The sequence below is a fragment of the Myxocyprinus asiaticus genome, chromosome 41, assembly GCF_019703515.2.
Source record: "Myxocyprinus asiaticus isolate MX2 ecotype Aquarium Trade chromosome 41, UBuf_Myxa_2, whole genome shotgun sequence".
NCBI classification, from domain to species: domain Eukaryota; kingdom Metazoa; phylum Chordata; class Actinopteri; order Cypriniformes; family Catostomidae; genus Myxocyprinus; species Myxocyprinus asiaticus.
In genome coordinates this window covers 20,608,249-20,740,715 of record NC_059384.1, presented here as the reverse complement: position 1 = coordinate 20,740,715, position 132,467 = coordinate 20,608,249, and the positions used below count along the sequence as shown (strand labels likewise).

Sequence of the window (132,467 nt, the reverse complement as noted above, 5' to 3'; positions counted from 1 at the left end):
ACAACAGCTTCCTATCATGTTTACACACTCTACTGATCAGTTAGGTTTAGATAAGGGGTTTGGGTAAGGGCATAATATTAATAAGCATGTCCTTAACGCCACGTGCACGAAACTCACGCTTAATTCTGCATCACACATCCGGGCATTTGCACGTGATGAAATAGTACAAATTTATACAAACGAACTCGTACGAAATCATACGAAATACCCAACTCGTAAAAATATGTACGAATTTTCATGAGAATGGGTTGAAATGAAGCATGCTCATGCAGTTAGGGTTGTGTACCGTGGTGAGCCTGAGGGGCTGTGCTACTCAACCATGTCATAACTGACCTATCTCTGTTTATAAAATGGATTTAATTTCGCTCCTTTTTCCATGTTCACACACAAGCCGTTGTCGGTACCCGCATGGGGAGTTAAAAGAGCCTTTGTCTTGATGAAATGGCAGCACCAGCCACACGTGTCTCCGCCAAATCAATGCAGATTCAAGAGCCCCACAAACTTCACCTGTTTTATATTTAACCCTGTCAGATTAAATGAGTGAGCTGATAAACTGCTGCGTTTACAGTGTGAGCCAATATATATGCCTCTTTCCCCTTCACTGCCCCAAGTTTCCAGCTGAATTCTTGATGCGATGCGATGCGATGAAAACTAGAATGCTCCCATTAATCAACGACTCTGTGCAGCTTGCTTGCAATGAAAGCCTGTCAAATGAAATCAGGTCCCAAATAAGCAACACTTGTTTGATAATCAATTAATTTCCCCTCCAGTTGGGTAACTTCTACAGTAAAAAACAATTCTGTATAATCAGCATTTAATTGAGTCTCCCTATCACTTGTTGTCCATGGCAGGCAATGAAAATTACTGATACAGCAGAGCAGTAAATCAATGATTAAAATAAACCAGTGAGTGCAATACACAAATACAAATACTAGTTGAATTGTTGTATAATCAACTTTGCTTTGATCTGTAAAGAGGAAAGAAATATAACTGGACTACTTTAATTTTTGGCTAGATTTGTTAATTTAGAGGCTAGACTGTTACCATCTAGTCTCTTATTTAAGAGGCAATGGCACCACAAAGTCTAGATTGTTACCATGTCATAGCAGCCTACTTTAAGAACAACCAAAAAAGTAGGCTACCATGGTATTACTATTGAAATGTAGGCTCAAATCAGTTAAAGGATACAAATATAATATATATGCTGCAGAGAACCATGCGGTGAACATCAGTTAAGATGCTAAGCACAGTTTATGTTAATGGTTATTGACTGTTAACACAACAGTTCATGGGACAGACCTATTAACAGATAAACGAATGCATGGACGATGACTTAACCGTTTCTTATCGTGTTTGGTCTCTGTCTGTTCCATACAATGCCTTTAATAATTTGAAAGAGGTTTGGTAAAGAAATAATGCATGGGTAAAACGTTAAAGACATTGTTTTAACACTGTACTTTATGCTATGCAAATGAGTTCCATACTAGGGTGGGCAACACCGTGGCTATTTCAGACACCAGTGGCCAATCACACTCCAGGATTGGAAAGGTGCCAGATTTCAGTCTCCTCCTCATCATAAAGGGATAAATATGTCCCCCGGGTAGACACACCGGGGAAGAGACATTAGCAGACACACCACGTCCTGAGTTTTTGACCTGACGAGGAAAGATACTACAAGATAGTTGAGGTTAAGCTATTGCAAGCAAAACCTTTTATATTGCTTTATTGCTATATTGCTGCACTCTAGCTGAAAAGGGCCACAGCACTGAGGGACCTTATCTGACACTTACGGCCCCTCCAGCAGCGCAGCCCAGTCCACAAAGGACCTCTGCATCGGCAGACATTGCCTATCCCACACAGATCCTCAGTGATGCAGCCAGCCAGCAAAGGACCCTGTGAAGATTCAACTGACCCAGCTGCCCAGTCCACTCTTTAAGGACCCTCTTGTCGCAACGGAAGTTCAGCATCCTCCAGACCAGTGTGGCAACGACTAATGGATCGCAACTCTGCGCCCTTCCAACTGCACGCTACCCGCATCGCCAGTGGAAGACGTCTCTATTGCCGGACTGATCACCCGACTGTGTGGAACGTAAATATAAACTTACCAAACCTCTTTCTAGAGACCTTGACATTAGTTTATACCTGCAGCATATGTTTTTCTAACTTGCTTGGATAACAGTTACCTGGGGTCAGCTTGTTACAAATAATAGGTATATTATTTGTTTAATGATAAGCATTATTTATCACCATTTTGCCAGAGCCATTAGGTGGTTTCCCAGAAGGAGCATTCCCATACAATTCTCTCCCATTGCTACATTCAGTTCAACAGCATTGCATTTATCCACTCTGTGTTCAAATCATTTATTTGTTTTATTGTTTAATTCAGTACTTTCCTTTTTGGTTATTAGTTTATTTTCCTTTAGCAGTGCATATTCGTTATTAGCATTATTAATCGTTGTGGAATTTACTCTTGCATATCTATTGTTAATAAATTTCATTAATTTTATTACTTCATTGTGTTGATGATCAAAGACTCTACTAGTTGTCCAGACTCTCACAAATCCTTCAGATAAATCAGCTGACCAACTCTCTCTAGTTTAAATTAATTCTAAATTATCGAACAGCTCTTTTGGGAGTGTTTTTAAATTGTTAAGATAGCATTCTTAACTGGTGCCCCGTATTACAAAGGGGGAGGGGTCATCTGATACACTCATAACCACACCTTAAGTGACACGTGATCAAAAATCACTACATCATCGGTGAATTGAGTATAAATCACTACAACCATTTAAGAACGCTTTTTTAAGATTGATGGATAAACCATCGTGGTGTACCATGTTTTCTTGGACACCTTAGTGCCATGGTATACACACTTTGAATTTACTCTAAAAAACAAAATATGAACATCCTAAGCCTTTTAATTTGTTTGTTGCTATATAGCCTATAGTGCACATCATTCTGTTGAGGAAATTGTTCACTCGGAGGATTTCATGCTCTTCAGTTATAGAAACTGGAGGAGTAAGTGATGTTCTCATGTGAGTGCTTAACAGCCACAGATTTAGATGAACCCTAATGGCTTGCTTGTTAGTTCAGTTATCTATGTGATTTACTGTACACTGCAGTAAATTCATACTGAAGACAACACCTCCTTTCAGCAGAACCCATTGATATTCATGACACACATTTCAAAAGGAACATCTCATGTCTCATTGCCTGGTTCAATACAACAATCAGCAGCATTTGTGGCATAATGTTGATTACCACAAAAATGTATTTTGACTTGTCTCTGCTTTTCTTTAAAAAAGCAAAATCCACTGGCACTGACAATGGAAGTGAATGGGGCAAATGTGTAAATGTTAAAATACTCACTATTTCAAAAGTATATACACAAGATGTAAACACTATGCATGTTAAAGGGATAGTTCACTCTCATCATTTACTCATCCTCATGCCATCCCAAATGTGTATGACTTTCTTTCTTCTGCTAAACACAGACAAAGATTTTTAGAAGAATAATTCAGCTCTGTAGGTCCATACAATATAAGTGAATGCTGGCCAGAACTTTGAAGCTCTAAAAAGGACATAAAGTCAGCATAAAAGTAATCAATACAACTCCAGAGGTTTAATCCATGTCTTCTGAAGCGATATGATAGGTGTGGGTGAGAAACAAATCAATATTTAACCTCATGAGACTCGAGCGTGACTGCTGTGTGCATTTTCCATTTCCCTTTTTGATTTGTAACTAGTAGCCCCTAAGAAACATGCAAAAAAACATTTTTAGACCAAATAGTTTTCCTAAAAAATTATGTCCACAAATGTGGACAGTTGGACTAAGTTGTGAAATTTAAATTATATCAAGCTAGAGAAAGTCAGATCTTTTTTTTTTTTTTTTTTTTTATCAAATTGTTTATTATGTTTCCAGAAGTGTTGTTAAAGTTATTAATGTTTTTTAGATGTGTTTGAGATGTTACATACATTACATCAGAAATTAGCATAATTAATTCTGATTCAAAGTAATGGCCAGCATCATCCTCACATGTTAAAATAACATTTTGCATGAGAAATTCTGAATCTATGTACTAATTACCATTGTCCCATGTCTGCCAAATATGTTGAGTGGTCCAAACATCATCTGCAGCCTGAAACTGAACTTTTGACCAGATGTTAGGAGTGAATGCACTTGGCTGCATTGGAAAGATAAAGGATGCTCCCTTGCTCCCTTTTCTGCCTAATTAGGGATTGACGTAGCCTCCAGTGTGCTGTCTGTCTGCACTGGTCTCAGAACAGTCTGAAATGCACCTTATTTTCATCCTAACTTCGTATACAAAATTTCCGTAAGCAAAATTTACCAGCTTTTGGATGCATCCACTGATTCTCAATGTGATAATGCATAGTGAATATAGGAAATTTTATGGAAAATTAGCCTATAGTCCATGTACGTGGTCACTGTGTTTAACAGTGTGGCATTTCATGATAAATCGATGAAATTTTTTAAATGGCTTTTCAGATGAAACTAGAGACTCTACTCTTTTGACTCAAACAGGCTTTAATGTAAAAATATAATGAGGTTTTTTACAAGATGTAGTTTTGTTGTCGTTTCTCCCAAAGAGAAACTTAGCTGAGATTGGCGCTATGTTGTTTTTTCATGTGACTCGGTGCATCGTAATTTTGACCCTTTAATGACAGCCTAGAGTCTCTGAACTGAGATCAGTCTGTTTAAATGAAATTAAATTATGCATTGTCTGTAGTGAATCCAAAACTTAATGTTCACGCATTTGAACACTTGGTCTCAGGAAGTCCTTTTTTGACATAAACTCATTCCATGCCCCATAGGTAGTGTCATGTGTATTTTGTTGATTCATGTCTTTTATTTTGAAATGTTTAGTTCCTGTTTCCCTTGTCATGTGATTCCTGTTTTCCCTCCATGTTCATGTGTCATGTTTTCATTGGTTTATTGTTTAATTATCTTGTTATCAGTTCTGTTTGTTCATTGGTTTATGTTCCCCCATGTCCATGTATTTAAGCCTCATGTTTTCCATTGTGTCTTTGTCAAGTATTGAATGTATGTGGATGTGTTTTGTTCTAGCCAAGCCAAGCCAAGCCAAGCCAAGCCAAGCCAAGCCATGCCATGCCATGCCATGCCATGTTATGTTTATGTCAAGTTTTAAGTCTAGTCAAGTTCATGTTTCATGTTTATAGTTAGGGTTTTGGATTACTAAACTTTGTAAATAAACTGCACTTGGGTTCTTCATCTTCACGTCATTGTCTTCGTCATCATCAGTGCCAGCAACATTACAGACAAACGTTACAGAATACTTCACCGAATAATGAACCCAGCAGTTCGGCTCATACGCCTACGTCAGGGGAATCATCCCCTGGAGGATTACGTAGAGGACTTTTGCGCTCTGGCCATTCAGATGGATTTTAATGTGGTCGCCCTCAAGGACATTTTTAGGGTGGGGTTAAGTGAGCCACTTCGTTGTGTCACGTGTGCGGGAAGACAGGACCCAAAAGCAGAGGAAACTGAAAGGCAATTCCTGCTCTGGCCACAGATGGCTGATCCAACAAGCCGCTGGCAACGAGAGAGTGACAGACAGGCGTTTCCAACACCGGCAGCTGATGGCTGATCCTACAGATACACGAACCCGCTCTAACTGCACAAGAGAGGAATGTTAGACAAGACAGCTAACACCACAGTCACAGTAACACCACAATACACCACAGTAGACAATGATCCGACATCGGACGTGAAACTTGCGGGGGTTTAAATAAGAGAAACAAACACGGGGCAGGTGTCGCTCGCAGCTGAAGGTTGTAATAATCAGTGTTCCCTTGGAAACAATCAGAGTTCCCATGGAAACACTGATTCAGCATGCCAGCGACCCCTGAAACACATAAGGGCAAAATATAAACATGCTTTGACAGAAACAGACAAGGGAATGATGATGCCACAGTCCTCATAAGGCGAACACACAACCTGGCAAGATGCCATGACCGTGACATCACCAGAGGGCACACGGCGGCAAATCGCGCACAGCGATAACTCACCGCCAGACCCGTGCTCCCACACAAAACACGAACACGAAACATAAGACAGACAGGGGAAGATGATGTCATGGTCCTCATCAGACAAAACCCAACCTGACTGGTTGACAGAACCATGACATCACCAGAGACGCTCACACAAAGGGGGAACATAAAGAACAAAGGCAGGCCGATACTGCCACAGTCCCGTCAGATAACACCTAAACCTGACAAGGTTACCGGACCGTGACAGTACCCCCCCTCGAAGGGACGCCTCCTGGCATCCCAACCAGGAACATCAAACAAAAGAAAAAAGACAAACACCACAATTAATAAAGAACAAGAAACAAAGAAAGGGAGGGAAGGGAGGGAGGGAGTTTAAGGAAAGGGGAGGGGTCTGGAGGCTGGGGAGGAGGCCTCAGGGCAAGGACAGTGAACAAGGTGATTGGGCTGTGACAGGTTAAGCGTTCCAGTTTCTCCCATTCATTTTAATAGAAGTGGCCCATCTCTGCTAAATAATCTCTGGTTATACACATCTTGGATGGCATGAGGGTAAGTAAATAATGAGAGAATTTTCATTTTTCAGATTTAGTGTGATAAAATTGCTTCTGTCATATACTGATCAGCATAACTCTCTGAGTTTTTTCTTTAAGTTTTTTTCTTTTTTCTTTTATTTATTTAACTATTTTGAAGCCATTTTAAGTACAAAGTGAAAGATAGGCACAGTTCATTTAGAACAAAATAAAGATTGAGTTGTTGGACAGCTGAAGACATACAATGAGTAAACAAACTAGCACTCTTTGCCAAGTTATATAAGTCATTAATTCATCCACTTTGGGCCCTGCTACACTGGTAATGTACCATCTAGCCTTTTAGAGAAATGGTTAATCAAACATTTGAAAGGACTGACGTCATTAGTGTCCTTAGCTAAAACATAGTGTGCCATGATCAGTTGTTTGTGTAATTTGAGGAGAGAAGGACACAGACAAATGATGAATTCTTGATTCTTGGATTTTTGATTATGCACAGCTATCCACATCTCACAACCTGCAAAACATTTGCCTATATGATGACATCTGGTATCGAAACTGAGAACAGCAGAACTTGCGTGTGAAGCACTATGGATAAAGGATGCTGGTGAGCACTTTGCTATAATTAGCACAGGATTTTGCACTGCAGCATTTATACCCTTATGTATTCTTGCATTACTTATTCAGACAACTTGATACTGTATCTTTCTTTCTCCCCCTCAAAGAAGAAAAAAAAAATAGCCTAGTTCACAAGAACCAAGCCTTTAAAATACATTTGCTTTTCATTTAAATTCATTTTTTTCTCTGTTTAGAAGATTTTTGTGCCAATTGGTGGATAGTGCACACTTAAAGTGAGTCTTAAAACTATGTGACATTTATCTGGTATAAATCGTCAACCAAGGGTCATGTGAGCGCTCTGCAAGTATGACGTGAACTGACCGGCCTCTGAGGTTTCTTATGAAATGCATCAAATGTAACATTGCCATCTATTGGACAATAGTTGCTGTGACAGTTGGACGAACAGTACGGGTGTTTCGCATTTCAAACATTCATGTTTCTAGAGCACAAAGGAGAAATTCACTTGAGATATTTTATCATGATTGAAATGGATTTTGCAACATCTCATGTTTAAGCAACTGCAATGCTGTTAATAGCCCAAAGTATCAGGTGGGGTTGTATGACTTATCTCTGAAGCTCATTCCTTGGAAATGGCCCTCATATGGCAAGAAATTCATAACATATATCAAATATTTCCATTATACATCTTTAATGAAAAAATAATAATACTGTAGATGTTGTATAAAAAAACCCATCTGTAAGGGAGTGCTTTTAACTGAATTTTCAATCAACGTGCAGTGGCAATGCGTCTTGTGACATTTCACATGCTCAATGTGCATGTGTGAATGAGTGTCATAGATACACAGCAGTAAAAGTGTGACAAGACACACATTTTTTGACTAAATAAATCTTAATATAGCACAGCCAGCCTGTGATTAATAATTTGGAATCAACACATATGCCTCAAACAGACACACACTCTGCACATAGACATGTGTGATTTTCTTTCTTTTTTTTCTTCTTCTTGTTCTTCTTTTCCGGTGGAAGACTTTGTTCCAACACAGAGTAAAGCCTTTATTGTCACATTCATGACAGCTGTCAGACTCCTTATGCAATGAGGGTTACATTTTGTATAACTCTCTTTTATTGTTGAGTTGTCCTCAGCACAGGTAAATTACTAGCTAGACTGCTAAAGTATATTACCTCAAAAAGTGAAGTTTAAAGACCATTTCCAATTCAGCAGTTATGAATAAATCATAAATATGACACCAAGAGTAGACAGTGGAGATAACATTTTTAATGCATAATGGTAAGTGGAGTGCTTGCAAATAAAGTTGCTGTGAATGTATATTCCATCTGAGGGTTGTACATCTATTTCTGGCATTCTATGAAAGGTGAAAACATAAGGAATAACCTGAAATTTTGTTGATTGAGCTCTGAAAAAACAAAAGGGAAAGCAGCTCTATTCAAAGTACTAAACCAGTACACTTTAAATCAACTTAATACATTAATGTTTGAGATGAGAACATAATTGTATAGTGTAAAGTCCAAGTGATATTCAAAAGTCATCAAAAAGTAATATAATCACATTGCTATGATAAATTCAAATGGATTCAGACTTCTAACAATGGTGTTCACTGAACGTGATTTTTGCTGCTTGCTCAATTAATTTTATTTAACTTTATTTAACTAAAATGAGCTAATGCAATTTTTTAGCATTTGCTCTCAACTTCATTTCATTGTGTACAATCTATCTGTTCACTTAATCCAGTTGTGTTGGGACTATGTGAATAATATTTGTTGCATCGATGTATTTCTGAAACCGGGCAGGGGATTTCTAGTTCCCAGCATGCTTTGCATGGGACTGGATTGGTAGAGTAAATTTTAAAATTAAGTGTTATTTTAATGTATTTCTCCACAAAATGAAACAAGTAGAAGACTTGTTAGTGTTTAATGTTCTGTTATGTTGGGATTTAGATGAGTTTCTGTCATGTTTATTTATTTAATTAATTCATTTATTTATTTATTGAGGTTACCATTGCGGAGAAGAGTGGAGCTAATGGTTAGGTCAAGGTTGAGCACTCTACTAATGAAAAAACAGTTTGTATTGTTTTTCTCATGAAGAATGATTGACTGTGAATTGGCAAATACCCAGCAGCCCCTTATTTGTCATACTGTACAAAAATATATATTTAATCCTTCTGAGCGAGACTGCTGTGTACATTTCCCTTTTTGATTTGTAACTAGTAGCCCCTAATAAACAAGCAATAAATAAATAAATAAAAAATCCAGAGCAAATAGATTTCCTGAATATTGATGTCCACATATGTGGACAGTGGGACTAAGTTGTGAAATTGTAAGTTATACCATTTTTTTCATCAAATTGTTTATTGTGTTTTCAGGAGTGTTGATTATTCATGTTTTTGAGACATTACAGACATTACATCACAAATGAGTATAAATAAGTCTGATTCAAAGTAATGGCCAGCATCATCCAATCACTGCCAACCACGTTAACATAGAATTATACATTATAAATTCTGAATCTATGTACTGATTATCATTGTCCCATGTCTACCAAACATGTTGAGTGGTCCAAACAACATCTGCAGCCTGAAGCTGAATTTTAAATAGGATGTTTGTATTGAATGCACTTAGCTGCATAGAGAACTATAAGATGCTCTCTTGCTCCCTATTTAATGAATGACTTAACCTCCAGTGTGCTGTCTGTCTACACCGGTTTCAGAACAGTTTGAAATACACCTTATTTTCATCCTTATTCCATATAACGCCTCTGAAAGCAACATTTTCCAACTCTTGTATGCATCCATTGATTCTCAATGTGATAATGCACAGTGAATATAGGATATTTTTAATGAAGCTGAGCACACAGTCCATGTACGTGGTCATTGTTTAACAGCGTGCCATTTCGCGATAAATTGCTCTATTTTTAAAAATGGCATATTGTATGAAACTAAAGACTCTAAAATTTTGACTCAACCAGGTTTCAGTGTAAAAACTTTAGGTTTCTTACCAGATGCAGTTTTGTAGACATTTCAGCCAAACACAAACTCCGCTGTCATCAACGCCATGTTGTTTGGTCACATGACTCCGTGCGCTGAAAGTTTAACCCTTTACTGACAGACCAGAGTCTTCTGAACTGATATCAGTCAGTTTAAATGAATTTAAATAATGCGTTGCGTATAGCGAACCCAAAATACAATGTCCACACATGCAGGGTCGCACAAGGATAATATGCTAATGTGTTTGTTGCTAGCTAGAAAAAGCTGCAAGGTTCAATTGAGTTATTTGAACAGATCAAATTTAAGTTAGGTTAACTCAATTTATTTAGGTTTTTGCTACACAGAGTATTTGAGTAGAGCCTACATTTTAATTTCATATTAAAGCTACACTATGTAAGATTTTTTTGGTTAAAAATTAACAAACTGCCATTATTGATAACAACCAGTGTTCAAAACAATGTTGTTACCTTACCCCGATTCACTAAGGTAAGCCTATAAAAATGATTTGTATTTTGAGCTGTCGGGTTCTGTGAAATGACGTTCATCCTTGCATCATTACATCATGTCCGCACACACAGGAAAGAAGTGCCGGCTGTCTCGTGTTCCAACTGGAGAAACTAACAACGCTGTTTAACTCAGTTCAGTTACACTTACACAGTTCAGGACAGCATCGTTGCAGTCTAGATGGATGTTTATCTGTTATCCATTTGGTGAAGTTGTTTACCTGCTATAATGCTTGGATATGTTGTCTGGTAGGGTTGTTAAAGCTAATATTGCTTGTCATGCTTTTATGAATTGCACAACATTACTTGTGTGTTAACTGATCACGATGTATCTATTTTGTCTGGCGAAGTTACTCTGACATATGTAATATGTATGACTTCTGAAATTGTAATTTGATTCATCATTATTGAATCCTCATTTTAGGTTTTAGGTTTTATTGTGTGCATTGCATAGACATGCTCTTGTAGTAACTGGGGATGGACAATACAGTATAAATAAAATTAAGTCTTCTATTGAACTCTTATTAGCCATACCACGAGTTTAACCACTTAAATCGAATACTGTAGTAAAATTCAAACATTAATAGTAGATAAAATACTTGAATAATCTTACTAAGATCTACTGGTGGTGGCTAAGGAGAGTCCCCTGTTCTCTATTTGAAAGTGCTTTGTGTAGTGTCAGAAAAGTAAAATTAATTCAAACATGCAAATAAGAGTGTTGTTTATTGTCATCAAAGCATATAATATTTCTGTTTCAAATGTTTAATCGTATAACATAACATCAACATGAGAATTGCACATTATTACTCTGGCTCCAGTCAGGCGATGTCCAGGTAAGCTCAAATCATGAGATTCATCTGCCAGAAGAGCAATGCCAGAACACAACTGAAGTAATGTGTTCTTCCGCAAATTGCTTACAATTTTAAGTTTCATCCACAGATGTCGCTAGAGAGCACAAAGTTTCATAGTGCAGCTTTAAAAAAACTAATTTTCATTGTGTGGAACCACTGTCCACAATTTAATTAAATGAAAAAAATTTCATTGAGGTTGACAGAGGTTGTTTTTGTTTTGTTGTTGTTGTTTTAATCTACTGATATAATATATAATATGGTTTGGTATATATGTAATATATGTGATCATTATTTTACATAACAGATATTTGCAGCATATTCTAGGGCTATATTTATGTGTGCTATTTAATCAATTTATATCATCAAATATAATTGTTATAGTTTTAGTTTAAAAGTTAAGAAATTTTGGATTCTTGCATACTTGCATTCTTAAATATATAACCATAAATTGTAGACAGACTCAAGGGTGAGTATTTACTTGGAAAGGAATGATATACAGTTTTCAATGTCCGGCTGTTTGTGAGAAGAGACAGTTTGAGAAACAAACAGAAACAATTCATAAATAAAGGCATAATGTTGTATCCCGAAGCACAGTGAAAAAATTACAACTTTCAAATATCAATCTATAAAGTAACAAGGACTTTCTTCTTTCCTTCTGTCAATAATAAAAAAAATAAAAAAATAAAAATAAAAAAAATTCCCCTAGGGGAGATCAATGAATGAATGATTGTATGACATTATGGTAAAATATACAGAGAGATAAACTAATAAATACACAGATTTATTTTATTATACACACATACTGTACATAGGATTCATTCATATCAGCATCAAGTATTGTCATTTATGCAGTCAAACCTCTCTCACACATGTAACTGTTTCATCAGCTCTGTTTATAATGTGCTGGATTTGGGCATTTTTCCACAGACAAAAGGGTGTCTTCATTAAGTAGGATTAGAAGATGAGGCTTTTGCTGGTATTTTCAGCATTTGTGTCAGTAGAGCTACATCATGCTGTACATCTAATATATGAATATAACATTCCAGTTTTTCACCATTTTTTTTTTTCATTGCTATTGATCCACTTTGATCTTTTAAACTCAAGGATCCATCAACAAAACAAATATCCCATCCACGTTATCACGACTTTTTTGATAGTGGATGCTCATATGCAAGCAAAACTTTTCTAGTTAGTGAAAATTAAGTCTCAAAGGTTATCACACAGCACATGCTGTAATTGTTCGATGTAAATAAGTATCTTTAGTCTTATGTCTTAACTTATCAGATTACTTAAAGGGGTCATGACATGAAGGATCAAATTTTCCTTGATCTTTTGACATATAAGAGGTCATTGTACTATAAAAACATACTGTAAGATTCAGAACTCAAAACTTCCTCCTCACTGTAAAAAGAGCCTTTGTTGAAACAAAGCTGCTAAAACAACTTGTTCTCTATTTTTTCCACATTGTGAAGTCATACTGTGGTAGATATTTGGACATTAAATTCTGTTCCTTTTAAATGAAAATAAATATGATGAAAATGACACTCAGTGTACCTGTTATTTAATTCCCTCTATAAGACGTGTCTTCCCATCCATTTTTAGTTTAATAAAGACACGTATTTTAGGTATTTCAGAAATATGATAACAATCACATATCTCATACAGAGATATGCACTGTCAGAGTGTTGGGAATATTCACATATAATTTATATACATGAATACATGATATAATTTTTTTAACAGAGAACAAAACATTATGGTTGTTTAAGCCAATGAGCATTAAGCTGTGTCGTCATTTCCCATCGTGCATGCAGTTCGCATAGCTCGGAAAAAGTAACTGCTGTGCCTGCCTGCTACAACTGCGGCCGCCTCGCTCTCACGAGACATTTTTTGCCATACGTCGTTGTGACATCACAGAAAGTCGGACAGACTTCTAACCAGCATGCACCTGCCGGTGATCACTGATGATCGGTTCTGCGCAGAACTTGCTCATCTCAAATGAGCCTAATATCAACGCCATATCAACACCTCCACAACAACACCTAATTTACCTGATCGCTTCCTTAGAACACCCAGTAGCGGTGAGCAGAAAGATGGCAAGCAGAGAGAGCAGGTCAGTCAAGATCAGAGAGCCAATCATAACAGTGGGTGTTTACTGTCAAATCTTAAAGGAGAACCGGCACCAAAACCGAGTGTTCGTGACAGAGGGTCAGAATGAGGGTGGGAAATGATCATGTTTTACAAATAAATGAATATTTTTGTGCAAAGACCTTTACTGATATTAGAAGTGAACATCAAGGAACATATTAAAATAATAACAAAAAGGCATGCCATGACCCCTTTAATGCTTATGCTTTCTTTTGAGCGTCTTGAAATGAATAATAACATGCAATTGTTAGTCATAATACTAAAGTGTATTATTACCATGAATCACTCAAAACCTCTCAAGAACATGTTCATCCTAAAATAATACAAAATAAAAATAAATAAATTGTATTTTGGTTAAAAAAATAAAACACATTTTTAGGACTCATATACTGTATTGTTGTAATGAGAATCTAATAAGACTCACCACTGAGAATGATACGAATTACAATGAATGTGTAAATTAAAATGTGTTAAACGTCAGATAAAATAATGTCACAACGCAAAAAAGTCCCCAAAAGAGCTTAATTTTCTTTATGCAAAATCATATAAATAGTTCTTAATCTGAATAATAGTTAAATAATTTCTAATAATTAACAGACACAAAATTATTTTTTTTATTTTTTTTTTATTATTCAATAAATAAATACAAAGATTAAATAAATGTCCTGTGTGAAATATATTACAAGATGACTCTTAATGTTACATTATAGGGACATTTAAATAAACAAATAAATAAATAAATAAATAGTCTATCTACTTATTTATACAAGTGATTCGCTGCGTCCACCCCTCTGACCCTCCTCGCATGGTGCATTCCAGGAAGCTGCGCTCTTTACTGAATTAAATCATCTGACGCGCGTTGTCTCCCCATTCTCGGATGGAATGAGCCGCTCGAGCCGGTAACCCGAGCAGCAGCAGCAGCAGCAGCAGCATCAGCGGCACTGAGGCAGGTTGTTTAAGGACTGAATGTCGTTCTGACTTCTAAAGGGACTCGCAGCCTACAAGGGGGAAAGAGGACAGGAAGGCTGTCAGGATGGCTTCAAACTTCAACGATATAGTCAAGCAGGGATACGTGAGGATTCGGAGCAAGAAACTGGGGGTGAGTACAGTCACAGTCTGCTGGACGTTACTGTGTGGTCAGTAAATTTGGGTCTCAGCAGCTGCCGCCGCATCTGTGTCTAAAAGAGCTTCAGAGAGCGCGCGCTGATCAATGAGAACGTGCTATCAACGTGCACGAGCAAATCTACTCACTGCGTTACATTATTGAGGATTTATTCTTAATGGTCAATTATTTTTCATATATATAGCTTAAATCCTGTTCTGAATTAGTCAGCAATACTATAATGTGTAAATATGTTGTTTTGGCTTTCTGTTTGTGCTTTAAGTAGCCTAATGTGGGTTGTTTTAAAAATGTTTACATTATTTAACCATAATAATAATAATAATAATAATAAAATAAAAAAACACTGGGACCATGCACTATTATTAATTTATTTTTAATATGTTGTATTTTCATATTCAATCAAATTAATTCTTAAGATTATTACGTTTAATTAAAAACTTGCTGTTTTCAATAGTTTCTTTGCATATTTAGAAGACATTATTCGAGTCTATAATTCCAGCCTTAAGCAGCATCATGTGTACTGTTCACCTGATTCTGCAGCTGTGACAAAAATGAGTAGGTCATTAGGTCTGTGTAATACAGCAGGTGAATTTATCTCTGTGCTTCACTGCCACAAAATACTTTATACAACATCACAGTGCAACAATGAGAAGCTACAATTTAAAGAACTAAATGTTCAGAAATAAACTTTATACTGTATATGGGAGCAATGTAAAGTATTGTTTCATAGCAGCAAGGGGTTTGAAGACATTCAGTTTTAGAGTGTCTAACATCTAAGTCAGGCTTTTTGTTGAATACCAAGTGGAGTTCAGATTGTCTTTGAAAATTCTGAGTTAAAGCTGATGTTTACTGGCCAAGATTGCTCTTATGAGAAATATCATAAGAGCAAAGCGCAATGTACAGTGCAATAAAATATAAATCATACAATAAAGCATATAATACACACATTATACAATACAGTATAGCAGATGAAATAGAAACATTGAAAAACAAGAAAACAAAACACTGTCATGTACCCAGCACACTTTTTATTTATATGCAGTAAAATATAAATAACAACATACGTACAATACAGTACAGCACAGCACAGCACAGCACAATGTAAACAGTATACAAAACAATATATAATAGCAGCATAAGTAGTGATACCAAAAACAATATTGTCAAGGTGCATCAATTTACATAATTAAATAGGCTTATATGTTGACAATAAACTAATAATGAACAGTGTAGGCATCTTGTATTTTTCTTAAGCCTTTTTCACCATACAATATATAACATAACATTCGACTTAAGCTCAAATCAATACTTGATGCCTCTCTCAGCCTGTTTCCGTTATGTTTGACCAAGAAGGTTTGTTTCTGCCCCTAGACATGGGTTACGAGATGTGAGATAAGCTGTTTTGCCACAGATATTGCTTTCATATGGACTCACCCTAATTGTATTACTTAAAAGGCAGCTTGATATCATTTGCTGATTTTTTTGGTTATATAAAGTTACCAGCCCCATTACAAATATATATACAGTACATTAGTCTGTAAATATAGAGTTGGGGTCACATTTCTTTGGAACACATATAAAAATAAATGCACATTAATGCAATATTTACTGTATTTGTTCTGGCATGCAAAACGTAGAAATATAATTTTATAATAGTGCAGCGAAAGAATATAACCGCTTTCATTATTTTCAGATTACGTGCAATGGGTTCTGGTGTCGCATTTGTCATTAATTGAAGGAAATGAATGTTTAAAAAAAGAAAAATGTGTAAAACTGTGTTGGTGAGGTTGCTGTGAAATCACTGTAAAACCTTGAAATTAACTGACCTTCTCACACAGGCACTTGTCCACCTTTGGAATCTTCCCATTCTACACATATCTCACATGTTGATGATTACGACCCAATACAACAAAACAGCGGAAACCTTTTATTGATATTTAAATGACCATTATTGGTCTTTAGTGCCATTTGTATCTACTTGAGTATAATTTGTTCATCTGATAAAAATATGTAGATGAGACAGCAAGTGCTGCTCCTTTGAAGGTTTAAAGGGAAAGTCTACTTGTCTCATCAGAGCTGGCACAGGCTTTTTTCTATAAGTATGATGTTTTAAACTGCAGGATCACCTAAGTGTTTCCCTCTGATCTCTTTTTATTTTCCCATTCTCTATTCTATTCTCTAAATGAGAAAAAATGAAGGATGGAAATAAAGTCAGATCTTAATTAGACTAACTCATTTATGGTTCGATTGCTTGGTCCGAACTTGAGTTCAATTCCATCCTCCTCCCCCGGCCCATACTGGTTTCTTTTTACATTGCACTGTTGGGTACAAACCCGAGGTATGCTTGCGCCATCAACGTGAGGACCACTGTGAGAACGACTGAGGAAGAGAAGATGCCAGTTTTACTGTTACTGAAGTGTTTGTCCCTTTTGATTTACCACCAGAAATTTACACACAGAGAAAGGCACTTGTAGATGCATTGCAAGAGATGCAAAAAATGTGAACTGCTCTCCCAAGGCAATATATTCTGAAACAAGCAGCTATGAGAAATGTATGATAGTTTGAATGTAAGTTTGAGAAATGTAAATTTGACCAATTGCATGCAAAATGCAAATACGTAATCAAAAGCGGTTTTCTTCCAAGACTTGGGGTGAACTGCTTTCATACCAATTATAAACTGTATCGGCGTTCACATGAACCATACTGCTCAAAATCAAATCGCTTTCACACCAACCACACAAACCCAACTCAGCTAAAGTTCTAGTGAGAAAGCACTCTGAGACTGTAATGCATTTCTTCTGCCATCTTAATCTGTATCTACCCAATCTGTGGATGGTTTTACTTTACGGATAGCCGGGGACTTTGTACATAAAGTAAACCCAGTCTGTACTGAAATGCTAGTGCCCTTTAACCTTGGATAATTTCAAATTTTGTCTCTTTATGTCATCTCTGTTATCCGAGACGGTCACAGTTTATGATGCTTACAAACATCATTCTAAAACCTGATAATGCATTGTGAATCCATAGAGAATCAACTATAGGCTTACCATGAAGCTGTTAACTTAAACCTGCCTTTTCTCCCAACACTTCCAATAGAAGTGTAATCTTATTTAAGCTGTCATTGCAAGCTGGTTCTTGTTCCATATTTGAGATCTGTGTCTCTAAATGTACTGGCAGTGTTGTAATGCCAGAGATTCATGTATGACAGAGATGATCCTAACATGAGGCTTTGGACAATGAAACTGTCATCAGTATCTTGCAGAAAAGCCCATTAGTTATGTACAAATTGTCTGGCCCCATAGATACTGTGGCAAGAAATGTATGTGAACCCTTTGGAATGTGCTGGTTTTCTGCATTAATTGGTCATAAAATGTGATCTCATCTTCATCAAAGTCACACGGATAGACAAACACAATGTTACAAACACAAGCTAATAACACACAAACAATTATAATTTTTCATGTCTTTATTGAACACATTCCATTAAACATTCACAGTTCTGTGGAAAAAGTAAGTGAACCCTTGTATTTAATAACTGGTTGATCCTCCTTTGGCAGCAATAACCTCAACCAAGCATTACCGGTATCTGCAGATTAGATCTGCACAATGCTCAGAAGGAATTTTGAACCATTCTTCCTTACAGAACTGCTTCAGCTCAGACATATTCTTAGGATGTCTGGTGTAAACAGCTCTTTTGAGGTCATTCCACAGCATCTCTACTGGGTTAAGGTCTAGGCTCTGACTGGGCCACTCCAAAAGGTGGATTTTCTTTTTTGAAGCCATTCTGTAGTGGATTTCACCATTGGGATTATGTTTTCATGTTGGTTTGCAGTGCCCCTTTTACATCATACGTAGGGCTGGGGGTTCTTCCAAACAATTCCACCTTAGTTTCATCAGTCCACAAAACATTTTACCAGTAGTGTTGTGGAGGTGGTCTTTGACACTTCACATGAACAGCAGTTGTTTTTGTTGGAAAGCAGCTGCTTCCTTCATGGTGTCCTGCCATGGACACCATGCCTGCTTAATGTTTTCCATAAAGTGGGCTCATGAACAGAGATGTTAACCAGTTCCAATGATTCCTTCAAGTCTTTAGCTGTCACTCTAGGGTTCTGTTTTACCTCACTGAGCATTCTGCTGTGTGCCCTTTAAGTCATCTTGGCTGGATGGCCACTTCTAGGGAGAGTTGCCACAGTACTAAATCATCTCTATTTATAGGCAGTTTGTCTAACTGTGGACAGATGAATATCTAAGCTTTTCGAGATAATTTTGTAACCCTTTCCAGCTTTATGCAAAGCAACAATTCTTGATCATAGGTTTTCTGAGATCTCTTATTTGCAAGGCATGGTCCATGTCAGTACTTCTTGTGAATAGCATTCTCAAAATGTTTGAGTGCTTAAAAAGAAGAAAGAAAAAAGTCAAAATAGCACTAAGCCACACCTCCAATCTCATTTCATTAGTAGGATGTTAGGTTTCCCAACTCCTGACTCTGTTTAACTTTTGTTGACGTCATTAGCCTAGAGGTTCACATACTTTTTCAGACCTACACTGTGAATGTTTGAAATGTGTATACAATATGTAAAAGAAAAATACAATAATTTGTGTGTTATTAGTTAAAACAGATAGTGTTTGTTCATTATTGACTTAGATGAGGATCAAACCAGATTTTAAGACAAATGTATACATAAATGCAGGTAATTCCAAAGGGTTCACATACTTTTTCTTACCACTGTATGACCATTTCGAAAAGTGTGAAGATCTTCATGAACCAGACGAACACCCAAACCATCGTTTCCAAATTTTATGTTAACCAAACGTAGTGTGCATCCTAATTTCCTTCCCATTCTTTCCCCTTTGTGAGCATTGATGTATATGTTAATTACCTGACAGCAGTTTTGGATAATTCTTTCTATTGTCTGTCACTGCGCACATAGCTACAACTGTGTCGTATTCATACCTATTCCCTGTTTTCGTGTTCATGCTAACAGTGTTTATCCAGCTTTCATCAAATTGATTCAAACAAAGAGTGGAAGACAAATTGAAGCCTCTTATTAGTGCTGATGAATTGCCCCCCACAGCAGCAGAAGCTGCAAATGTTATTCAGAGTGAATAATGCTGCACTATTGTGCTATTTCTCTCGCAGATAAATCTCCTCTCAGTCTTCACTCCAACATTTAAAATCATCGATCCCTGCTGTTTTTAATTACACCCCCCCCCCCCCCCCCCACACACACACACACACACATACACACATACACACATATACACACATACACACACACTTTTGTTTTGAACTAGGGCTGCTCTATTATGGCAAAAATCATAATCATGATTATTTTGGTCAATATTGAGATCACAATTATTTAACATGATTACTCATTAACTTTGGAACTTTTTTAAAAAAATGTTATTTTTAACAGTGGATTTCCTTGAACTTGAAATGTAAACTGTACTGGGTAGGGGAGGAGGCTATTGTCATATGATAATTATTTTGTGTCACGTATGGTAGTCAAATAAAGGAAAGCCTCCATCACCATAATTTATAGCAGGGATGCTCACACTTCTATGGAATGAGATCTACAGTTTCATCATGTTATTGCAGCAAGATCTACCATGTACAATAAAGGCTATACATTATCACAATACCACAATTTCAGTGGTCTGTAGTGAAATTGGACTATTCTCAATACCAGCTTCAAAACCACAACAAATAATAACATGAACTAATATGTTAATTTTGGAAGAATGGTTTCAAGTTCTTAATTATTCAAGACTAGTAAACAGTCAGTAATAAAATAACAATAAAAAACAGCAATGAATAGAAATAGATTAAAATTAATAGAACAAAAAATACAAATTAAGAAAATTCAGTGCTTTTTTAACAGCTTTAAAAGTTTTTAACAGCAGTAGGCTATCAGGTATTCAAGGAAACATTCAGAATGAAATGCAACATAAAACTACTACTGGTCTTTACTGTATGATTATAATACATTAATACTTTTTAAAGCTACTAAAGTTACCTAGTCAAGAGCAGTGAGTGTTTTCTTGTTATGGTTATTTGATTATTATAATGACACACTAGACAGCATCAGGTCTATTAGCTTACATTTATATTTACAAGTCCGACATTTTAATACAAATTTGCTTTTTTCTCCCGTTTACATTCACTTTAGACATTACTCTCTGTGTTTACATGAATACCTCAGCAAGACGGGCATTTTGGCGGAATTTTGAAATGTATTTGACCGTTCAGGCATGCATTAGCTCAAGTTCAGCACACACACATACTCCGCCTGTCAATCAAACAGGGTGCAGCTGTTACTAGATCACTAGCGAATTATAAAATTACTTGCTCTGGATTTCTTTCAACAGCAAATAAGAATATTAACTTTATAATTAGTGACACAAGCCTAGGCTATCACAAATATAGCCGTTTATTTATTTATTTTTCTCCCCAATTTGAAATGTCCAATTCCCATTGCGCTCTAGGTCCGCGTGGTGGCGTAGTGATTCGCCTCAATCCGGGTGGTGGAGGACGAATCTCAGTTGCCTCCGTGTCTGAGACCATCAATCTGCGCATCTTATCACGTGGCTTGTTGAGTGCGTTACTGCAGAGACATAGCGCGTGTGGAGGCTTCACACTATTCTCCGCGGCATCCACGCACATCTCACCACGCCCCCCACCGAGAGCGAGAACCACATTATAGCGACCATGAGGAGGTTAACCCAACGTGACTCTACCCTCCCTAGCAACAGGGCCAATTTGGTTGCTTAGGAGACCTGGCTGGAGACACTCAGCATGCCCTGTATTTGAACTCGTGACTCCAGGGGTGGTAGTATTTTTTCGTTATTGACATTTTAATCGGGCTACTTGTCCCGTCAGTGAAGTAAAATTCTCTTTCACTTGCCCCTTCAAAAATCCACTTGTTTACAAGCGTTAATGTCGAGCCCTGATTAAATATTGTTATCAACATTCTCCAATAAAAAATTTTTTCTTCTGCAGTATAGCTCCTAAAATTTTAAAGCAGTTTTAGATATTATTTTGGAAAATAAGCCAAAAAATCACAATCAAAAATGTATTTTGGGGGGCCTGAGTAGCTCAGCGAGTATTGATGCTGACTACCACCCCTGGAATTGCGAGTTCGAATTCAGGGAATGCAGTAGAGTCACATGGGGTAACCTCGTGGTCGCTATAATGTGGTTCGCTCTCGGTGGGGCGCTTGGTGAGTTGTTTATGGATGCCGCGAGAATAGTGTGAAGTCTCCGCGGTAATGCGCTCAACAAGCCATGTGATAAGATGCGCAGATTGACGGTCTCAGACGCGGAGGCAGCTGAGATTCGTCCTCTGCCACCCGGATTGAGGCGAGTCACTATGACACCATGAGGACTTAGAGCACACTGGGAATTGGGTATTACAAATTGGAGAGAAAAAAAAAACGTATTTTGTTCCAGTGTATAATGGGCTAAGACTACACACTCTCACATGTTCACTGCAAAAACAAACTTTCTTTTCTTAATAGAGCTGCTTATCGGCAATTTTCTTCATAAGATACACACAGTGAACGTAACACATATATTATGATTTACTACGTCGCGAGCCATCACGTTTGAATCTATCTGCAGCAAATGCGCGCGAGTGACAAACGTCCCTGCGCCAGAGTCTGAATCAGCCGGGAGAAGATTCAATCTCTTCCCCGGTCACTTCACGCAACTTATAGACGCGGTGCTGACCGCACAGGGAAATGCCAGTTTCGGAGTTTATTTTCATAACCCACTTCCTTATTATTTGAACTTAATTAAAGGATGCTTTAAAGATATAATGCCGGGGTGTTTCATTGCGAAATGGAATGCGGCACAATAATTGTTTCATCTCGATTATCTTGTTTTCATAATAGTTGGAAGCCAAATCATAATTGAAAAGAAAATTTGATTAATCGCCCAGCCCTATATTGAACAGAGGCAAACATTACTATTAGCTGTTACCGATGTGTAAAACATAACTGATTGCATAATTTCTTCAAGACTAGAAGGGGTCACTGCTCATATAACACAATGCTGAGTGAGTCAGTGATGTTTATGTCAGGCTATTTTCTTGTTAAGCTCATTCACATTCTTAAAGTTTGGAATCCTCACACAATATAGTGCATTATGTACCATGACAACACTCTGAGCAGTTCTTTGTGTGTGTATGATTTTAGACTTTATACTGTCTGTAAATTGAATAATCCAGAGAGAGAGAGAGTGAGAAAGCGAGAAGGCAGAAGTGAGAGAAAAGGGCGTAGCAGCTGTGGGGGACGTGGGGGATATGTCCCCCGCACTCTTTAAAAAGATGATTTTTGTCCCCCGCACTTTTCCAAGCTAAACCCATACAGAGCCCAAATGGTGGATTTGTATACAGTATTCTTTGCGTTTTGTTACTTTGGGCTGATTGAGCGACCATGCACCCAATGACAGGTGAATTTCATGAGGCGAAACAACCCTTACGTAATAGGTCGTCAGACAGTCTAATCAACATGGCTTGAATTGTTAAAACTCAACTTAAAACAATATAAAACATAAAACAAACAGACACACACAACGCGGCCACGTGCGTCTCTCTCTCTGTCGAACTGGTGTCTCCGGATTCCCCTTATCTTGCTCTTCCGCTGATCAGCTGATTCAATGCCGGCCATGCTCAATCACGGCCTGGCCCCGCCCTCCTCCTCGTCACACTCCTCCCCTGCTTGATTCAGGCCCTTCCGGCCATTCTGTCAGCCTGTGGTCCACCCCGCCTCCTGCAAACCTCGGGGAGAGACGAGGGGAGGTGTGGGGAGAGGGAAAGGACGATCGGAGACACACACAGAGAGAGAGAGGTGCTTTTCAAACTGTTTGGAAACCAGTTTCCTTAAGAGTTCCATTCATTGAAAACAGCTGTCATTTAAGCCATTAACTTATTAGGCAGCAAGTCAGCTGCCTATGTTTTCGGATGCAGCCCAAATTAAAAGTGCTTCATGTGTGCTCTAAGTAAATGTCTTATTCACTATGCACTGTATGTACATTTGGTTTGATTATGTATTTTTTTTTAGAAAATGCGATTGCTAACGTGGACATGTTATGCAACCATGGTTGCTGGACTACTTTGTGTACTGTTATTTCTTCTTCCTGATATATTAACAGTTTCTTCATGTGCAAATAAATTACTAAAACAGAAATCTGAAGAAACTGCTACCTACCATTTAAAATACAATATAATTTTTTTAGTTTTGTGTGAAATTGAGTAAATAAAGTGCAAAATAATAGTTTATATATATATATATATATATATATATATATATATATATATATATATATATATATATATATTTAGCAATTTTATGTTTGTTATTTACTATATTAAATTGTGTGATATATCGGCATTGTATCGGCCTATCGGGCATTAAAAAACCCATATCGGTCGACCACTACTTAAAACCTCTACTAAAGTCTGTTTGTAGGTCTGTAGACATACACATTTTAAAGGATTAAAATTTTCTTTTGATCGATGATTCAGTGACTAATTTCACACAAGACACTCATTTGTCACCACCTTCTGGCATCACCAGAAATGGTCACTGAATCATTAAATGGATCTGAAGGAATTTTGGTGAACGTAGTCAAAACACTGGAGCCACTTGGGTACATTTAAATCCCACAATGCACAAGCACAGAGTAAAAAATAAAATTGTGCATATGCACAATTGTCATTATTGTAATTGATTAAATCATTTATTCAGGACCAGTTTGTGCTCATTCTTTTATTGTTATGTGTGAAACAGAAGCAAGTGCTCCACAAGATGCCCTTTGTTTTTGCAGCTAATTTTGCAATACTTCAATCTTTAAAATACTACAAATATTAAAAGTAAATAATACATATATATTAATATGATACTTATATATTAATATATACAGTAATATATTTATACTGCACTGGTCTCTGCTAGGGTTGTGTGGTATACCGGTACTAATGAAATATTGCGATACCAGAAAAATTTAAACGGTATCATATCATCATGTTGTTAATTTCAGTACCATATTAAAGCATGCTGCCATTAGCTAAATGTAATGTAATGTGAGAGTTTTGAGATGAAATCAAAGACCATTTGAAAATATCTATATGGCCATTTGTGATAATTAAACAGCAGGATGTCATTTAATGAAATAATAATGAGTCACATGCGCTGCGCACCACAGTATAAGAGTCAAATCTCTGCCCTGTCATTTCCTTCACACACACACACAAACACATAGGCACTCACATGAACACACACACAAATGCAATACACAATACTAATGCTTGATTTTCATGCAGTGCGTCCAATAGTAGCAACAGATCAGTGTCTTTAGTGAATAAACGGCTGTGAACTCTCAAATTAAATCTTTCTCCGTTGCCGCTCGGAGATTTCAGCTCGCGAGTTGTGGGAAGCTTGATATAATGAACCTTACACAGGAAGAACTTCAAAAATCTTTCAAAATAAAAGTCCCGCTGAAATGAGAGCTCAATTCAACTGACTGCGTGAAATGGAAGACATTACGACAGAAAAATATTATTACTGTATAAAGGTGTAATTTTCAAAGCAGTTGCAATTAAATGGATATGTTATTAATATTATTATCTGTCAGCAATATCACATAAGCAAGTGTACTGAATATCAGCATTTTTTGATTCAGCCATGGCAGCCTTTTGCCTCAGGTAATCAGATTGTTTTCATTTAATGATTTCATTAATACTGTAAAGTTTTTTTTTTATCAAAAATTTTATATATATATATATATATATATATATATATATATATATATATATATAGTTGAAAAGTATTATATTTTCATTTGATTAAAGCTGTACAGTATGTACTGTATTTGATTAAACACAATTTGATCATAACATTTAATTAAAACATTTAACATGGAATCCAGAAAAATTAAAACAGAAAAGGCATAATTTGTATCTATAAGACTTTATGCGGTTCTTTTTGTTAATAATTTTCATCAAAAATCAGAGTTTTTTTTTTATTTGTTGCCAAAGTATCGAATTAGTATCTATACTGAGGTACCAGGGCTGGTATCATACCGAAGCCAAAATTCTGGTATCGGAGCAACCTTAGTCTGTGCGAGCCACCTACTGACAGCTGTGTCCCCCACTTTTAAAATGACTGCTACACCCCTGAGAGAAATCATTTACACACTCCTGCTGATGAAAGTCAAAGGACTCTTTTATCCAAGGTCATTTGAAGGCTGCCATTTAGCCAATCATCATCAGACTGGAAAGTCAAATCACACTAGTCAGAATCTGAAAAGAGCCCTTTTAGCTTTTATTTTTAGCTGTCCACAACTTCCATCTTAGAGTCCATTTGGAGAGAATAAGCTATACATTTTTTTGAATAGCCAAGCACTGTGTGTTGCAGGGTTAGTAATAAACCACAGCTCAGGGAAAAATGCCACCAGAGCTGACAAAAGCAACCTAATCTCATAGAATGAACGTTACTATAGCTACATTTTTGCAAACTGAGATTTACTGCTGCATACGTTTCACCGAAGCTTCCTGGTGAAATTAACTGTTGAAGCGCTACAACAACTGTACGTTTTGTATGCGGTTTTTAATTAATGTGTAAAATTTCCCAGCCCTTAAAAAAAAAAAAAAGTGCATTTCGGACCCATTATATTCTTTATTCCCTTTGATAACAGGGCTGAATGGGGTCAGGGTACCAGAAAAGGTGGAACATGTTGAGATCCTGTGTGATCATGTTGAATATTTTCATATCACCAAGGAGAATATTACAGAAGGAGAAGTGCTGAAAAGGCCTAGTCTTACTTAATGTGTAGCATCTCCTGTAATACAGAGTTACATGGTTCCAGTCTATGGAGGCTTTCAATTTGTATAGGAAAAATCCTACTCTGGATGAAAATACCATTTAGGTCCATTTACCCATGGTGTGTCTCTCCTCTAATCATTTGGCACACATTAACCATAGCTGTGTCTCCTGGGTTTTGCTCAACTCTGAGCACAGTACAGTATGTGCTCTGGGCGAAAGCATCAGCACCCAGTCTGGCCAACCCAGCCCCATTCATACTAGCATGGCCCATTGAACACACTTCTGGGGTTTTGTTTTCCACAGGGCATTTAAAAAAAAAATTGTTTATTTTATTTCACTCCACTATCATCCTCTTTCCCACAAAACATCTCGGTTTCCTTTTTCTGTCTCTTACTCTCTTAAGCTGAGAAAGTTCTTGATGCTTCAGGCCTCTGAGAATTTGCTATGTGGACATGCTATCTGCTTTCCTTTGCCAGAAGCTAGTGTTTTCATGCTATTTTGTATCCTCAGATAAACCACACAGCCATAGGATAGCTTAGACTTTATTCTTTTCCTCACAATTTCATAGACAATTTACAGTTAAGTGTAGTTTTACACAGTTATGACCCCAGCATAAGGACACTATGTAAATAAACTGTGGTAAATTCCTATTTCAAAGTTTATTGAGGGCTGTCAATTTAATGCATTAATTGTGATTGATTATATACAAAAATAACAAGTTTTAAAATGAACACAATTTGTCATGTCCCCGGACGGTAATAAGGAATATTACTACCATCCAAGCAATCTAAGCTTAAAGGGATAGTTCACACAAAAATGAAAATTCTCTCATCATTTACTCACCCTCGTGGCATCCCAGATGTGTATGTCTTTTTTTCTTCTGCAGAACACATATGAAGATTTTTAGAAGAATATATCTTCTTTGTAGGTCCATACAATGCTAGTAAATGGGGGCCAGAACTTTGAAGGTCCAGAAAGCATACAACTCCAATTACCAAAAAGTTGGGACAGTATGCAAAATTACAATAAAAACAAAAAGGATTGATTTGTAAATTATATTCATCCTTTGCTATATTGAAAGCACTACAGCTAAACATTATATTATGCTTTACCTTAAGTAATTTAAAATCAGATGATTGCAACACTCTCCAAAAAAGTTGGGACAGGGGCAATTTAAAACTAATAACAATTTGATGAGTTGAAATAACAAGGCGATGTGAAACAGGAGATGTTAAACAGGTGAGGCAGTTGTGTCATAGTACTGTATACTGTATAAGGAGCCTCCAAAAACAGCCTAGTCCTTCAAGAGCAAGGATCAGTCGAGACTTGTCAATTTGCCAAAAGATGCTTCAGCAAGTAATCCAGCACTTTGAGAACAATGTTCCCCAAAGACAAATTGGAAGGATTTTGGGCATTTCACCCTCTACAGTGCACAATATAATTAAAATATTCAAGGAATCTGGTCAAATCTCTGTACGTAAAGGGCAAGACGAAAACCACTTCTGAATGCATGTGATCTCTGATCCCTCAGACGTCACTGTCTTGAAAAATGGCATTTATCTGTAATGGATATCATGAACATGAGCTTGGGATAACTTTAGTAAACCTTTGTTAGTCAACATCACTCGCCGCTGCATCCACAGATGCAAGTTAAGACTTTACTATCCAAAGCAGAAGCCCTACATCAACACTGTCCAGAAGTGCTGATGACTTCTCTAGGCTCAGTCTCATCTTAGATGGAAAGTAGAACAGTAGAACTGTGTTTTTTGGTCTGAACAGTACACATTTCAAAACATTTTTGAAAAAAAAAAAAAACATTGTGTTATCCGGGCCAAAGAGGAAAAAGGCCATCCAAGCTGTTATTAACATCAGGTCCAAAAGCCAGTGTCTGTATGGGCCAGGGATGTGTCAGTGCCCATGGCATGGGTAACTCGCACATCTGTGAGAACACCATGAATGCAGACAGATATGTACAAATTTTGGAGCAACTGCCATCCAGCACCGTCTTTTCCAGGGATGTCCCTGCATTTTCCAGAAGGACAACTTCAAACCACATACTGCCCGGATTTCAAGTGCATGGCTGTGTAAGCATAGAGTGTGGGTGCTAGATTGGCTTGCCTGCAGTCCTGACCAATTGAGAATGTGTGGTGTATTATGAAGCACACCATACGGCAACAAAGACCCTGTACAACTGTGCAGCTAAAAACCTACATAATGGATGAATGGGGGGAAAATTCCACTTTCTAAATTTAACAAACTTGTGTCTTCAGTGCCCAAATGCTTAAGTGTTATTAGAAGAAATGGTGATGTTTCACAGTGGTAAACACTTGACTCTCCCAACTTTTTTGGAGCGTGTTGCAATCATCTGATTTGAAATTAATGTACAATAAAAAAAAAAGTAAAATTTTTTTAATTCACAAGGTAAAACATCATATAATGAGTAGTTGTAGTGCTTTCAATAAAGCAAAGGGTGAATATAATTTACAAATCACTCATTTTTGTTTTTATTAGCATTTTTCATACTGTACCAACTTTTTTGGAATTGGGGTTGTATAAAAGCAGCGTAAAAGTAATTCACAAGACTCCAGTGATTAAATCCATGTGTTCAGAAGCCATATGATTGGTGTGGGTGAGAAACAGATCAATATTCAAGTCCTTTTGTACAAGTAATCTCCAATTTCACATTCTTCTTCCTATGTTTTTTGCTATTTGCATTCTTTGTGCATATCGCCACCTACTGGGCAGGGAGGAGAATTTATAGTAAAAAAAAACTTAAATATTGATCTGTTTTTCCTATCACCTGTCATATCACTTCTAAAGATATAGATTTAACCGCTGGAGTCTTATTGATTACTTTTATTCTGCCTTTATGTGCTTTTCAGAGCTTAAAAATGTTGCCACCCATGCACTTGCATTGTGAGGACCTACAGAGCTGAGATATTCTTTTAAAGATATTCGTTTGTGTTCAGCAGAGGAAAGAAAGTCACACACATCTGGGATGCCATGAGGGTGAGTAAATGATGAGAGAATTTTCATTTTTGGGTGAACCATTCCTTTAAAGTACCATCTTCATGTTTTTGTGCGAACAGGCAACAAATCACACTTACCGACAGCAAACAACACAAGATGGGGATGTGTTCTTACGTTTAAATACAGCTGGTTGGAGCTGAAATCTGAAAAGAGTCTTAAGAGGTGTTTTTCTAATTTTCAAACTACATTTTACTTGACACAGTGTCCTACAAACGATATGTTCATGACGCGACACAACCAAATTGAGACGCCCAAAGCATCCGTCTGATGCATGTGTACATAGAAGCGTTCTTAGAAAAGCCCTTATTACAAGTCTAACCCAGACAGATGGACAAATTCAATTGCAAAATAGACTGTGTGGATTGTAGAACAATGATCGGCTTATGTTCAATTAAATGGAAATAAACAATATTTTGCATTCCAACCAAAGACAAAGAAATGCTTTACTCATCTACCACAAATATTTTATGTATTTTAATTATCAGAATTATCATATTTGTATGAATATATAATATTTATAATTAATTAATTATGTATAATTATGTAATTAATATATTTAGAATTATTGTTTTATTTGGGGGCCTTTCTCTGCAAATATTGATATGTGATTGTGTTTCATTTAATAAATTAATCGGAATATCATGTAATTAATTTGATCAGAAATATTTATCAATTGATTGCCCTAATTTCTATACATCTCATTTTTGTATTTACTGATGTAAATCTTTGCTCAAAGTGTAAAATGCACTCATAAACGTAGTGTAGTTTAGCTGAATGATTGTGTATGTGGGAGTATTCAAGCTCTGTTTTAATTGGAGAGCCACTTGCTAAGCACCTGATTCGTGCAGTAAATTTTGCAAACAGCTTTCCACAAATCCATAAATGCTGTCAGTCTTTGATTTAAAATTTCTCTAAAGCAAAGGCTTAGTAGAAGTCACCATCTGTGAAGTGTTGTTCAGCCTTTTAAAATTAGTTATTTACAAGCAGGAATGGGGTTTGTGATTTTCTTTAGGGGTTCTTGATCCCACCATGGCTCATTTTGAAGATTTGTTGCCCATACGGTACCATGGGCCCATCAAACTTCAAATAAAATCCAGTGTTTACTTGATGGTTGCTCATTCTACTTTGTAATATCTGCAAGAATGAAGAACAGTCCCTCGCACATATATGAGTGACCGCAGGCATTCTGTCGAGAAATGATGGTCACCCATATATAAGTGCAATAGACAATAATGAGCAGAGTGATGACTGCTGAGCTACAAAATGATCCAGTTTTTGATAAATATCAAAGCATTTTATTCTCAAGAGTTACTGGCCAGTGGAATGAATTCTGCCTTTTATAAGGCACCATTTCTATATTGGCCAAATATGTTTTTCCAAAGAAATTTATTGGTAATGGTAAGAGATGCATGGGGATACATATGGCCCAGAGAATAACGACAACATGTAATTTATGGGAACATTGCCAGGAACAAAATTATGTGTCATGAATATGATGAAATATATTCCTGGGAATGGAGATTCATATGAGATATGTGGATTTGTAGGCCACTGGTTTATTTGATAAAAGCTTCCTACGTGAGCTTTTGAATGGCTTTTAGGTCTACCTGACCTTTTTCTCTTCTATTAGGTGTTCTCAAACCGCAGATATCTGTGACCACAATCTTACATTCATGACAATTGAATGATTGTTGCAAATCCTTTTGTCATCCACCGTTTAGTCTTATGGGCCTGCAGAATTTTTCAGTAGACTTTTGGCTTTGATTTCTTTATAAAACTATGCTGTTATGCATGGATCATCGAATTGAGTCTTTCATACAGATAAGTGAGTATAAAAATAAGCATGTAATGATATGAAATAGCTATTTTTCTTTGTGCACTGGTTATTGCATTTCAGTGCTTCAAGTCTCCAGCGGTCTGTCACACAAGCTTCATAACAGATTTATACTCTTACAACTAATGAATATATAGATGCACCTGAATTCCTAAAAGGGCCACAGTGATTTCTCAGAATAATCTATGAACAATAGTTCTGTATTAATCCTAGTTGTTTATCATAGCAGGTGTGTGAGTGCACGTGCTTAGCCTCAGTGATTAGTCCAAAAATAGCAAACCAACAGTGTCCCCAAACTCCATGTGGGGAGATGGTTGTCACGGTGGCATGAAGGTAAACAAGTTAAAGTGACAGAAAATCAAAGCATCCTCGATTTTCTCAACCATGTGTTTAAATAGGATAGAGCTTTGCTCATGAATAACATACAGAGCCTTTGAAAAAACAATTCTTTCATTTCTCGCTGACATTGTTGCGTTATAATAATTATATTATTTCAAAACACTGAAACTCAAAATGTATTCTTTTATTTATTCTTTTAATATTATGTCAAAAATAAAACAAAGAATTTGGAATATGCTGTTAACCCAACAGGAGATGATAGGGAAAAGGCTAAATGTTAGGGACTGATTGCCTCAGTCACCATTCACGTTCATTGTATGGGGAAAAAATGCAATGAAAGTGAATGGTGACTGTGGCTAACATTCCAACCTGGCCTCATAGAAGAATGCTACTTTTTTGCTAAATCATTTTTACATTGCTCATTGTATGTATCACAGCACTTTCCTGGTAAAATGAACACTAGAGGTGCTACAAAAACAATAACTTTTATTCCCTTTCACACAAATCACAAGTAAAAAAATCAGTTCATAAACTAGTACTTTTCACCCTGTTCCTCACACAACGCTCTTACAACATCAATAAACATTTACTATAATGCATGACTCATAAGGCTATACATTTTAATGTTTGCATTACATAATTAACTACATTTACAAGCTTGTTTGTGTGATGCAAAGGATCGGGTACAAGTCCTGAAGAGAACACGAGTCAACATGTGAGTCCTAAGTGTCGTAAAGGCACCACAAAAATATGTGGTTGCTTCAGCATTTACGTTTTTTGCTTTTTCACATTTGCTTTTCATGACACTATATTAGGCTTAGGTTTAGGCTAGGTAAGTCGGTTTTGTTGATTTAAAACTCACAAGAGCATTAACCTTCAATCTGTTTTTCATGTCGCATTTGCTTGGTTGGTTTAGGTTTAAAGGAATGTTCCTGGGTTCAGTACAAGTTATGTTCAATAGACAGCATTTGTGGCAAAATGTTGATTACCACAAACATTTATTTTGACTCGTGTCTCTTTTTCTTTAAAAAACAAAAATTACATTGAGGCACTTACAATGGAAGTGAATGGGGCCAATCCGTAAACATTAAAATACTCAAAAGTATTAACACAAAATGTAAACAATATGCGTGTTAACATGATTTTAGTGTGAAAAAATAGTTTGCTAATCTTTTCTGTGTAAAGGTATATCCAATTTTTACAGCTTCGTTGCCATGACGACATAACGCTGTAAACACTAAAACCTTAAAACGACAGTTAAAATTATGATTTTAACAACTTTGCAGTTCAAATAGCACGAGTTTTAACAGAAGGATTAATGTAAGTGTTTTCAAAAAATTACAAGCTTCACATTTCTGTTTAAACTATAAAAACTGGCAACATTCGCTTCCATTTGTAACCTCAATGTTTTTTTGTTTTTTTAAAGAAGAGGAGAAACAAGTCAAAATTAATCAACATTATGCCACAAATGCTGTCGACTGAGCTTAACTTGTATTGAAGTTGGAATATTCCTTTAAGGTTTAGGGTAGTGAGGTAGGATTTGTTGGTTTAAAACTCGATTAATCATTAACTTTAAAAATCTCATCTCTTTGGGAGAACATTTACAGTAACTCGCTTTTAGTTCCACACAGTGGACATTTCACCTTGGAACTGCTGAGAGACCACATAATATAATTTTGCAAATATGTCACCACAATCATGTAATTTTTATGAGATTGGGGAGTAACATTCTGCCTAATGTCTAAATTTGTTTCACAGAAGAAATAAAGTCATACGGATAATATAATTAGGGTGAGCACATAATGACATAATCATTTTTGGATGAGCTATCCCTTTAAATTTGGAGTAAGTATAGGCTGAGTACAAAGTATGCACACATAATTCTTAATTCACACTGGCAATGTATTTTTTCTGATCATTGTCTTGCCAAAAAATGTAATTCCTCCCAAGCTCACTCAAAAGTTTTTTTTTGCAGACTGAAACAGGATTGCTAGCAGTACTTTTAACAAGATGCTCACTCTCTGCTGATGAAAAGCAGCCCCTCAGCATGATACTACCACCTCTACCTCTACTTCAATCTAGGTGTGGTGTTTTTCAAGGGCAGCATTAGATTTGTGCCACATGCATGTATCACTTTGAATTTTGGCTCTGTCGGTTCTGTCGTAGGCTTGTCTGACCCCAAATTCATTTAGATGTTGTAACTGGGTCATTATTATACATTTCAGCTAACTTCAGACATGGTTTCATGCAGTTCTTTTTGGGAAATGGCTTCATTTGTGCCTGCCCTCCCATAAAGACCAGTGTTATGCAGAGCTCTTGAAATGGTTGACTGCTGCACCTTTACTTTCTTCTCAGTATATGAACTCTGTAGCTCTTTCAAAGTGATCGTTGGCCTCTCTCTGGCTTCTCTCACAAATCTCCTTCTTATTCGGGTAGAGTGCTTCGGGTAGAGTGCTTTGACAGATGACCTTTTCTAGACAGTTTCTGGGTGGTTTGCTGTATCCTCCACTTGATAATTGACAATTCAACCAACAGTGCCGACTGGTACTGGCAACATGCTGTATGTGTCCCACCCCCAGGAAATTCATTCATGGACTATAGTATCTCACCTGCTGTGGCTTTGTTAATAAACCATAGATGTATTTTATTCCCTTGTTTATATTTTATTATGCCATATAGACCATCTAGTTTATGGATTACACTGTTTTTCGATAAGAGGCTTAAAATTGAAGTAATGGATAAGTGAATAGGTTCCATAGGCATCACATATCCATAGGCATTTACATGGTAAAAAAAGGAAATCCCCCTTTAGAGAGATGAGATTATTGTAGTAATCCAGTTTATTGTCTTAGCCTCAAATGGCACACAACATTTACGTCATGCACACTGTGCATGAGACGTGCATGCACATGGAAAACAAAGTATACTTTGGCCTAAATGCTTATTGCACACAGAAATGCAAGAGCTGGCTGAAATCACCAGTTAAAATCTGATTGGCTGGCTTCAGTACAGTTTCCAAGAGTCAGGGTGCACAAACAAAATGTATTTTTTTTTTTTTTTTTTTTACAAATTACTACAGAGAGTGCTACATAGTAGGAACTGTATTTGCCATAATTTGCAAAGTTTATTGAATCTTTTTAAAAGTTAACAAGAGATAACCTTGATAATACCCTGTACAGTATATCCTGAGTTTTTTTTAAATGTTTTTTTTTTTTTTTATAGCTATATCCAATTTCAGAATTGTTTGGCCCTAAATGTAATCTAAACAAGAAAAATAAAACTGCTTGTTCACTTTACATGTCGGTCAGAGGGATAATTCTTGACCAGAGTGAGCGACAATGTGGGCCAGACTTTAAGCCAATAGTCAAACGTCTGGCTGCATGAAACTATCTGGCTTATGTGATTACAAACTTCTACAACTGCTCATTAATCCAGACTCACAACCACAAATGTATTGTTTTTCTACTTACTGAAACATACAATTCTGACTTAAGGGTATATTGTGGTACTTCGGTTGTATGGTTGTTTGCCATAAGATGTTTGCCATAAGATTACTAAACTTGCTGGTATTTTGAGAGTGAAAACTAAATATCAGTTACTGAGAAACTTTATAACTATAATATTTAATATGAGATGTAGGTTTTGATGTTTGCATATGGAGAATTTTAGCATCCAGAAGAAGCCCACTGGCACCGCTTCACTTTAAGATGAAGAATAGTTGACCTACATATTGTTTCAACATTATTTTGCAGCTATTTTGGTAATGTATTGGTATGTGCTGAGCACAGGCAGGCTGTTAGCCCTGCCTCAAATCTGACATTTTAACTAATGTTGTTCATGAAAGGTTAGAGTGACCTACATGCTCCACGTAGAGTTTTCTCTCCCCCTCCCTCTCTCTCTCTTTGCACCTGAATGAAATGATGCCAGTGATGAAGTGTTAGAATGCACAAAATAATAAGTGCTAATTATCCAGGATTTCAATTAAGTATTTCATGGAAATGAGGATAGTAAGATAACATTGATAACAACAGTGTCATCCTGCAGTAAAATTAGCCCTTCTAAAAGAGAATATGAACTCTGCAACCTGACTTTCAGTTCCTGTTATCAAACAGGACATGGTGGATCTGATCACCCAAATGTTTGTGCACCTGCTGAATGTCACCTGAATTTCATTTCCTCCTGCACCTCCCAGATCGGTTGGCCAGAGTAACAGAGAAGATGGAATGATTGTTTTTACAGTGTACAAGAGAAATTAGGAAAAGTTCACCCAAAAATGAAAATTCTGTTATTATTCACTCACCCTCATTCCAAACATGTATGATTTTCTTTCTTTCGTGTAACACAAAAGGAGAAAATTTGAAGACAATGCTGGTTGCTCTTTTCCAGATTACAATGAATGGGGAGCTTTCAAACTTCAAAAAGAATGCAAAAGCACCATCAAAATATCATAGACATGGTCCATACGACTTGCATGCTATATTCCAAGGTTTCTGAAGTCATATTATAGATTTGTGTGAGAAGTTTAACTAAAATTTATGTTGTTAAATTTGTATCTCTGCTTATATCACTGATTATCTTCCCTTCTAGTGAGCTGTCAACCGCTGAACCGGATTATTAAGTCAGAACCAGATAGGAATCGGATATTTTTAACTGGATTGGGTATCGGTCCGACTAGCCCGATTCAAAACCGATACTATGTGTTAGTTATGGTCGTTAGTGTCAAGCTCCAAACAATTAAGTATATATGGACTATATGGACTATAAAGTAGTCCATATGACTTATGCATTTTATTCAAAGTCTCTTGAAGCAAAAGGCTGTGTTAAATAAGTAAATATATTGTCTGTATGCACAGCGTGTTTCACTGAATGCAGTCAGTGATCAGTTTGATTTGTAAACAAATTATTAAGATCAGTTTCATTTACCAAATAAGCCGATTCATTGAAAATATTTATAAAGAATGATTTGGTCATGAATTAGACCACTACTTCTCTCATGAATGCACAAAGGTGAGCTAGGCAGGATGTCGTCTTTCAGTTAATGACAACTTAAATTACTGTTTGTTTCTCACACAAAGCTATAGTTTGACTTGAGAAAACATGGAATATAGTGCACTTTTATGATAGTTTTTATGGTGCTTTTGCATCCTTTTTGAAGCTTGAAAGGTCCAGTTCCCTTCATGTCATTCATTGGAAAACTGGTACCAGCACCGTCTTCAAAATTTCCCATGGTGTGTTCTATGCAAGAAAGAAAGTCATAAAAGTACATTATAACAGAATATTCATTTTTGTGTGGACTATGCTTTTTAAGTGTTGTGGAAATGTTGAAAACAGAGAATTCTGTTGATCACTGAGCTAAACAGAATTCTCACTTTCTCAGTTTTTTCTCTCTCTCTCTGCCTCTAATTCTCTCTCTCACTCCCTCCTGCAGTATGCTGGACACTGCTTCTTGCTGGCAGTGTTATTATCCATGCAGACCTGTGAAATGCTTGTCTTTGGATTAGCCCTATGCTGACACAGCTTGACCTTGTTTGGCTGTGTGTGTGTGTGTATGTTCTTAATATGTGATAGTGTATGGATTCTGTTTGTGTGTGTCAGGAGCATTTTATCTTGAAGAAGCAAGGGTGGCAGCGTCCAAAATAATAATAACACAAAAATAAATAAAATAAAATAAAAAGAATGAGAAAACAATTGACAGTACCTAAGTAAAAGAAAATAAATATTTCAAAATATGATATCAAACAATATAGTAACATTTTCCAATGTAACACTTTCCAACAGCCACACCAAACTGGTGGAAATTTACTAATTACAAAGTAAAAATCTCATTTGAATATCATCACTTTTGGACATGTCTAAGTCGAAATGAACTTGAAATAATTTGGGACTTGAAATAAAGGTGCACTTCTGTGCCTGCAACCATCTATACACCTGATGTGTTTGAGGATTTCATCACAAATGATAAAAAAAAGAAGTCTTAATTAGGATTGGGATCGATGCCTTTTTCAAGCACCGATAATCTGAAGATTTTCCTGATGATTATCGATATATATCAGGATTTCTTTCAGATACCTACTGTATATTTTATATACAGTTGTGCTGAAAAGTTTGCATACCCTGGCAGAAATTGTGAAATTTTGGCATTGATTTTGAAAATATGACTGATCATGTCTTTTATTTAAGAGTAGTGATCATATGAAGCCATTTATTATCACATAGTTGTTTGGCTCCTTTTTAAATCATAATGGTAACAGAAATCACCCAAATGGCCCTGATCAGAAGTTTACATACCCTTGAATGTTTGGCCTTGTTACAGACACACAAGGTGACACACACAGGTTTAAATGGCAATTAAAGGTTAATTTCCCACTCCTGTGGCTTTTTATATTTCAATTATTGTCTATGAATAAGTAGTCAATGAGTTTGTTAGCTCTCACGTGGATGCATTGAGCAGGCTAGATACTGAGCTATGGGGAGCAGAAAAGAACTGTCAAAAGTGTGTAACCTGTGTAACAAGGTAATGGAACTTTATAAAGATGGAAAAGGATATAAAAATATATCCAAAGCCTTGAAAAGGCCAGTCAGTACTGTTCCATCACTTATTAAGAAGTGGAAAATTCGGGGATCCCAAGCCAAGGTCAGGTAGACCAAGAAAGATTTCAGCCACAACTGCCAGAAGAATTGTTTGGGATACAAAAGGTAACCTCAGGAGAAATACAGGCTGCTCTGGAAAAAGACGGTGTGGTTGTTTCAAGGAGCACAATACGACGATACTTGAACAAAAATGAGATGCGTGGTTGAGTTGCCAGAAAGAAGCCAATGCCACAAAAAAGCCTGGTTACAATGTGCCCGACAACACCTTGACACGCCTCACAGCTTCTGGCACACTGTAATTTGGAGTGACGAGACCAAAATAGAGCTTTATGGTCACAACCATAAGCGCTATGTTTGGAGAGGGGTCAACAAGTATTGTGCTTGCATGATCAGTCATATTTTCAGAATCAATGCCAAAATTTCACAATTTCTGCCAGGGTATGTAAACTTTTGAGCACAACTGTATACTATATATACTTTTTTTTATTGTATAATGTGTATTCTATATTGTGTGTATTGTATACTGTACAATATTCTATATTGTGTGTATTGTATACTGTACATTGTATATTATTATTTGAATATTGTGATGTGTGTAATTATGTGTATATTAGATATGTCAATTGTGAAGTGTAAATCTGTTTATTGTAAATTGGTATATGTCTCATCACTGTCATGACTGCTATGTTGCTCGGAACTGCACCCAATACTTTCACCCACTATTGCACTTGTGTATATGGTTGTGTGACAATAAAAGTGATTTGATTTGATTTGAGATATAAATAGGGCTGCTCATTGCACAATAGTCTTTTCAACACAACTTTGGTAAACTGTGAGCGGCAGGGTAAATTAAAGGGGGTCACACACCGGATGTGTCTGACGCATTCTAAAATTCAATAATTTTTTAAACAATTACTTTCTATTACAGTACGCACACTGCCGCCGACAGACCCCAAGCGACGATTTTGGAGGCTGCTCAGAATTTTAAAACTCACATAGTTTTCCATTTAATTTTGACCCGAATCATTATCAAATATATTACAAGTATGTCTTTTTGTGGTTTGACAGCTTGAATAAAACCTATTCATACAGTGAAATTGCATAATAAATGTCACCATTTCTAATCGTTCAGTTTGCGCAGTTTCAGTTTTATACACTAACCTGCAAACTCATTTATGTCACTTTGTTAATTTTTGAAGAAGTACAAAAACCTATGTAACTTTTGTGTGTATGGTGATCCACAACCTAGATTGGAAAACTGTGCCTTGTCCTACCTGCGACCGGCTTCAGTAAATGTTATATCACCCCATTGTGGTCTTCCAAACTATTACGCCAGACAACATTAACGGAAGGCGAACTGACAGTGAATAGGAAAGGATTCTAAATTAGGCTTCTAATCAGAATGTCGGCTAATATCAATATATCAATGCCTTAAAAACATATCGATAAAATACTGTAGCATGCCAATCAATAATCGATATATCGATATTTTATGACATCCCTACTATTAATGATAATAGCTGAACTTGAATTTAGCTGTAATAATAAAATACACAATTTGAATGCTACTGTAAAATTTTTGTTATTATTTTTGAAGTTATGTATAAAAAAACTTGATAAGACTTTAATGACTTGGTTTTAATAAATAGTGTGTTAATACGCAATAAACATACAAAACTATTACAGTATTTTTTTTTTTTTTTTTGTAGTAGTAGTATAAGGTAAATTGTGTTGCATAAGCCTTTAATCTGGAAACTGTGTAACCTAACACGGAAAAGAAACATGAATTTACATTGGACTAAAAAAATAAATAAAATAAAAAATAGCAAGATAAAATAGCATCCACATCCAGAAGTCCATGACACGCCACTGGTGTCTGTGTTGGGGGGCATGTGACTTCTTGATACAGTATGTGAAATTGTGTGGCTCTATTATTGTATGGATCCCATTGGCCCATGCCATTAACTCCATATTATATTTCTGGACTTGGGTGGGAGCCCAGCAGGGATATTTTATTAAAGATCGTCTGTGCATGGGAAATGAGCCGGAGTTTTACTGTAATTACTTGCCACTGGGACAGCAGTGTGCTTTACATTTGGAATGTCCCAGATAGTGTAATCTATGATTAACTAGAAAGAAATTTCACTTTCCCTGGAATGGTTTTTGTCACAGAGGAAATTAATAAATAAGGTGACGTCTAAACCTGAGACGCATCAGCCTGCAGTGACATAGCAGCCACTGGGAGTGGAATCCAATCTAATCTGGCACTAATCTGAGTGGAAAACTCAGACAAAACCATCATCAGAATGCAAACAGAAGTCTGGATATGATTGCAGTAATGATGGCCTTAGCGACCATCCGTCCAGATAACAAATCAAATCATAGCATACTCTCCAGCTCTGTCCCAAAACAGCTTGGCAATCATGTGGAGAGGAGCCTATTGTCTTGTATGGAAACTAGTACTCGCCGTGTCTGGATATTCCCGAACAACATCACTGCTCATCAGTCTTGCCACTTTATTCTTCACAGTTCCACACAATCAGCAGTAAATTGCTTTTGAATATGTGTTTAAAGAGATTATATAAATGTTAATGTGTGTTCCTGTGCCTAAAACTGCTGTTGACCCTTATTTTAAGTGTTAAAATGACTCATCTTAGCTGATAGGCACATAGCATTTAAAAATGTGATTGTATTTTATTGGTACAGTAAATGTACTGTTATTTTCTAGATAGACCGATGAAGACCTTAAAATATGCTTTAAGTTCAATGGGGTCCTGAATCTTGGAACACCAATGAAAATGCTTCTATTTTGCATTATTTTTAATTGTTTTCATGACATTTTTATAATATGAGCATTACAGTTTGAGTGAAAAGTTGAATTGAAAAAATAAAGGCTATATTTCTGTGGAATGTCCCCCTTTTCCTTTAATGACAGCAAGTAATTGAGCTGACATGGACTCCACAAGTTTGTGCAAAACTTTTTGATTTGAGATTTTCCTGAGAGTATCTTGTTTGCTTCAAGGGATGTAAGGATATCTGACCTAGTGCACAAAGAAGTTAACATGGTCAATGTCACAAACATGCTTGTTTAGTGACCTAGAAATACTACAGAATCTGAAATGTTTCTTTTTTTTTTTACATTTTCCAAAATCCTAAAACTTTATTTAAAAATGTAACTTCAATTTTAATCTCAGATTATCAATGTGGTCTCAGACTTTTGAATGCTTATAAACAAATGTACTAAATCTTTGAATTGCACAACCTGAATATGCAAAAAGCCCTTAAAATAAATCTACATTTAAATCCAGAAAGATGTATTGAACAGATTTTTATTTTATTTTTTTATTTTTTTACTTTGAGCCCATTTTCTGCCATTTTCTGGTCTACATTCTCTGAATTTAATACATATGTTGAATACATTTAATACATACTCAAAAAGGAATTTTTTGGGGTTTTTTTTTTTTTTTTTTTTTTTTTGCAAATGTTCTAATTAAAAACAGAATGTAATTGGTTTTCATGTCACACAGCACTGTGTCAGACTGTTCAGACCCTGTGCTGGCTGCACTATGATCTAGCCTCTGTTTGGGTCTGAGAAATAGATTGTAGCAACATATACAGTATTCTTTCTCTGCCCTCCCTGCCTGGGTTTAGAGTGAGTATGATTGCAGTGTCTTATAAGGAATCAGATAACCTTCACCTCTCGCAGCTGGTAGTTGGTGGATCAAAACAGACAAAAATTTTATTAGAGAGGTGAAACGTCAGACTGTTTACATCATCTTGCTGGCATATGAAAAGGTCAGCCATCTCCCTGACTGAGCTGCATAGTCTTTTATCAGCTAATATCATAAACGAAGACATTCCTGCATAGATAGATGGTCATGGTACAATTAATTTGCTTTTGAGCTCATATCAAAAGAACTCTCTGCTCTTCGGTACACTTTCATTTCAATTCAGATTTTTACACTCATGCTTTTATGAAAATATTTGGATATTTTCACAGTTTGGTAAATGAATAGTGCCCTGTTGCACGATTCAGACATAACAAGACACCGTTATGGCTTGTTTCAACCTGCTAGTTATTGAACACATTGTTTTTCCTCTGAGGATCCTCTGCAAGAATCTGTTGGGATTAAAGTGCTATATTGAACATTATGGGGTGAACTCAATGAAAAGTTGTGCCATTTTTTTCGGACATTATTTCAATACAAAAATCTGCATTTTAACTAAGTGCTCAATGTGCTGAAATAGCATTGCGGTGTGAGTATTTAAATGAATTTATTGTCATTATCTTTAGCCCAAACACACCTCCTTTCCTTGTAAAATAGGTTTACATTATATTATATTTGCCTTTTTCACACAACACAGTGCTATTTGCCTTATACTTCTAACATTATTACCGCTCACTGAAAGTAGTCGGTAAGAAGAATTATCTTAAAGAGATGTTTGTGTACATTTTTATTGATCATGGCAGAAGTAGTTCATCAAATGATGGAAATTAGCATAATTATTGGGCATATAGTATATCCAGATGTGCCATGTAGACATGTTTTTTTTTTTTTTTTTGGCTTTTTAAAAGGCTGATTTTGGAGCCTGGATCACTGTGGAGTGCTGGAGTGGAGTGATGCTGTACAGCCACTGTAAAGCCTGATCACTGTAATCTGCTGCATCCTCCACAATCCTCCAACTGGCATGCAAAATCCAGTATTGCACTGTGAAAATTACATTCAGTGCAATTTTTTTTAGGTCTGTTTTCGCATTACCTGATTTGAATAATTCCTTTTATAAACTGCCGCTAAGAAACGACACCGACAGCATGTGCAAATAAGCAATGCTATCAGCAGCCTCAATTCAGTCTTAGTGAATTCCCCCCATATTCCATTGAAGGTTTCCCTGCATCATTTCATATCAAACGCTGTGGCATTCTTTGTAAACACTGTTTATGGTCTGTTTTTAATGAAGTGGCTAAATTTACCTGGCTTTGTTTTCAGTAAAGAGTCCTTGTGTGTTTACATTTAATTTCAACGCTTCAGAGCGGCCATTGTGTCCTGATTCATAATTAAGCAATCCACTCCAGAGACTGAAGATTTGTTCATTAATCAGCCTTTGAAATTTCAGTATGCAATCAGGGAGCTCAGAGAGATGCTGTCCACCCGTAACTTCCGCCACCAATTGAGCTGCACTTAGTGATAGGGAAAGAGTGAGGCTGATTGCAAATTCATTTTATGCCATAGTCATCTTTGTCATAGTTAGTCGTGATGACTTTGGCCATGGTTGCAGTAGTGAAGATTGGGTAAAAGTAGTGTATGTTTGGGTTTGTGGATATTTGGGAATAATACCATGAAAAGCTCTGAATGATGTGGTCAGAATTAACATTTACTGTATATAAAGCATTTACTCACTCAAGTTGCATTTATCAGCCCATTTTAACCATTTAAAAATTCTGTGGGCTTCTACTTAGATTTTAATCCAATGTTTTTGCTGGCTCTAATCAAATCTTGTTTGGATCAGTCAGTTGAATGATGAAATTAAGTTTTCACTTTTAGAATCTGCTTGTCTTTACTGTACATGTTGCTTTTGATTTCATTACCACTCATTATGTGAGGCAGGCACTGATTGGTCAAAAAATAATTAGTCATTGCATTTGATATAACAGGGAACTGAGATTTGATAATGAGAGAATCTCTTGGAATAGTTCAGGTTGGGCATCACAAGAAACATTGCGAGTGTGTCCTGGCTTTGTGACCCAGGTGTGGGACAGCTTCTATTCCTTGCCTTAGTTCTTGTTCTGGAAAGTCCTGTTTGACTATTCAAATTCTTGTGGAACTAAAAGAAAGAGAAAAATGACTAAATAAAAACAATAATACAGTGTAGCATTTGCTACATAGTCAAACTTTGAAATAGGCTTAAACAGAGGGAAACCTCAATGATCAGGAGACTTAATGGAGTTCTTATGTATGTTTCATTTACACTAAATATAAACTTGGTCTCAAATGTTTCTCCTAAAATTCCTTGGGAGAAACAAATGTAGTATCAAATGAGTCAGTTGTTGACATATAGTAAGAGTATAGAGCTACAAAATTCATGTGGATGGTATAGCCCAGATAATTTGGTCTATTTAATATTAGAGTTCAAATGGAAATTTCTGAATTGAATTGTGCTCAGATTTGCCAAGATGCAGAAGTCTGCAGTGTGACATTGTTGAGATCTCTTCGGAAACTCTAGAGCAGTAAGAGAGACTACTGGAGTTTTGTCAGGAGAAAAATCTAAGAAGCAGGAGATGTTAACAAAAGTCTCTGCTTGCTAACCTTTTCCATTTCCTTGCTGTCTAGGAGGAAAAATTGAGATATGAAAGAGATTTCATTTGTGATTTTTCTTACCTATCAGATATTGTGTTCTGTTTTATCATGCACATCTGTTGGCAAGTAAAGATGCCATTTGATAAGACTTGGTGTTCCCATTTGGCCTTTGAGCCACTACATTACGGTTCAATAAAAGCGATCTAGGTCATGAATGTTTGTCATCACTTGGTCTCAATCTAGGTTTAGTAAAAAGGGTTAACTAAAGTCTCAAGGGTTAACCAAAAGTCGTAAAAAACAAACACTGTTTCAGACTATGAAAGTTTGCTTCTATTTGAAGGTCAAGAGGCAGCTGTATTGTATGTTATGGGGTCGAAGTGATTTATTTGAAATGGTTTTTTTGCTGGCTTTGCTTGACCTAAATAAGATTTAATTCCTCAATAAAAATCAATGAAAAGAGATTATAGGGATTATAGATAGTTTATGCTTTAGCACAGCATAGATACATATGAAAAGTATTGAATTGCCTTATCCATGTTAGAGGGCACATGTTTGAATAAGAACCCTTCTCTGTCACAACAGTCTACAATTCCAGAACCCTAGCACACAGCAGAGAAGATACCAGGCTTGCCGATTGTTACAATCTCAAATCCACAAAACTATGTTTGATAACAGATGGCATGTGTGCAATGTTTCATTATTTCTTATTTTCCTCTTTTTGACAATTTGGATAAAATCTGTGTATCCATTTTTTGTGTATAACCTTTGGGTACAACATACATACAGTAGCAAATATTTGGTATCAGGAGAAGCAGGCATGCATACAGGAATGCACCCATCAATTATGGTGCCAAATTAAGCATTGTTCTTTTTCCATGCACTACATCAGCAGAGTAAACAAATTAATCTTGCCCATGGAAATGAATCCTGCTGTAAAGCGTCAGGAATACACATACATCGACAAATGAATATTGGCTGCCTGCAGCAGGATATGGAGAATCCCTTCTGTAAATTAATCCTCCTAACCTCGATAGCACGTTCATAGGTCATACGTTTTTAGGTGTGCTCTGATGGTATTTATCTGCTTGTCACGATAGCAAATGTTCTGTAGGTGAGTAGAATTTATTTTTAAAAGAAAGGCTTCAAGGTAGATGATAAACCATGGCACTAATCCAGGTGGACTGCTAACCCTTGGTAAATATCAGTCATAAAATGTTCAACTACATTAGAAAAGTTCTCTTCCATTCTTTAATGTATGACTCTTTATAATGCATATAAATCAGAGATTTTGAACAGATGTGGAAGGCCCCTCTGTGAAAAGGTCATTCAAACCTCATTTGTTAATTATGAAACTGCAAGGTTATTGATTGGCCAGGACTATTTAGTCTTTAAAAGACTTTTTGGGTGAACCTGGGGGAAAAGTGTGTCGATTTCTTGCCAGTATTGGACAGGGGAAATGGAATGAAGGTTGTGTGTGTGTTTTTTTTCCTTATATTTTCATTCTTTTTTTCTTTTTTTTATAGAGATTGGCCACATTCTTTCACACCCTCTCTTTTCACTTGAAATGCTATCTGGGGAATGTGAGTGTTCAATCTATGAAAGTCTCCAATGTTGCTGGAAGGGATGTTCCAGAGAGAATTTTAGGCCTTTATTTCTTTAAACAGTACACAGGGGCAGACTCAGACAATTGGACACAGACTGAAATGAGAGTAGCACTGAAATCTAGAGAAAGTTTTTATGGTTTTAATTATAAATGTATGAATTTATGCTATAAAGTACTATTATATTACTATTACAATACTATTATATACTATTTATGCATTTTCTTTTTTAAATAAACAGATTTTCCACAGTTTAGAAGAAACAGGGCAATTAAAACAATTATTTTATTTTCTTGATTTTAATGATTATTTTCATTATCGATTTTATTGATTACTTTTTGCACCACTCCAACATTCCCCTACATGTCTGAGGTCAATTTGTAGTCTTAAAGTTAAACATGGACCTCAGACATGTATGGGAATGTTGGAGTGGTGTAAAAATTAATAATGAAAATAACCGACAACAAATTTCATTATAATTTTTTTTTTTTTTAATTGCCCTGCTTATTCTAAACTGTGGAAAAACTGTTTATTTATTTTTTTAACTATATGCATAAATAGTATATAAAAGTATAGTATAGTAATATAATAGTACTGTATAGCATAAATTCATACATTTATAATTTTATATATAAATATTTATATAATATATTGTTTATTTTTTAAATAAAATACAGGATATAAAATATGTATTTTATATATGATTAATCGATTAATCAAATAAATAATCAACAGATCAATCGATTATCAAAATAATATTTGGTTGCAGCCATAGAATGTTGTATGCAAGCTGTTATTTGTTGTATTACCACTAAATGCCTGGCCAGGTGACTAGTCTTAAATATGATGTGCTTTTGTAGTGTACACTTTTATGTTCAAAAGTTATGTTTTTATTATATTTGAATTGTTTTTTTTTAATACAAAATATTAAAATTGCAGTTATAAATAAGTATATGTCTGTTATAGATCTTCAGAAGATGCTGGCTGGTATTCAAGAAAGCATCCAGTAAAGGACCTCGACGACTAGAGAAATATCCAGATGAAAAAGCTGCCTACTTCAGAAGCTTTCATAAGGTAACATCTGCTTTATTGATCCACTGATTTTTTTTTTTTGAATGGCCAGTGCAGATACCGATATCTAGAGGTTGGACGGCTGTCAATGTAGTTCTGATATACACTCACTGAGCACTTTATTAGGAACACTATGGTCCTAATAAAGTGCCTGACGTGGTCTTCTGCCGTTGTAGCCCATCCGCCTCTAGTTTCGACTTCACTAAAATTGTACAGAGTGATTATCTGAGTTACCATAGCCTTTCTATCAGCTCAAACCAGTCTGGACATTCTCCATTGACCTCTCTCATCAACAAGGCATTTCCGTCCACAAAACTGCCACTCACTGGATGTTTTTTGTTTTTGGCACCATTCTAAGTAAACTCTAGAGACTGTTGTGTGTGAAAATCTCAGGAGATCAGCAGTTACAGAAATACTTAAACCAGCCCGTCTGGCACCAACAATCAGACTGAGATCACATTTGTTCCCTATTCTGATGGTTGATGTGAACATTAACGAAGCTTCTGACCCATATATGCATTGCACTGATAATTGCATGAATAAGTAGGTGTATAGGTGTTCCTACTAAAGGGCTCAGTGAGTGTAAATACAAATACAATTAAATAATATCAAAAAAGGTGGCCACAAAATTTCTGAAATGAATGAACACTTATTTTACATAATAATTATTCAATATTCAAAATGAAAAAAATAAAAATAAATAACAGGTTTCAGAAAAGGGTTGCACTATCAGAAACATTTTTACTGTTTAAAGTACAATGGTCGTCACTGGTTAGAACAATTAGAGGGACCTTTTCTGTACCTCTAGTTAAAATGTATAACTCATTTTGAGTGTAAAATTGTATCCTAAAGGCATATTGTGTACATTTAAAGATACATTTATATGTTTTGTTCCTTTGAGAAAAAAAAAAAAAAAAAAATATATATATATATATATATATATATATATATATATATATATATATATATATATATATATATATATATTTTTTTTTTTTTTTTTTTTTGTCTCCTTAAGTGTACAAATACAGGTATGTACCCAAAACAATGGAACCACCCAGTGATAGCTATTGTACTTTAAACATTACCATTTGCAGGATTATACTTCTTTTAATCAGCAGGCGGCCAATGCCAATATTTTCAAAATGGACAAATATTGTCAGATTATTTGGTCAATAATGAGCTTCCATGTTTATTTGAACAGAAAAATTCCAGCCTCGGTGTACTCAAACATGCATGCAGCCATGTGCAAGGCTAATCTTGCTCAAAAACTTCCTTTTAATCATGCTAACAAATCACTGAATGAATTCATTGAATGAAGAACAGCATTGGGTCCATTCTGTTTAACATGCACCTTCGGTTCATTACAGGCTCAAGGATAACTCTATTCATTACCTACATGATTTATTTGCACAGTGACCCTCAAGAGAAGTTTCTCTGACAGTGAGGGTTCTGGCTCAAGGGTTCATGCCGTGAAAGGAAAGCAGAGTCTAATTATTTAGTTAGCAGGGGTCATAAACATTTCATAGCGATCACTGTGTGATACTTTTGGAGCTGACTGTAGCTCAGGTTAAAGGTGTGAATGTGAGTGCATGGCTTGAGTTGTGGCAGAAGCGATGGCAGATGATGTTATGATGTGCTCTCCCTGGAGTGGAGATCCAGGCAGACCTGTATTTGTACTGATATTGGCACCAATACAATGACTTTGAAAGTCACAGAGATGAAAGATTTGATTTTATCATTATAGAGTACCTCCTCCTCACCCAATCTGAAATTGCTAACAGTGGGGTTGGGTTTCCTTAGATGCTTCCTAAAGCACAAATATTATGGAATTATTAAAACAACAGTTTTTGGAAAGCCATTTACTAATGAGACAAATGTTAAATTGCCCTAGGAATGTTAGATGCCTGTTTAGTCTACCAGATATACACCAACAGTCAAACTGTTGAATACTACACCTGAGTATTGTACAACTCAACACGGCTACAATACACATTCTTTCCCACAGGTGTCATTTTTTCATACATTTTAGAGTAAAAGTAAAAGCCGATTTATACTTCAGTTTTGAACCTATGTCATGGAGTTTAGCAAATTAAAAAGCACCTGTTTAGATTTGGTTTTATTGCATTGTAAAGTTCAGCTTCTAAGCTTTTTAAAAAAAAACACCCATTTTGTGTTGGTCCAGTGAGTAGATATTTAATTTGTTGATTTTTTTTTTTTGTATTTTTTTTTTATTCAGCACAAAGTATGACAAACTATGTATTTATTATTTAAGTGACTCAAGAGCAAGCATTCAGTATATGCCTGATTTATTTTCTCTCTGCATGGCAGGCAACATGTACTGTATAATAAATAATATGAATAATACGATGAACAAATTTTTAATCCTACAATATTTAAATAAATGCTTTTGAATCCACTAATTACATTTCCTTTGTTTATTTATGAACAGTGTTGGGTAACTAACTAAAAAAACAGTAATCCACTACAGATTGCTAACTACTACTCTGTTTAAAAAGCTTTACTGATTATTTCATCGAAAAAGTAATCACATTACTAATTACTTTAATTTTAAGTTACTTTCTAAAACACTTATCACAAAACAAATTTTTTTTTGTTTTTCCACTCAACAAATTCAAAATAATGTCTATTTTCTCCTTGTTCAGTGTCGCACACCTTTCAGCTGTCACAGAAACGCAAAAATACATACAGATCAACATATGAATTCACATTTTAATTGTATTACAAATAAATAATATTGTTTAGAAATATTTGTAACACATAAAAGTAATTATTTTCATTGAAAATAAGTTACTGTAATCTGAATACAAGAAATTAAAATATAATGCATTACACTACTTTTTGTGCAAAAAATAAAAATAAAAAACAATTAGATTACAGTAACTAATTACTTTCCATCTTGTATCGGTGCATCCCTAAAAAAAAAAAAAAAGAACAATAATAATAATAATATTAATAAATACTTTTTCCTTTTGTAAAGAATTTCAGATGTAGGCACAATTTATATCTGTCTACAAAACTAATTTCAATAAATTCAGCATAAGCCTTTAAAGTAAAAGATGTTGAAAAACATAAATTCACTCCAGTCAAATTACATTGCAGTTTCCAAACTTTTCAATAGTTTCTCTAGAGGATTTTTTTTTCTCTAGAAGTTAAATTTTCCCTTCTTCATGCAATATGAGAATTAGGTGTTTATGACATCCACTGCAGAGTAAATTCCATTAAGGGCTATTTTCCAATTCCACTTACCTCTGCACAGGAGCTAGCTCCTATTTTAGTGTGAATAATACCAAGCATTACATCCTTTTCCTGTCCTTAACCCTTTGAAAATATTCCAATTATGGCTCATTATCAGGGCAATGGCTGATGATCTTACGCAAAGAACATGCAGAACATTCTAGAATAATGAGCATAGATGCGACTTTAGATTAGGGCCTTGACACCACAGTTTGATGTTGCTGCATTGTGGGAACGTGCCTTTTATCAGCTCTAACAAGCCTTTTAATAAGATTACTCATCAGACATGAGGGAGACAAGTGAATGTAGTACAAAGCAACAGCTTGGCTTATCAGTATTTGCAATATAAAGACGCTATAGCAGGCGCACTGTATTACACATGCTCTAGCTGTGGTAAAGTCTGTGTCTGTGTCCTCCGATTCTGTGCATTCTCTGATTTTTTTTGTTTCTGAAGAACTGATTAAAATAATTTAGAACATAGTGACTTTGCTGGGGATTTTCTGAGCTGCGTGAGCAGAAAAGAGTTGAACACTAGCAAAATTAACCACTTTACTAACAGGTTAATTACCTCACTAAAATGCATCCTATGAGATTAATTGGCCATATCTACAACATAAACGCAATATCTGCACAGACAACAAAACATATACACAGGTGAACTTGAACTAAGTTATGTGCTAGTTACAATATTAGTGCTAAAAAATTGCTACTCATAATGCAATATCCTAAACTTTTTTAACCCTTTAAGCTCTGAGGGTGTTTTTAAAGATTTCCTGTTTGCTACATGATGCATCCACGCCCTAGGTGTCCAAGACGACGTATTCCAAAAATTAAAGAGTTCACTTTCAAATGAAAGATTTTCCAAATTTTTCTAAATGTTGAGTTCACGTGACACCATGCGAGAAGCAGACATGTGGGATACGAGCTCTGCGAACTTTGTTAGTTTTTTTAATTATTTTCATGTTATAATCCAGTGAGATTCGATACACCCAGTTACATACTTGCTCTTTGAGGTAAACATGGCAAAAAAGTCAAAATCCTCAGACTCTGGAGACATTAAAAGACACTTACGTGTTCAAGCTGAGGCCTCTGACGGGACTGCGAGCCGGGGACTCAATTTAGATGGCACATCGGGAGATGAAATTCAGCTTCAACTGTCCAACATCTCAGTGATGCTGACGAAGGTTGTTGCTGACTTGCAGGATCTCGTTGTAATACGTCGATCGATTATGGCGATGGAAACAAAATTCTCTGAGTTGTTTACAAGAGTAACAGAAGTTGAAAGACGAATCGATTATCTTGAGTCATCAGAAAGGGAATAATCCGCCTGTGTCCAAAACAGATTTGGAATTAATTTCGGAAAAACTGGAATATTTCAAAAATATGAGCCGAAGGAATAACATACGAAATGTTGGAATTCCTGAGCATGAAGAGGGCAGAGATATGGTGAAATTCCTGGATGAGCTCTTCCCGAGTCTGCTCGACATAACAGGCCATAAACTGGAAATCGAGCGAGCTCGAAGATCTGCTGAGGGAGACAGGCCCCGATCGATTCTGGCCAAATTTCTGAAATCATCCGATAAAGATCTCGTGTTGCGCCAGGCGAGGAGTAACAGGAAGCTTTCTTGGAAGAACCATAATATTTTCTTATTCCTGGACTTTGCAAATTCGATGAGAGAAACGCGATCGGTTCAGGGAATGCAAGAAACTCTTACACCAACAGAAGATCACTTTTGCATTGATGTTCCCGGCCAAACTGAGAATAGAAACGAAGAATGGTCACAAAGTATTTACATGTCCAAAACAGGCACTCTCCTTCATAAATACATTGGAGTAAGCCATTTGATGTTTCTTATATTAGTGGACAGCCTCGTGGTTGAGGAACTATTATCTGAGAAAGCTGGGTGCCATTTTTGTTTCTTTTTGTGCTGGATCCGCCTAGCGGCCGGAGTTTGTTTTATGGCATGACTCCAAGAAACTTGCATTGATGGAAGATATTTTTTACACTGAAGTTCCTGGCCAGATCGAGAATGGACACTATGGATGACTGCAAAATATCTACATGCTCACATAAAGGATGTCTTTTATAAAGTTGACGGGCTGAGTAAGTTATGGTGGGTTTTTTGGGGGGGTTTTTTGCGCGGCTTCTGAGTTAGTTTGGCTTTTGATCATCCGATGAACCGGGATGCCAGTTTTGTTTTTCGTGCTGGCTCCACCTGGCGGCTGAAGCTTGTTTTGTGGAATTACACTACTTCGGGACAGTTGTGGTTAAATCTGTTCGTTCTTTGTGCCTATGCCTCCTGTTGGCTGGAGTTTGTTTTTGTGGAGTATTTTTAAGGGACAGTAGAATGATTACTTCATCTGCTGCACTCATAACAGCCGGCTCACTGATCAATTGTTTGTCTGTCCAAGGAAACTGAACGGCTTTATATCAGCTGGAGTTTATTTTGTGGAGGAACACACCTTCGAGACAGTTCTGTGAATTAATCTACATGTTTTTTTCTGTTATTCTGCCTGTTGACTGGTGTCTCTTTTACAAAGTATTTTCTGTTATGTAATTTTGCCTCACAAAATTTGTGCAGAAACACCGGACTTGAATAATCCGATGGCAAAGTTGTCGCGGAGGTTCTCGTAGGTGTACATGGACTCTTTGAGTTTCGAGGTATTGATGCCGGTTGGTGCTGTCATGCGCGCGGTTAATGCGCACGTTTTTCTTTTTTCTGTTTTGTTCGGGGGGAAGTTTGGGGTTTGATTGTTGCATTAATGGGGAATGTGGTCTGTGTAATCTTGTTTTTGACACAATTTTTAAAAAAAAAATTTATTATATCAATATGTCAAATGTTAATATGAATAAGTTGTCTCTCTCCACATGGAATGTTAATGGGTTGAAGCACCCTATTAAAAGAAGGAAGGTTATTACTTTTCTTAATCGTAAGAAATCTGATATTGTGTTTCTTCAAGAAACACATCTCTCCCCGCAGGAAGCTAAAAAATTTGGTAAGATATGGGGTGGACATGTTTTCTTTAGTGCTGGTTCAAGTAAGAGCAGGGGAGTCATTACAATGATAAATAAGCATCTACAATTCAAATGTCTCAAACATATTAAAGATAAATTAGGAAGAGTCATTGTTGTTTTAGGAGAAATTCAAGGGCAAAGGTTGATTTTGGCTAATATGTACGCACCTAACACTGATGATCAGGGCTTTTTTATAGATCTTGATGGGATGTTGTAAGCTGCTGGCCCCTCTCATGACATAATATTGGGAGGAGACTTTAATCTTCTGATGGACTCAGTCCTTGATCATAGTGAAGCAAAAGTGTGTAAGCCCCCTGGAGCAATACTGACGCTTCACAGGATGTGTAAAAATCTTGGTCTTGCAGATATCTGGCGAACCCATCTGGTAGGGATTATACTTTTTTTTTTCATCAGTTCATAAGATTTACTTTAGAATAGATTTTTTTTTTATTTTTTATATCTAAGTCCCTCGTTTCATCTGTTGTTGATTGCTCAATTGGAAACATTTTAATCTCCGATCACGCCCTGGTGAGTTTAGAGGTGTTGCCACATACAGAGAAAAAGAAATCATAGAGTTGCTGCTTTAATGTATCCCTTTTGCAAAATCCTGATTTCCAACAAATGTTAAAGACTGAAATCAATGTCTATATGGAGACCAACTGGTCCTCAGTATCTTCTGTGGGCGTGGCTTGGGAGGCACTTAAGGCTGTTCTTAGGGGTCGGATCATACAGTATGCCTCATTCACCAAAAAATCCAAAGCACGAGAACTCGTGGAGTTGGAAGGAAATATTAAAAGTGCCGAGGCAGAACTGAAGTGCCGAATGTCATCTGATGGTCTCAGAGAATTGACCCTATTGAAATACAGATATAATACTATTTTGTTGCAGAAAGTGGAGTTTTGGTTGTTCAGGGCAAGGCTGATAAAAAAGTCATACTTTGAGTCAGGGGACAAAGCAGGGAAGCTTTTGGCTAGATATATAAAGCAGAGAGAGTCTTTTTCTACCATTCCCTCAGTGAAATCTGCTGGTGGTGAAATATTTACCTCAGCCATTGATATTAATAATGCTTTTAAAGAATTCTATCTTGATCTTTATAGTTCCACGTCTTCGTCTACTGATGAATATATTAGAAACTTTGTGGAACCATTAGAACTCCCTAAACTGACAAATGAGCAAAAAAACTCTCTTGATTCTGAGATAACCCTGGAGGAACTTGAAGAGGTAATTAAGTCCTTACCTACAGGCAAGGCTCCGGGGCCAGATGGTTTTGCTGCTGAATTTAGATCTTATGCTACAGAACTGGCTCCACTTTTGTTAGAAATCTATTCTGATTCATTAAAGAATGGGAAGCTTCCGCCAACCATGACACAAACCCAGATCAGTCTGATTCTTAAAAATGACAAAGATCCAAACGAGTGTAAAAGTTACCATCCAATTTCCCTGATCCAGCTAGATGTAAACATTTTAGCTAACCGATTAAGTAAAGTTATGACATCTCTTATACATATAGATCAGGTGGGGTTTATTCGGGGTCGTAACTCTTCTGATAATATTAGGCGTTTCATCAATATCATGTGGTCAGTAGTGAATGAACAATCTCCGGTCGCTGCCATCTCACTTGATGCCGAAAAGGCTTTTGATATGGTAGAATGGGATTATCTTTTTAAGATTTTGGAAATGTATGGGTTTGGGAGTATGTTTATTGGTTGGATCAAGTTACTTTATAGACACCCTGTAGCAGCGGTACAAACAAATGGATTAATTTCAGATTATTTTACTCTGGATAGGGGCACCCGTCAGGGTTGCCCTCTTTCCCCATTATTGTTCTGTCTTGCCCTGGAACCATTAGCAGCCACGATAAGAAAGGAGGATGATTTTCCAGGGGTGACGGTGGGAGGTGTGGCACATTAGCTTCTGCTTTATGCAGATTATATTTTATTATTCATCTCTGACCCTACTAAATCTATGCCTTGCCTCCACAGAATTATTCACTCCTTTTCCAAATTCTCAGGATACAAAGTCAACTGGTCTAAATCTGAAGCTTTGGCTTTGACAGCGTACTGTCCAGTAACGGCCTTCCAGCCAGGTGCCTTCCAGTGGCCCAAACAGGGCATTAAGTATTTGGGCATTTTATTCCCAACAAACTTGATTTAGTCAGAGTTAATTTTGACCCTTTAATAAAAAGGTTTTCGAGCGATATAGACAGGTGTGCTTCATTACATTTATCGATGATTGGGAAGGTTAATGTTATTAAAATGAACTGTATTCCAAAATTTAACTACTTGCTACAGTCTCTCCCGGTAGATGTCCCCCTCTCTTATTTCAAGCAATTTGAGAGCATAGCGAAGTCTTTCATTTGGAGTGGTAAGCGCCCCAGACTACATTTCAATAAGTTACATAGGCCGATTGACAAAGGTGGGCTAGTCCTACCCAAGATTTTGTTTTATTATTATGCATTCGGTCTTCCACCTGAAAGAGCCCCTCCCTGGTTCTGCATTGAACAAGAACTTCTTGCCCCTATTTTGCCATTGCAAAGCCTTTCCATCAAACTAAATAGAGAAGTTAGATCACACCCCGTTATTTCACATTTGCACTCAGTATGGACAAAAGTGGCCAGAGTGTTTAATTCAGATATTTATCAAAATGTTGCCTCGAGCCTATGGCTAAACCCCAAAATATGCATTAATAAGTCCCCTTTTTGTTGGTCAGAGTGGATTGCGAGGGAGGTTAATTCACTCTGTGATCTTTATGAGAGCGGTGTGATGAGATCCTTTGAAAATTTGGTTCAATATTTTGGGATCCCCAGATCTCAGTTTTTTAGGTATCTTCAGTTACACCATTTGCTCTGTACTATTTTTGGGAATACCATACACCCCCCTAAAGCAGCAGATACTCTAGGAGAGGTGATTTCTGCTTTTGGAAAGGGCCATGAGGCATCAGTGTATTACTCCTTATTAATTCAGAGTCTGGGGGACAGAGTCTCAACCACTCTCAAGAGATTATGGGAGAAAGACTTAAACCTGGAATTGGAGGAGGGAGAATGGGCTAGGATTTAAAAAAACATAAAAACTGCATCAAGAGATGCAAGGGTGCGCCTTATACAATTCAAGATTTTACATCGGTTCTATTGAACCCCCTCTAAATTGTATAGGCTTGGTCTTAAAGACACACCCACCCGCTGGCGATGCCAATCAGAGGATGGAGACATGGCCCATGTTTTGTGGTGGTGCGTTGAGATTCAGGAATTTTGGTTGAAGGTACAGAGTGTTGTGTGTGACGTGTTGGGCATTCGGATTTCGTTTTGTCCCAGACTCCGTGTTTTGGGTGATGGGGTGGTCATCGACGTAGGTGAAAAATACATAAACAATTGGGTCCTCACCAGTGTGATGATAGGCAGGCAGATTGTTTTAAGGGGTTGGAAGTCGGTGGGAGCACCCTCAATTCGGGAGTGGTGCGAGGAGTTGTGAAGGGTGGCAGCCTTCGAAGAGGTAACATGTAGAAGGCTGGGGATATGGGATTCTTTTATTGGGAAATGGGGTAGATATTTGATGTTTTTGGGGGGCTCTCGGAGTGGGTCTGTGGAGAGAGAGGTATAGTTTAGAGTTGTATGTTTATTATTTGTGTATATGTATGTATGTATGTATGTATGTATGTGTGTGTGTGTGTATGTATATATATATATATATATATATATATATATATATATATATATATATATATATACACTTATTTTTTTATTTTTTTATTTTATTCTCTGTATATGTGTGTACTTATGTAAGACCACTGGAATGTTCGTTGGGGTCGGTTGGGGTTCTTGATTGGGGAGGGGAAGTAGTGGGAGTTAATGTTGAATCATTGTATATATGTTTTGTTTTTCTTTGTTTTGAAAAGTGAATAAAAATGTTAATCACAAAAAAAAAAAAAAAAAAAAATGTTTTTTCAAAATGTTTGGATATTTGATTAAACTTTGGTTTGTTACATTTGGACACACTTTTTTTGTTTTGTAAAATGTGTTATTTTCCTTGACTAAAATAATATGTAACTTCAATTACAATTGAAAAAAAAGTCAACAAAATAAATTGCTACTTTGCTGTCAGTGGAGAAAGAGGCTTTCTAGGCCCAGATGGTATAGTTATGGCATCTATCAGCAGGGGCTAACTAGGCCATGCCAACCAGCCAAACCCTGATCCCCTTGATTTAAAAAGACACAGGATGGGCTGATTTTCACATTATATTATTCCTGTGAGGCCCGATTCCATATTCTAAGCCCCCTTTTGGGCACATTGTCAGCATTTGATATTCAAGCTACAGTACTCTTTAATTCTTGCCTCATGAACTCAAACAGATCAGAGCAGAACTGTGAATGTGTTATACTTTAGTCTGATTTAGGGTAAACATGAATGTATCACTTAAGATATAAATCCGATTTTTACATTAAACAAGCAGCTATTTTTAGGAAGCTGTCGAGTTGTTCATAAGAATTAATTAGTGTTATAACATAGTAATTATATATTTATTACACTGTTCTTAAAGTCTCGAATCTCTGCATTGCTGTCAGCAGAGCAAATTTTAGAAGATGCTTTATCACACCCATCTGTGAATCATCCACCCACTGATGCAGCTGAGCTGGAGAAGTTCATTCAGAGCCTTGAGAAAACCCTTCATCAGATTCAAAATCCCCAAAGCTGCACTCAGCACCATATACAAGCACACAAACACACAGACAAATGCATACAAATGTAAAAATCACCTATATATTGCCACAGGCAAAACATTCTCATACAAAACAAGAAATGCCACTGGCAATACTGAGAGGAGAGGTGTAGTGTCTGCTGTTGTCTCGACTACAAAAATATACAACTTTAACAGAGCTTGGAAAAAGTGAACTTCTAGGATTTTTTTTATTTTTTATTAGCGTGACACTAGAAAATGAAAAAAATTTTACTTGAAGAAGTCCTGAAATATAGATAGCCTATAAGAACAGTTGCTTGTTTTCTTAGCTCCAGTTAGGAGGTTGCTTTTCTCAGATGTAACATTGTTTATCATGGATGTTGTAACATATTAAATCATGAATGAATTTATTTGAAGCTTTGTCCCAGTCAGCTTCATTTATTAAAGTGCTAAAGGTCCCTTTCCTTAACCACAATTAAACAGAAGGCATATCAAAACAATTTCAGGTTTTATTCATTCTAATTGCAGTGTGTTGTTTTTGTATGGTGGCAGCTTATTATATCTCTTATTACCTTTGATATTTAAGTGTACTGGATGAAACCTGTAAGGAAACTAGAAACATATTTTCTTATACATTTCATCTTAATTAAATAATAATAAAACAAATACAGAACATTAAAAAATAAACATGCAATGCAAAGCATAGGTTTGGTTTTAAGATGGGTATAGATGCATTTAAAAAAAAATCTATAGTAACTTTTCATTAATACTACAGAATTATGTTATTGTAAGTTTCTGGATGATCTTTACCTCTAAATCCAAAATGTCTTATTAGTTATTAGTGTGAAAATAGATATGAGAGAAATCCATCACTAACTCTTGTCCCCATTACTCCCTAAAGCCAGGCAGAGCAGTAATTTCTAATCATTGCATTTTCAGATAACAGTAAGCACATTACCTCTGTGTCACCTTGCTTTTGTTGTTTTCCCCTTCACTTGAGTTTGTTAATTTTGGTAATGAGTTTTGTCTTTTACTTCTGCAGATAACTGAGCTCCACAACATCAAGAACATTACGCGAATGCCCCGAGAGACTAAGAAACACGCAGTGGCAATTATTTTCTGCGATGAGACGTCAAAGACATTTTCCTGTGAGTCAGGTAAGCGTTGTCTCCATCTCTGAGAAGTTTTTTTTATTTTTTTTTATGTTAAGCTCTACCAAAGAGACAAAAGGCTAGATATTATGCAGAATAGCTTCATTTATTCTATATTCAAAGATACTCACATATTGATTTTCACATGCAAGCTACCTGAGTATTAGTTTATTTTGGAATATAGTTCATATAAAGTTTGCAACTAAAGAATACTCTTCAAACATAAATACTAAGTTCTAAGCAAATGTTGGAAGGACTCAGTGGGATACATGGAGTAGATTTTTTTTTTAAATTGTAGTAGTTGAGGGAATGAATACGGCCAAAGGCAACCAGCAGAACATCTGTTGGAAAACAAAACAAGAGAAAGGCTTAATGCGCACACACACACACACATGTTTGAAATATGAATGAGATGCTTTACTCACTATTAGCTTGGCAGCAGAAATGGTCTCTTTTCCCATGCGCTTTCTCTTTTCTCACACTGAGAATCTTGTAATGAAAATATGGCAATGTCAAAACTGATCAAAGCACTTACTCAGAAACAAATTACACACAGAAAACAAACATGAATAAGACCTAACTTGCTGGTGAAGTGATTTGAAGTGAATATTGATTTTCAGTTCTGGGATTTACCAAAGATGGTGTTTTACTGTGTATAATAAAGTGTGATTAACCCTAATTAAATTGTAATTAGCATTTTATTTTTTGAGATGCATCAGTTCAGTTGGCATCTGAAATACAGTGGCCCTAAAAAGTATTTGGACACCTAGGTCACACTTAAAAATGATGAATATGCATTGCATTACAAATTATGTTAGAGTTTTTCTCAGAACTAACTTCATTTTAGTTTAACACATTAACTTTGGACATGTTCCACTATTGACAACCAGAATGTGTCCAAATACGTCTTAATTTTGTACAGTATTGTTTTATCATTTAAAACCTAAAAGCTTCTTTTTTGGTGAAATGGTTTGTTTCATACACTGCTAAGTAGGACTTAAGTGTCCAAATACTTTTTGTGACCACTGTATAGTACTTAATCTCCAAAACACAGTTGAAAAGACATTTAAGCACATGGTATTGTATATTTGCACACTTGCTCTATTCTATTCTATTCTTGTAAAACAGAGTGACCTAACCACATACTAAAATGACAACAATTTCCACCAGCCCAAGTATGTGGCAATAACTATTCTATTCTATTCTATTCTATTCTATTCTATTCTATTCTATTCTATTCTATTCTATTTGTATTCTATTCTTTGGTTTCTATAACAGAGAGACCTAATCACATACTAAAATGACAACAACTTCCACTAGCCAACGGCATTACTTATTCTATTGTATTCTGTTCTGTTCTGTTCTGTTCTATTCTATTCTATTCTGCTCCTTTTGTAAAAGAAAGTGAATTAATCACATACTAAAATGACAACAATTTCCACCAGCCCAACCATGTGGAAATAATTATTCTATTCTATTCTGCAACTTTTGTAAAAGAGAGTGACCCAATCGCACACTAAAATGACAACAATTTCCACCAGCGCAAGCATATGGCAACAACTATTACTTTCAAATTTTATTCTATTCTATTCTATTCTGTTCTATTCTACTCTATTCTTTGGCTTTTATAACATAAAGAGACCTAATCCCATACTAAAATTACAACAATTTCCACTATAATTATTCTATAATGATGATGCAATAATTAATAATTATTCTATTCTATTCTGCAGCTTTTGTAAAAGACCGTGACCTTATCACATACTAAATGAGAACTATTTTCCACCAGCCCAAGAATGTGGCAATAACTATTCTATTCTATTCTATTCTATTGAGAAGCTTTTGTAAAAGAGAGTGACCTAATCACAAACTAAAATGACAACAATTTCCACCAGCTTAAAAATGTGGCAATAACTATTATATAATAATCTATTCTATTCAATTTTTCGGCTTCTATAACCGAAAGAGATGTAAACACATACTAAAATGACAACAAATTCCATCATCCCAAATATGAGGCATTAATTATTATTTTCTGTTCTGTTCTATTCTGTTCCAATATATTCTGAAGCTTTTGTAAATGAGAGTGAACTAATCACAAACTAAAATTACAACAGTTTCCACCAGCCCAAGAATGTGGCAATAACAATTCTATTATATTCTATTCTATTTTATTCTATTCTCTGACTTCTATAACATAAAGAGACATAATCACATACTAAAATGACAACAACATCCCTCAGCCCATGCATGTGGCAAAAATGTATCTATTCAATTCTATTCTATTCTAAAGCTCTTATAAAAAGAAACCTAATCAAATACTAAAATTACAAAAGTTTTCACCAGCCTAATAATGTGACAGTAATTATTCTATTCTATTCTATACTATACTATACTATACTATACTATACTATATTCTGTTCTGTTATATTCTGTTATTTTCTATTCTAAAACTTTTATAAAAGAAATGACCTAATCACATACTAAAGTCACTGCATTTGAACTCTTTAAACATTGAAGTTTTTACTTAGAAGAGGATGAGTTTTCCTCTTTTTATCACATCCTCTTGTCCTTTGGCTTTAAATTTCCTGTCAAGCAGAATTCCCAGGTAGGCCGCTGATCAGCAGGACAAACCGAGGTGGAAAAGAGAAGATAGTGAAGGAAGGTGAGAAGATGGAAGGGAAGGGGAGGTAATGGAGTGGATGAGCACAGGGGGAGCAGCACGGAGGACCCACTGGGATATCATTAGCACCTCTGGGGTCTTCCGCACTGCCAGGGGGAGGCGAGGAATGTTCTCCTGAATTCATTTACCACAATAACCTTCCCACCCCCAGCTCTGCCTCGACTCTCCTCCACTCCCTTCTGAGGCAAGATGTTAATGAGAAACAGGTAGAACGGGCAGAGGGCATAAATGAAGAACTGTGAAATATATGGGCATGCACAAGGGGTAAAAAATATATAAATGTGCCTTAAAGCTGAAGTGTGTAATTTCTGTGCTAGTAGCGTTATCAAGCAGAATCGCAAAAATAATGATTGCTTTCAAACTGGTTTCCCTGTCTTCCATTGGATGGATAAACAGATAGTCCCACCCCAAATGCCACTGGTTGAGCAAATGTTGCTTTGTTGTGCTTGCCATGATGCTCAGACAAACGGAGAAATGTTTTGATAGCACCACAGAGCCACAGTGTTAAATTTCTCAGGTATTTGCTAGGATAAGAAAACATTTTGACATAAAAAAATAAATACATACATTAGCTTAATTGCTGTTTAGATGATTTCGGTCCTGATTTGTTTTGTGTATTAGTGACAAGTTTAAACACTTTTCTTTGTTGTTTTGCAGTTAATAAGACCTGCTGTTAATGTTTCCTGCTGTATGAGATCACCTGGTTGTCCTTGTGGTAGACAGTCTCCTTTGCATTAGTGGGGAGGGCAAGAGAATTTGTGTGTGTGGCATTGTACACTCTGCTTGTGGCTCTTTTCATTTTGGCACAGGTACATGTCCACAAGCCGCCCCCTTTTGAACTTCCCCTTTCCCACAAACCGTGGCCATATTGAGCAAGTGTACCCCACATGTCCGCCACATGTAGGAACCCGACCTCCCCTGATCTTCCACTTCCACTTCCTCACCTCCCTCTGAGTTTGTCAGGGTCACGCCTCTGCTTTTTTAACCTATGCTACTGTTTTCTTCTTTCTCTCTCTGTCTCAGGATGATGTGAGACTCGTACGAAATAGGAGCTCATAGTAGAAGCTTTATTATTATTATTATTATTATTACAATAATGCAAAATACAGTTCCATGGCTGGGAAGAAATGTTTATGGCCGGTACAATTCCTCAATTCACCCACCTTTGTCAGGTGTGGAAAAAAGTACATTTTGGACTCTGATTTCATTCAACCCATCTAATTTATTTTATACATCTTGACTTACCTTTTCTCTACTGATTGTTTATCCTCAAGTTTTATGTCTTTCTCACATCCTGTGCCTTGAGTGAACTATTAACCATGAAAAGATATTGTGCTGTAAAGTACCTTGATTCCACTGGGCATCTTTGTGTTTATGCACATAGCTGCCTGAGCACTTGGGAGTCTGCCATGCTGATAAAGTATTTGTTTATCCAATTTTCCACTCAGTGGGCCCAAAAGTGTGTGTGAATTTAGACACACTTAAAGGTCACCATGTCAGGAGAGAGGCCATGCAAAAAATCCAGCGAAGAAAAGCTTGTATTAAAAAATATGGGTGTGCAGTAATTTGTTTATGTTTAAGAGGTTTATTTTGCAGGATTATCTTTGTGGTTGACTTAAACTATTTTGAGTGAAATTATTTGGAAAATTTGTAATGTACTATTCCCAAATGCATTTGGCACACAGCCTAGCAAATATAAATGTAAGTTCTTTTGATTGTACATTTTGAAAGATGCTTGCCCACAGTCCATAAGCAGACAGAATTCATATGTGAACAAACAAACTCATTTTGAGCATCATTTAAACTGCTGAAACGTATTTAGGGAAACATATCAAGCAAACAGCCGTTGTTATTCAAACAAGCTCTGCAGAAAATGTGAACTTGACAAGGTCACAAATCTGTTAACACCTACTTGGCACGTAATTAGACAAATCTAATCTTATAACATTGTGCTTTCATAGCTTGTGTCACAAGCAGAAGCAGTGTGGATGGAGCTCATTTTTGAGGCGAGCTGGCAGTAGTTTGTGCTTTCGTCCCTTTTTGTCACAGTGCTAAACTGCATTAGGCGCTTTTGAGTGGATGTTAATTTGCAGGTCTTACTCATTAGAATGGTGCTGCTAAGACCCTCCTGTAGATTAGATTGGAGCTTTTGAAGAATGGAGGATTTAATAAACTAACTGACAGAAAAAAAAAAAAAAAAAACATGCAAGTGGCTTTCTCAAAAAGCACAAATCCTGCAGGATGCAATTTGTGTGTGATTGTTGAGTGTGTGTGTGTGCGTTTGTGTGTGGGTGTATGTGTGTGCACAGGGACCATAATTAACTTTTTGCAACACCTGGCAAGTGAATTGAGAAAACCGGCTATTTATTTATTTTCTTGCCATGAAACTCTGTTTTGCATTTACTTGAAAATATATATTTATTTGTTGAGCATTTTGTCCTTTATATTAGCAGCAAACAGTGTTGTAGGTAATTTGGTTGTCTCTTAGTTAAACACCACTTTTCACAAAATATCAACCTGTGACTCACAGTTTTGTTTTGGCACCAGGAATGTGTTGTCACATAGGGTTCTGGAGTTACGACTATAAACTTTCGCTTTCCTGTCTAAACTTCAAATGGCAATTTTTTTTTTACTGAGGTAAAATTTGATAGGAGTTTCACAGCAGTCACTGTGTTTTAGATGACCTCTAGTATCTTTAGAAGGCTGTTAGGAGGCGTTCACACAGGACACAATCTTGTATTCAAAAATAGCTAGACAGAGCGCAACTTAAGGAAACAGAATACAGGGGTCTTGACATTTATATAATCTGAACTTCTTGACAAATCTTCATCACGCTCTCATGGCGTAAGATGCTGAAAAATAGCTAAATGCATCAAACAGCTTATGCGTAGTCAAACAATTAAAAAATAACACAAACAGAAGCGAGAATGCATCCTGTGTTAATGGCCCCTTAGATTTGATTCACTAACTTCACTTAAGTGAGAAAACATTTAGACAATTGTTTATACTTATCAGTTTAAACCATGCCCTGTTTTTGCATTTCCTAAAAGTGTTATTTGACAACTGATCTTATTTATTTGCCAGAGGCATTTTATATGCACACATATTTTTATGTTGCCATTATTGGAAAAATACAGTTGTCTTTATTAAACATTACTTGAAATGTCAAGTTTTGGGATCATAACTCAAATATCTTTGTTCCTTGAACTTATTTTCCTTAAGTTTATAGACTTAAGATTTTAAAATCTATTGAGTGAAGATATTGATTACAATATTGAGGCTATGGGGAATACCCATAATGCCTTGCACTTGAATTATTTAATTATGTTTCCTTAGGGCCTTTAAATAGTTGTTATTGAGAATTCATAAATGTTTTAACAAGGGCTGCACAATTAATCAAAATAAAAATTTAAATCGCGATATGACCTCTTGTGATTTATTAATTCGCAAGGGCTACGATTGAATTAAATAAATAAATAGTCTGCTCGTTTCAAAGTTTATTTGCGCTGCTCTGTCCAGTCTATATTAAGTTAGAGCATTATTACAGTGTTTTCAGAGTGGTTCTGTGCTTCATAACTCCATCTCATGCTTAGAGTTACAGAAGTGCTCAGAGTTCGGTTTGCTTATGTGCACTAAGCGCTTTATTTACACTAAACAAGCACGTCCTGCGGGAAGCGGCTTTTATTATCATCTGCGGTAGCAGCATCTCAGTCTCCCTAAGGCACAGTTATCATAATAATAATGCAGAATACAAGATGGGGTATAATTCAAAAACTTTATTAAATGATTGCTGAGCAAACAGCATTAACAGTAGCACCTGTAGAGTCCAGAAACATGGACTCTTCCTCCATTCTCCTGTCAAGGAAGGAATGTACATACAGTAAATCTATATAAAATATTTAGGTACTATAATCTAATGCATTGTTAAATAATAATTAAATAAATAATAATAATACATTTTATTTATAATGCACTTTTCTCAAATCCAAAGTGTTACAGGCATAAAATAAACACTGAATACAATAACATTCAACAACACCAAACATATTAAAATATAAATATAAGATTAAAAAGGTTCCTAATCAATAAATATTTTGTAAAAAAAAATTGTTTTTAGTAATATCTTAAAACAGTCCAGAGTAGGGGCATTTCTGATGGCAAGACGAAGAGCATTCCATAGCTTAGGGGCAGTACAAGAATAAGCTTTCTCCCCCATAGTTTTGAGTTTACAGGAGGACTGCTGAAGAACAAAACCGCCAGCAGAGCGGCGAGAGCGAGAGGGTGTGTAAAGAGCAACAAGTTCACAAAGGTACACTGGAGCTGTCCCATGAATTGATTTGTAAATTAAAATGAGAGTTTTAAAATCTATACGTGCATGAATTGGAAGCCAAATCAACTGCATGAGCGGCAGAGTTCTGGATGTATTGGAGCCTTTCGATAGATTTTGCTGGTAGACCAGAGAAAAGTGCATTACAATAATCTAGTCTAGATGTAATAAAAGCATGAATAAGCTTTTCAGCATCAGGCAGCGAGAGGAAGGGCCTATGTCTTGCAATGTTCCTGAGATGGTAAAAAGCGGTTTTAGAAATATTTTTAAAATGAGCGTCAAATGTCAAGTGAGCATCGAAGATGATGCCAAGGTTACTCACTTGAGAAGAGGGATGTACCAGGAATGGTCAGCTTTCCGAGTAGCAAATAAGTACATATAAGCTAAATTTCTGTTTTTGAACAATTAAGTTTGAGAATGTTATGTTTCATCCATGTTTTTATTTCTTGCAAACAATCAGTAAGGGCTGTTAATGTGCAAGTGATATCAGGCCTTATCCTAACGTAAATTTGAGTATCATCAGCATAGCAATGATACCCCAGGCCATATTCCTGATAATCTGCCTAAGAGGTAGCAAGAACTGTATATGCTCTATATCCTTGCCGGACCGGCACAGTCTCAGATTTGTTATTGCCCAGTACAACAAACAGGGAATGGTCTGTAAGGTAGGCTCTGAACCAGTCCAGCACATTCCCTGAGACTCCGAGCCACCTATACAGCCTATCCAGGAGCATAGTGTGACATACAGTATCAAATGCAGCACTAAGGTCTAGTAAGACCAAAATGCTACTCATGCCTGTATCTGATGTAACAAAGAGATCATTCATAACTCTCATCAAGGCTTTCTTGGTACTATGCCCAGTTCTAAAGCTCGATTGGAAAGGCTCCAGTAAATTATTAAAGGACAGGTGATTGTGTAGTTGGGCAACAACAATACATTCAAGAACCTTCACCAGAAAGGGGAGGTTAGAGATTGGCCTGTAGTTTGACAGGTCAGCACCATCACACCCAGGCTTTTTAGGAGCTGCAATTTGAGTGCAGGGGGAACCAACCCAGTATTAAGATAAGTGTTAATGATTGCAGTAATATGGGGATTAATGAATGGTAGACAACCTTTGAGAACAGAAGGTGGGGGGTCAAGGATACTGGTAGATTAATTCATAGATATAACTTATTTTAAGATAGAGTTACTGCCAACAGCAATAAAGCTGAAAAATGTAGTTGACAGGAGATTTGTAGGATAAATCTGAGCATGTTCAACAGAAGAAATAGAGGCAATGGAATTGTGAATATTCTCAATCTTTTCAACAAAATAGTTAAGAAACTTATTACACTGTTCAATAGAGACACTGGTAATAGCATTCACGGGTTTAAGTAATTTGTTAATTGTCTTAAACATCATTTTAGGATTAGCCGAACCATCACTGGTGTTGTTCAAACATAAGCCTATGAACAATAAGGCCAGATTTTTTTATATTGCCGCACAAGTTGCCTTCCTTTGGCTTTCAGTGCCCGTAACTCAGTTGTATACCAGGGACAAGGTTTACTGAATGAGATAACATGCTCTCTTAAAGGGGCAAGCTCATCCAATATAGCTGATAGAGCATAGTTATACTGATCAACAGAATTGATCATTGGGAGCTCAGAAACAGAGGAATAGAAAAGATCATTGTAACAGGGATAAAATGGGAAAGGAGGAGGCGGGAACCAGCTGAACAATCAAAGTAATATTTTAAAAGGAACTTAAACAAAAAGACACAAAAACATAAACACACATGGCAGCTGCTTGTGGCTCTCTCTCTCTCCCGAACTGCCGCATCCGGCTCGGCCTTATCCCTCTCCTCTGCTGATTAACCCAATTGCACGGCCCGGCCCCACCCTCCTCGTCACACTCCTCCCTCCTTTTCCTCCGGCCGGGAAACCCCCAGCATGACGTACAATCCCCCCCACCCTTTCTGAGGCCGCGCCTGCTGGCAGGCTTTCCCTGCCTTTCGAGACCTGGGAGGGGAGGGAAAAGAGGAGAGGGAAAGGGCAAGGCGGAGCAACAGTGAGTGAGAGAGAGAGAGAGAGAGAGAGAGAGAGAGAGAGAGAGAGAGAGAGAGGAGAGAAAAAAAATTGCTCGCCGGTTCCCAGACATGCCGTCGCCTGGTCCTCGACCACTCCTCCACCTTCTAGCGGACATAAGCCACTCCTCCCAGGGTGGACAGCAGTGAGTCCTCCGACCCTTGGCGGATGGAATGCCCCTTCGCGTTCTGGTGTCCGGTAGCGTGCCCCTCCACCCCGGCAGCGGATCATGAGCTCTCTATGTGAGAATCTGGGTCGACACAAAAGCTGCATCAAGCGCAAAGCTCGTAAGATACAGATGTTGGGACGCTCATGATGGTAAAAGGAGAGTACCATAACATATCAATATCCAGTTCAATCTACTGCTTTCCACCAGGCCCCGATAAAACAAAGATGCAGATGATCAAAAAAGCTAGGCAAAGCTGCATGATGTCATCCGGTACAATCCAAGACACACCTACACCCAGCTAAGACCACAGCCAAAGTCAAGGAAGCCGAGGATCACCGCATCCGAGTGAGGTATGAGTAACAATGAAGCAGATGGCAGCAAAACAGTCAGGCTTGACACAAAGAGTTCATAATATAGTCCTCTTCATCAGTTTGAGCCAGGAAAACATTAAACATAAAAAAAAAAACACTAAAAACAACATTAAACTAAAACCAAACACGGGTGAAGAAGTGGCAGCCACAGGTGCGCCAGCATCCTCTCCAAACTGGAAGTGCATGCATCAGATATAAAAACAGGTACACGGTGGATGGGTACAATTTAAATATGAAGACAGTGTTTTTTCTTTGTTTCACTGTTTATATTCTTATTTGTTTGTGGGTGATTTGAAAAAAAGGTATCAGTTTTTTTTAAGAGGACTCAAGTGTGAAAACCCCAGTAGCCTTTTGGCAGCTGAACATGTGAAAAATGTCTTGGTTTGGTGGAACGTAAATCTGGTTCCCTGAGTGGGAACGAGATGCTGCGTATTCACTATGGGACACCGTCTGAGTGTCACATGGTCTGAAGCCCTTATACCAGGGGTGTCAAACTCAGTTCCTGGAGGGCCACAGCCCTGGAGAGTTTAGTTCCAGCCCTGCTCCAAAATGCCTCCTTGTAATCTTCAAGCACTCCTGAACACCTTGATTAGCTGCTTCAGGTGTGTTTAATTAGGGTTGAAGCTAAATTTTGCTGGACTGTGGCCCGCCAGGAACCAAGTTTGACACCCCTGCCTTATACAGTCATTCCAATTTTTTGACTGATGGCACTGAAGTGACAGCCCTAGAGAGCTACGTCACGGGCTCCATAAAGGCGCTCGCTTTCACGCCATCGAGTCAGATTTTCTGCAGGAAGGCACGAGCCTATGCAGCTGTTAGAGAGTATGGCCAGCTATGCAACGTCTCGTTCCCACTCAAGGAACCAGGGTTATGTTTCACATAACTGATATGTTCCCTTTCATAGGAACTCAAGCTGCGTATTCACTATGGGAACGATATATATTCACGCCATGTGAACAGTAGCTGCCAACTGTCTAAGCCCGTGTGGCAAGCATTTGCGGCGCACAAGCGAGCTAAAGCATCCGAATAAAAAGAAGGAATTATGAGCTTACTCCTGTTCCAACAGAGAAAACCTGAGAAGCAGGAGTCAAACCCTTGTCCAGATTATAAAATCTAACAAATGTATGTGGAGAAGACCACCCTGCCACCATACAAATGTCCTCCAAGGACGCACCTCCAGCCAAAGCCCATGAGGATGCCATGCTCCTCGTAGAGTGGGCTTGAATACCCAAAGGCGAAGGTAAACTATGTTCTTCATAAGCACTTGAAATTGCATCAATAAGTCAATGAGACAGTCTTTGCTTGGACACCAAAACAGCCCTGTTGTGGCCACCAAAGCACACAAACAACTGTTCTGACTTACGCCACTGGCTAATACAGTCAACATAAACTCGCAGCGCCCAAACAGGGCAAAGCATATGTAACCTTTCATGCTCCTCCGACTCAAATGTGGGAGGATAGAAAGCATGAAAAAAACAACAGATAAATCCCATAAAGGAACACGGTTGGGACGAAAAGGTCTAAGCCTGCATACCCCATGCATAAAACGAAAGACAAGAAAATGTCTACTGACAGATATGTGCACTGCCGGGCCTAACACGCTTCTGCAAAAATTCCAGCACTACACCAACAGGGCAGTGAACTGGATTTTCACCTCGCGCTGTACACCAAGAAGCAAAAATATGCCAGCTGAATGTATAATGTCTCCTAGTTGATGGAGCTCTAGTATTTAGAATGGTATCAACCACAGTGGGGGATAAGCCATCATTCAAAAAAGTGCCCCGTTGAGGGGCCATACCCATAACTTCCACAAGTCCGGACTGGGGTGCCAAATGCTGCCCCGTGCAGAAGACTGATTGGTAGAAATGTGTAAAGATGTGCTGTCGGCCACTGATGCGCCAACGTATCGATGCTCAGCGGTGCTGGGGCTGAGAGGGAAAACTAGAGGGGACATTGTGACATCTCGCTCGAAGTGAACAGGTCCACTTCCACTCTGCCGAACCTTCTCCAAATTTGTTCCATAATCGGAGGATAAAATGTTCACTGTCCAGGCACCAAGCCCTGTCTGGACAGGAGATCTGCCCCCAAATTCAACCGGCCTGGAAAATGTACAGCTCATAGAGACAGCACATTGTCCTGTGCCCACAGAAGAATGCAGCTTGCCAGCCTCAGCATGGCATGAGAGTGCAATCCTCCCTAGTGATTGATGTAGGACACCACCGTCCTGTTGTCCAACCAGATGAGGACATGGCTGTCCTGAATCACTGGGAGGAAAAAAGTTAATGCCAGCAGCACCGTGAACATCTCCAGTCAGTTTATGTGCCAGTATTGCCTCTGGCCCGTCCACACCCCATAGGCTGGATGACCCTCATATGCAGTGACCCAACCCGTGGAGGAGGCATCTGTTGTCATCTTGTGGCGACACACCTGTCCCAGCGGAACACCTGACATCAGAAGGCAGGTCCGTTTCCATGGTAACAGATTTTGGTAGCACCTACGTGTCATGGAACACATACGTCAGTGGTTGAAGCCCCTTTGTGGAGGTCATCCAGCACTTAATAGGACTCGCATGCAACATGCCCAGAGGAATGACAGCGGAAACCGTGATCATGAGCTCCAAACGTCTGTGAAATGTTCTAGCGTCCCACTCTGAACATCGCTAGACACTGGCATAATGACAGAAACACAAGCTGGAGACAGCCGCGCCTGCACTGCCTGTGAGTCCAGCTCCACTCCTAGAAACTTGCCCTGGCAACAGAACACTCTTGTCTAGGTATACACGCAGCCTTAGACTGCTCAAATGAGAACAACACCTCGATGCTGGGCAGCCAAAGTCTCCGCGTGGGCTAACACCAACCAATCATCGAGATAATTAAAAACATGGGTGCCTTGAAGCCTCAAGGGCGTCAACGCTGCATCCAAGCATTTTGTGAAAATGCATGGTGCCAGTGCAAGTCTGAATGGAAGGATGCAAAATTGGTATGCTTTGCCCCCGAAAGCAAATCTGAGAAAATGCCTGTGCTTCAGTACAATCTGAATATGGAATTACTGTTTTTTTTTTTTTTTTTTTTTTTTTTTTTTGAGCGTCCTTCAAATCTATGGTCACAAACCAGTTCCCCCGGCTGCACCCTGTGACATTATTTGTTTCTGTGTCAGCGTTCTGAATTGACATTTCATTAGAGTGAAATTCAAACGTCTCAAATCCAGAATGGGACACAAGCCGCCTGAATTGAATGACATAACCATGCTTTATTGTTCGAAGTACCTAGTTCGAAATGCCCATCAGCAGATGCTAAGCTGACAAACGAGCAGACAGGGTTGCAGCGTGACCTGTAACCACTTGATGGCGCTTGGTTTACTTTTGGCGACTGTCCCAAAACCAGCAGCACAGCGAAGGGAAGTTTTCACTCCTCCAGTACTGTGGCTAGTTAAAGGCAATTTGATAATGTTTTGCCTTAATTGTATTTAGGTATAAATTCGCCCTGAAATGTATCTACAGCAGGGACGCTGACAGAATAAACCTTTTCCCTAGTATTTTGAACAGGGAAAAGTGTATGAACATGGGAGGGAATGTTTATTTGAGAAAACTGATTCGCCACAACGGCCCCAGCATTCTTTATGAGGGGACAACGTGTGGTGCTTATGTTCACTGTGTGTTTTGTGTACACTTGTGCTTGATGAACATTGAATTCTGTTATGCATGTTTCGAAACCTTGGTCATGGAGACAGAGGCTGAATTCGGGAAGTGTTTTTTAATGGTTGCTCCCCAGCAAGCTGCGGGGGAAAACTGAACCATATTTTGGTTGTTGGACATTCGAGGCGTGTACAACAGCAAACTCATCCCTATACTGACCAAAGGGAAAGCAGGAGAGAAATGAGAATATGTTTATAGGGTCCAATTTCGTTCACTGAATGGGGCTCATCCTTCATTAAACAGCAAGCCTGTCAGGCTCGTTTGTAGACCTATTTTTATTGTACATTGAGTTTTATTATGTCTGCCCCGAGACCCTTGGTCATGGAGGCAGAATCAAAACTCAAGCTGAAAATATCAAGCAGGAAACTGAGCTAAATTGGTGTTTTGAAAAATTGGTTAGATACTAAACCGGTCCCGGCATATAATGGGGGAACAACGTATAGTTCCCGGATAACACCCTCGTGAAAAAAGCATTGCCCAGACTAACTCGTTCCCCAGCGTGAGTGGGGGGTAAGGAAAGTCCCAACGGAGCCGATAAGAACTCAAAGGCATTCCTTAATGCGATGCGCTTATTTGGACTGCAAAACTATCGTGTGTAGATCCAACAGCTGACTGAAAAGAGCGACATCCATGCCTTCCACCAAAAAATCAAGTAGAGATAGCAGTGCGCGTCTCTTGTCTCGCCAGAACGCCCACGTGGTCCACGAATGGGCGAAAGAAAAAAGGAGTTAAAATACCTTGCATCTCCTGATAGAATCACTAAAGAATAATGGCACAGATGAAGCGCTCCGTGCGTTGGTTCGCCATCACTCCATCGGGGAATATTCTTTTATTCCAGCCCCCTTGTTCTGCGACCAGGCTTGATGCCCTCCGCCGCGAGCAGTTTGCTTCTAACGGGGAGGGGAGAGAGTGAAAGGCTGAAGCTGCTCCTCCATTGCCTTATTCATGTGCATTCTCCAAAAAGACACAGAAATAGACAATAGGGACAAAGGGGCCAATCTGTTCCCTTCCAAAGAGGAATTCTCTCATACAGCATTTTTTAATGGCGACGGCTCAAGATGCGCATGGCATCTCTTTCACTTGCTTTGTATGTCAGGAAATGGCCACCGAGCTAGGCCTCAGAGCATGTCCGACGAGACTTGTGCTTTCGCTCAGGGGGAGGGTGACAAACACGAGGAAGAATCCGATGTCCGTTCGCACTCCAATCCTCTCAGACACAAAGCCGAAATCCCAAACGGCTCACGCACATGGAGCTGCAAATCTGGAGGCCATGGAACTGGAACAAGTGGGGATAACGCCTCGTGGTGAGAAACTGCGAGCCTTGAAATGCGTTGCTCACGTCCTCACATGTTCGCCACTCTAAAGGGAAAATTAATGATCCTCGCTTCGACATGAGTCGCTAGAAACAAACACGGGTTTAGACAAAATCGTGCACTGAAGAACAGAAAATCTGACTCGATGGCGTGAAAGCAAGCGCCTTTATGGAGCCCATGACGTAGCTCCCTAGGGGTGTCGCTTAAGCACCATCAGCCAATAAATTGCCATGATGGTATAAGGGCTTCAGACCACGTGACACTCATGGTGTCCCATAGCGAATACGCAGCTTGAGATCCTACGAAAGGGAACATTAGCTTTTTTTTTTTTTTTTTTAATCGCAGTTCAAATCGCAATCGCAATATTTTTCAAATTAATCACAATCTGACTTTTTATCATTTGTCCACTACTTTTAGCACTTTTGTGGTATTATTTATGTTGTTTTGTTGCAAATAGTTGTTTGGTGTGATGTCACCATTAGGACGATCTGTATCCCCTGTGGTCAAGTTGAACACTCTCTCAGTTATCATTGTGCATGTGCAACTGAAGTACAGGTGTTTATGCATTTCTGTGAAGAAACAAGTTTATTTGATGACTGACCTAGAATCAGTTATAATCTTCAATATGTGTGCTGTGCTATTGTATGACCTAAAAACCTTTAGTCCATTCAGTTAAAACTATTAACTAGAAACTACAACATTTAAAGGTGCATTCAGTAACTTTTTCCTCATTAAAAAAGTTTATTTCCTAAAGACGTGAATTGTAATTTTGCAATATATGTAATGAAATCATGACCTCTCACATTAAAATGAAGACTCCAGTCATATCAGTAACCTTATAAAAGGTTTAGAAGTTTTAGAATCACCTGACCAGCCAAATACTACTCATTAATCTCAGTAACTGTTCTGTTATTTGACACTTTCACTGATTGGTTATTTTAATCATGGCTGATTGTAAACACTACATTTCTACAAAGGCATCTGAAACTGAAAACTATTGATTTTAAATTATGCTGCATCCATGCCACTAGGTGTCAGTGTAATTCCAAGATGACACAAATACAAAAGTTACTGAGTGCACCTTTAAATTGAAAATCTGAGTTCAGTTTACTTGCATCTAGTTACAATAACTTACATAGTTAAGTTCATTCCATATGATCAGCAAGTTAAATGAACTTAATCACACAAGTTTTGGAGACACCATTACTTGATTCAATTAAGGGAATGAGTTTACACAATCAGTTGAGTAGAGTAAACTTATTAGGGTTTTCAGTGCATTTGGTGCTTGGCATTTGTTCATTTTAGACCCTATGTTTGCACCTATGAACTTGACTACCTGTGTGACTCTTTTTCTGTCTGACTTTATCTTTTATCTGTCTGTCTGTCCATTTCTTTACCCTTCTGGATCTGGAAAAGACAATTGATTGCTTTCAATTCTCTTGTTTTCTGTTTTGGAAACATTATGCAATATTCATTCATATAAATCCTGGGTCCTTCGAAAACCAGAAAACGTCCATCAACAATTTACTGTTCATGAAATGCTTGTTTCTTTGCATTAGTGCTAAATTGATTAAATGTGTTTTCCTCTTGCTCTTGCTTCCTGTTTGCTCTCCAGACCAACTGTATGTTTGTATGTAAACCTGATGATATGGATGTGTGTGTTTACAGAGCTGGATGCTGAGGAGTGGTGGAAGTTATTGTGTTTGGAGTGCCTGGGCAGCAGACTTAATGACATCAGCCTGGGAGAACCGGACTTGTTAGCAGCAGGCGTGCAGAGGGAACAGAACGGTCAGTATCCAATTAGAGACTGACTTTTGGGTGATTTTTCCTCTTGTACTCCCTAAATGATTCTGTTTCAGGGACGAAATGTGTTTGTTAAACACAGTCCCTCCAGGTCTGTTCTCATGTTTATAAATGATCTTCTCGGGCCAAGGTTCTTCACTAAGCACTAAAGGGTATTGCCGTGCATCAGAGCATCAGCCCATAATGAAGCTTGTCATAGAGATGAATGAGATTAAGGCGCTGAAGGAAAGCAGGATTAATGTGCATTGCACCTGTGCAAAAAACGATTAAGAGAATGAGCGACAATATTCTGTTGGTGGTGTTAGCAAGTGCAGTCTGTTTTCTTCGAGAATGAATGAGGAAATGTGTTACCAAATGGTTACATTTCTTAAAAGTATTAGTTCTCAATTCGTTTTGCTTCAGGAATCAGATTTTACATGGGTCATCAAGTGGCAACCCAGCTAGCACGATACCAAAATTGGAATACACTTTACAATAAGGTTCTATTTGTCAGCATTAATAAAATGCATTAGGTGTCATGAACAAAAAACATTAAACAATATTTTTTAACAGGATTTATTAATATTGGTTCATGTTAATTTATAAAAACACAATTGTTCATTGTTAGTTTGTGTTAGTTCATAATGTATTAGCTAATGTTAACATATACAATTTGAATTTAAAAAATGTTTTAGTATATGACATTAATATTAACCAAGAATAAGCAGCCAATATTTCACCACAGAAAACACATTGTGGTTAGCACAAATGAAATTTAAAGGGATAGCTCACCCAAAAATGAAAATTCTCTCATCATTTACTCACCCACATGCCATCCTAGATGTGTAAGACTTTCTTCTGCTGAACAGAAACGGAGATTTTTAGAAAATTATCTCAGCTCTGTACTGTAGGTCCATACAATGCAAGTGAATGGAGGCCAGAACTTTGAAGGTCCAAAAAGCATATAAAGACAGCATAAAATTAATCCATACGACAGTGGTTAGATCCATATCTTCAGAAGCAATATGATAGGTGTGGATGAGAATCAGATCAATATTTAAGTCATTTTTTACTATAAATCTCCATTTTAACATTTTTCTTCATTTGTTTTTGGCGATTCACATTCTTTGTTCATATGGCCACCCACTGGTAAGCGAGGAGAATTTATAGTAAAAAAGGACTGAACTATTGATCTGTTTCTCACCCACACCTATCATATCGCATATAGGATCGCTATCATATGAATATAGGGATTGGACATACTTTGATTGTACATACAGCCTTTGACGTCCAAAACAAAAGAGATTTTCTTCTCCCTTTTAAAGTTTGACAAGCCTATTTATGTATCTTAACTATGCACGATTGCGCATTATATTATTTGCATTTAGCATGTTTTTCCCTGCTGTCAGTGACCATATCAGAACAGAGCTGCGGTCCGTTTTTGGGTCACAATACACCAGTTGAGAACCAACAACCAAAAGCAACTGCATCTTCTCGAAGATTGTTGTAGTCTGAGCTGGTCTTGGACAGGAATTTAGGCCTGTCCTTGTTTGAGTGTTTGTGGGTGTATTTTTAAACACAGTTTAGAAAATCAGTACTAGTTAATCTCAGAGTTCTGCTTAACCATTCAAGCACTAAGAAACGGCAGGCACTCTACAGAGTGATCATAATTTTTTTTTTTTTAAATCAAATGACAGGCAAGTATTGATTTGTTTTCATAATGAGTGTATATGATTACATCAGCTGGAGGTCAACAAAATGACGGTTTCTCCACTGTTCGACAGCCGAGGAATTAAGAACAGAGAATTTGCCATTTGTGCTTCAATTAGACCCCTCTAACAGAGCGCTGCGATAATTAAATCAGAGTTAATTTTCACAATCCCTAAAATAGCCCACACATTACATCGCCTCTTCCTCTAGAGAGACACATAGCTTATTTTGAAGCGTTAGGTATAATTAGGCACTATTAATTTGTGTTATGAAGTGCACCCTTGTCTTTTTGGAGCTAATTGAGATGGTGTGGTTACTCCAGCAATGGTTGGCTACAAAAACACTCACCACCATTTTTTCCCACTGCGGCTCTATGGCAAAAATCTTTTGACCTTTGCGCACTGCAAGGGCCACATCTGCAAGAAGGGAAAGAGTGCGACAGAAAAATAATAATCATGTTATTTGATGGTCTACAGATCTCCAGACGTACCCTCTAATTTTCTGTCATCTTTAGGCAGAGCCAAATCATTCAGCTGCCCAGATAAAAGCTTCATTTACCAAAGCGCCTTTAAATCTATGTAAATTTGATAGCTAAGAGGACTAAACTGCCACAGTGGTTGCCCATTTTTAAAGCAAATTTAATTATTATTAAAAGAAATGTCAATCAAACAACAGTCGCTGACCTTTGTTAAAGAAACTGTTTACCCTATTAAAAACAAATTTCTTTCACATGAGATGTCAGAACAATTTCCCTGAATTTATGTTGGTTTGGCAACAGAGATTACCATTTGGCAACTCATATTACCATTTACAGTATTTACCTAATGTGTCCCCTCAGATTTTGAGTCAACATGAAAGTAGAATTTTCTTCTTTAATGCACAATCCTGATGTTATTGTGCAAAATTAATTAGTGCATGTTATTCCAAATAAAAAATAAAAGTTAATCCTTGTAATCCTTTGTCAAATTTTAAAAACTTAGTCCACTTCAGAAACAACTTTAGTTTTTGGTTGACATCAATAATCCCTCTTATTTTTCATCTTCTCCAACCACCTGGCTCCATTCTTGTATGTAGTGCCCACTTTTCACAATCTAATTGTTTATTTTTGATGGATAAAATCAAGTCTTGTGCTAAGTTTTGTTTTTATTGAATATTCTGTTTAACTCTGAAAAGTGTAACATTATGTATGTAAAATGGGTTGTGAATGCCATTTCGTGTTTACTGTAGTGTTAGCCTTTCAATAAATATACTATACCTTTTCACAACGTCTTGGTATGTAGTTACAACAGATAATTAGCAACTTTATGGTTTTAATTTTATTTATTTGTAACTATTCATTTTTATTTAATTTAATTTAGAATATGCATTTCAAACTCATGTTTTGGAAACCCTGGTCTACAGCACTTCAATCTTAATTATTATATCTTAATTATTATATTCCAGAGAGATTTAACGTTTACTTGATGCCGACCCCAAACCTGGACATCTATGGAGAGTGCACAATGCAGATCACCCATGAGAACATCTACCTATGGGACATCCACAATGCCAGAGTCAAGCTGGTCATGTGGCCGCTCAACTCCCTGAGGAGATACGGCAGAGACTCAACATGGTTCACATTTGAGTCTGGGAGGTGCGTGAACTACGCTTGACTCTAGTTTGGAGTGCCTTTGTCCGACAAGATGTTTTCATCCTAAATCCAATATTGCTGATGCTGCTGCTCTGAGTATTGATGAGCTGATTCAGGAAGGTGCTCAACATTTAACATATGCTTCACTTTCACTTCTGGCTGCCCTTAGAGTGTTCTATTATTGTTCCGCCTATTACATTTACATTTAGTCATTTAGCAGATGCTTTTATTCAAAGCCAAGCTCTCAAGGTGGCTGGAGTAGTATAGGTGTTAGCACAGAAAAAGAGACAGATTTTTAGATTTTTATTTTTTTGTGTACTGTAAGTGCAAGTTAAGTTTAATAGTAAGTGCAATTAGTGTGGATTGGTTAAGTGCTCACAGAACAGATGTGTTTTCAGCTGGTTCTTGAATGTTGAGATGGTATCAGCAGATCGTGTGGAGGTTGGAAGCTCATTCCACCACAGAGGAACAGAGAAAGTGAAAGATCGTGAAATAGACTTTGAGTCTTTTTGTGATGGGACCACCAGGTGCCACTCGTTCATAGATCGCAGAGAGCGAGTTGGAACATAGACCTGGAGAAGTGAATTGAAGTAAGAGTGTGCAGTTCTTTTGGCTGTCCTGAAGACCAGAGTCAAAGCCTTGAATTTGATGTGGTCAGCTACATGTAGCCAGTGAAGTGAAATGAAGAGTGGGGTGACATGAGCACTTTTTGGCTGATTGAAGACCAGATGCACTGCTGCATTCTGGACCAGCTGCAGTGGCTTAATTGTGTTAGCTGGGAGGCCAGCCAACAAAGCATTACAGTAGTCCAGTTTTGAAATGACCAGAGCTTGGACCAGGAGCTGTGCAGCATATTCAGACAGAAATGTAAGTGCAGCATAGTTCTAGCAGGAAGACTCACAGCTGTACATCATTGCACCACTGGCTAGGTTACTCCTAGCCAATCAGTCGTCAGCCATCACTTTATAAGCCTGCTCACAATTTACCACATTGCTGTTTCAGTGTGCCAACATGGCAACCTCCACCACCCCACCACCACCAGTTGATTCCCATCCTGCATAGGGGTAAGCTCCTCGCCCCATGCCTCCTATCTCCGGCAGGATATGACGGTTTCGAGTACAATTCTTTGGACCGCCAGACGGGGCTTCCGCCAAAGAGAGACATTACATTTCTGTTTTTTATATTCATCAAATAAATGTCATGTGAATTATGTGAATTTTTACTCAAGTCTGCGAGTCTTCCTGATAGAAAAGGTCTGATTTTCCTGATGTTGTATTACAACAAGTGTGTGAGTGTGAGTGTACTGAAACCGGTAGAAAAAAATAATTGTTCCAGTGATGTGGGTATGCTGTGCTCTTACAGGATGTGTGATACAGGTGAGGGCTTGTTTACATTCCAGACCAGAGAAGGGGAGATGATTTATCAGAGAGTTCATTCTGCCACACTGTCCATCGCCGAGCAACATGAACGCATGATGATGGAGATGGAGAAGAGCTCACAGGTACAGTAAAACTACACATCCCAAAATTCCACACTTGCAACTTCCTCTTTACGATATTCCAAATGGGCAGAATGGAGTACTAGCTTACTACTTACTGAACGCTGTGTATGTGGAAACTCCCTATCACTTTTATATATATATATATATATATATATATATATATATATATATATATATATATATATATATATATATTAAGTGAAATATTAGGCTTTATTCCACATTCCTAATTTTATGAAAATTACGTGACTGTGGTGACATGTTCAGTTGAGCTACCGCGCAACTTGATCGTGCTCAAATAAGCTTTTAAATGTAGTTGGTTATGTAATGCAGATATAAAAATATATCGCCTTAAAAGTCATGCCCTATAGTAAAAGTGTTTGATGAATTAAGATAGCATTGTGTGAGAAACAGGACAAAAAATAAGTGTTTATGAACTGATAATCTGTCATTTCACTGGTGATTTGTGTGAAATTGAATAAAAGTAATTGTTGTTGTAGTGACACTAGTGTTTATTTCACCAGGAAACAGCCCCAATATGTGCAACGAGCAACATAAAAATGATTTTGCATAAATGTAGGTTGGATGTTTTAATCGATAGAATACCACATTGTTTTTGCATGACCTCATCTTGTTGCATGTGAGTCCAGTTATAAGGAAAAAAGATGGTTATATTAAATTTTTAATAGAGCTGTCAGAATTATCACATTAACGCATGCGATTAATTAAATAAGTTTATCGCGTTATTTTTTCTTAATTGCGATTAACGCATTTAACTTTAATACAGCATTAACACAGGTTTGAAGGGCAGAACCTTTGTAATGTGTCCACCCAGAGTCATTACACTGATGCACACTTCACAAACAGGCAGTCCCATTGACATTCTATGGGCGGTACTGTCTTAATACTCTCCTATGTTTGAGCCGTGGAGGTTGTTATCTTAGTAAATAAAAGAATCTCTGACAGCACTTCCCTGTCAGTGAAAAAATGATGGAGAAAGGAGCTCTTAGCACTGTATGATGTATAAAACAAGCACAGATGGGACTTGTAAGGAGCATTTTAATAACCGTAGAAGCATGTCAATTCTTAACTATCACCAAAATGTAGAATGAGACGTTTTTGTCAGGAAGTGCTTTTCATGGTGAATTCAAAGCGGCGCTGACACTCTGATGCAAATCATGACCGCAGCTTCATGATTGCTGTAAAAAAGCAGATAGTCACAGTCTATCGGCAGATTCATATTGTGGAGGATGACCGTTTAAGAGATTTAATGCCCACTGCAATGAAAATGCAACCTATGGGTGAACTAGTTTTTTCAATTTCTCAAATTCCCGCTTTGGGAAACATTTAATGTTACTTAAATTGGTGATATTTTAGTGCTTTTCTTGTGGAAGGCACTTTTAGCACTTTCAAAATCTGCGATTAACTACAAAAAATTATGAGATTAATAACGGTAAAAAAATAAATAAAAACAAATCGACTAACAGCACCCATTTATATATATATATATATATATATATATTTTTTTTTTTTTTTTTTTTTTTTTTTTTTTTTTTTTTGCAGTCCAATCAAATAATGATTCAAAAAAATTGTGTCTTTAATTACTTCCATTTAATTTATCACACTGGAAATGAAAGGTCAAGTCAAGCGCCTTTCACTGTCTAATACAGTGTTCTGTACAGTGTTCTCTGTTCTATACTGCATATTTTGGCTAATTTATTATATCTTTCGGGATCTTTTCAGACAGTTGGTGTTATAAAATTAGTTACAAGCTAACATGCCTTGAAATATGATCTTGCTAGTTCCTGTAGCTCAACTGGAAGAGCACAGCACAAGCAATGCCAAGGTCATGGGTTCAGTTCCCAGGGAACACACATCTTGACTACCTTGAGGGATTTATATGTCACTTTGGATAAAAAGCAACTGCCAAATGAATAAATGTAGATGCAAAACCTTGCCATTTTTATAATTAACTTCTCATTAAAATTACCGGTAAATTTCAAACCAAAATGGCTTTCTCAATTACCTTTCTGAACCTAGTGAAGTCGATGAATTGTTCAGTTGCCTGGTATGTATGATCTTTTCTGCACTATTTAAATTGTGTTACTGGACCACTGGCAGTGATTATGTTTCTGAATCTCTAAGGCCTTTAGTGGAAGCTGATGAGACTTGACCATATGGTCCTCCTCTCAGATCTTGCCATACAGACCCACAGCCAAAAATGCATCTTGCACTAAAAACCAGTTCTGCTCTTAAGTTTACATACTGCTGACAGAATCAGCAAGATCATATTTTTAAAATAAGATGACATTTTTTGTATTTATTTTTATTTAGTCCTGCCCAGATTACTATTTTTACATATATTTCATATATAAGACTAAATAACCGAAAAAACACAATTATCCTACAAATGATCTATTTTATATATAAAAAAAAGAAGATAAACATCTGCATGCAAAGTCTCATTTGTTAGAATTTACAAAGTCTTTTTAAATACTGTGATAAATGATACTCTTCCTTTCTTTTAAAGGCTTGTAATGACTTCACAGTCACCTGTCATCTTTAATGATCAAAACAGGCTAATGGAGGGTTGCGGGGCTCGGTCTTTGAAATCCTCTCAATGTAAGCCTTTTCCAAGTAATTTGACTGGAATATAACCAATGTAACCCAATGATTTTCTGCTCTGCCTCACAGACTCTTTCAAACGAGAGCACATTAACAAAGTCGATATCTCTTCCGCGAAGCGCTTACTGGCACCACATCACGCGTCAGAACAGCGTGGGAGACATCTGCAATTACCAAGGTAAGATAGAGCTCCTTCCCACTCCACAGCTCAGTGAAAACACCATCTTTAAATGTCCACAGTACTTGAGGGTGACAATTTCATCTTTAGCTTCACTGAGTACATTTATAAGCTGGTGAGCAACACTGATCCAGTTACATGGATAAAGCATTGACGTCTAGTAAATCAATCTAGTGATATAAATTGAGTAAAGCTTTAACATTGTGACACATTTGTTGTGCATATTCCAGAATTATATGCTTATTTATATACTGCTTTTCACTTTTCCATAGTGAAAAGTGTTTTGAAGAAGGTTTGAACATGGCACTGCATCAGTCTAACTTGAAGTCAGACTGGTGGATTTAATTCAATGCTTAAGTGAACATAAATTAAGCACTGAAGGTTACCATAGTGATTTTATATTATGAGTAATGCTGTGTTCTGCTTAGGGAGTTGATTTGCATAAAGTAGCTGATGAGTATGTATTTATCTAATTAAAGCAATTGTGTCAGAGAAAACCTTACCGTATTTATGCTTTAATTAAATGCCAACAAGTAACTCATACTGCATCTCACTCTTATATCTGCTATATCATTCTTAAAGAAACAGTTTACCCAAAATGACCCAAAAATGTAAATTCTGTCATCATTTACTCACCCTCATGTCGTCAAAACATGTATGACTTTCTCCCTTCTGTGGAACAAAAAAAAAAGAGAAGTTTAGCAGAATGTTCATGTTGCTTTCATATAATGAAAGTGAATGGTGACCAGGGGCTTTCATGTTCCAAATAAGTAAATAACACCATAAATGCATCATAAAAGTAGCCCACACGACTCATGCAAGTTTTTGAGATTGCTTATTCACTGAAAATCTTGCTTGACATTTGTGGTCACCATTCACTTTCCATCTGAATGGCCATCTTGGACAAACTACTATAAGTTGTCCATGTTTTGTATTTAATGGAAGATGGGAAGTTATATGGGTTTGGAACAACGTGAGGGTGAGTAAATGGTGACAGAATATTCTGTGTTGCTTATGTACAAACCCTCATAGTTCAGGTAGTGTCTCATGTTCTACATTTACTCACGCTTTCAATAGCATTTTCATGTATGAAATTTTGCATCTACTTTATGTTCTATCTGTGGGACATTGATTTTCTCATTTTTCATGGCTCCTTTTTAGCTAATGGTTTGAGCGTTGGATTGGAAAAGTGTATTAACTGAGAGGGTCCATGTGATACAGATACTCACACCATTAGGGGAGTGATGTGTTCATCTGCTGGGAAAGAGATAATCTGTCTGCTTAGAGATAACTGGATGTGACATGGGTTGCATTCAAAGGAGTTATTCAGAGCTAAATGTCCAAGCTTCTTTTCTCCATATAATAAAAGTGAATGGTGACCATGGCAATATTTTCAGTGGTTTAGGAAACCATAATAAAATTAGTCCATATGGCTCATGCACTATTTTTCCAAGTTTAAGCAGGATGACAGCCTAAGTCACCATTCAGTTACCTTGCATCTTTTTTCCATACAATGAAAGTGAAAGGTGACCATGGCTGTCAAGCAAGATTTTCAGTGAATAACAACCACAATAAAAGTTTTCCATAAGATTTCTGCACTTTTTTTCAAGTCTAGGCAGAATGACAGCCTCAGTCACCATTCACTTCCACTGCAACTTTTTTCTTCAATAAAAGCAAATGGTGACCATAGCTGTCAAGCAAGTGTCCATTGCAAGATTTTCAGCAAATAACAGCCATAATAAATGTAGTCCATTTGAATCATGCACTATTTTCCAAAACTATGCCGAATGACAGCCTCAGTCACCATTCACTTCCATTTTAACTTTTCCATACAACCAAAGTGAATAGAGACTGAAGCTGCCATTTTGCCCAACAAAATGTTCTGTGTTCCACAGAAAAAAAGATAGTCATATGGGTTTTGACAACATGAGGGGGAGTAATAATAACAGAATTTTCAAGTGCACTTTGCAGGGCACAATCTGTACCGTCTGTCTTTGTCAAGCTGTCAAAACGGTCTCTTCTAATATGCAAATAATCTGTATGTTTTTACTGTTTTTACAAAATACAAGCAGCATATTTGAACATATGAGTGCATCAGTAATTGCACACACAAAAGTTATTGGCCATTATAACACAATATTTGCATCTGTAATCAGTGAAATAATGTTTCGAGGCAGCTACAGCTGCTGATGTATCTGCGTCTGAAGCAGCCAGCCTTAAAACCTCTATCTCATTCATCATTGTGGCATTCCCATTGTTGAGATGTTACCCTCTGATATAGTGAATGCTCCCCCTCCTCATCAGCTTCCCTCAGAAATACAAATTCAGCAGAATGCTTTTTTTTTTTTTTTTTTTTTTTTTGCAATGAATAAATTGAGTGCATCACCATGTTGAAGGACGACGTCTTTGGGTTTTGAAGAGTAAATGAGAGCGTGTGCTTCCAGTGAGAGGAAAATTGAAAATATTACAAAGAAATTTTCAGTGCAATAGCTCACTCTTTACGAATTATGCTAAATAGAGGACTTTACCACCTGCGGTATATAGAGTATAAGATGCTTTTTAGCTTCTCATCTTTTCAGCATTTTTTTTATTTTTATACAATTATCATGCATATGAACAACCGTCTGCATTGCTGTGTACATGAATGTAAACATACTTATCCTACCAGTCAAAGTATGGTTTCTCTTGATCTTAAAAGCATTTTGATCTAAAGGCCTTTACTTAAATGCTTATATTTAATTGAGTTGGACTGCAGATTGAAGGAAATGCAGCCAACAAGTGGCCAGCATTTTGGACTCCTTCAATACTGTTTAACAAGCATCCCAGGACATTTCACCTTATAAAGTTAGCTGAGAGAATGCCCAGAGTGTGTTGAGCTGAATCTAAAATTATAAATCTAAAAGTAGCTAAAATGTTTTTTTGTCATTTCATAATTCCCATTCTTCAATTTGTAGTTTTGATGACTATTATTCTAAAATGTGTAAAATAGTAATAACAAAGAATGTGCATGTGTTTCCAAATTAATTAGTAAGGTATCAAAAGTGTTTTTTTCCCTTATATTGATGTATGAACCTTAATATATGAATGAACCAACATATAAATATGCACTCTTTAATAGATTAATACTGCAAAATGCACTGTTGTTTGTTTTGCCTATCCACATCTGGCAAGAAAGAACATGACTCCTTGCCAGTTTATGAATGAAAAATAATATCTGGAAAGTGTAATGCTGATATTCATTCAGTCAGAGCTCAAGTGACAGGTAGAAAAGAGGCTCCAAACTGGCACAATATAAATTTGCAGTCAGCAGGTATAGATTTGCTGACTCATATTCATGTCATAAATGGATCATTCCCATTACACCTCCTTCCTCCTCCCCTCCTAGACTCCAAATACAATTAATAAATACTTCCTGTCACACATAGCTTTTCAGTTGTAGTATATGGTCTGTTTATTTTCACATTACACTTAATAAACAAAAATAGTGTTATCCTTTTCATCCTTTTCCTTGGAAATTCTCTGTTACTGACCCAAACTGAAGTAGAAAAAGTACCAGAAAAAAAAAAAACAGGACAAATAGAATGAAAGTAGAATAAAATTAGGAGATAGATTTGTGAAAGTGGAGTGTGTACAGCATTCTTACCTGTCTATAAGGGCTCGACAATATAGCTAAAAATTATATCTTACTATTTTTTTGGTCTTTGTAGATGTTTAATGCAAGAAAATATAATAAAAATCTAGTTAAAATAATCAAGGCATGGTTTCCATACAGTTTTTCAATACATGAATACAAGAAAGAATTATATTTTCATAATTCAATAATTTTTGTATATTTGCACAAGGCATGCAAATGTTAAGATGCATTCACATTTTTAACTAACACATTTTAATATATGACAAATGCCACACAGTACTTACATTTTTGAGTTCTGACGCAAACTAATAGTTGAATCAGAGTTTTGAATCCAAGTTTTGAATTGATTAATTTAAGTGGACAGTTTGAACTGACTTGGAATAAATTTAACTTAGCAACTCTAATGGCATTTTGGTAGTCAAGTTTTAATCAGAGATGCTATTAAACACTAATAATATGCTCTTTATGAAACTTAATGGTTAAATAAAAAGTGCATTTAAAGAACTGCAACGTTCACAATGTTGCTTAATTTTATATCGTCAGCAAAATCATTGCAAATATATTGTAGCTAAATATTTAATGTATCACTCAGCTCTAATGTCTGTGCGGGTAACAATTTATCATAAAGAAAAACAAACAACAACAACAACAACAAAAACAAAAAAATAACTAAGCTCTTGTAAGTCTTAAGTCCCTAGAGCAAAAATTATCTTTTCAACTGAAAACGTTGGTGTAAATGGTGTTTTTCTATACACTGTGCAAAGTTCTATTACATTTTTACTATCCTGTATGATTTGCTATACTACGTTACTAAGCTGTGTTGCACTCAATTACACCATGATAAAAAAGTTCCACATGTATCATAATTATACAGGATAAATACTCAAAGCACAAATGTAACAATGAACTGTAGAGTGGAAGAGAGAGATTCACACTGTATGACACATTTATTGACACACACATGGGTTCCTATCATTTCTCCAAGACACCTGTGCTCACTCTAAGTTGTTTGGGTTTGAGCTGAGTGAGACTACTTTCAGTCCATATACAGTCTCAAAAATATCTGTCTTCGCATACTTCACAATCTCTCTAATCTGAAATCAATACACAGCAGACTCAATCCGCCTGCCTTCCTACCAGGCAACACGTTCCAAGCTGCTCCGACCCAGCAACAATGATATAAAGAGACTTCTTTTGTACTATATAGACGTACTCACACACTGGCATTTCAGGTCTTGGGAACACTCTGGAGTGGCTTGATAAGCCTGATTGGTCCCGTGTGTGTCCTTTTGACCACCTGCACCATTCTTTTCTAATGATTGGACCACTTCTGTTTCCTACTGATGATTGTGTGTGTGTGTGTGTGTGTGTGTGTGTGTGTGTGTGTGGTGAATGTGGTTAAAAATATAAGTGGATTTGCTTTACAAAAAGTGTTTTTTCCATTGCTTTTATAGATAAATAACAGCTATAGTCAATTGCAGTATAAGTTATTAAACAGTGTTCCTGTCCTATCCTGATAATTGATTATTCAATTATTAATTAAAAAAGACAAAACAAATAAACAAAGCAAATAAAGTTATAAAAAAAAACACAGTTACATGAGTTAATACTGTTTTTATTTAACAATATAATAGTATAGGCTATTAGTATATTTTATGTGTTTTATTGAACAATAAAATGATCTTTTTTTATTTAATTATTTTTATAATTATACATGCAGTTTTATGAATGTATTAAATATATGCCACCCTGGGCAGCTGCCCATGTCACCCATGCCTAAATCCGCCACTGACCATGAGGCGCATTCTTGTGTTCAAACATAGCTGGACGGAGCACAAATTACAATGCAGAGATTTCGAGATGTGTTTTTCTAAGTTTCAAACTACGTTTAACTAGACACTCCGTTTAACTATCTCCGACAGATTGACGAATTCAATTGCAAAATGGATTGCTGTGGACTGTAGGCCAATGATAGGCTTATGTTCAATAATATGGAAATAAACAATATATTGCCTTCTAAAGTCACTTTTTGTATTGGCTTTACTCATCTGTCACAATAATGAAATGCATTTTAATTATCTGAATTATTATGTTTATGAGATATATATATATATATTTGTAATTATTTAAATATACCTAGAATTACTTAATCTTGAGTTATTGTTATTTGAGGGCCTTTCTAATCAAATATATTAATATAGTTGGTTAATTTTGTATTGATTAATTTGATTAATTAATTGGCATTTCATGTAATTAAAATTTACATCTATTGACAGCCTTTATATAGCAACATTTATATACATTTTAATATAAAATATTGATGTTAAAAGGTTTATGGACATGTTATTTGTCAACTACCCAATTATAGACTCTTGAAAACTGGAGTCTTTTGATTAAGACTTTTTCCTGTGCCTTCATTAATTTGTTTCATTTGCTTTGGCCTTTAGGATTGTAATCACCTTGCGGTGAGTGCCTGGTGATGATAGGTTACGCGTGAGCAGATCTGGATTAATGTTATGTAAATTAACATTTTTTTATAGTTGACATATAATGGGTTCATGGACTATTTTTTAATCAACATCATTTGATGATAGAGCAACAAAGCTGTATTTATATTGTAAAGGATTACAGTATTGTCAAAGCATTCAAATATCATTCAAATACCCTGCTGAAAAACTAAATTTACCAAGCCTAGGTGGTTAGCTGGTTTCCCAGCTGAGCTGGTTACGCTGGTCTGTTTTGGCTCCTTGTCAGCTGGTCAGGCTGGGAGACCAGCTGAAGAGTTGCTTGACCAGGCTTTGAGACTGGTCAAACAAGATGAAGACCAGTTTGGCCATGCTTTGAGATCCAGCTAGACCAGCTGAAGACCAGTTTGGCCATGATTTGTGATCCAACTAGACCAGCTACCGACCAGCTTGCACTGGCAGTGAGACAAACAAGATCAGTTGAAGACCAGCTTGACCAGGTTGTTAGATTAGCTAGACCAGGTGAATACCAGCTTGACCAGGCTTTAAGACTTGATTGAACAGCTGAAGACCAGCTTGGCCAGGCTGTGAGACCAGCTAGACCAGCTGAAGACCAGCTTAAACAGGCTGTGAGACCAACAAGAATAGTTGAGAACCAGCCTGACCAGGCTTTTAGACTTGATAGACCAGCTTAAAAAAACAGCTTGAACAGGCTGTAAGACACACAAAACCAGCTGAAGACCAGCTTGACCAGGCTTTTAGACTAGAAAGACCAGCTGAAGACAGCTTGAACAGGCTGTGAGACACACAAGACCACCTAAATACTAGCTTGGCCAGGCTGTGAGACTTGATAGACCAGCTGGAAACCAGCTTGACCAGGCTGTTAGACTTGATAGACCAGCTGAAGACAAGCTTGACCAGGCTTTTAGACTTGATAAACCAGCTAAAAACCAGCTTGACCAGGTTTTCAGACTTGATATACCAGCTGAATACCAGCTTGTTTAGGCTTTTAGACTAGACAGACCAGCTTGAACAAGCTGTGAGACCAGCTAGACCATCTTGGGACCAGCTAGCTCTGCTGAGGACCAGCTTGATCAGGGTGTGAGACCAGCTAGACCAACTTAAGACCAGCTTGATCAGGCTCTGAGACCATTTAGACCAGCTGAAGACCAGGCTGTGAGACAGCTAGACTAGCTAAGATCAGCAAACCAGCTTAGGGTTTTTTATAGCAAGGTAATTACATAGTACAGAATGGGAGTATCTCTCTCTCTCTCTCTCTCTCTCTCTCTCTCTCTCTCTAGCCCTTTCTCTCTTGTTTCTGTTCTTCAGGCTCTAGAGCGCCTGTGTAAGTTAGAATGGGAAGACCGACTTGCTTTAATGTCAGAGCAATGACAAATCATCTGTGTTCCACCAGGTTAGATCAGACCGCTGGAGTCTCGCCTGGGTGTGTATGTACATACGTGTGTGTTTTTGTGCTTGTGTGACAGCTGTGGTCTAACCTGGAGCCCTGGCACTGCTGGAGTTGTCTTGCACACAACAAAAATGCTTGTTTACCAGCCCAGCAGATAATACCTTTTTATGTCCTACCCAGCTAAAATGGGGCCCAAACTTTGAGCAACAGATCTGAGTGTAATGGCCTTTTTTTAAAGACTGGCTTGTTTCAAGTGAGATCCGGCTTGTTGAAAAGGCTTGTTTGGCCTCTGCCATCTCACAGAAACTAATGAAGAAGAATCGAGAGGATGTCACTTTGTTTTCTTCTTTGGTCATTGTTAGCTCATGCTCCTGTGGTGGAAACTGATGGTGTTGACCAACTGGCTGTTTGCAGTTGAAATTGGGGAGTCAAACACAGCGGCACTTTTGTCAGTGTTATTAGTTAGAATAAATGTTAGAAGATGCCCATGTTTCAAAATAAATCAATACACATTTTCTGTGTATCTAACCCCTTTAAAAACTCAAAGCAAAAGGGAGGGAAGTTTTATATGGGAAGAGCCTTTCTCATTTGGTGTTTAATGTTTGCCAACATCCCTCTTTGAAAATGCAGCAATATATTTTACAGATATATAGGTTAGCTAATTGTAAATTACTTGTGTAATAATTTACTTGTCTTTTTGCTTTCCATACATTGCTTACACATTTTTTTTTCAGTTCATTTAGGTCATAACATTATAAAGTTTATCAATCAATCAATCATATTTATTTCTATAGCACATTTTAAAACAACACATGTTGACCAAAGTGCTTTACACTAGAATTTAAAAAATATATTTACTCACATTTAACCTGTTCATGAGTATGGTCTAAATTCCCCTACAGTGCCCCCTGGAGTTATTTTTGCACGTGACACTGCACAGCCGGTAGAGGTGGGCAGAGTGTAGAGGAGTATTTTTTATTTATATTATTTTTATTTTTTATTTCTTGTCATAAAAAAAATACAAAATACTGTATATAATATAGTAAACGTGAACAAATGGGTTATGTCTGCTGTACTGTATGTTTTTTTTTATTTTATAGATGTAAAAAACAAAAGAACAAATAATATCAGCAGTCCGGTTTGCCTATATGCACTGTTTGACTTTTCAGACAGTGTGTGTGTGTGTGTGTGTGTGTGTGTGTTTAACAAGCGCTAATGTAAACAGACTTGGCTGCGTGCATCGGATAATCACGCTCGATCAGCTCTGTGAGTATACAATTTTTAAACTGTTATCGTGGTGCTTTTGTGATAGTAATTTCTAAATTGTCCTTATTAAAATCACTTTAAATGGTTACTTTAAGCTTAATCACTTAATCATTGAATATTGTGGCAAGATGGCACCAGTGTGGTTGTTGGTATACTGGAATTAGTACCTTACTGTCCTATGATCACCAAGCCCTTCTTAATATACAATCCTTTGTCATGGACTTGTGTGTTCGAAATCCTGGTGGAGAGCGATTTTTCTATAACCACTTTTCTTCACCTTTTCCCGTGGGTGTGTGCTGTATTCCCATCTGCTCGCTTCATCGTAAGAGACATCACAGAAAGCAAGGAAAACGAGGCGGTCTCTTGGTTAGGATTAAGAGATCTCTGCACATGTCTACGGTGATTGTCAGTTCTGTGTTTGCCGATCTTCGTGGAGACGATGGCTGGCACAAATACTGCCTCTACCCATCCTGCCAAATCCTGCATCATCTGCATGCGCTCCAGTGCGACCGCGAATCATCAGAAGAGGTGCCAATCTCCGAAATCTCCGATCACTGGAATACTCAAAGCCATCAAAAGCATCACTGGATGCTGCTTCGCTACAAGCTGGAAATTCCTATCTTGCTAAGATGGTTTTGGTAAATGAAAGATCTATTTCCAATAAAACATTCATCTTAAATGACTTGTTCAAATCTTATGAACTGGATTTCCTATTTGTAACAGACTTGGCTTCACATTGGTGAGTTGGATCCTTTATCTGATCTCTCTCCAAGTGACTGTAACTTTTTTAGCTCCCCTAGGACTGTGAGGCGAGGTGGGGGGCTTGGCTTCATTTTTCTTTTTTTTTTCTTTTTTTTAAAAGTGCCGATTATCGCCCTCAGAACATTACAGTAGTTTTGAAGTACAGTTACTAAAGGCTCAGCTGTACAGTCCAGGACTCTTTGCTCTCATTTACAGGCCTCCTAAATATAATAAGGACTTCATTCAGGAACTTGCTGATTTTTTTATAGCATTGTGCCTACTATGGACAGTCTTATCATTCTTGGTGATTTTAATATTCATGTTTGATGCCCTTCCAAACCTCTGGTTTGGGAGTTTGTTCAACTTATTGACTCATTTAATCTCACACAGCATGTTACTGGCTCTACACATGATCATGGTCATACTCTTGATCTTGTTTTATCTTTTGGTCTTCCCATCTACAATGTTGAAATTACTGAGTTTTGTCTGTCTGATCATAATCCTTGATAATCTTTAATGTTGCACTACCATGTCCGATTCCAAAATCACATTTCTCTGGGTCATATTCACGTTCGATAACCTCTTCTCTTCTCTTCTCTTCTCCCTGAGGCCTTCTCTGCTTTTCCTGTGTTGTGCACTATGAAACTACTTCATCCAAGTCTAGGCACAGAGGAGATGGTCACTCTTTTTAACAATACCCGTACTTGCATTTTAGACTCTGCTGCTACTTTTAAAACTAGAAAACCTAAACTAAGGGCCCAGCCTTAACACACATGCTCTCAGACAGGAATGTAGGAAAGCAGCGTGTAAATGGAAAAAAGCTAGACTGTGAGTGTCTTATGAAATCCTTAAGAATTGTCTATCTGCATACCAGCACTCTGTAAAAGATGCAAAAAACAAATATCTTTCTGATATAATTTCTACAAATCCTCATAATCCAAAAATTCTGTTTAACATGATAAATACAATGCTTACTCCTGCTGCCACCTCTTGTCTTGATGCTACACCTGAGATTGTGTAGCGTTTTTAGATTTCTTTATTGGTAAGGTTGATGCTTTACAATCTTGCATTACCACTAGCAGTCATGACCCCTCTGAACCAGTCACTTGTTCTGTTTTGTTTGATCGGTTTAAACCTATATCTGTCACTGAGTTGATATATATAGTCCAACAGATAAAGCCTACCACCTCTTCTGCTGATGTTATTCCTGCTCAGCTCCAGAGAGGTGCTGGACACTGCTGGTTCTAGTGTGTTGACAATTATGAATAGCTCCTTATATAATGGCAATGTTCCATCCTGCTTTAAGCAAGCAGTGATCCAGCCACTTCTTAAGAAGCCAAATTTGGATCCTACCAACCTTAATAATTTCCAGCCCATTTCTAAACTGCCATTTTTATCAAAAACCCTGGAGAAAATTGTTTTATCTCGGCTCTCTTCATTCCTATCTGAAAAAATTTTTTTTTTTTTTTTTTTTTTTTTTTAGATACATTTCAGTCTGGTTTTAGAGCTCGTCACAGCAGAGTCTACACTACTCAAGGTGACGAATGATTTACTGCTCACTTTGGATTCTGGTAGACCTGCAATTTTAATGTTGCTTGATCTTAGTGCTGCTTTCGATACAGTTGATCATATTATCCTCCTAGAACTTCTTAGGTGTGAAGTTGGTATTAAAGGCACATACTTAGATTGGTTTACATCTTACATTTCAGATAGAACTCTGAGTGTTAGGATTGGGAATTCTTCCTCTCCTTCTGCGCCTTTCAATTGTGGGGTACGTCAAAGTTCCATTTTAGGCCGATTTTATTTTCTTTATATATGCTTACCCTGGGTTACATTTTTAGGAAATATAACATTTCATATCATTGTTATGCCGATGACACACAGCTGTACGTCCCACTTAGTTCTAATGATTCATATTCTGACATTTTTAAATGCTTTGAGGATATTAAATGCTGGACAGCAAGAAACTTTCTCCAGCTAAATGAGAGCAAGACTGAAATTGTTGTGTTTGTCCTCCCTAGTGCTGTCTTTTTATCACTAGCAATCTAGTGACCCTGTCATTAAATGTTCACTCCTTTGCTAAAAACTTGGGAGTGATCTTTGACACGGCTCTAAATTTTGAAAAACAAATGAGTGCTGTAGTGAAGGGCAGCTTTTTCCAATTCAGGTTGATTGCTAAATTAAAACCATTGCTCTCATTTAAGGACTTGGAGATAGTTATTCATGCCTTCATCTCATCCAGACTTCTCTATTGTAATGCAATGTACATGGGTCTTATTCATTCATATCTGTATCGCTTGCAGTTAGTCCAAAATGCAGCTGCTAGGTTGCTGACTGGAATAAGGAACAGGGAAAATATTTCACCTGTTCTAGCATCTCTTCACTGGTTACCAGTCCAAAACAGGATTCATTTTAAAATTTTGTTATTTGTTTTTAAAGCTATTAATGGTTTAGCCCCATCTTATCTCTCAGAACTCCTTAGTCGTCAACAATCCTCCAGGACTCTCAGATCCTCTAATAAACTTCTCCTGCATACACCACGCTCATGCTTGAAGTTTAAAGGGGATCATGCCTTCTCTGTAGTAGGCCCTAGACTATGGAATAACATACCTCTGGACATTAGATCTGCTCCTACACTTCACATTTTTAAATCACGTCTGAAGATGTATCTATATTCTTTGGCTTTTGTATGGATGTATATTGTATTGTTTATTGTTTTTAATGTCAATCTTGTTTTTTATTTCCCCTTAATTCATTGTTTTATTTGCCCATGCACAGCACTTTGGTATACACTTGTTGTTCCCTATCTGTCACTCACTCGACGTTGGTGTCGATGTAGTGACACTAGGGGTCACTCTTGGGAGCCCGAGACACCTCTGGTCTTTGATAAAAGGCCAATGAAAATTGGCGAGTGGTATTTGCATGCCACTCCCCCGAACATACGGGTATAAAAGGAGCTGGTATGCAACCACTCATTCAGATTTTCTCTTCGGAGCCGAACGGTCATGCTCACTGAGCTGAATACTACTGTTCATTCACCTCTGCTGGATCTGATGGCGCATTTCAGCAGCTTCTCCCTCCTCTGCACTGGTGCACTGCAGAGAATGCCCCTGGGCGCTTCGGCAGAAAAACTAGAGAGTATATTTTCTGAAAGAGCATTTTTCTCCTCTAAAAGAGTATATATTTCTCTAAAAGAGCGCACACACGGAACGTCTTTTTAAAGATGCTTTTCCGATTGTGTGTTATTCCTGGTTGTGCTCGTTATCTCTCGCCTTCTAACGGTCATGATCACTGTCTTTCGTGTCTTGGCACTGCTCACGCGGAGACAGCGTTTGTGGATGGTCATGTTCTCATTGTGAGAATATGTCCATGGCAACGTTGTGGTCGCGGCTCGCCTTCGTAAGAAAGCGAGCCACCCCAGAGGCTCCCGCCTCGGTCCTTTTACCCATGGGTTTGAGGCCAGCGCGGCTAGCACTGGGGGCGATTTGGGGACCCCAATGGGACCGCCTCCGCCGGGTATCCCCCCGCGGACCTCCCATTCCCCAGCACGCTCGTCTGCCCCGATCGGGCTTCCGGGTGAGTCCGCCGGCTCGTCTCACGGCGAGTTCGACCTCTTATTCGGAGCCCGCGAAAGTGATGAGCTCTCGAGCGCAGCATCGGAGAGCGGGCTCGTCCAGTCGGAAGCCTCAGCTGGGCTCCTCCCTTCGGGGTCGATCGTCCAGTCAAAGGCTGACGCGGAGATGACGACATGCTTTCCCGGGCAGCCGCGAGCGTTGGTTAGAGTGGATTTCACCGCTCTTCCCTGAACCCTTGCAGCTCGGTGATTGGTTCCTGGGCTCGCGGCGCCGCACAAAGCCACGCCCCGCCCCGTTCCTTTCTTCCCGGAAGTGCATGAAGAGCTGACAAGGTCCCGGGAGGCACTTTTTACTGCACGGTCCCGATCTTTTCAGCTTCCCTGCTCTCACTACCCTCGATGGTGGGGCGGCCAAGGGTTATTCGGCAATCCCCCGGTGGATAAAGGCGCTCGCAGTGCACCTATGCCTTCAGAGCGCCGCCACCTGGCACTGGTGCCCAAAGCCCCCGTCCAAGGCCTGTAGGTTTACGTCATCTCTGACGGCCGAGGCCGACGGTGCCGCTGGACAAGCCGCCTCCGCCCTGCACGCCACGGCTCTCCTGCAAGTCCGCCAAGGCGCTAAAGGAACTGCACGAGGGTAGTTCCACCCCGGGATTGATGCAGGAACTGCGCTCGGTGACCGACCTCGCTCTCCGAGCGACGGAGGTCACGGCGCGGTCTCTCGGGCAGACGATGGCCACACTAGTGGTCCAGGAGTGCCCCACCTTTGGCTCAACCTGGTCGAGATGGGTGAGGCAGACAAGACACGATTCCTTGCTGCCCCCATTTCCCAGGTGGGCCTATTCGGCGACACCGTCGAGGACTTTGCCCAGCAGTTCTCGATGGTAGAGCAGTAGATAGATGCTAGCCAGCATATCCTGCCCCGGAGCGGCTCAAGATCCCGCAAACCATCTACTCATCGCCAAGGGTGTCCCCCTGCGGTGACTGCACCGGCTCCGCCGCAGCCCGCCCCTTCGGCCTGGCCCCGGCATGGAGCCCACCGCAGGAAGCAGACGCCACCCGTCTTGCGGCCGCCCAGAACCCGTGAAAGGCTTCAAAGCACCCTTGAGACAGGCGACCAAGGGACAACGAAACCCGCTGCTCTGGAGCTGGTAAGCAGATCTTCATCTTTTTGTTACCTTTTGCATTTAATTGCGCTGCATGCCCAAGTGGCTGCAGTACTCAAGAGCTCAGCAAGAGTGGTTTCCTTGTTCCCTGTGTCACGTATCCGGTGTGTACGGCTGGCATCACGACCACCGTCCACCACTCCATTTGGCAGGTTGGCGCTCCAGCGGCGGTCTCCCGCCCTGAGTGCCCAGCTGTGGCACAAATCTGCCCCCGATGTGACAGTCTCCACGGGTCACGAGGACAGGCCTCTTCCTCCCCCGTCCCAGGCTGTTCCGGGGGTGGTCACAAGGAGCCAGGTAAGTGCTTCGATGTCCTCGGACTCAGCACGGCCACTACGTGGTGTGGCACCTCGAGCTCCGCCCCGCCGCGAGGCCCCACCTGCCGGTACATCCGATGACGTTGTCCCTTTGGTCCCCCTTGTGCAGAACTTGGACGCATGGCTTGCGCCTTCCAGTCCGTCACGAGGGCTGGTCCAGACCGTCCGACTCGACTGCGCGATTCACTTCGCCGGGAATCCGCCCAGGTTCAGCGGTGTCCACTTCACCTTGGTGAAAGACGAAAACGCTGCTACCTTGCACGGAGATTGCTACCCTCCTACGGAAGGACGCGATAGAACCTGTCCCTCCAGCCGAGATGAAGAAAGGGTTTTACAGCCCCTACTTCATTGTACCGAAAAAAGGCGGTGGGTTGCGGCCAATCTTGGACCTGCGAGTACTGAACCGGGCTTTACACAGACTCCCGTTCAAGATGCTGACGCAAAGACGCATTCTAGCGAGCGTCCGGCATCAAGATTGGTTCGCGGCGGTAGACCCGAAGGATGCGTACTTTCACGTCTTGATCCTTCCTCGACAAAGACCCTTCCTGTGGTTTGCGTTCGAGGGTCAGGCGTATCAGTACAAAATCCTCCCTTTCGGCCTGTCCCTGTCTCCTCGCGTCTTTACGAAGATCGCAGAGGCTGCCCTTGCCCCGTTAAGGGAGGTGGGCATTCGCATTCTCAACTATCTCGACGACTGGCTAATCTTAGCTCACTCTCGAGACGTGTTATGCACACACAGGGACCTGGTGCTCTCACACCTCAGCCGACTAGGGCTTCGGGTCAACTGGGAAAAGAGCAAGCTCCTCCCGGTTCAGAGCATCTCTTTTCTCGGTTTGGAGTTGACTCAGTCTCCTTGACGGCGCACCTTACGAACGAGTGCGCCCAGTCGGTGCTGGCCTGTTTGAAGGCATTCAAACAGAAAACAGCGGTTCCACTGAAACTTTTTCAGAGGCTCCTGGGGCATATGGCATCCTCGGCGGTGGCCACCCCACTCGGGTTGATGCATATGAGGCCGCTTCAGCACTGGCTCCAGACTCAAGTCCCGAGACTGGCATGGCGCCACGGGAAACACTGCGTGGCCATTACATTCGTCTGTCACCGTCTTTTCAGCCCTTGGACCGACCTCTCGTTTCAACGAGCAGGTGTTCCCCTAGAACTGGTCTCCAGGCACGTCGTGGTCACGACAGACGCCTCGAAAACGGGCTGGGGCACTGTTGGCAATGGGCACGCAGCCGCCGGCCTCTGGACAGGTCCGCGGCTGCGTTGGCACATCAACTGCCTTGAGTTACTGGCAATTCTGCTCACCCTGCGGGGGTTCCGGCTGTTGATCCAGGGCAAGCACGTGCTAGTTCGGACAGACAGCACGGCAGCGGTAGCATATGTCAACCGCCAAGGCGGTCTGCGCTCCCGCTGTATGTCACAACTCGCCCGCCGTCTCCTCCAACGAGTCAGCAGCACCTCAAGTCGCTGCAAGCCACTCACATCCCGGGCAACCTCAACACTTCGGCGGACGCGCCGTCACAACAGGTTACCCTCAAGGGAGAGTGGAGACTCCACCTTCAGGTGGTCCAGCTGATTTGGAGTTGATTCGACAGGCACAGGTGCACCTGTTCACCTCCCAAGAATCCTCCCCACTGCCCGCTCTGGTACGCCCTGACCGAGGCCTTCCTCGGCATAGACGCGCTGGCACACAGCTGGTCCCCTGGCATTCGCAAATATGCGTTTTCCCCCAGTGAGCCTGCTTGAACAGACCCTGTGCAAGGTCAGGGAGGACGAGGAGAAGGTCGTCCTGGTAAGCACCCTACTGGCCCGCCCAGACGTGGTGCTCGGACCTCACGCTCCTCGCGAAAGCTCCCCCCGGGCAAATTCCCCTGAGGAAGGACCTTCTTTCTCAGGGAAGGGGCACCATCCGGCACCCGCACCCAGACCTCTGGAATCTCCATGTCTGGCCCCTGGATGGGACGCGGAAGACCTAAGCTGTCTCCCACCTGCGATGGTAGACACGTTCACTCAGGCTAGGGCTCCCTCTACGAGGCGCCTGTATGCCTTTAAGTGGCGTCTGTTCACTAAGTGGTGTTCTTCCCGTTGGGAAGACCCCCAGAGATGCGCAGTCAGATCAGTGCTTTCCTTCCTGCAAGAGAGGTTGGAAGGGAGGCTGTCCCCTTCCACCTTGAAGGTGTACATTGCTGCCATAGCAGCACACCACGACGCAGTCGACGGTAAGTCCTTAGGGAAGCATGATCTGATCATCATGTTCCTAAGAGGCACCAGGAGGCTGAATCTCTCCAGGCTGTGCCTCGTTCCCTCATCAGACCTCTGTAGTTTTTCAGGGTCTACAGAGAGCCCCCTTTGAGCTTGCAGTCAGCTGAGCTTAAGGCACTCTCCTTGAAGACTGCCCTCCTGACTGCGCTCACTTCCATCAAGAGGGTAGGTGACCTGTAAGCGTTCTCTGTCAGCGAAACGTGCCTGGAGTTCGGTCCGGGCTATTCTCACGTGATCCTGAGACCCCGACCGGGCTATGTGCCCAAGGTTCCCACCACTCCTTTTAGGGACCAGGTGGTGAACCTGCAAGCGCTGCCCCAGGAGGAGGCAGACCCAGCCCTGTCGTTGCTGTGTCCGGTGCGCGCTTTACGCATCTATTTGGATCGCACGCAGAACTTTAGGGTCTCTGAGCAGCTCTTTGTCTGCTTTGGTGCACAGCGGAAAGGAAGCGCTGTCTCCAAGCAGATGATCGCCCACTGGCTCATTGACGCCATGACTATGGCATATCTCACCCAAAACATGCCGCCCCGGTAGGGCTACGAGCCCATTCTACCTGTGGTGTAGCGGCTTCTTGGGCCCTGGCCAGAGGTGCCTCTCTAACAGACATTTGCAGAGCAGTGGGCTGGGCAACACCCAACACCTTTGCAAGGTTCTACAACCTCCGGGTGGAACCGGTTTCATCCCAGGTAGTGGCACGCAACACAAGCGGATAAGCCCGGGATAGCCGGCCGGGTGTATCGCTTGCACATAGCGCCTTCCACTTCCTTTTGAGCTGAAGACGTACGCTGTTAATTCCCAGTAGTGTTCACAAAAGTTGTTCCCTGATTGACTTCCTCCGAGCCCTGTGGCAGTCGAGTTTTCGGAGAGACTCGCTGCCGGCCCAGTACATGCGCTAACTAAGAGCCCGGTTCTGGGGTAGGTGCTCCGCATGTGGCGGTTCCCTGTAAGGCTAACCCCATGCGATCTATATCTTCCGCTAATTCATTTCCCTGCTGGCAAACTGCGTCTTCCTTGGGCAGAGCCCCTCTGCCCCAGCCTCCATGTTGTAGTAACTCCTCCCCCATTGGGCAGGATCTACCTTGAAGGCTCTCCACATGGTTGGAAAGACCATGTGATGTATTCTTCCACTTAAATATCCCCCCCTCTCTTGGGGCGAGGTGTGGTCTCCGCGGTGTCCTCCCCTTGGGAGGGACACCCCCTGTCTAGACCTGGCGGCCCAGTCAGATAATCCCCCTTCTTTTTTAGGGAATGGAAAAAGAGAAGGGGAAAGAGGCCACGACTGGGTTAAGCCTGTCTCTATCTCTGGGTAGTCGACTTGTCCCCAAAAAGGGCCGTTCGACACTCATAACTGTGTTGGGGGAGGTTACGTGTCGACCTGGTGTGCTGGCTATGAGGCACACAGCAAGTCTGCCCACCACACACCGCCAGTTCACATAACACAGTTCAGCCTTGTGACGTTTTGTATAGGGACCCCTAGTGTCACTACATCGACACCAACGTCGAGTGAGTGACCGATAGGGAACGTCATGGTTGATGTCAGAACGTCCTGATGGAGGGAACGAGACGTTGGTCCCTCCTGCCACAACGCTGAACTACCCGCTTAAATGGCCGGACCTTATATCGGCTCCTCAGCGTAAAACCTGAATGAGTGGTTGCATACCAGCTCCTTTTATACCCGCATGTCTGGGGGAGTGGCATGCAAATACCACTCGCCAATTTTCATTGGCCTTTTATCAAAGACCAGAGGTGTCTCGGGCTCCCAAGAGTGACCCCTAGTGTCACTACATCGACACCAACGTCTCGTTCCCTCCATCAGGGAACGGAGGTTACACCAGTAACCATGATGTTTTTGAATGTGCTCTATAAATAAATTGACCTTGACCTTAAAAACTTTTTTTAAAAACCTTGAAACTCAGTTATTCTAGATTTATCTACAGTAATAGCAAAACATAGCAAGATACAATACAAATGAAATAATATATATTTTTTAAATGTTAGTATATAAAATTAATATTAAGAACATATAAATATAAAATAAATGTAGCCTACACAACCCAAAAGGACACTGACAAAAACATTTTCTTATAAGCTTAGAACCTTTTGATCTAAAGGCTTATGGTCAAACACTTGGGATTTTTTTCTGTACTCAAAAATAAATTGTTCCTAATTATAAATGTCTATACAAACCTTTTATTTATTTATTTGTTTTATTTATTTATTTAATAGTATTTTTTTGTATTTATTTTTTAAAGTAGCCAACAATTGTCCAGTATATGAAATCATTTAATACTGTTTAAAAAGCATCCCAGGATGCACCTGAAGATGATTGAGAAAATTAACAGTGTGTATAGAGCTGGAATAGACAAAAGGCTACACTGATGAAGTTCAAATATAAGATGTTTCCACTGATATATATATATATATATATATATATATATATATATATATATATATATATATATATATCTATATATATCTATATAGAACTGGATTGCTCATGACATCATATCAGTGAAGCCACTGCACCACCATATTGCTATGCCCAAACATACCAATATCCCTATTGACTTGATAGGAAATCATCTAATTTCAGCGAGTAAACATTAATCATTCAATCACAGATTTTATATCTGAAATCTGCATGTACATCCCTACAACGCAAACATCCTACACATGTAATTATTTAAGTCGGGAATTTTTCCTGTTTCATGAAAACCCAAGCAACTTATACCTGTAAGCAATTCAGGTACAATTAAAATGTAAATTCATTCAAAATTCAAAATGTTAAATCCATAAGACCTAGACTACAATTGTAAAAGAGGAATGTGATAAAAGAATGTGTACATTGTGTGTTTACTGTGTGTAAAGCTACTGTCAGTCAGTAAACATCTTTATGAAGATGAGCACAACAAAAGATTAAGCACAAACTATCTGCAACATTATAAACAGATATACACAACAGGTTGGTGTGGAAAATATATATTTAAATTCTTAATTGAAAGAGACACTTTCATAATACACATAAGTAATACACAACATTAGTTTAAACACTACCATTTGTTCCACAAAAGTGTGCTCACTTGCCTTCTCTGTATCCTCAGCTGACCGTCATTCCGAGAGTCCGCCTTTTCTTGATCATACACAGGCAATTATTTTTATAAAAATAAAATATTTAAAGATGATCATACAGATTTTTTTATTTATTTTTTTTATGAATATGATATAACTGAAAGGGGATGTACGTTTTCTTCAGTATAAGTTCTGGAAAGTCCATCGGCTTTCTCCAGCGACTCGAGCCGTTGCCCTTGCTCACCTCCGTTGCGTGTTTCAGTTCGGGGTGTGGGTCAGGAGGCTGGTTCTGCTGACATCATCATGATTACCAGCTCCCATCCTGGACACATATCACTGTGCATGCTCTGACAGGGCCGTGTTCAGCATTTCACAGCAACAGTGAATGAGCCACCATTAACTTCTGATACGCTTCGCATCCATTTCATAAGCGAGATTCGCAGATCCAATAATATCACGTAAAAATTGGAGAAAGAAAAGGAAAAGAAAAAAGAGAAAGAAATGGAAAAGCAAAAAGAAAAAGAAAAGCCATTGGCAAATGGATGAGGAAAAGCAATTGGCAAATGAATTAAGCAATTGCCAAATACCTTTTTAAAATGCAATTTAAATTGTGCTTTTAAAGTGCATTAAAAAGTGCATTTAAAAGACTCATTAATGTACTCATTTATTGCTACATTTAATTACATTTTAAACATGAAATAAGTATGATTTATTAATGCACAATTTTATTGTTAAATATAATTACATTTTTAAACATGAATTAAATAAACACATTTAAATGTGTCTATTTATTTGTCCATTTATAAATTGGTTTATTTATTCACATTTTTATTTTCAAATTAATAGATTGATAATTTATTCCTTCATTCTTTTGTAAATGACACTCCTGGGCTTCCATAGGATGGAAAGGGTTAAAACACATATACAATATAAAACAAACACCAAATGATAATTACAGTGCATCTAGACACAGTTATAGGCAATAGAGAAAAGATGAGTCTTCAACTGAGATTTAAAAGACTCAGTTGTATCACAGGATCTAATGTGTAGGGGCAAACTATTCCAAAGGCAAGGGGCCACAGCAGAGAAGGCACAATCCCCTTTAGATTTCAAACAGGACTTGGGGACACTCAGAAGAAAGCCCATGCAGACCGTTAAAAACAGTTAGAAGTACCTTAAATTGATCTCTGTATTTAACTGGAAGCCAGTGTAGAGGAGCCATCACAGGAGAAATATTAGTGTGCTTCCTGTTGCCAGTCAGAGGCCTAGTTGCTGCATTTTGTAACTGTAAATGTGATAATGAAGTGTTTTAAAGCTCCAAATACAATGAATTGCAATAATCCAATCTGGATGAAATAAAAGCATGAATAACAGTCTCCAGATCTTTGAATGATCCATCTTTTGATATCATTAAGACAGTCAAACAGAGAATTTAAAGTAGAACTATCACATGGCTTCAGAGGGAGATAAAGCTTAACAGTGGTATGCAATGTTGTATAAATGTACATTGTATAATGTTTGACAGATAGAACCTAACGGAAGCATGTATAAAGAAAACAAAACAGGGCCGAGAATAGAGCCTTGAGGGCCACAGGAGATGGGCGCAGAGGAGGAGGAGAAATTCCCAATTTCAACAGCAAATGTTCTCTCCCTCAGATAGGAAGAGAACCACTTTACTGCAATCCCCCAAATCCCCACCCACTGACTTAAACGGTCTTTGATAGGGCTCTTCAACTACTTTCTTGCAGGGGCCAGATTATCCAGATGAAAACTTGGCGGGAGCCAAACTTTTTTCCGTATTTAGCTAACACTTTAATCGCAAGTAACATCACCCTTAATACTGTGCATTTATTCATATTAAAATAGTCGCAGAGTATACTGTTTAATGAATTATAATTTTTTTTTAAGGTGTGGCCATAAATTCCTTCATAAGATCTGGCTGAAGAACAAACATGACTTATACACTTAATAACAAATAATTTTTGATCAACTTTACTTTGAAAATACAAAACATAATAATCATTTTAACATTTTAGGTTTACAGTTTACAAATTATTAAAACTGAGGAGAAACATTTAGACCTGATAAAGCTCTCTCACAATATCAACCCACATATGAAAACAATGGTCATATAAAAAGGTCGTGCTTACTATGCATTTAAATTAAATTTTCTTTTGGGGGAAAACAAATATATAAAATGTCTATTCTTACATTTTCTCTATAAAGTATCATCCTATTCAGTGAGGAAAACTATTGTCCTGCAAATATTGTGAATTTGCACACAATAGTCAGTGCAAGAGCCAGATTTTTATGTAGGTAATCAATGGCAAAAGAAGAACAAACTGAGTTAATGCGGTTCGTGATTGAGATGGCTGACTCACAGCTGTATAGAACCAAATATTATCAGGATATTTGCAGGTTCAGTTTCACATTATCATTTTTTTCGAAGCCCTACAGACCCTGAACAGATGAGACACGATCGTTTGACACTTCAAGAATAGTGAATAAAAGCAAACTTTTCAGCGCATTTTCTTTGAACGTTCAGTTTTCATCATCAATTTATCTTTGTTGCCTAAGATGTGCATATGCGCTGACAACATTTCTGTAACAACTGCGGTTATCATAGATTTGACTGCATTAAACACAACTAAGCAATTTTATATAAATACATTTGATTGAAAAAGGCGCTATCAAATGCTCACCTAAACATTGTGATCCATGTTTAGCAAAGCAGTGTAACTAAACTATCGCCAGAAAAGCTTAAATGCAATGTTAAAAAATGCAATAAATGTTAAAAAATGCAGAAAGCAAGAGAAAAACAACTTTCTCCAGTATGTTTGATAAAAAAGGGAATTTTAAGATCGGCTTGTGATTATTTAAAACTGAAGGATCAAGACAAGACTTTTTAAGGAGGGGTTGCACCACAGCGTGTTTAAAATAAGACAGGACTGTACCATTTACTAAACTACTGTTCACTATTGCCAGAAGACTAGAACCAACAACATCCAGAACCTGGATCAAAAAGCGAGGGGGAATAATATCTAAAGAACAGTAGGCAGGCTTCAGATTCTGGACAATGTCCACCAGGTTAGAGAGAGTGACAGGCTCAAACTTAACTAAATGGGCAAAACTAGAGGAATTATGGAAGGAGGAGGAACCAAAAGGAGCTTGATCATGACCAAGATCAAGATCAAAAGATGGGATGCTATATCTAATAGTATCGTTCTTATCCTTGAAAAAATATCCAATAAATATTTTATGGAACGGACACGATGGCCTAATGGCTTAGAGTTGGAAACTGACCCAAAAAATTAAACATTAAAAATAATAGGCATATGATCAGAGAGACAAATATTATCAATGACCACACCACAAACCATGACAATACCAAATCCAAAGTGTGATCCTGCTTGTGAGTGGAGCCCACCACAGATTGAGTGAGGTTGTAAGAGTCCAGCAGATGTAAAAATTCTCTAACCAGAGGCTTACTGGGACAGCAGACATGAATGTTAAAATCACCTGTAATTAAAAGGCTGTCAAAATTAGGTACAGTTGAAGTCAGAAGTTTACATACACTTAGGTCGAAGTCATTAAAACTCATTTTTTAACCACTCCACAGATTTAATATTAGCAAACTATAGTTTTGGCAAGTCGTTTTGGACATCTACTTTGTGCATGACATGAGTAATTTTTCCAACAATTGTTTACAGACAGAATGTTTCACTTTTAATTGACTATATCACAATTCCAGTGGGTCAGAAGTTTACATACACTAAGTTAACTGTGCCTTTAAGCAGCTTGGAAAATTCCAGAAAATGATGTCAAGCCTTTAGACAATTAGACAATTAGCCTCTGATAGGAGGTATACTGAATTGGAAGTGTACCTGTGGATGTATTTTAAGGCCTACCTTCAAACTCAGTGCCTCTTTGCTTGACATCATGGGAAAATCAAAAGAAATCAGCCAAGACCTCAGAAAAAAATTTGTGGACTACCACAAGTCTGGTTCATCATTGGGAGCAATTTCCAAATGCCTGAAGGTACCACGTTCATCTGTACAAACAACAGTACGCAAGTATAAACACCATAGGACCACGTGGCCATCATACCACTCAGGAAAGTGACACATTCTGTCTCCTAGAGATGAACGTAGTTTGATGTGAAAAGTGCAAATCAGTCCCAGAACAACAGCAAAAGAACCTTGTGAAGATGCTGGAGGAAACAGGTAGACAAGTATCTATATCCACAGTAAAACGAGTCCTATATCGAAAGGCTGCTCAGCATGGAAGAAGCCACTGCTCAAAAACCGCCATAAAAAGCCAGACTACAGTTTGCAAGTGCACATGGGGACAAAGATCTTACTTTTTGGAGAAATGTCCTCTGGTCTGATGAAACAAAAATTGAACTGTTTGGCCATAATGACCATCATTATGTTGGGAACAGAACAGCATCCCAACCGTGAAGCATGGGGGTGGCAGCATCATGTTGTGGGGGTGCTTTGCTGCAGGAGGGACTGGTGTACTTCACAAAATAGATGGTATCATGAGGAAGGAAAATTATTTCAGGAAATAATGAGGAAGGAATAACATCTCAAGACATCAGCCAGGAAGTTAATACCTCCAAATTTGTGGCAAAATGGCTTAAGGACAACAAAGTCAAGGAACTGGAGTGGGCATCACAAAGCCCTGACCTCAATCTGATAGAAAATTTGTGAGCAGAACTGAAAAAGTGTGTGCGAGCAAGGAGGCCTACAAATCTGACTCAGTTACACCAGTTCTGTCTGGAGGAATGGGCCAAAATTCCAGCAACTTATTGAAGCTTGTGGAAGGCTGCCCAAAACTTTTGACCCAAGTTAAACAATTTAAAGGCAATGCTACCAAATACTAACAAAGTGTATGTAAACTTGTTACCTACTGGGAATGTGATGAAGGAAATAAAAGCTGAAATAAATCATTCTCTCTACCATTATTCTGACATTTCACATTCTTAAAATAAAGTAGTGATCCTAACTGACCTAAGACAGGCAATGTTTTCTATGATTAAATGTCAGGACTTGTGAAAAACTGAGTTTAAATATATTTGACTAAGGTGTATGTAAACTTCTGACTTCAACTGTATCACAGATGATTAAAAATCAGAAAATTCTAGAATAAAATCATTATTATAGACCACAGTATCTCACGTGTCCAATCTAGTCTAGAGTTTCAGAAGAGAGCTCAACCATGTCTCAAAATTTGCTCAGATGTGCCAAGACACCAAAGTCTGCAATCAATTTTTGATTTCAAAGATTTCCAAATAAACTCATCAGATATTTCCAAGATCAAATTATCTTGGCTATGCCATCCACGTCCTAGTTTGTCAACAATTGCCTCATTGGTTTCTAATATATAACAAATACATGTATTTGTATCAGAATTTGCCACAATTTCCAGGAACCGTTTTACATGCCGATAATTATCGGTAGAAAACTATGCTTGTTTTGAGGTGCAACTATTTAAAAAAAAGATATGTATAGTCCTGTCCTCTGTGCACTTATATACAGACCCCCTAACTATTTTTAGGAGAAACGTCTGAGAAGCAGGATATAATTTTTATATTTTCTTTCATATGGACTTCATTGTCAATATTTTTTCTCATTTGATTTATTAGGAATGCAATACTTTATCGTAACACAACATTAAATCTTAATTTACACTTTTAAAATTGTATCTTTTCTGCACAATTTATCATATTCTTGTATTTCATATATGATGAAATGACTTATGGGCTCATACTCCAGGCAACGGTCATGTAGTCTGACATTTTAATATGGCTTATCTCCCAACTTTTGATAAAGATAGAGTTTCCTGGTTGCTTCCTGGTTGTTTTTTTATTTATTTATTTTTTTATAAGAAAGTGATACAGCGTTTAGGCTTCAGGCATTGTGAATATTGGGGTTTGGTGTACACACATACACACATTTACTTCTGCACACGCTTGCTGTTTATCTGGCTGTTGCTTCATTTCCTCCATCCTTTTGAGCACACTACAGCTCAGGTCATCTGTGGCATGGGACAAACACACATACTGTATGTGTGTGTGTGTGTATATATATATATATATATATATATATATATATATATATATATATATATATATATTAGAGCCCTACCAATATGGGATTTTTGAGACCGATATCGATTTTAGAGAGGGAAAATTCACCGATTGGTGATATATGGTGGTCGATATAGTTAATTATTGAGCTGGAATGAAAACAGACCTTTTCTATGTGGATTGTGCACCAATTCTGCACCAATATGACTATGCAAAGGTACTCAGAAAGGTGCTTTCTTAAACGAATATTTTTATCAAAGAATATTTGACATTATTATTATATATTGTCAACCAATTCTAGAAATGAACACTGAGAAAATAAAGAATAAAAATACAATAAATAGCTAAATAAACAATCAGTACTGTATGTTCAGTATCAGTCAGTTGCTGACCATTTAAATAAAGAATAAATTAAAATTATAGCTAAATAAAAATCAGTACTGTATGTTTAGTATCAGTCAATGGCTGACCATTTAAATAAAGAATAAATTAAAATAAATGGCTAAATAAACATCAGTAGTACTATCAGTAGCACAATACAACAATACTTGAACATAAATGAGCTGCATGGTCGAGTTGCCAGAAAGAAGCCAATGCCACAAAAAAGCCTGGTTACAATATGCCCGACAACACATTGACACACCTCACAGCTTCAGGCACACTGTAATTTGGAGTGACGAGACCAAAATAGAGCTTTATGGTCACAACCATAAGCGCTATGTTTGGAGAGGGATCAACAAGTATTGTGCTCCTTGAAACAACCACACCGCCTTTTTCCAGAGCAGCCGGTATTTCTCCTGAGGTTACCTGTGGGTTTTTCTTTGTATCCCGAACAATTCTTCTGGCAGTTGTGGCTGAAATCTTTCTTGGTCTACCTGACCTTGGCTTGGTATCAAGAGATCCCCGAATTTTCCACTTCTTAATAAGTGATTGAACAGTACTGACTGGCATTTTCAAGGCTTTGGATATCTTTTTATATCCTTTTCCATCTTCATAAAGTTCCATTACCTTGTTACGCAGGTCTTTTGACAGTTCTTTTCTGCTCCCCATGGCTCAGTATCTAGCCTGCTCAGTGCATCCACGTGAGAGCTAACAAACTCATTGACTATTTATACACAGACACTAATTGCAATTTAAAAAGCCACAGGTGTGGGAAATTAACCTTTTATTGCCATTTAATGTGTGACATTCAAATGTATGTAAACATTTGATCAGGGCCATTTGGGTGATCTCTGTTACCATTATGATTTAAAAAGGAGCCAAACAACTGTGTGATAATAAATGGCTGCATATGATCACTATCCTTAAATAAAATACAGTTTTTTTGCATGATCAGCCATGTTTTCAAAATCAATGCCAAAATTTCACAATTTCTGCCAGGGTATGCAATCTTTTGAGCACAACTGTATATATATATATATATATATATATATATATATATATATATATATATATATATATACAGGCTATATATATACAGGCTATATATGATAGCCTGACTGCAATTTCCAAAGGTGATGTAAACACATCAACTCACACATATGGCTGGTGTGTCTATCAGCAGGTCACTAGGGTCACAGAGGCATAAATGTTTACCAAGCATGCAGGACAAGTGGCACTCTTATTCGCCTGCTCTTGGGTTCATGGTGCCTCCCACAAATCCGCTTACATAAAAAGTGTGACATCTGGATGAGAGGACCCCTCCTGTGCTCTTTGAATCATGTACTGGTGCAGGAGCTGCTCATTCCTGTTCCAGGATATATCTGCCTTCCTGCAGAGGTAACTTCCAAACCTCCTGTAACACACCTGCCTTGAATTTTTAGGAAAAGCCAACAATGTTGATTAAATGGTTATGGTGTGATAGAGGAGGCTTGGAACTAAATCAGCTCTCAGATCTCCAGTGATTTGATCCAGTTCACCTACTTCAGTTGATGTGTTAGGTTCATTAAGCTTAGTTAAGCACTGTCAACAATATTTGTGGCATAATGTTGATTATCAGAGATAATACTAAAAAAAAACATTTTAAAAAATTGTTCACTGTTACAGTAACACTGTACAGCCAAAATGTGAAGCCACAAATGCTGCTGATTGAGCTTAATTTGTATTGAACCTGAAACATTCATTTAAAGGTGCAATATGTTATATATTTACTGTACTAAAGCATAAAATTATCATAATATGTTATCAGAGATTTAGGAAACATGCTAAGTTGAAATACTGGCTTCTCCGAAAACAATGCTACAGCCAGTATATTCTACTTTGAAATGTTCGTTCTGGGCCAGAATTTCTGTTTGTGTTTTGGCCAATCCCAATAGTATTTTGACACCCCAGGTTGCCAGATTTGAAACAAGTTAACAGGCAAACACAGCACACTGCAGCCATGGAAGCCAGCAATACATCTAGCTAACACTGACAGAGTTATAAAAAATCCACATGAGCTGGTTTATCATTTGCAAACAATAAAAACAATGCAAACATATACATTAGCTGATTAACTTACAGTGTAAGGCTCGTCACTTGCCATTGTCAGTTTGCTCGTTCCTGTTGCGTGTCCTCAACCTGGCAACCCGTGTGAGCATCGAGTCTGGGGAGGAGGGGGCGGGGGAGACAACTCTCTCCAATATTTTGAATTTGGACTGCAGTACCCATTTTAAACGCTTGATGTCAGTGTTACATATTGCTCCTTTAAGCCAATGGTTCTCAAAGTGTGGGGCGCGAAAGACTGACCCATTCTCAAATCACTTTCACACATTCAGCAAAAATAGCGACAATACACACAAGAACCAAAGTGCACAATTTCTTCACCTCTGCCTTTTCTCTTGCCTTGTTTAAACTTTGGGCAGGCACCACAGCGTGAACTGCAAAAAGCATGTAGCAGTGTCAGGTGCGTTCTCGATGTGCTTATGTAAACAAAGACGTCTCATGCACGCCAGTTTGAAATGGGGGAAACGATGAATTAACACTAATATTTCAGTCGGTCCCTCACACAACACTATCGAATGGCTTCAGAAGAATTTATATATAAAGGCGCAAGAGTTAAGGATGACTTGTATGGTGCTTTTGGAACTTAGACAACCTATCACCATCCTCTCATCCCTCAGTCTTGTCGCTGACATGTGGTACCTGTAAGTTTTCTCAACACTGGCCAGGATGGGGCAATCACAGTCGTTTATTATTACTGGAAGTTTACTGGAGTTTAAAATTGCTTTTATATATACTACTGAGGCAGATTAACATTCACAGGTATGAATGCTTGCAATTATTATTATTTTTTTAAATAACTATGCAGTGTAAATGTCTCAACTGAGAGAAAACGTTTCTGCTATTTAAATGCAGATGAATGGGAGATTTGGTTTGCAATGTGTTCATGCCCAGGGGTTGCTCCTGCAGCAGTATCACTTTTTATTTGTTTATATTTCCTTCTGTTTTTGTATGGTTTGAAAGTGTATAGGCATAATTCAAATGTTTTATGTATATATCTAATAACAGAACAGTGTTGGCATTGTGACAAATGTTCATACATTCAGATTCTTTTTCAGTGAAGTGTAACTTTTCATTCGGTTTTCATAGTACTTTTAAATAAAACTTTTTCACGTGACATGAAGATGAAAGAAAATGCTGTTAATATTGTACATTTTGATCACTTTCGATTAGGTTTTTTTCGAGGGGGTTGTTGTTTCAAAGGGGGTGATACCAAAACAATTTGAGAACCACTGCTTTAAGCATACACAATTATTTCAGACCCCGCAAAAAAAATGAAGGAAAAGGACATTGTCACGCTCTAGGGTTTCAGTTTTAAATTAAGGAATTATATATTGGTCAAATGTCTTTCCAGTATTCTATTTCACAGGTCACCAGATTTTAACTTTGGCACACAACGACAAACAAAACGTCTAAGCATATGCATGCATTCCCACTCTTCCCACATTTGCATATGTAAGAATGGAAACAAATGAACTACAAAGTCTAGTGTGACCTATACACACCTTTATAATATGCACAACTATATACACTCACCGAGCACTTTATTAGGAACAATATGGTCCTAATAAAGTGCCTGACTGGGTCTTCTGCTGTCATAGCCCATCTGCCTTAAGGTTCGATGTGTTGTGCATTCTGAGATGTTATTCTGCTATTCACTACAATTGTACAGAGTGGTTATCTGAGTTACTGTAGCCTTTCTGTCAGGTCAAACCAGTCTGGCCATTCTCCGCTGACGTCTCTCATCAACAAGGTGTTTCCGTATGCAGAACAGCCACTCACTGGATGTTTTTTGTTTGTTTTTGTTTCTGGCACCATTCGGAGTAAACTCAGAGATTGTTGTGTGTGAAAATCACAGGAGATCAGCAGTTACATAAATACTCAAACCAGCCCGCCTGGCATCAACAGTCATGCCACGGACAAAATCACTGAGACCACATTTTTTTTCCCCATTCTGATGTTTGATGTGAACATGAGCTGAAGCTCCTACCCCGTATCTGCATGATTTTATGCATTACACTGCTGTCACACGATTGGCTGATTAGATAATCACATGAATAAGTAGGTGTACAGGTGTTCCTAATAAGGTGCTCAGTGACTGTACATCACTGGTCATGGGAAAATGTATGCTAAATATTGTACATGATAGTATAGAAGTATTACAACCACATCATACAATTGCATCTTGATACCACAGACCACATTGTCCCATTCTGTTTGCATTTGTTTTTAAGCATCAGATCAAGCTGAATTCATAACAGTTCATTCATACTTCAGTTTAAGTTCATGCATTAAAAGCTGAAGTGTGAAATTTCTGCGGCACTAGCACCACCAAATGGAATTGCAAAAATAACATTCTTTTCAAACAGCTTTCCGAATACACCCCCAAACTACTGTTGGTCGAATAATCAGATTGTCCTGTCCCCAACTCACTCCATTGGTTGAGTCAATGTTGTGTCTGGCAGGGCAAACAGAGGAATTTTTATAGCGCCACAGAGTGTTTACAGTTTTCAAGAAAATTAACCTATGAATGGCTTACTTAGTTGTCTCTGCATATTAAACTGGGAGATTAAAGTATTTTAACACAGAAAAAGTTGCAGAGTTTAGCTAACTGAACAAGTCAAAAGAGAATGGTCACAGACTGCTCCACTGGAAATAGTATACCATCTGGGCACCTTGGCATAGGGTACTATTTTCAACATACTATGAATTGGGACGCACATATTATAATCTTGCATACTACTTAATTTAGGACGTAAAAGTATGTAAATTGGGACACAGTTGAGCAGCAGGACTAAGTACCCTGTTTCAGAGTTTACAGTACTTTTAAAAAAAAAAATAGATTTGGGCAATTTCCTGTCTCACAAGATGTAGCCAGCTCACTTGGTTTCTAAACAAGGTCCACGTCATGTGCTTGGTGAGCTTGTATTTATTTGTGTCAGTGCACTAGCTATAATACGGGCTTTGGGTTGTTAAAAAACAAATTTGTGTGTATCGCCTACTAGCAGGTATCCTCATCTAACCCTGGATAGTGTACTCCTCTCATCCATAATTGATCAAACAATCACCTCTAGAAAATCAAATGAAGCTATCTACGTCTCCTGCAAGAATGCCAAACACTGATATGTGGACAGTTTCCATCTTTTCTTTTTCTTTTTCTTTTTTTTTTTTTACTTGTTTCAGAAACCGTAATCAATGCAATTCTTATTACCTTAATTTCAATGTCTTTTCGAATTAGTACCCCTGTCAGTAACGTGTAATGATCTCTCACTCTCTCTAGGCACGAGTTTTACTATGACACTGATTCCACGAGCGCAGACGTTTCAAAACTTCCTTTCGGAGAAGACAGTTGAAGAACAGAACCAGGAGCAAGCAACACCGGCCTCTAGCGGCCACAATAGGAATTGCAGTACTTCACCGCTCCGTTGACATGCAATGATATGGCTTGTAAAGCCAAAACTCCTGGACATTCCAAAGCTTTACAAAGCTCATAGACACATGTACAGTATGAACTAATATATATATATATATATATAGAACAGTGTGTATACTACAAACTCTAGAAGCCTCTTTTGTACGTTGACACATACACACTCACGCACACACACACAAACTAATGCCAAAAAGTTGTACCATAAACATTATTTTCCTTGTGTAGTTTAAAAAACTTTCTGCAGTTATTTTTCTGATGTACTGTAAATATTTAAGCGCTGTAGTAGCGCTTGCAACACTGAGCATAATACGTTTGTTGCATATTTGTCTGTCTTCTTAATGGAATACTTAGTAGAGGTTTGCTCCATTAGCTTCTGTCAAAAGAGATAAATGTTTTTTTTTTTTTTTTTTTTTTTTGCACCCAGCACTTTCAAGTTAGCGCTTGCTTTGCACCTTGGTCTGTTGGTCTGTGTGGCAATATGTGCAGTTATAGTGTATGTAGATATCTGCAGTGTGGCCTTCAAACAACTTTATTTTGTAGTTATTTACTTTCTAAAATCCATAAACATTGGACAGGTTTGGTAAATCTGAATCAAGCTTCACACTGCATAAAAGTGCCTCCAGACTCTGCTATACTCAGACTCTGGCTAGAAAGATGATTAAATTAAAATCCTCTTGTCATCCATGTAAGACAGAATTAAGTTTATATGTTGAAAGCCCATTTTTGTAATAACAGAATTAAATATCTATTCTTTCCCTGCACAGAAAAATGCTGTTCCAGTAATTTTACTGAATGACTCCGCAATGGTCTTGGATATTAGATGATAAAATAACACGAACACATTCGATGCAGACAATCAATACAGATTCACTCATCTAATGGGTTTTACACCTAGAAAATAAAATACCTTCAAATGACTCTTTATTTATTGTGTAATTATGCTAGGAAAACATGTTTGACCAGGACAATGCAAAACATTATTACGTCATGATGTGGATCTCAAGGTTTTAGAAGCACATGAAGGATTCTAAGAGAACTATAATAATAAAAAATTAAAAAAAAATATTTGTACATTTGTTCCAAATTGTTCTAGTCAGAGATTTGTAGTGCTTGAATGTGAATTAAACAACCACTGTTTTGTAACAGTGTATACAACTGTATCATTGAAATGTCTGTCACTATTTAAAAAGAGAATGTCCCTCTCTAAGGGGGTTTCTAGGGGATATTTGGTCAAACACCAGCCTTCATTTTGTGTGTAATTGTATGTGTTTATTTGTTTATCCATGTTTTATTCCATCGCATTAAGTAGAATTTTGTCCTGTGTGGATTTGTCGTTTACTGAGTGAAATAAACTGAATGGACTTTAAATAAACCCCTGATAATTAAGAGTTGTTTATATGCAATGAGTATGTAAAATTAGAAAAAGTGAATGGTGAATGTAATTGCTTTATATGAGTCTTATACATCATGCATATAACAAAATGCTGAGGGTATACTGCAGTCTTACCAATGAGCCCAAAACCCATGTTTTTAAAGCCTATTTTTTACGTTGATTTGCGAGATCAAGGGGGAAGAAAAACTCTCAAAACATGGATGCATCAAAATGTGATTCATTTTATTCCTGTAAATGTTAAGTGCTCTCTGCTCAAAGATCATAGATCTCTGAATTCTGAACGCTCCTAATAATTTAAAGTCATTATTACTCTTCTTGAGATCACAAATAATGCAGATCATGAGAAACAGTCAAAACATATTCCTTCAAGAACACTGTAAGATGAGCATTGACAGTTCTCATCAGTAACAGAGCCTCTGGTACTCATTCTCTGTATGTCCATTTCTGTAGAGAAAGAGAAACATGATTTGGCCTCAAACTGAGACACAAGACAAGGATTTGATTTTTAGCATATATATCCACTCAAAGTCCTCTTTGGTCTGATCGTTTGATAATTAGAGTCACTCAAATTAAAGTGTTGCTTTGGAGTTTGCTCAGAGTGGACTTTAGCTTAGATCTGTTTTTTAAGCAATCGTCCAGAAATCTTCTTAAACTGATTACCTGTCAAACAGACTTTATTGAGGAGCAGAGACGAAATTATTCAGTTTTCCCCCTAATGCAGTCATGAGCAGCCAACATCCAGCACCATTGTGCAATGAAGTGCCATGTGGGTTATGTGCCAGGCTTGAATGTTTAATGCAATGCTGCTGCTGATGATGGTGGTAGTGGTTCATCAAATGATAAATGATATGCATGGGTCCATCAGTCTTCTGCATTGTAATGAATTTCTCCTTTTCCCCTCTGATGCATCCATTAGTCTTTGGCATTAATTTTAGGTTAGTCTTTTCTTTAATTGAATGTTGAGCAATCATCTCTTTTGTTTTTGTTTCTGATTTTGTTTTTCATGAGCTCTTATTATCTGAAAGTTAGCATATATTTCTTTATCTCTTGCCCCAGTTCTGGTCCCTTTTTTCATCCTGTCATAGACACAGCCATGATCATAATGGTTACGCTACCATAGAAGGGAAACATGAAAGATATGTTACATGTCACACAAATAAAATAAAATGAAGGATTAGAAGTATTGCACAACGTACATGTTAAATGTCTCTCATTTATTAAGCAGAATGTGGCAGTTAAAAAACACACATTCAGTGCTGGCTGCAAGGGTGTAGCACCACTATTCAGTGTCAGACATCTGTTTGTATCAAGTAAATAATGATTCAAATTTCAATACAATTGAAATACATTTTTTGTAGAATTCACCTTTTTTAAGTTTAAAAGGAAAAAAACAAATTGAAGACTGGTATCTATTACTGATATACGGTAAGTAGGGGAATTGATATCCTTGCAGTTCCCTTACAGGTAAAATATTGTATAATAATGTATAATGTATAATAATGCTAAAATTAGGCATCATGAATATTATTCCAACACTGAAAAATGGTTAAATGTAATTTTAACAGTAGCTGTATGTTAATGAGCTGCTGTCTCCTTTAAGCAAAATATATAGCAGGGTAAATGTCACAAAATCTGTCATTATCAAGATTTCACCACAAAATCAAAAGAAAAAAATTTACTGAAAAACTTTTATCCATCTATCCATTTTCTTTACCGCTAAGTCCATTAGGGTCACGGTGCCAATAGGAAGAGAGGCCCAGACATCCCTGTCCCCTGCAACTTCCTCCAGCTCTACGCGGGGCATCCCCAGCCACTCCCATGCCAGCGGGAAGAAATAATCTCTCCTGCCGGTTGTGGCAGAAATAAATGTATTTATTTATTATTTTTACATTATGACATTATTTTCATGATTATTTTCATTATATTAAGCATCCTCCCTCAATTCTTATTACTGTAATGCAACTGAATAATATTTCAAATGCAAAGTATTTATACACCATGGTCGTAACTGTTATACTGAATTTAATGTAGTGATAAGAAAGATAAAAAAAAAGTGAATAGATAGGATGATTTTTTTTTCTGTATGTATTAGAATAGTGATGAGAATAGTTTTTTTTTTTTTTTCACATTACAGTACTGAGAATTTTGAGAGTGGATGCGCCTTATTATCATGAAAATAATGTCACAATGCAAAAATACAAAACATAAATTCTTTTTTCTTTTAGATTCTGTGGTTAAATATGACCCAGACATTTCTTGAGATTCACCGAGCTGTGTGGAGCACAATTTTGATTTGACATATTTACCTGTCTTTTACCAGGTTGCAATTTGATTTTATATTCCTCTCTCTTCCTTTTTCTCCTGTGAAAACAGTGACAGTTAATGACAGATATTAAGGTCCACTTAATCATTTACAAAGAGCCCGGGGACCTGGGTAGCTCAGTGTTAAAATAGGCTGGCTACCACCCCTGGAGTTCGCTAGTTCAAATCCCAGGGTGTGCTGAGTGACTCCAGCCAGGTCTGCTAAGCAACCAAATTGGCCCGGTTGCTAGGGTGGGTAGAGTCACATAGGGTAACCTCCTTGTGGTCGCTATAATGTGGTTTGTTCTCGGTGGGGCGCGTGGTGAGTTGAGCGTGAAGCCTCCACATGTGCTATGTCTCTATGGCAATGTGCTCAACAAGCCATGTGATAAGATGTGGGGGTTGACGGTCTCAGATGTGGAGGCAACTGGGATTCATCCTCTGCCACCTGGATTGAGGCGAATCACTACATGACCATAAGGACTTAATTGGGCATTGCGAATTGGGAGAAAAACATTATATATATATATATATATATATATATATATATATAGTTATATATATATAAAACATTTACAAAGAGCCCAACAAGGAGCAGGTAACTGCAGTATGGAAATAACTTTGCATCACTAAAACACAATAAACTGCACACTCGGTATAAAGCTTGGTAAGGCTGGCAGCCAGTGTGTTGAGCATATGGTGAAGGCGAGGCAATGTTCTGATGTGGCCATCTAACAAACAAACCAGAAGGTTATAACTTCATACATAATGAAAGCTATGGAAAATGTATTGTGCTTAAACCCAAGTTCAGCCACAACATTGTACAGTACACAAGTGCTATTAGATTTAGACAGCAAAGCAACCAAGACAAAATAACTGCCATATTATGTCTAAAATATAATTTTTAAAATGTAAGTATACATTAACTTGTTACAATGAATATCACACACTTTTTGGCTTTGTGGCTTGTGGCTTAAATTACCTATATAAATGTTCCTACAACAACAGAACACAAGTATCATATAAGGTGATTTGAAGCTTTAATGTAAAAGTGTCCATGTGCCTTTAAGATTAGAATAGTGAAATGGCATACCTGTTCACCCACGTCAGCAATAAAATCATCAGAAGAGCGCCACCAACCACCCCTCCTCCAATATAAACATACAGCATGTACCGAAGACTCCTAAACTCTGAAATGAGTGTAAAACACAGGTTTTAAACTTACTTTTGAGCTAAATAAACACTGGAGTTCTCCAAAAGTAAAGCATGTACGGAATAGAACTAGTGGCGTGAGTTGTAGGTAAGATGCAGTTCTCAAAATAATACAAAGTATATTTTGTGGCAAGACAGTACTAAACTTGTCAAGTGCTGAAGTTAAAGCTGAAGTGCGCAAGTTCTGCACCACTATCATCATCAAATGGAATTGCAGAAATAATCACTGTTTTCAAACAGATGCGAGAAATCTCCCCCCATATTTCATTAGTTGTACAAACAGATGACTTGCATATAGTTGTCCATGCATATTAAAGGAATATTCAGTGTTCAATACAAGTTCAGCTCAATCGACAGCATTTGTGGCATAATGTTGATTACCACAAAAAAATATTTCATCTTGTCCCTCCTTTTCTTTAAAAAAAAATATATATTTTAATGTTAATGGATTGGCCCCATTTCTTCCATTGTACAGATTTGTGTGTTTTTTTTTTTTTTTTTATTAAACGAAGGAGGGGTGAGTCATAATTAATTTTTGAGGTAATCAACATTATGCCACAAATGCTTGTGATTGAGCTTAACTTGTATTGAACCCAGAATATTCCTTTAAACTCGGAAACTTAGAATCTTTCAGCATTGAAAATGAGCACTACCTTGGAAAGATAATGTGGTCAGCAGGACTGTGGTGGTCTGGACACCAGAATCTGTGCTGAAGTTGCAACGGTAGAGTCCTCCATCCTCTTCAGTGATGTTGGTGAGGTGTAGACTGACCTCCATAGCTTCACTGCAGTTCAGTGTGCCTCTACTGGTGAACTCGCTTAGCTCCACACCACTGTCCAGCATCTGGCATGTTGCTATAATGTTGCTACTGCCCTCCTCTGCCCCCAACTTTTCTATGCTTACTTGGTAAACCTCACCATTGTGGATGTGGTCACATCTAATGGTCATGTTGTCATTCTCTGTGGCCATCAACTCAGTGTCAGGTTTAATAGTGATGGTGGTGGTGATTGCTAAAGGGGGAAATAAGAATAAGTGGTTATTATACAAGGTTCCTTCCAAATTCTGATTCTTGTGGGCTTTACACCCCTTTTTACTCCTTTAACTCCTTACCCCTTTAACATAATACAGGGCTATCTTTTTCCATGTTCATACTTTGGCCAGGGTTATATGACAGTGTGTGCATTTGGCATCGCAATTTGTACCATAAAAGCGGCTTCACAGCCCTAACCTTGGATGGATTATGTAGAATCTGATCTAATAGAAGAAAAAAAAAAAAAAAAAAAATGACTGTGGCAACATTTTTGTCAAAATAAAAATAAAAAATAAAATGCGCAAAGCATTTTGGATGAGGTGGTCATCTACAACCCCAATTCAGAAAAAACTGGGACAGTATGAAAAATGCTAATAAAAACAAAAAGGTGTGATTTGTAAATTATATTTCACCCTTTGCTATATTGAAAATACTACAACTACATTATATGATGTTTTAACCTGTGAATTTTATAGTTTTTTAAAAAACGTACAGTAATTTCAAATCAGATGATTGCAACACGCTCCAAAAAAGTTGAGACAGGGGCAATTAAGACTAATAACAATTTGACGAGTTGAAATAACAAGGCGATGTGAAACAGGAGATGTTAAACAGGTGAGGCAGTTGTGTCATAGTACTGTATACTGTATAAGGAGCCTCCAAAAACAGCCTAGTCCTTCAAGAGCAAGGATCATTCGAGACTTGTCAATTTGCCAACAGATGCTTCAGCAAATAATCCAGCACTTTGAGAACAATGTTCCCCAAAGACAAATTGGAAGGATTTTGGGCATTTCATCCTCTACAGTACACAATATAGTTAAAAGATTCAAGGAATCTGGTGTGTAAAGGGCAAGAAGAAAACTACTTCTGAATGCACGTGATCTCTGATCCCTCAGACATCACTGTCTTAAAAACATCATTCATCTGTAGTACACTTTAGTAAACTTTTGTTAATCAACACAACTCGCTGCTGCATCCACAGATGCAAGTTAAGACTTTACTATGCAAAGCAGAAGCCATACATCAACACTGTCCATAAGCGCTGATGACTTCTCTGGGCTCGGTCTCATCTTAGATGGAAAGTAGAACGGTGGAACTGTGTTTTTTGGTCCGAAGAGTCCACATTTCAAAAGGCTTTTGAAAAGCACAGCCGATGTGTTATCCGGGCCAAAGAGGAATATGACCATCCAAGCTGTTATTAGTGTCAGGTCCAAAAGCCAGTGTCTGTATGGGCCAGGGGTGTGACAGTGCCCATGGCATGGCTAACTTGCACATCTGTGAGAACACCATAAATGCAGACAGATATGTACAAATTTTGGAGCACCATATACTGCCATCCAGCACTGTCTTTTCCAGGGATATCCCTGCATTTTCCAGCAGGACAACTTCAAACCACATACTGCCGGATTACAAGTGCATGGCTGTGTAAGCAGAGAGTGTGGGTGCTAGATTGGCCTGACTGCAGTCCTGACCTGTCTCCAATTGAGAATGTGTGGCACATTATGAAGCACACCAAACGGCAATGAAGACCCTGTACAATTGTGCAGCTAAAGACCTACATAATGGACGAATGGGGGAAAATTCCACTTTCTAAACATAACAAACTTGTGTATTGAGTGCCCAAATGCTTAATAAGTGTTATTAGAAGAAATGATGTTTCACAGTGGAAAACACTTGACTGTCCCAACTTTTTTGGAGCATGTTGCAATCATCTGATTTGAAATTACTGTACATTTTCAAAAAAAATAAATAAATAAGTAAATAATAATATTTCACAGGTTAAAACATATAATGCACTGACGTGCACAGTGCGCAAGCCCCTGCCCCTTTTGTTCACAAATCTAAAGGTGCCCTTTTGGTCGTCCAGAAAAAGAGGAGACATTTTAATAATTAAATTAAAATAGTTAAAAAATAATTAAAAAAAAAATCTCTTCATAATCTCACAATAACAGTAATATGTGTTAATATGAGATTTCTTTGTAAATCGATGGCATATTAAAGAAAATTAAGCGGGGGTGCCTTTAAGAGCAGATCGAGGGCGGATTTCAATCGCAAGTGATCCTCCCTATGCCCTATACTCACTCCAAACTGCAGAGCCCAGGTACTCTGAAAGAAACATGGCATTACAGTCTTGTGGAAGAGCCCTCCGAGAAAAGATTCATTTTCTCACTTTCGATTTGAATGAGCTTTCGAGTGGAGCATCCCCTCCCACTGGAGTGCCCTTCAAGGAACAATAAAAAATGCAGTTTTGAATTCGTCCCAGAACATCGAAGTTAGTTACCTCAGATGAGTAACAGGTCAGATAAAAAGTCCACTCCATGTATTGTGCTGTGAGTTCATCAAAATAATACTACTCGATTGCTACCGCATTTCTGACATCGCGTACCTGCAGTGTAGACAGGTTTATTAATTATAATGGGAGCAGTCGCATCGCTTTCAGTGATATAAATTAAATTAGTCTTTTATAGAGTATTGACATAAATTTAAGGAGCTGTCAGGTTCACCCAAAGCCAGTTTGGTTTTGTTTAAACTAATAAGCCATTAGACTAATCACTTTCAGAAAAATACCATTAGGCTACCACAGTACCACAGCTATACGCATATTACGCAGTCTGCGTAGGGCACCAACTCCCTAGGGGGGCACCAGAAACTCTACCGGCTGCCCTTACTCGCATGTTATACGTTATTCAAGGACCCTGTAGCATTCGAGGAACAGTCGATCGCCTCCAGCACGCACTTTCTCATCAATTGGTCATGTTCATATTTCATGATACTGTCATGTACTCCAAGGTACTTTTAAAAATACCATGGATTCACTGTGACACATGTCATAAACATGGGGTTATCACAGACCATGTCTGAAAATAAATAAATAAGTGTATTACCATGGTGCTTTTTGTGAGAAATATAACAGAATAGGCTATTATTTGTGACAAAGGAAAAAATATGTACAGTATATACTGTATATACAAGAAAATGGTTAAATACTCAAAAGGCAAAGAAATTAGTTAAGCATTTATAATTACTACTCATTAAAAAAAAAAAATTAAAAAAAATCAGTGCCCTTTTTTATCCTTCCGCTCCTGTCCCTGCCAAGGTCTATGCACGTCACTGATGTAATGTGTAGTTGTAGTGCTTTCAATATAGTAAAAGGGTAAATATAATTTGCAAATCACTCATTTTTATTAGCATTTTTAATACTGTCCCAACTTTTTTGAAATTGGGTTTGTATAATGTAAAATAACGGGTTGACCCTCTTTTCTTTGAAACAAGATGGCAAATTTTAGATAATTTTGACTAGGTACCATACTAGTACCTTTTTTTTCGACGAGTATATCTTTGGTCCAGGAACCCTGAGGATAGGTCTGCAGAGAGCAATGGTAGTGGCCGATGTCGCCCTCAGTGACGTTCATTATGGAAATGCTGCCATCCATTGGAGTGGTTTTGAGAAACTCCACTCTACCATCATAAGATGGGGCAAAGTTGGAGCCATACTGAGGATGATACACTGCTACAGGTTGCGAAAGAGATTTTTTAGTCCAAGAGACCATAGTGAGATGGCCGTTCCATGGGCACAAGCAGTGCAAAACCATTCCCTCCTGCAGTATGACTGACGATTCTGGGGCTTTCATCTGAACAGAACCTAGAAGACCATTGTTTAAGCATGGGAAGTCAGACACTATCATTGTCACAAATGAATACATAAATGTTAAAATGAACAAATAAAAAATTATTTGTATATAATGTTGATGGGCACTGGCAGAGAAATGATTACCAGCAACACTTGTTGGTTGGATAATGTTTTTAAACCTGCTTTAGTGTCAATAGGAAATATCAATTAAAAATGTCCAAACATTCCTTGTGCAAATAGAATAGAAGTAGAACAAGGAATCTTGTAACAGAAGCTATGGCCCTCAGAGCATCTCAAAATTACTGAGTCAGTCTGGAATTACAAGAAGAGACAGAAGCAACTGAGACAGCCTAAATACATAGAACTGTGTCAGGTTCTTCAAGATGCTTGGAACAACCTATCACCAATAACCCTCTACGCAAGTATACCTTGGAGAAGTGGTGTTGTTTTAAAGGCATAGGGTGGTCACACCAAATATTAATTTAGTTTTGTTTTTTAAGTTCAAGGAATATTCTGGATTCAATACAAGTTCAATCAACAGCATTTGTGGGATAATATTGATTACCAAAAAAATTAATTTGGACTTCTTGGTTCCAGTGAGGCACTTACAATGGAATTGAATGGGGCCAATCCTTACACATTAAAATACTCACAATTTCAAAAGTATAGCCACAAGACATAAAACAATATGCGTATTAACATGATTTTAGTGTGATAAAATTGCTCACTAACCTTTTCTGTGTAAAGTTATAGCCAGTTTTACAACTTCCTTGCCATGATGTAATGTCAACAAACCCAAAAATGACTAAAAATGACGATTTAAACAACTTTACAGCTCAAATACATGATTTTTAACTGAAGAATGAAAGTGCTTTTTAATAATCTTAACATTTTTGCCTTTAAACCCTCTAAAAATTGGCCCCTTTCACTTCCATTGTAAGTGCCTCACTGTAACTTCGATTTTTTTAAAGAAAATTATTTTAACCCGTAATATTCCTTTAATTGATAAATAAAAAGTATTCATGACATAAAAAAATAAAAAAATAAATAAAAACAAATCCTCAATATACACATTTTTCACAACTGCTTACATTTTTTGCACAGTACTGTACATTCATAAAAAAAATGTCCATTGACATGTTATTCTTCAACTACTGTTACATAAGGTTATACATTCTGCAACCATTTACTTAATTTGGTAGTGAAGTTACTACAAAACGACTTGAACAACAAAATGGTCATAGACACTGACATTGTAAGACTATTCCAGAACTAATTTTACTATAACAATGCTCAAGTATAAAAACAATATTACTTACAATGTAACCACAAATCCTCCCATTTCCCCTTAAAAATGTTTATACGTTTCTAGGATGAACATGTTTATCATCGACTACAAAATATACACAATATACAATAAGGTACAAACAAATCCTTATGACAAACCATAAAAAAAAAATCATACAAAGCAAAAGCATACAAAATTCATCCCAGAATGTCTAGCTTTATGCCAAAAACATTACCTTTAAGAAAATAGAGCGACATCATGAGTACCAAGGAGTACCAGTAATCCTTTTGTACTGTCACCATTTTGCTTCTCTGAGACAGAATGAATGCAGTATTGACAGGAACGAGGCGACCACAGGCACTTTCTGTTTCAGCAGCAAGAATCTGCAATCACCTCAACCAGTAGTCGAACAATGTTAGAGAGGAGGTGTTAAGTTCATCAAACCATAATAGGCTGAATTTCACTCCCCACACAACTGAAACTGAAATATTTTAAAAACTGATGAATTAAAAGCAGTGGAAAAAAGAACTGTCTTTAACTTAATTTTAAAAATGGATACTGATGTGGCATATCTAATTTCCAAAGGGAGCTGATTCCAGCAATGGGCGGCATGTTGGCTAAAAGCCATTTCACCATTTTTGCCCAGAGTTCAGCTCCCTTTGGAAATTAGATATGCCACATCAGTATCCACAGTATTTTTATTTTATTTTTTTTTAATTTGCTTGTAAAGCACTTTGAATAACTTCTGTGTATGATAAGGTGCTATATATATAAACTTGCAAACTTGCACTTGCACTCTGAAATACCCTATGACAATAAGTAATATCAGAGTTTTCATCATCCAGTCATATCAACCTGACAGTGGGAGTGAAAAGGACAATATGTCTACTGTATAACAATTATTGATTCAGTACAAAAACAGGACACATTTAATATAAAAACAACATTTACAGTGCTTTATTACAATTTAAAAAATACACATTCAAAAACATTCACATTCTTGTTTGACATACATAATCTTAATTAGCACTTCAATAGCTGAAGATCTGTGTGAGATTTCTCAAGACAGACATTTAAGGGTTTGTCACTACTCTGCATCTATGGGCAAGAAACAAACAGAAAATTGCCTCAAAAATATCGTATTCTCAAGAAAAATTCATTTCTGATGAATCTACTTCTGTAGTACCATTTGAAAGGTAAAAATTAGAGGCTCTCCAATGATCAAACTGAATGTATTCCTATCTTTCCTGGGGGACACGTATGCCTCTTCAAGTTTCAGTCTGATAGAAGGACACTTCAAAGTAGCCTTTGCCTTGTAAGAGATGTGCAGGATGGGAAGATAAAGGGTAAGATAGTGTGCATTAGATGATACACTCACATTTAATTTGTCTTTATAAAAGTGATCATGAATATCAAGTTTCTTGTGTCACATCCTATTGTTGTTTGACTCTACCACTATTTTTAGTCTGTTCCTTACACAAAGCTATCGTATGCCTTCAGAAGACTTAGAATATCGGACACAAATAATATGGACTATTTTAATAATCCTTTTTTAAGCTTGAAAGCTTCAGGTCTCCATTTACTGTAGTTGCATGGAAAGAAACGACCAGTACATTATTCAAAAATTGTCCTTTCGTGTTCCAAGGAAGAAAGTCATATGGGTTTAGAACAACATGGAGGTGAATAATTAATGGCAGAAGTTTCCTTTTTTTTTTCTTTTTTTTTTTTGGATGAACTACATGTATTCTTTAAGTATCCCCCAATTTTTCCCAATCTGCCATAAATTATTTGCAAGGAGTTGTCATTTTATCATTATATAATGACAGGATGCCTTTAAATAAATGACAATACCTTTTGATTGTTGTGCAACAGAGCCCAGAGGGAAGAAGCTGCTATGGTGCATCAATCTGATGAACTACTGCTCAATCAAGAGATCAGCAGCTCAATGTCTTTATCTGAAAAATAAAGACATGTTGCATACTGTATATGTGTGTAACAACAGGCTATATTACTGATATTATCAGTAGTGTTTTCACAGTGTTTCACATCATTTGGTGTGTAAATTCACATCATTTCAAGTCAATGATTTTTCCCTTCGCTTTCTAAAAAAAGCAGTTGGCCGGAAATGTTGGTTTGATGTGCAAAACTATTATCACTCCTTCATCTGGGTTGTTGTGACACATCCGGATTTCAGAGTGGCTGTGTTGCTGTGAGAGTTAACATCTGTGCGTGGTTGAACACCTTTAGATAGGCAGTGTTAAATTCACCCAACCTCAACAGACTTGAATTTACATCACAGATGCAGGGCTCCTACATCCAGGGTTCCCACCCTTTTTGACCAATGGCATTCTATGACTTTTCCATGACCTTTCCAGTCGTTTGTGATTACTGGATACATATTTGTAAAAGTCTTTTTGAATGAATCATTCAGACTGTTTTGTGAACAGTTTTAACCTATTCGTTCACTCAAATGAACGATTCACTCACAAATCTCTATGGCTGTTTTACTCTGCCCAAGGGCAATATCTAGCCAATGAGATATTTTTAGTGCAGAGGAAACCAAGAAAATGTATATTCACTATAATAAATATCCATGACTTTTAAAATTTTACCAATTTCCTTGATTTTGTGCTGGAAAGCACAATCCCTGATTTATCCAGGTTTTCCATGACTGTGGGAAACCTATGCACCTTTAGACCAATTCAAATGACTTGATTACTTGATCAGGTTTTTATTATTATTATTATTATTATTATTATATTCACTTCAGAGATATTCTGATAAGACTTTCCCATGACTTTTAAGACTTTATTAATTTGGATTATTAGCACTAGGCGTAAATAGCCCTGCACACAGCGGGGCTATTTTCACTCCAATAGTCTGGTTGAAACACTAAAATTAAAGTCAAACTGCACCCACAAGTGTCACTGCAATAGCGTAGTGTGCATAAGACGGTGTGGAGTTTTTATCAAGCGGACATGCCGGGTTCAATTCACCTTTTTTCGCATCCTGTTTCAACTCTTAATATTTCCTTTAATACTACTTAAAATAGTAAACAATAATAAATAATAAATAAAAATTCATATAAAAGGTTGATTTTTTTTTTTTTTTTTTTTTTTTTTTTTTTTTTGTGGACATGGTTGGGAGTTGAGAGAAAGGTTTGATGTGGTTCAAATTCACCATGCTTTTACTATAGTAATATTGTAGTAACTATGCTTTTTAACCATAGTTTTAGTGCAATTATTCATGGTGTTACTACAGTTATATGGTGTTAATATAGTAACCATATTTAATTTTGAGGTTTACTATGATTTTACTACAAAATACCATAGTGATACTATGGCTACTGTAGTAAAACCATGGTTAATTTTTGTAAGGTAAGGTTAGGGGTTGGAATATGGTGTCTGGAGGACTCTAAAGAGACACAATAAACATTCTGCACTGATGTCCCTATACTGTATGTTAGTATTTAATTAGGATTGCAAATACAATCTAGCACTATTTGCACTCCAAAGAAGTGCAAAGAAGATGCTTTTTGTTGCTTAGTGAAAATAACAAAAATCGCTTTTTGCACTTACTCCATCACTATAGCCACTGCCTTATTAATTTTCATGACGTTTTCAGACCTGGAATTCGCCATTTTAAAAATTAAAAAAATTTCCAGGTTTTCCATTACTGTGGGAACCCTGAAGATGGCAACAAAAATCCAATATGACTGTAAATGCAAAAACAAAACAAAAAACCAAAAAACATAGAAACGTCAGCATAACACGAAAGCTACCTGGTCACAGGACGATATATTAACGAGGACAATGAATTAGCAATTATTTGCCAAAAAAAAAAAAAAAAAAACGTGCTCGCTTGGTCGATTAGATATTGGCATTGTCTTCCACCACTGAAAAACCCTTATTCGCTGACCATTACTGTAAAATCCCTTTAAACCCAGTGCTCGTACTGCTTGCCAGGACTTTGGGCTTGTTAGCAGAGCAGAAGCAGATGTTATGGAGAATAAGCAGGATGCTGCTGGAGTGTTTGGACTAGGCCAGTTCCACCAGAAGCTCCAAAGCCCCTCTCAGCCAGAGGATCATCTGCTGTCCATCTTCCCTGAATGACACATTCAGCAGCAGCCTGAGCCTGAGTGACAGCAGCTCCACCGCCGTCCCACCACTCCGACCACCTGCCTTACACATGGAGAGAGACAGGAAGTCCTGCAGGAAGATTACTCTGTGAAGAGTGTGAGAAGGACTTGGATTTAGTAAATGCTTGAAGTAAACTGCTTCATGACACTGAAAAATGGATATGCAACCGACAAGTCATAAAAGTATTTCAGGAGGCAGAGCAGAACTTGAATGACTATATTTATAGACTGAAGAGTATTGTAGTTGCTCAGGGTGAGAGTGGTGTAAGCTGTGCCACTTTTTACTTATGTTGTTTACTTATCTAGGCCAGTAGAAATGAGCTAATAACACAATTTTTGTTCCTGGGTAGTAAATGTTATTTCCTAATTGCTTATGCCTCAAAAGTATAGAAAATGGGTATTATTCCCCACAAACTTTGCTTTTGTGACCAGGACAGTGATATTTTGAAATGTACCTATTTCCAATGAGAAAATGGGCGAATTTGTGTCTTTTCGTTCACATAAAGTCAGAAAAAAACAGCATATGAATCCAAATGAACATGTATTTATACTAAAGTAATACAAAAATTACTACAAAAGATTTAGAAGTGAGTAGTTTTTCGAGATTTACGATTATACTGTAAATCATTTTCACGAATCAGCCCCCAAATGTAGTCTCTCATCATGTTCTCATTATACTTTCCTTGGTAGCGGCGTTCAAAGTCCAGTATATCCTGATGGAAGCGCTCGCCTTGCTCCTCAGAGTATGCTCCCATGTTCTCCTTGAACTTATCAAGATGAGCATCAAGGATATGAACTCTGAGGTACATCCTACAGCCCATTGTACCGTAGTTCTTCACCAGAGTCTCAATGAGCTCCACATAGTTTTCAGCCTTGTGATTGCCCAGAAAGCCCCGAACCACTGCGACAAAGCTGTTCCAAGCCGCTTTCTCCTTACTAGTGAGCTTATTGGGGAATTCATTGCACTTCAGGATCTTCTTTATCTGTGGTCCGACGAAGACACCGGCTTTGAACTTTGCCTCAGACAGCTTAGGGAAGAAGTTTTGTAGGTACTTCAAGGCTGCTGAGCTCTGAGAGCTTTCTAGAGCTCTGACAAATTGTTTCATAAGGCCCAATTTGATGTTCAGTGGTGGAATCAGCACCTTCCTGGGGTCCACCAGTGGCTCCCACTTGATGCTGTTCCTCCCCACAAAGAACTCGGTTGGCTGTGGCCAGTCCCACCTGTGGTAGTGCGCCTTGGTGTCACTGCTGTCCCAAAGGCAAAGATAGCAGGGAAACTTGGTAAACCTCCTTGGAGACCCATCAGGAATGCCTCCATTTTGAAGTCTCCTATGACCTCCCAGCCATTCTCATCATACTTCAAGGCATATAGCAAGGTCTTGATGCTGTTGTAATCCTCTTTGAGGTGCACCGAGTGAGCCAGGGGAAGAGACGGGTACTTGTTACCATTATGGACCAGCAGAGCTTTGAGGCTCCTGGATGAGCTGTCACTGAAGAGGAGCAACTCATTCTGGTTACAGGCGATTCCGATTTCCTCGAACAGACTGGTCACATTGTGGCAGAAGCAGAGCCCATCTTGATGAGTGAAGAAGCTGGAAAAAGGTTGGTGACACTTTCTCTGATCTGCAACTTGCACACTTTCATCCAACAAGTTCCACTGCTTGAGGACTTGGTGAGACAAAGATCTCTAATCAAGTCGTTGAGGTCTTTTTTGTTGGGGTAGTATGGATTTCTCTCCTCAACAATAATATATCTGCAAGCAGTGATGATGGGCCCAAGCACAACTGGTCCATTTCCACCCGGTGGCTTTTGAAAAACAATGCAACATTGACACATGCATTTGGTATTTGACATTATTCTAAACAATTTTGAAGCAATTTGGGTAAATATAAGAGGGCATTTCAAAGTCTGTTAAAAGTGACATACTTCCTGCTGCCAGTTGGTGGCACTATGACCGTGACCCATAATAGCCACATCAATGTGAGCAGCTCCCATTACCAAACATACAGCTGAATTTTCATCAAACTCACACAATGCACACAGAAGATATAAGGCACTTCATGTTTCCAATTTT

General features: G+C 37.9%; 2 protein-coding genes across 6 annotated transcripts; one reads left to right on the top strand and one right to left on the bottom strand.

Annotated features, from left to right (window-relative positions):
* The first annotated feature begins 14,553 nt into the window (after window positions 1–14,553).
* On the top strand, window positions 14,554–116,767 carry LOC127432204 (docking protein 6-like). The gene is made up of 8 exons (XM_051683097.1): window positions 14,554–14,736; window positions 47,243–47,350; window positions 59,335–59,449; window positions 75,733–75,852; window positions 79,000–79,189; window positions 80,549–80,687; window positions 83,382–83,490; window positions 115,248–116,767. The coding sequence occupies exons 1-8, from the start codon at window positions 14,671–14,673 to the stop codon at window positions 115,394–115,396; spliced, it is 996 nt and encodes a 331-aa protein (XP_051539057.1). The 5' UTR covers window positions 14,554–14,670; the 3' UTR covers window positions 115,397–116,767.
* Window positions 116,768–116,972: 205 nt separating this feature from the next.
* On the bottom strand, window positions 116,973–126,627 carry LOC127431890 (CD226 antigen-like). Of its 5 annotated transcripts, none has more exons than XR_007895666.1 (7): window positions 126,491–126,627; window positions 124,653–124,979; window positions 120,960–121,316; window positions 120,188–120,284; window positions 119,100–119,154; window positions 117,454–117,904; window positions 116,973–117,237 (listed from the first exon to the last, which is right to left on the bottom strand). XR_007895666.1 is itself a non-coding variant. In XM_051682519.1 (7 exons), exons 1-7 carry the CDS (start codon window positions 126,555–126,557, stop codon window positions 117,900–117,902), a joined length of 1,038 nt encoding a protein of 345 aa, XP_051538479.1. In that variant the 5' UTR covers window positions 126,558–126,627; the 3' UTR covers window positions 117,775–117,899. The 5 variants fall into 5 exon arrangements, 4 of the variants coding, with proteins under 4 accessions (XP_051538480.1, XP_051538478.1, XP_051538477.1 ...); XM_051682519.1 differs by lacking the exon at window positions 116,973–117,237 and adding an exon at window positions 118,508–118,637 and having other exon boundaries at window positions 117,775–117,904; XM_051682520.1 differs by lacking the exon at window positions 117,454–117,904.
* Between the last annotated feature and the right edge of the window lie 5,840 nt (window positions 126,628–132,467).

What these genes read in the sequence shown, in the direction of transcription:
- LOC127432204 (XM_051683097.1), top strand. Translation starts at nt 14,671, where the DNA reads ATGGCTTCAAACTTCAACGATATAGTCAAGCAGGGATACGTGAGGATT. An exon ending in TTCGGAGCAAGAAACTGGGG is followed by an intron (nt 14,737 to 47,242) that starts GTGAGTACAGTC and finishes TGTCTGTTATAG; the next exon opens with ATCTTCAGAAGATGCTGGCT. An exon ending in AGATGGAGAAGAGCTCACAG is followed by an intron (nt 80,688 to 83,381) that starts GTACAGTAAAAC and finishes TCTGCCTCACAG; the next exon opens with ACTCTTTCAAACGAGAGCAC.
- LOC127431890 (XM_051682517.1), bottom strand. Translation starts at nt 126,557, where the DNA reads ATGGTGACAGTACAAAAGGATTACTGGTACTCCTTGGTACTCATGATG. An exon ending in GTCGCTCTATTTTCTTAAAG is followed by an intron (nt 124,980 to 126,490) that starts GTAATGTTTTTG and finishes ATGGTCTTCTAG; the next exon opens with GTTCTGTTCAGATGAAAGCC. An exon ending in TTGCTGACGTGGGTGAACAG is followed by an intron (nt 119,155 to 120,187) that starts GTATGCCATTTC and finishes CTGTTTTCACAG; the next exon opens with GAGAAAAAGGAAGAGAGAGG.